Raw genomic sequence first — 144,179 nt, 5'->3', positions numbered from 1 at the left:
TGCACATAAAAGTTTGTTTATTTTACGTATTTGTCAGTTTTTATGTTTTAAAACGGATACGATTTATAACATTTTAACTTGGCTTAACTATGACGCTGAAACGAATTCAATATTTTTAAACATCTAGCACGATGTATAAAAATAATATTTTAATATTTTTAATAGATATCGAGTGTACCTGGAAATAATAATTGATTATTTTTATCGGATTTGAAATTATTGCTTTTTGCTAATCTTATTCACTTAATATAATATTAAAAACAATAGTAATAATACAATTGTATGTTTGTATTATATTTTTATAAAAAGTTTAAAATACAACTTTTAGAATAAAAATTTGGGATATTTAAATATAAATATTTAAATCCATGTGTAACCACATAAAAAAAAATATAATATGTATAGCTTACAATCATATTATATTTTAAAAAACTTACTCTTTTTTTAAACATTTAAATTAAAGCTTATAAGTAAAAGTATTTCAATGTAAAAAATTATCAAAATTGACACTTCCGATCAACATTGAAAGTCGTAATGGATAGTACCTATAGTGCTATTTTTCATAATCTGCATAAGTTACAGCATGATGTGAACAGGTATAAATAATATGAAATGATCAAATGTTAAGGTAACAATAATTGTATTGGTTTACATAGTAACCAATTGTTATTATAACTAACGTTTTAATCACTGAATAAATTATTATAATCGATGAGCCTTTCGAGACAAAAAAATATACACATTTTACATAATAATTGTATCATGTTATTTTAACACAGCGCTTCGTATATGCAAATTTATTACAACATTTTTTAGATTCTGAACCGAATGATGAATGTATTTATTCTACAATAATGTATGTGTTTTTTTTGTGCATATTTATATGGTAAGTGATAACTTATCAAAATAATGATTCAACTTTAAACTTCGGGATGATTTCCGATGGAAAAGTCAATATCCTCGGTACATTATAGAGGTCAAAAGTGATTATTTTCCAACAGTTTTCAAAAAAATCGAGAAAAACAAAAAAAAAAGTAACGGAAAAACTGGTATTTTTACGCAAAACCAGTTTTCGACCAAATCGATTTTTTTATATGGTTATAACTCAAAAACTAATCACTGTAAATACTTGAAATTTTTACCAATATATATTATATATTAGTGTTATAATATATACACAGTTAAATTTTCACTTATTTTGACTTTATTGAGCTATTTATAGACCACTGAAATTTTTGATTTTTTTGAGAATTTTTTTTTTTAAGTGTCAATAAAAAATTTTCAGATGGCCAAAATAACATAGAAATTTAATACAAGGTTTTTATGAAATATTTTTATTACAGTTGAAAAAAAAATAAAAAATCATACCTAAGTCACAATTTTTTTTTATAAACGTTTATAGTTCAAATTTTAATAAAAATGTCAAAATCACAAAAATTTGCAAGTAATTTTGTAGTTGAAAAATCATAAAATTGTTTGTGTCTATATCTAGGCTAAACAATTTGACACTAAATTTTTCAAAAAATTTCCTTCAAATAGCTGCTATAGAAAAAACTCGAAACATCATAATAGGAAAAATGTTATGTGCGTTTGAATTTTAAATGTTTATGAAGTTACGTAACGGTAATGATTAATCTTCAAACAAAATTAAATATTTATTATAATTCAAAATATTGTATAAGTCCTAGATACATGAAAATTTCACCAGTTACTTATATTGGAATTATATTTACATAATTTAATTTCCAAAAAATTTGAATGCTATTTATAGGCATTTGAAATATTCGTTTTTGTTTATAAATATCGATAAAAAAATTTTGGCCGATTCAAAATACTTGAAAATTTAATACAAAGCTTCTCATAAGTTATTCTTATAGTGATTAACAAATTATAAGAATACATAGGCGCAATTTTTTTATTAGGAATTTAAGTTTAAATACTGACAAAAATTCGTCAAAATCATGAATATTTTATAGGTATAATTTATAAAAATATTTGAATAGATAGCTAAAAGTTGAAAATTTAATACAAGGTTTTTCATAAGTTTAGCTTACAGTCATTATAAAAGAACTTATATTTTGGTGTATTCAGGTAATTAAAACATAAACCACCTTTTCCACCAACCACTGGAAATAACATCCTAGGCTAAAAAATCATCTTCGTTCAAAATAGTTTTTTGTATACAATGATATCTATCATTGGATTCAAATTTAACACTCCTATAATATATAACAGTGATTTACACGGCATCTAATGTGGAGGTAGGTACCCACTTACCCGTTTTTTTTTATTCACTTTGTTGCTCAAGATCTGACTAATAATAAATTAATTAATTCATGTTCCATATAAAACATATATTTACAATCCTTATACTTAGTTTATACAGAATGTATCACAACGATCTTGCAAATTCAAATGTATTTTTGACGTAAAATTGTTTATATCTTCATGATACACTATGTATACCTGTACATGACTTATCCTAGACTCTTGCTGTATGACTATTATCTATTCTATATAATTTATCGTATGTACGATGTTTCAGCTATTTTTTGAAAAATATACAATTTACATGTTATAATACGTATAATAAACGTAAAATACACGCAGGTGGATGCATCGACTATGAACATATTCATATACTAACTAATTGTCTATTAAATATAAAATATTATACGTATATTAACGATTTTATTAGACATTATCTCGTTAATTAGGTAATGTAATTATGATATTATATTTTTGATAATATGAAAAAAAAACTATTTTTTGTACATATAAAATTTATTACCATTTTTAAAAAATAAAAAACATGGCTCAGTGATTCACGTAGAAATGTACATTTAAATGTGAGAATAATTAAATAAATGAAAAAATAGTTGACTTAATGATGTCACAAAATTTAGCAGGAAAAAAACAAAAGAAGTTTAGAAAAAAATTTAACCATGGTTTCAAGAAAAAAAAAAAATAACAAATTCGCTGTAGGTCAAACAAAATGTGATAAGAAAAAACGCCAAAGTGGCTTATTTTTGAAAAAAAAAACATTAACAAAATGTTTACAATTAAAAAACAAAATTGCCAAAGTGGCTATAAGAAAAAATAAATAAAAAACAAAAACTTCTGACAGGACTTCTCAAAAAACGGGGAGTAGGGATACGAGATGGCGTAGTTGGTGCAAGATTTCTACAGGTTTTACAAGCCACTGGTCACCTTCGCACATTCTCAAGACCGATTCTGCTGTCGACGAGTGTCACGGTTGCGTTTACTCGGGCACGTAATGCGTCGACCATCAAGACGGAAAGCGAGGCTCATTTTCTTTGGTCACGGGACAACGGTTGACGACGATGGAGCTAGTACGCAATGTTGTACACGCCGATATTGTAAATGACAATTTTAGCGACGGAAGGCGGAAAATAAAACTTGCTACGGAACGGCGGGATTGCCACAGGACAAAAAAAAGAGTCAGTGGACTGCGGCGCGTTGTAGTCCTGAACTCTCCGAAGATTTCCCCATGGCATCCTGTGGGTCCGGTGACCGTCAGTCACACGCCGCGATATCCCCTCGTCCTTTCGTTGCCGTTATCCTGTCTGAAGTCTTTGGATGTGGGGTTAAATTATTGGTCTTCGAACGGATATCCACATTGAAAGCAACATACTCCACATACAACACGTTTAACGCATCTCCACACCGCGGTAAAAAATCCCCGTCGACGGTGAGGAGTGCGTTGTTGGAGTGTTGCATAAAGATCAAGCCACTCGTCGAGCTCACAAATACGTTTCATTTCTTCAACACCCTGATCTGGTAAAACGTGATTTACCAAAAGTGCAGCGTCGCCTTGCGGGCCGCCATCGTCAGCTACAGACGTTCTTTTTACGGAGGTATCGACGGTCTGTAGTGATTCAGGCGGCGCATATCCGCTAGGCGAGTCACTCACCAACATTAATAGTTCCTCTATAATATCATTAATCACGATTTCCACTGTCTCTTCTTCGCGTTCTTCTGAGGTTGATATTATATCTATTATTGGCCCGCCTTCGACACCTACATACGTACTTTTTACGGAGGTATCGACTGTCTGTAATGTTTCAGTCGGTGCATCTCCGCAAGGTGACTCACATACCAATATTAATAAGTCTTCTATAATATCACCAACCATAACTTCAACTGTCACTTCTTTCCGTTGGTCCATGGTTGATAATATATCTGTTGTTGCATTTATATCTTTGATGACACCGTTCAATTCTGCAGCAACAATGCTTTCGTTTGATACCATCGTATTATAATTATAACGATAATATTGTTGAAAATGAATAGAAGGTAGTACACGCCTTGAATGTTGAATAGTAAGTCAACTAAATTGGAATATTGTCCGACACTATAGATGATAAATTCGAAAATCTCCCCGACAACGAGTACCGCGTCGTTTGTTACTAGCCAGCAATTACCTACGTTCAACAATCCTAATCAGCTGACATTAGGATTCCACGGGTCCGTTTATTTTTCCAAACATTATTATACCTATATTAAAAATTACCTATTATAATAATTTAACCAAGATTTCAAGTATTTCGATTTGTATTGTACTCATTTCAAACTTTAGGTGGTCTTTTTAATATTTATATTTATATTATTAGTACTTAAAATAAACAGTAATTTTCGAGTTATATTGTTTTAATTTATAACATACTATTTTAGGAATTTTAGTGGACGTAAATTTATAATACTTTAATAAATTAGGTACAGTATATGTAGTGTATTTATAAATACATATCGAAGATAACTATGAAATTGTAGTCCATTATTTATTTATACAAACTACAAATAATTTATTAATTTAACATAGATTTATTTTGAATTATATAAATATAATAATGATATAACTTATAAGAAATTTCTGTACTCTACAGTAGTCTACACTATAGTAAAGAAAATTTTTTTTTGGGTGGAACACTTTTCCTTATTATTCTCCACTTAGCGGTAATACTGATTATTAAAAAAACTATACATTTAAATAAAAAAAAAAAAGAAGACATTTTACTTAAATATATTATTAACATCAACGATTTTTGGCATGTAACATTAAAATATTATTGAGATGATTTAACGAGTAATTTTGGAAGAAATGATAATTATAAAATGTATGATAATTGTAAGTACCTATTGTGGTTGTGGTTAGTAATTTTAAATGATATCATAAATAATAAAAATATAATCATAAATGTCATTATTTTAAAGCGAAAAGAGTTGTAGGCAGTAGGCATTAATTATTTGTTTTTAAACAATCAATTTTTAAGGTTCCTAGAACTTTCTTCAGTATTTTTTCATTGTTGTTATAAGCCTCGATTTTCCATCATCAATATTATACAATAAAATATGTTAATTGACCACATCGTTATTTGTCCTAACTGCTTTCGAATTCGATAATATTATTTAATATTATCCAATTAGATTCATTGCGAAAGTAAAGTTTGATTCTCGTGAACACTTACATAACCACGCCTTCCTTCAGTGCATTCGTAGACTCATCCCCTTTTAATTTATATTATAGTATTAAGACGTGATTCACAGACCGTATAATGATAGGTTATTTCGATGATAGTATTAACAATCGTTAATGAATGAAATGGCTATGTGTGTGCTATAACATAATAAACAGTTTAGATTTAACAGAGTTCTCAAGAAATGTAATTCAATTTAAGAAACATTGTTGATGTTCATTTCACATAATTATACCAACACTGCAACTATATTTGTAAAATTGAAATAAAACTATTCAGCGTATTATTAAGAACATTAACATGTTTTCCTAACCACCGTGGAATGTTTCATTTTATCGACAAATGGCAGACTCCTAATGAATTGGTCGCAAGACTTAACAACTATAATCTATTTGTTTATTTTTTTTTTTTCGTAAGTTTGTAACAAGGGAAGAAAGCTGAAACAAATAATAGTAAACATCTCCGTGACAAACCGTCCAAAAATCTGTTATATCAGACACTTACATGACTTTGATACTCCATGCTTGTAAAACCCATACTGTTTATTTCCTATAAAACTTTGAGATGGCGGTGGTGCATCCGAATACCAGGTTGCATTATGTACAACACTAGAATGTCTGACGTAAAGTAATCTAATAGGGTTGTGCAAAAATATTATCACAGTAGGAACTTACGCGGAATGGAAAAATAAAAATAAATAAAAAAATAAATGATACACAAAAACGGTGACAGCTGAGGCGGGAACGTTTGTATACCAGCTTATATATATATAATATATATATTATGCATAAATATATTATAATATACGCACGTGTACATCATATTAAGCTCGTTTTGTAATTTTTTACCTCGTTATGCGCTCCGGATAGCGTGAAGAGCATTTTTTTTTGCCGTCTCGTGTCGCCTTCGTCGTATGCAAATTCACATCGACCTAATTGTAATAATATTATAATAATATTATCATAAAAAAAAAATGTATAATATAATATATATATATATGTGTGTTAACTGTAACCGATATTGCGTACGGAGTCGGCGTCGGCACGGATTTCGATATAATCTAAACGGTAAATAAAATTCAACTATAATAATCGTTTTTGTATGCGTTACAGGAGAGGAAAAATATACTATGAAATCGCAGGTTGCTACTGCTAATTACAGGTATGCACCGTCACGTACAACGACGTTTTATATTATTGCAGGTAATCTGCTTGGTCCGTATTTTTGTGGGTGTCGTATTATTACTATTATTATTTTTATTATTATACTTAAGAGTGGATACATATATTATGTTATTCGTGTGTATATCTATATATATACATACGACATATAGGTATATTGCGTACGCATTAACACCTTAACCCGGCGTGTCGACGTAAATTATGCGCCGCCACAAAATTATGATTAATCGTAAAATAATTTCCATCGCGTTCACTGGAAAACCGCGATTTTATGTCCTACTCACTAAACCTAATATTGTATTATACATTTGTCGTATCGTACAAACGAGTAAGGAACTATACACTTCGTGCTATTGCTTGCTCGTTACGAACTTACGGCGCACGTATTTCATGCATAATCAAATACACACGACGAATGAAATATGATAATGTCGCCTGTAAAACTAAAATGAAAAATGTATTATGCTTATACACTGACATAATAATGTTTACTAAAACGTAAAACAACGCATTTCAATAATATTTAAAACCATAGAAAGAATCTAACAGGAAATATTATGATATAGGTATTTTACCGGAAATTCGACGGTATTGTAATTGTATTTATTATGCTTGTATAACGATCGTGACGATACTCTATTCACGGAAGTACGCGAACGGCCTATAAAGACATTCGATAAGCACACTCTATGCCTACGCAGTATACGTATCAAACACTCTTAGGCGAAGATCCATTGAAAACTATAATAACGGTTCGTTCACTAAACTGATTTCAACATATTTCGCGTTTCGTAGTAGCCACGCCGCCCCGGTTTTCGTGCGATTATAATAATAGTATTATTAATGACAATATATTTAGGGTAGATACGCGCATTATTTCTCGTACCTATCGATGTGTATCGCCTGCCACGGCGTAATTATTATTATATCCGTCGTTCGATCAATCGAGGTGAGGCGGACATCGGGACTGTACAACAATAACAATAATATTATACGAGCAATTTAAACTCGCTATAATATAATAATAATATATACAGTTTATGTACGCTGGCAATGGAAATATAATAATTTGTTCGGCGGACAAAACTTGAAATCCGTTTTACATCTCATACAGGAGCTTAGGAGGCAGCGCGAGCGGCGTACCGAAATCCAAAACGAGGTTTTAACAATTAATTTGCGGGCAAAGTTATTATATTTATATGTATATAGAACCATGGCAAAATAATAAATAAAATCGGAAGCGGCTGTGCCACGTGCGCCCGCCCGTGGTCTCCGCCACCGTGTCGGAATATCGCCTGGGAAAGCCGAGACTTCGCAACTATATTAAAATCGCGAGTGCCTCTGAATAACCTCACTCCGCGGCCGTGTGTTAATCTCTACGAGAAACAATAGTTTTACGATATTACACTCGCCGTACAATATTGCAGATATTATAATACGCGTAAAATATTATGTTTGAATTTCTCTTGTAGACAGTTTAGGTATTTATAATTATACTATAGTATATTATAAACACACACACACACTCACCGCACAAAGAGGTTCGGATCTAAATTGAAGATTTAGCTTAGTGAGATCATTCATTTAAAATAAATCTATATAACAATAATATAAAAAGTTATTTTTCATTTATATTTTAGAGTAACAAACGAATCGCATACTATTCAATTTCTAATTTTGTTTTTTTGTTTTTGAATACAATATTTATTATTTAATATAATGTACTTTATTCAATATAAATTTCAGTCAAAAACACTTATGTTATTTTCATTTCAGTTATAATAAGGTTATAAAAAACCAATAATATTTATAAGTGTATTTGCATGATATCTGGACTATCATTGTATCTCTGAATCCTCACACGCGATATCATATTGTCTATAATATATTAAGTGAATTTGCAACAATCCAAGTATAAGTGCGATTCATCGATATATTTATAATTATTATTGTTTTTTTTTTAAACGAATCATATATTTAAAATATTTGATTATTAACAATATGCATATACATAATTCTATATATACAATTTAAATAAATATTTTATATCGTATTTACAAAAAAAAAGATCAAAATGTAATATAATTAGTAATAATATTATAAAATAAAAACAAAAATTAATCAATATGTATATACTATATATAGGGTATAAACTACGGGCTCTGTTAATCTAACTCTTTCAGTTTGCTCAAAACAAAATTATGATTTCAACAGTTTTCGCTAAGTTTCTTTAGTTTCTAGATTTGCTTGTGGCTTAAAAACACTCAAGCGTTACAGTATACATATGTATTTTGTCTGTAATTTTACTCTTTATTTTTATTTTTATTTTATATATTTTGAATTAATGTAGACGTGACATGATCGTTATTTCAACTTTTCTTCCAAAATGGTTTGTGACATAACATAGTAACAATATTCAATCAATTTAAACCACATCACAATATCTGTTGGTAATCATCTAATAACTTAACAAGCATGGATGAGATATCTCACTGTTATCTACAATAATATTATAATCTCATATAAATAATTTGCAGAATGACTTTCAATTTATGTAATATAATAATATGGTGTTACTTTATTATATACCTATATATCATACTTGAAATAAAATATTGTTATAAATTAAAACATTATTTTTTATATCATGTTGTGTAAACATAAAAAAAAAAAAAACATTTAAAATCTTAAATTCAATTTGTTTTGTATTGTTTCAAAATATAAGTATTTTTTGCAACCCAGATCTGAACTAGGAAGAAAGCTGTTTTTTAAACCACAATAATAATATTTCCGTAATTGAATATGATTCTTGCGAACAATTTATTGCTCTTAAATAAGTAAACTTCAAAAGACGCGCATAATAAAAATTGCACGGAAAACATGACCTACATTTTGAAAAAAAAATTACTATGACTCTTCTTTAGGAATTTAAGTATAGATATAACATGCAAGAATGTGTGCTCGAATTTGCTCGATACCGCCTACCAAATTATTGTATTGTTGACTGAAATGAAAAGTGCATATTTATTTTCACCGATTAGCCCGTGATTAGAACTATTCAGCACTAAAATAATTCTTTTAGTGATAGTAAAAAAAATTATATTTATTAAAATCATAATAATTTCAGTATGTATTTATTGAACATTAGAGATTGTGGTATGTATACGGTAGTTAAATAAAATAATAATATTGGTTTATTGTATATAAATTGTTAATTTTCAAACAGCGCATCATAAACTGCGTAATAAAGTAGTTTGTACTGTGTTACAATAGTATATCTTGTACTCTGGAGATCATGGTAATAAATTATGACGAAAATTATAAATATTCAAGTTATTGTTTATAAGTTTAAATAAGTATTTATTTAAATCGTAACGTTTGATTAAAACAAAAAATCTACGCAATTCGTTTAAATTTTAAAACCATATAAACAATCCACGTAGCTTATGAAAGTCCATTTATAACGGTCTTATCAGTAAGTCGTATTTGAATATACTATTTCTCAAGTATATTATTTAATTTAAAGACATCGAGTGATTTATAATTGTGTACAGAACCAATCAACACTGATGTATGATACACAATTTGTGTGGTAGTCTATAAATTCGACGAATCTCGATGGAAGAAAAATACAAACCATTTTTTTTTTTAATTTTCATATTGATTATGGTGATTTACAATACTACTGGCGATAATTTAGCCGAATACGTTATACACTGTACAGGTACACACTTCTTGTTATATTATATCTGTAGTAGAACGATCATACACTTTGTTGTATGTGTGTGTGAGAGAGAGTACATAAAAGGGGTGTACGAGAGAGATGAATCTAAGAAAAATTACAAAGGGGAGAAATACCTGAGAAAATAAAAACCAAAAGAAAAAAAACCCGTGGTATTATTAGTACCACATTATGTATATAATAATAATCATTATTATAAACATATTTATATGTACATTAAAGAACTAATACATTCATATTCGATAAATATTATATTGAATCAATGTGAACAAATTAAATACAGTGTTTTAATAAAAATTAAAATATAATATTTGTCATAGTAATGTAATAATAATTTGGCCAATCTTATAAAATAATTCAGAAAATATAGTATATCGTTAGTTGATTTCTGATATCATTATTTTTAATGATTGTGTATTATTTGCATAATACTAAATAATAATTAATATAATATATTTAAGGCTGATTTTTTAATCATTATTGCCTATGCAAGAATGTAATTTTACATTAATAATAATCATCTATTTCTGAGAGACAATTCGTATATAATTATTAACTACCCGATCATAAGAAACAACAAAAATAATATAGGTATACTTTATAATAGTAACTATTGTGAAGTTTATATTAATTAACTATACGATTTTATGGGGTATTTTTTCCAGTATGTATTTTTACCGATTACCAGAGAGATAGCGTATAAAGATGCATTTTCAGCAAGGTTTTCCGCCTCCCAGATTTTCGATCAAAGTATCCAATGTTTTTTTTAAAAAAAATATGAATTAGGCAAACAAATTATTGTGTTATATAATTTTATATTATCTAATAAGATAGTTTTAGTAATGTATTAACGGGTTGTTTCATAAAATAATGACTACGTTACAATGTCGTCTGCAAATACACATACCATTTCTTTAAGACACTTAAACCCGATAATGCAATTTAAACGTCAGAAAAATGTAATTATAATATTTTTTTTATTTTCAAAAAGGACACATTGAAATTGGAAAGTGTTAAATTTTTATTTTATTAAACCTCTAATCGTATAAATCAATATATTATACATCCTAATAATACGATTTAATATAATCACGTCCATGGTTTTTGTGTGATGATCGATTCCGAAAATCGTTCTCTCTTGTTAAGTCCATAATTGAAAGAAATCGGTAGTGCCCTGTAGGTCTCCTAAAGCCCCGAGCTACAGCAGTAAAACCTCGTCTATCGATAGAAGACCTGCGCACGCTTACGTGTGTACACGTCGTATTAACGCTCTCGGCGGAAATAATTTATCACGAACGCTCGTGAAATGGCGCGGTTGCCCGGAAACTTTGTGAGAATAATTTCGTGTTTAAATCGTTTTAATATGTCGTCGACGTACGAACGATAATAATTAGCGTAATGATGTAGCGCGTGCATCTGCCGACCCCGCCGAGGGCACATGCGTAATTTTTCTCGCCAACTAAACATCAGCCGTCAGGGGGGGTACACGAGATTGTGTATTACCGCGATGATGTGTGCTCCGCTATCTGTATCGTACACGTCTCGCTAGTACACGTATCCATCACCGATGGGCCTCGCGTAGTATATATTATTGCGATTACGCGTCACACTATACGCGACACGAAATCGTGTCATATTATTGTTATACATAATAGTATAATATATATATATATATACCTATGTGTGTGTGTGTGTGTGTGTGTGTGTGTGTGTGTGGTGTGTGTGTGTGTGTATTAGAAAACAACCGACTGCGGGTAATTTATTCGAAATATTCCTCACGCGCAGACTGTATATAATAATATTTTATGCGAACGGGAGCACCGAAGTAATTTCCAAGTCACACCAATTAACTATTAGGTCGCTGCGAGGCGGGCACGCGCCTTGTAAACGTCAAAGTTATTCATTATTCGAGTTTTGAAAATATCCATATTTGTTTAATAAACGTACCTACCCATGATCCACGTATTATTTATGCTAATTTCATCGATCTGCATTCTATACACATTTATATAATATTATAATATCGAGAGATCTCCTCTTCGTCCAATTAGCTTTTCGCTGAAATATCACATCGTATAAATTCACTTTCATAAAATACGGTATAATATTATTATCACTGCGGGAACCGGCGTGAATAAGACTTTTTTTTCATAACGTATTTACGCGTGTATAACAATAATAATAATAATAACAAATCCGAAGTTCAATTTCAATAAAGCCACAATGCGTATTTAGTTGTTCGAGGTGTTATTTCGTGTAAGTCGTAAGTTTCGCAAACGCATAATATTATACTCTAAATAGAACAATTTTGATGTACAAATCATAATAAAATAATATTATACAGGGTCACGTGGTCGTGAAGAAATATACAGATACGAAGGTAATTCATTAGTAAAATTGTAAACTGTTTCACGTTTAGTCGAAGAACGTATGTATTTCAATAGTATTCAGACAGTATTTCCCAACATATTTCTTTCGTGACTTATATTGCGGCTGTATCATGCGGATGAGCGTAATCGTAATAAATTGTATTGATTTTCCCGAGAGTTTTTGAAAACTTCTTGAATGCTTTTTCGACACTATAATTTATTATATAAGGCATTTTACGTTAGCTGAAATGTATGCTTAATGTAAACAAATAATTCCACTCAGTAGTGAAGTTGAGCCAAAATAATAACTAAACGATTTAAAATGTATAGTTTATTCAACCCTGATGAGCTAATGAACACAAAAAATCAATCGTTAAGTAAAAAAAAAATGAAATCGTCTTAATCTGTCTTCATATTGTTCGACTCGCTAATTTATTTTCACGCTCAGTCTCTGTGGTTTACGTCAACAAGACAGTTTTTTTCATTTATAACATATAGTTTTCGTCTACAGTAATAATATATAGTTGTTGTAGACGATTGGTTTTTCAACCGGTAAAGACGTCTTTATTGTGTCCGTCAAGTGTGTCTGTGGCATCCACATGGAAGGTCGTTAACCAATATAGTATAGTAGGTATATGAAATCGACAATGAAAAAAAAACAGATTTTTATATTAGTATTATTATTATTATTATGTCATTGAGTGGTTGGTGTGAAGTGTGACTGTGGAGTTAGATTGCTCGTTTTTATGCGAATGGCTCCTCGAAACAGATCTTTCGACCCAAACGATAAGCCTACCAGATATAACGAATTGTCATCATTCCGAATGAACGCATTACACTCATAAATCGTATACTACGCACGTTGGGTTTACAGCATATTACGACTCCATTATTATTAGTGTTTTATTAGTGTCTGAGGTGTAGTACCTACATATTATGTTTTCGAGATACCGATAACGGCTCAAATCATGTGTACTTTACTACACCGAGCATTTCGGCCACGAATCATTTTACTTGCCAGATATATTAATATTATCTGTTAATGTATTAATTTATATATTATTACCGTATCCGGTAGTTTAAATACCATATTTTCGTCATTTTAGCGATGCGTATGAATAAAAAACACAAAAAGAATCCTGCGGGGGTTACTTTAGAACTCTAGATTCTGTCTAATGATCCTCGGCCAGTGTTCGCCGAAGGGTAGTTTTCCGGAAAATATCACAAGAGGGAGAGAATAATAATATATACGGCACGAGAGTTATAATATTGTTATAATGCAAAACGAATGATTAGTATGCATGATGAGTACGCATAGAGGATGGGATACTTGTAGGGGTGTCGTACACTCGTCTCGTTTCCCTCAACAATCTAGGGACATTTAAATATTGTTTTAAATCCAAAAGCTATACGTATTACAGTAATGTATCATAAAAAATTCGTCGTATTCTAATAATTACATCGAAATTCTGTCCCAACATCGTATCACATCATGAACCATCAGTTTCTAATTCATAGCCGCAAGTCTATAGTTATTAATTATTCTAAAAATGTAATTATGATGGTCACCTAAACACACTTGAAAAATATAAGATACTTCCTGCACCCCAACTTTATTTTTTATATATACATCTAAAATACATCTTTCTATGTATATTCATATATTTATTTAATTCTTGATATGACATAAGTATAAAACTATCAACTCTCTGTAATCTTATCTATAATAATTTTGATGTATTTATATGTTTATTTTTAATTCAACAATACAGTAGTCAAGCATTTTGGTTTGAAAAAATTTGGTAAGAATTAAAATTAATTTTACTATATAAAATCTTTACTCAATACTCTTCTTGTAAAACTATAGTAGTGAATTGGTAAGCGAAATGACACACCTTGCTAATACTTGACATTATATTATGTCGTTGTGGTTAGATACAGGTTGAGCTCAATTACTATACAATTGAAATATTCTGTATGTTAACCAACTATAGACGATTAAATATCGTTCCCATAGGTTTAGAGTTGAAAAAGTGACTCCACCGTTCTACGAAATTGTTTTATTTTTATTTTCATACAAATATTTTAAATTTAGATTTTCATTAAATTGTATAATGATTACATAATCATTATTTCATTACTTTGTTAGTACCATATTTCAACGTCATTATATTATGTTTCAAAATAAATTAATCGATCTAATTCAGTAGAATAATCTATGATGTAGATTGTATTAATTTAATATATATTCATTCTGTTTTCAAACATCTGTTGAAATAAAAATTATTCATAATCATAATAACCACCAATTGAAACAAAAATATCATTATTATTTACCACTGTATCAAATTCGCACGAATGATTAACTCGATGTTGTTATCGTTAGTAAATATATATTTTTTTTTACATCACACACAGTATCCATTGACACAGAATCTCGTTAATAATGATTAACTTTTACAGTTTGTGAATAACATTAATAATAATGTTATTTTGTAGTTCTATATATTTTACATTTATTTAAAACTCACACAGTATATTATATTCAAAATATTTAGCACATTACATACTATAATTTTACATTCTGAGTGGAGTGATGAATTGAGAGTTGTATTGATTTTAAAATGTGGTACTTGTATTTGAGAGAGAGTGTGCTTTTTTATCTATCTTAACATTTCAAAGTAGTAAAAATGGTTTAATTATCAATTGTGGGAGTGGTTATTGGTAGCAAATCTAAATCAAGTTAGTAATTTGAGGAGTCAAGAGTTAAGTGCAATACCGAATTATATGAGCACAATGTTTTATGTAACTACAAGTTTAAAAGAAATGTCATCATATTCGCCTGTAAATAACTTTTTCTCTTCAGATTATTATACATTCATATTTTGTCATAATTTACGATAAATCGAATTATTGTAAATACTTGAAATTCTTATCAATTGTAATTAATAATTATGATTACTTTCTATACATGATAACATTTTCTAAATACGTGGAATCGCTTTAAGAGTTATAGATGTACAATTTAATTATTTTAGACTTTTTTTATAACAATAAAAATGTTTTTTAATAGGTCAAAGAGCTTAAAAATATTCAACAAATATCAAAGCACAATACAACGTATTTTTACATTCATTTAAAGTTCAAAATTTCATGCAATTACATATTTTTGTGATGAATAACGATGTTAATTTATATGATATAATTTTAAAAATGTTATTAATAGAAACTTATACATTAATAAACATTAAATTAACCTAGTATATCATTAATATAAAAAAATAAAATAATTTAATAGCAATATCAATAAACATATCATGAAATATGTTTAGTGATGTTTGTCAACCATCTTCGTTCAAAATCGTTTTTCGTACATAATGATATATGATCGAATTCAAATTTAATACATCTTTAATAGTATCCTACTCAAAATATTCTATTCAATAGCAAAGTGGAGGCCAGCTTTTTAAAAATTTAATTTATCGGTTGCCAAACTACATAATTTGTATATTTTTTTTTACTTATTTTCATCAATCCAACGCTTGAAGTCAAAAATCATTTACAATGAGAATTCTATCAAACGTATACATGCATACCTACATACATACTATAATACTAGTTCAAATAATATTTCCCGGTAGTAGTATGTAATAACCGATTATTTGTATTCATTATTCAAATAAATAAAAATTCATGGAAACTGATCATATATTTTCAACGAACGTTTTTGCGGTAAACGATTTAGAGTAATATATGTACCTATATGTTTCAAGTATTAAATAAAATGTGATTATACTCATTGGCATATAGCGTTTGATAATTTGTGTTCTTTTTCCCTGAAAGCTGTTCAAAAACTATCGACGAAATGAGAACAATTCAGTAAATGTACCGGCAGGCCTTTCGGAACGCGTTTCGAATACATTATAATGTATAACAACAACTATAGGTACTATACTAAGTTTATATCACTTAGCACGTGAATGCAAATCAAAATAATTGCATCAAGTGCTTTGTTTTAAATGTAACCGTGTTCACTTAATATTTTATATTCAAATAATATATAATATATAAACAACTCAAACTTGCTATAATAACAAAAACATTTTTTATTTTTTTATTTTTTTTTTTTTTTTTTTTTTAGTCTGATCTACATTCGAGTTATGTTTGATAATAATGATAAAAAAAAGATTAAAAACGATTAAGCTTTTTAAGTCGGAGGAATAATGTATAGGCATGTAAAACGTAAGAGCATATTTTATTTGCACAATGGTTCTTGTAAAACCGTCGAATTTCGTAAATATTGGCGAGTTGGTCAGTAGTGAGTTGAACGAACAATCGAAATTGTGTTGCATTTTTTTTTTTCGATACTTAGTATTAAATTCTAGATTCAAAATTAGTTTAAGTAGAAATGCGAATAGCCTTACGTGACAGAACTAATCTTAGAAACTCCGTACACGTAAAAACTTTTTAAACTCCATGTTGTACAATCATAAATTGCTAGGCTTTGAATAGCTCTGCACGTTTCAGAAATTAAATTTTTGTGAACACTTCGTATGATTTTTTTATTGTCTAATTCAAATGGAAGTATATATTGCTTCGTAAGATAAACCTCGTATATTGTATTTTATAATAGATTATACTTTTCGTACGCCCCGTATTATACATACGATAGTATTATATATTATTATGGGGTGTTAAAATCATATTCGATCACCCCACGCAACGATCACCTCCGGTAGTTCCACAGCTGACGTATTCTGCCCGAGTTTTACAGTCGGTGACGTAAGAGAATGTAATTGCAAAATCTTTCTCCCCCACCTCACCCTTACAACGTCCACGTATCGTCTATTCGGTCTGCCACAAACTACCCACCACAGACGCCCGGCGACCAATGGTGTGATTTATCGGTGACAAAATTTTCACAAAGCTCGAACAACCCTGCACCTCTCCTTACTACATAGCACAATCTATCTCCTTTGGTCCCATCTTTTGTCTCACATACTCTCCCCCTCTCTCGTTCTTTTTGTCTATTGCTGAAACAGACACATATAGTATATATGTAATTATATAGAACGGTGTCACAAGCTTTGGTTCACACATTTCACCATTACAGCGCAAAAGGATTCCGACTGTCAGGTGTGTGCGCGTATATATTGTTTTAATAAACGTCGCTGTAGGGCTCAGGATAGGTGATCAGTGAAGGCGAGGTGTACCGTAAAATAGCAATATAATAATAATATAATAATAATTTAGAACATTTATATATATATATATATATATATACCAGATTATTGGCCGATGCCGACCGAATAAATTGGTGGCATCAGTTTTGATAAAGTTAATCACTTTTTGGATTCTGGGTCGTTCCCTCCCCTACACATACACGTCGCAGTCGCCCCGGCGTGACAGCGTTAATCAAACCGACGGGTGTGTATACGGTGGCTGGCGGGTGGGTACGTGCACCACCGACGGTCATACAGCCCAACAGTGGTGGACGGGTGGGTGGTCCATTTGGACCGGAGGCTGCTGTGTGGGAAAACGTCGGCGACGGCGAGCAAAGTTTAAATTAAACCTTTAATCTTGATGATGCCCCGGGAACGGTCGTTTTTGTTGTTGCAGTGCGTCGCCGAACCTTGTCCACGGGGCGCGCGACGGTACACATACGAACCCCGAACGAGTGTTTCCCCCAACCCCCTAAAGTGTGTATGTACGCGTATGTGTGTGTGTTTGTGTGTGTGTGTGTGTATGTGTGTGTGTGTGAGCCGAGTGAATTATATTTCTCTATTGTCGCGTGGACGGGAGAGGGTTGGCAAGGGTCGCGTGAAAAAAATTCGCCATATATATATACTAAACCTATATATATTCGTATACGCCACGCACACGCATGCACAATATATATGCGTGTGCGTACACTTTGTATGTAAGCGTGTGAGTGTATGTGTACATTATAATATTGTAATTTAATGCTCGGCACCCACCACCGCCAGCAGAGGGTTGACGAACGGTTCAGCGACGGCAGGACACGCACGGTGAGGTCCCCGGTCGCCCGTTAAATATACTATGTACGTGCGTGTTGTACGGTGGGTTTAGAAACGCGGGGGAGGTAGAAAAAAAATATATATACACATTATAACGACCCGGGTGCGGCGTTCGGAGAAACCAACCGCGGGCCGTTTTTGACGAAACTCGCGAGATTATTGGATTTCGGCACTAGGTTGACCTTTTTTTCTTCTTCTTCTCCTTTTCATTCTCGAACACTCTGCCACACTACATGTTTATACTATACGTGTGTTAATAATAATAATATGTAAGCCACAGTTAACCGGTATTATACTCGAACGTACCATCCACAGCATAAAAATTCAAAAACACCATTTGGATTATGATTACCTACAGGGTTTGCTTTGACACCTCTACATTTTATGAATCTTATTGGTCAGTCATACAATGTACAAACACGCCTAACAATTAATATATGAATGGAAAACCATAATGAGATTAATAAAATATATATGAAGGTAATGTTTATTATTTATATAATGTGTATTGTAAGTATGAATGCCAAAATTTCTTCTTACTTTTTCAAATCATTAAAATATTAAATGTAATATCACCGTTCAACCTCATAAAAGCACTATATATATATATATGTATATATATATATATCCATATAGGTCAGGTAGGTTAAAATGCACTTGCTTTAGTCGAATTGCACTTGGGAAAATAAACTTAAAAGTAGATCTATACTCTGAATCGAAAAAAAGATTCCGGATATCATATCATAATTTTAAAGGGTTAAGCGTTTAGAAAACACACAATTCCTTTTACAGTTATAGGTATGCTTATAATTGATAAATGTAATCATTGGCGTGGTCAAAAATAATGTTACATAAATATTATTAGGTATGTTTTATAAACGTGATATGACTTTTTTTTCTTAAAGTGTTTTTTAAACTTGTTAATTATATTTTTAGTAATTATAACAAACTAAATTCAAAAACAGTTGCTGGGTAATTATTTTTTTAGTATAGAAGTTAATATATTTTTATGTTTCGTTATTTTTTTCTGGAACCGTTTAGTTTAAAATGTTATTCAGTAATCAGCATTAAAATATAATTACCTATTTTGTAATTAAGTTAAAAAATCAATTAATACAAATAAAAGTGGTGTTGAAAATGATTTATTAAACTTTACATGGAAGGACTTACATTAGTAATTCATTGACTAGAAATCATAATATCTAAAGCAAAAATTTAAGGTGGAAAAAGTGAATATCGTTAGAAATATAATTATCTACTTAGTAGTCAAGAAATTCTTTAATGGCGTGTTTTCTGTGATAATTAGCATAAAATCATCTGTATAAGGTTTGCAAACATTAAATTAATTCAAATATACTATGAAGCCATTATTCAGTTTTTGTTTTAGATTTGTAACCACTTTCAATTCTCAATTTTTGTATTTTGCGTTACCGTGATTGCGATAAATGGAATCTACAATGTATTATTTTATGTAAAAGAAATATTTCATGGACTGTACTATGAATTATTCGTTTAAATTCTGCTATGAACAAATTTGACATAAATATTAAGCCTAATCCATTGCACTTTTCACTAGTTATTTTTAACATGTTTCATACATTTTTACAGTTTTATTTGAAAGTAAACTTTATTAATGGTATAAAAAAATAATCGTGGGCTGTATGTGGTATGCAACGCGAACGTTTAATACAAATATTTTGATCAATATTAAAATGTGTCATCCACAAAACGTAAAATAATCAATTTTTACATATTTATTTTAAATATATTTTCGTAAAAATATTATAATGACGTATACATAATAATTATTATCCAGTAAAAAAAACTCATAAATATTTATTTTAATTTATAATTTATTAATAGTATTATTTATGGCATTAAGAAATGTTGGTGAAATCGAACTAGTTTGTTTTAATTTTCATGATAATAAAATAATATATTTTTCCGTATTAGATTTATGTCATTTATATTTAATAATTGTGTCAATTTTACAAAACGTTTACAATATTTCTCCCTTTATAACGCCATTCACAAAATCATTTATATGTTTTTTTATTTGTAAAATGTATAATTTTTATAATATATTCAATAAGTAATGGCCGGTTAGGTTAGGTTCACTTTTTAAATCCCTCATGTTTATATAGTAACGTAAATTTTTGTAATAGTTGTACTACTACCTTTACTCAAGTCTACATAGTATTATATGGTATAAAATGAAGTATAGGTACCTAAGTATTAATCTCAACTATTACTGATATCAGAATATAGTATGCAGTTACGTTAGATTATTTTATTAGTTTTACACGATAAAAATTACCTACATTATCTAAACGGCATTCAGTAATATAATTCTATTAAATAGCATTAACATTTGTAAATACAATTCGAAGTATTTTTTAATTTGATAATATTATTATACGTTAATTTTTTTAAATATTTTTTTTTGAAACTCCTTAGTTGAACGATTGAAGTATAGCTATTACCTATTTTTACCTGATTGCATTTAGACCATTATTTTTTTTTTCAACCTTAGTGTAATTCAATCATTTATTTTAAATAAAAAGTGCAATTCAACCATTTCAATGCAATCACACACATTCGAAAAACACTTAAAAGATTAATTATGAACAATTTAACTGATTGAATTTTAATACCTATATAATAATTATAACAAAAAAAAAACTCAAAAGAAGTCGTTTTTACTTACGAAAAATGTACCTTAAAAATCGTTTCTATATGCATTTAACGGGTTATTTTAGGGTACCTTTTGGACTATTTACACATAATATATAAAACAATATTGTGTTATTGTTTTTAAAATTTATAAATATTTAGCCTATTGTTATAATTCTATTCCATAACATTCAGTATCGTACTAGTTATACTATGTGTACTTAATTCAATTATCAGTAGCATCGTTTTCTAAAATCGTTTTTACGGATATAAGACTCATGTAGGCATGTAGACCACATTGTTTAAAGCAAAATATTTTCGCACATAATAATAATGTTTTACTCACTACGTATGTAATCAGTTTGTAAAACATTACAAAAAATATTTAATATGACCGTTATAATCGTACCAAAGTTATAGTATAAAAAAAAACAAAACAAGAACCAACCATACCTGCTGGTTAAATCCATCACGATTTCAGTTTTTCTTTTTCTTCGAAGTAATAACAAAAACTGCATAGGTATCTCTTTTATTTTTATTTTTTTTGCTGGTGTCTGTTTCCTGGTTTTAAGAGAAATTACTTCCGTGTACACTATTTGAAATGACGAAAACAAAAAGTTATCACTGTGTAATAAAATATTGTTGTAAAATCGTGTTTTTTTAATGTTACGATAAAAAAGTGTATATTATTTGTTTTGTGTAATCAAATGTTGTTTATTAAAAAAGAAAATGCGCAATAATAAAAAAAATGTAAGCTAAAAACTAAATGCAACGATAATGATAATATTTGAATTCAGAAACGTGTTTCAAGTTAATAGTCGAAGACAATATTAAATTACTCGTCCAGAACTACAAAACTTTTACGTTTACAATAAACAATTATTACGGAAATACGAAAAATAAACTGAATATTCAAACAAATGTAATAATTTCTTAGATAATTATTAAAGCGAATCTCGGATACAAACCCAGTGCAACAAATTAACTTATTTATTTTACATAGTGATCAATGTTATATTATTAATTTGATTGCATACCTATAATTTATACTTTTTGTATAATATGTTTGCAATAGTACTCGAAGATAAACTTACACCATTTATTATAAATTATTATTACTTGTTCTAGAGTACATCAGCGTAATCGAACCCCATTTCATCTGAAGTACTTTTAGTTAGGATTAAACATAAGCATTGTAAGAATATAGGTATACGCTTTAAGAGCTTACATGTCTGGTGATTTTGTGTAGACAAAAAATTGTTTAGTTGAAAGATGAAAATAAATGATCTATCAGTTTACATGGGAAAATTGGATTTGGTTTAGATAATCGTCTATTGATTTATTTTTCTATAGGTTTCAATAATTTTAATTTTATGATTTTTTCACACTATCAATGGTGATATTTTGCGATAACTACATTATTATTTTACCTAAACCAACTTTACTTGAGTACTATAATACTATTCTCTAAGATTTTAATGTTTAAAGATTTAAGTTACTTTGATGTTTTGTTAATATCAGTTCTAATTTAGAACTAACTAGTTAATATTATGTATGTATTGTATTTAATCTTCAAACAAACCTTTGAAAAATTTTAATGGAATTCGAGTACTAAATTCACCTTGACTATTTTCTAAGTTCATATTATTTTTAAAATAAGTTTCATAATAATAAATTATATTGACAAAAATACGTTTACCATTATGATCATAACTAAAACTTGTGTACAATCCACTTTTATTCTGTTAGTTTCTAATATTGTATTTGTTTGAGATAATACATAAACAAATATTATTATTAAGTGTTTTACTTTTTGATCATCTGCTATTTTCGCAGCTTGGATTCAATAATAAATAATAATATACTATAATTGTATACTAAAAACTATTATCCTTAGAAATAAACATTTTGCTAATTATTGAGAAAATACTCGTTCGAATGTGCATTGGTATACATCAACAGTTATAACAAGAAAAGAAGAATTTTCATTTAAAAACATAAGTTTGAATCGCCACAAGACACCTTTAATACTTTCTAAAAATAATCTTAAGGATTCGAAATTATGGTCTTTAATTATTTTTAATAATACAAAAAATCTAAATTTTAACAAATACATTATTAAAATAAATAATTAAGGTTCGAGTATATTCTTAGGGAATCGTTCTGTGTATTATATTAATAATAAAAATTGTTATATATTTTAATTATATATTGTATACACTTATCTAACCGGTTATTACTCTAGTGGCTACCTACTTATATATATTATATATGTAAGCTATCTGCAGTTGTCAGTTAGGAAAGACGAGTCGATCAACCGACGGAGGAGGATCCAATTTCGAGGTTTAAATCAAAAGGGATCTCATATGTATAATAGTTGTCTCGTTTTACAACGCGCAAAGCAAATATATAAAAAAAAAAATGACCTTTTTAAATCGATTTTTGCTTATCCTAACATTCTTTATATATATACACATACCTACCCTCCTGAATTTTTTTTTTTTTTGATGGGATACATTTCGACCTTTAACGTCCTCAGGTAAGTTAGATATTTACGGTCAACGATATAACTGTAAGTTCAAGTTTTACAAATCGTAATGAATGCAAAATGGACTATTACCTATATAAAAGTATAATAATTTATAATATGTATAATAATATATTACGTAGGTTACCTCAATATTATGCGATGTAGTGGAAATAGCGCGTATATTATACTATTATAGCATACTCGTATCAGATAAAATGTGTTTTTGATGTACCTAAAACCGCTCCATTAGTATATCTATGACACATAATACTATCAAACAGCTGTTATTATTTTAATGAAATCTATAAGAATTAATAAATTATTTGTCATTTATAAATTTAACAAAATTAAATTACACATAAGATCGTTTTTAATTTTTCATTTGTTCAGCATATATGGAAATAAGACGTATATATAATATACATTTTGTTATAACATATACACAAATATTATGATATAGTGTTTACTAAAACCATAATAAATTAATGGTGTGCTCAAGTTATGGTTATAATAATATTACAATTTATAAATCAATTTAAATCAACAATTTGAAATTATTTTCTGGATATTTAGTAACTGTAAAGACAACAATATCAATCGAAACAAGAACATACCACTAGTCTAATGGAAATAATAATACAATATTTTTTCTCTTTTAATAATTTACAATAACAGATACGATATTTGAAAACCTCACCATATATCCATCCATTTAAACTTATCTACTCGAATAAACTCAAAATATATCATGCTATCTGCTGCAATAGGTATTCGAATCGTGTGAAATAAAACGGTCTGTGCGATGAACAAACTTTAGATTGGTTATTATTAAAGTGTTCAAAGTCGAAGACATATTTTGAACAAGAAACAAATGTACATTTCTATATTATTTTTTCTCTACTGCAAACATACAGAAACCAGAGAGCGTAGTATAAAGTATACTTCAAAATGGTATAATAATAATAATAATAATATATTATGTTCAGGTGAATTAATGAATTAATATTTTTAATCATCGCAGGCAGTCATTAACCATTTTATTTTTCATCTTTATTGCTTGATAACGAAAGATTAGAAAAAAACACTCGAGATGTTGAACTTAATATTATGTTAATAATATTACATAAATATTATACTAATAATAGTATAATATAATACTAATAGGTATTGCTAGTATTGCTACTTTATCCAGTGTATTATATGCTAAACATAATATGTTATGGTTAAGCTGGGTTAATTAATGAAAAATGTAAGCTCCAAAAATAAAGTTAAAATATAAACTATAAACAACAGGATCATAGTTAACACACATTTCATTTTTTTTTAATATCATAATATAATAAAATTTAAGTTATAATAATTATTTATTTAATTTGTATTTTCAACGAGATTTTAGCGTGTTCAATTATATTGGGTGTCTAATTTTATGTAAGTTATTTATTAGCATCGACAAAAATAAATACAATAAGAAAAACTAAATATATCTGTAAATAATTCTTGATTGTAAATTTAAAACAATACTGTTCGTCCCGGGAGAGAAGTCCACTGAACCTAACTACAGGCACCAAAATTAAAATACACTCTATGTTGCTCAGTGTTAAAGGAAATGCATTAAGTGCCAAAAGTAATATTTGTTATGTGAAATTGTGAACAAATTTTATGTTTTGATTTAATAGCCACTGTTATAAGCTTTTGTCGACGTCCAGTTCTGAGTATTATAATGTATCAGCTTAACATTATATTTTCAGCTGTAATTACATAAAGACTACACAATAGATACGTGTCAATGAAATCGCTTTTCGTATGAAAATGACGTGTCCTCTAAACCCGCGTAAGTACATAATAGTCTGTGTGTTTATAAACGGTTGATCCATATATTGTTAAAACATTATTGTTACATAATATTTTGTTTACCCTCTAATGCTCGGTGTGAATTATAGTAATATTTATAATATTATTATCATCGTAATCCAACGCTCCGTTGGCCCAGTGGTACGGTATTTTTTTCGATTTTAATTTATTATCTCGTCTCGTCGGTTCACGATATTACGTTCCATCGGTTCGGGAAAGTAAAAAAAAAAAAAAAACAAAACAATACATTATTAATGAATAATGATTATTATGGCAGTATTTGATTAATAACGTACACTTCTACGTTTATTTTTTTCATAATAAAACACACTGAGTCCAAAAATAAGTATAATAACTATACTTGTATTATTATTATGATTATGACACCTATACCGTATCATTAAGTACGTTTTTCACGAGAGTCAAAATATTATTATTGTAGTAATTTGTCGAAAATATTGAGAAATGTTATTATTTCCATTTTATTAAAAATTACAGTATCTTACCAACGAAAATTTCATATATTTTCTATTAATAATTACTATGTATACATATCGATAAAAATCAAAATATACTAGAAACTTAATTTCGTAATGCATTAATGAAAGTAAAACTTTTAAAAGATGTTTCATTATCGATATAATATAAACAGTTAACGTTGATAAATACATTTTATTTGAGTACTTTAGGAATTACCTAAAATAACCTACCATATTTTATTTTCTAACTTAAGTAAAAACAAATTCATTTTTCGGCTGTCCAATTTTCGAACATGCAAGGTATAACTGATCATGATAATATTAAAGATTTTCTATATTTAGCCTGTACACTTGAAGTGATTAGCCTTTAACTCAACTTCACCAGAGCATATTCCTGGTGTTTTGATATTAAATTTTTATGCACCTTATTGCCTACATACGTTATTCATTTTTTAATAACTACATTTGGATTATAATCGTAATTTATATCATACTAGCTGAAATGCATAAACTTCAAATAAACATGTAATTGTTCATTGAGATTGAGCAGCTGGTGAATAGACTTGCATATTAATATGCAATTTTTTTGTTTGTTATTCATCCGATTCAGATTCTCATGATAAGGAAATTCGTATACAATCTACTTCAAGTCTTGCTGAATGTTGTTTTTGAGACTCTTTTGCACGTAACTGAGCGAATAGTAAACAATATTCTTCATAGTTTGTTTGTTGTCCCTCGAAAAGTTCACATTGTTCACAGATACTTTATCGTCATTTTAGTTCTTTTATTTGACTATACAAGAGATAAACATATTTTTTTTTTTTTTAAACTCAATCAGTACATAAATAAATTCAATAACTTACAATTGTATCGATTGACTTATGCGTAATAATTGAAAAAAGAAAAAATCAAACTTGTAATGTATAGATAGAGCAAAATGGAAATTATTCAGTGAGGCTTAGTTATTATTTCATATATTAAATTAAGAAAATCGATCAAAATATATCATACTGTAATACATGGGATTTTTTTTCAAACATTTTTAAAATTTTTCAGTTTCAGTCGTTTTCCTTTGAATAATAATTACTATTTACTAAGTATAAATATCATAAATATTGGTTAAGTAGTTGAAAAGTATATGAATCACGTAGAGATAAATATTCATTTGTAGATAACATGATAGATTAACTATTTTTATTTTAAAACATTACCTTCATAACTTTAAGTTCAAAAAAAATTTATTTTATATCACCGTTGAAGGAACAAATGGTTTTGTAGAAAAGATTATGTTTTGTTTGAAACTTATATTCATAAAAGTAATATGCCTAAAAAATGATTAGAATATTAAGTAGTAAGACGAGTTCTAATAATTTAAAATGAATGTAAAAAAAAAAAAAAGAAAAAAAATAAGAGCTGAAAAACTATTATATAAAAATAAAATAAAAACCGCCCTTTTATACAATAATTGTCATTGTAGCGAAGTGGTGAAATACGTATAACGATTTAGGACTCCGTTGATCACACGATGTTGGCTGGACCATTTCCAATAACAATATAATGCATTTAAGCACGGTCCTCTAGAACAGTCTAGCCCAGCGGGAGTCGGGACGTTTGCATCCACTCCCGCAGTGTTGCAAAAACATGGAAAATCTCGTCACGGGGTGCAAAGCGACGCGTGTTAACTGCGACCGTATTATATAGGCACGATACATTGTCGTAATGTTTTTGTATACCTCCCCAATCATCAGGACCATCGGACATAAAAAAAAAAACCAACATATATTTTGACGAGCGGTGTTTTACTACAAACCCGTTGATGCAAGCGACAACGATGGCCATTGCAGCTTTGTGTGTATATTATGAGGATGGCGTTTGTGTGGTACAAACAAAAACATCACCGACATGGTTTTGTGTGTATAATATATTATATAGGAACGTGTGAATTTGTACACATGTCATTTTAAGATTTTCGAATTTTAGACTACATATTATTATGGTACACTTTTTTTCAGACCTCCGTTTTCAACTCAGAGTTATATGGACATTATTTTTTTCACTCGAATCCATAATAATAACGTGAACAAACTTCTGTGATTTAAATATGACATTATAATTATTAATAGACATTTAAGCTATTATTAACCTTTTATAAGTGACAACGCTCAAATTTAAATATTCAATTTGTTTTCGTAACTTGTGTTCTGTTCTTACATTTACATGTTTTCCAGCATGTTAGGTATATCAAATGTATATTCGACTCTAATTAACTAATTGGCGAGCGAAAGGGTCATGACTACTGGGTTAAAAATATCTATTATATTATACCTCTATACCTAAATAAGTGAGGTCATCGATCGATCGTCAATTGAAAACTGCTGGTGCATAACACATTGGTATTTTACTCTCATTTTAGTATCCCTTTTGGGGATACGTAATATAGTATGTATATTTTGAACGGGAAAATATGAAAAACTTAAAATATAACTAAATTTCATTTATCGCCATATTCGGGTCTTTACCCGGTGCTCCTTTATGCGCCGGTTCAGATCTGCTTTTAGGACATAATCGTTATTAGAATATATTAAAATACCATTGAGCCAAATCTTTGTCATAATCGTATCGTAAATAATTTCCAACTTTGGTCTGAAATCGGAACTGAATTAATCATAGACTAAACTAAAACTAATGACATTTCACGAGTACAGGTCGAAAAATATTTTAATACAAACAATAATCTACTCAACAATTCGAAACCAAAAATATTTACTTTAGACTGATAATAAAAATAATAATATCTATCATACCGTTTAAGAGATATTAGTTGAACTCTTAAATGCCACCATTAAAACAGTATTACAGAGCTTTTTTAATGGGTGTAATCATCTAGTATGTAATAACGATTATTTTTTTTTTATATAGTGCTTTCACAAGAGCTATAATGCGTTCGAAATTTACCACGCGTGAATTTTTCTTTTAAGATATTTGACATTCATAATCGATTTTTTTATTTAATTTTTATTCGTGAGTTATTTAGTACCAAAATGCTGTATGTACAAAGAATTCTAATTCACATTTTTAAAATATTTTCGATAAGTAGCTGATTGTGAATGGTAAGATATGAAGTCTTTGAATACATTGGCAGTTAAATATAAGATATCTAGGGACAGTCATAGAACTCTATAGATATAACTACCTACCGTAGCCAGTTGTAGAATATGTCAAAATCTTAAGTGTATTTAAATAACTAGAACTGAGTTTCAGTTATTATTAGGTTTTATTATAATATACTAAATTCTTATAAATAATGTAAGCAAATACAATGTGACTGTATCGTTATTATACTGAGTTCTGTAGTAGTAATTGGTGTATTCACGTCTAGGGCGCACGATGAATTAACTTACTTAATACATGATATACGTAGTATTGGCCATAGGCTTACAATTATGTGCGTGTGTATTAGTAAATGTATCGGTCAGCAATTACTCATACTTAAATTAGAGTTTATATTATATACATAGGTATTATGTAACATCTTTATACTTATAACTGTTACACCCCTTTTTTATTTTTAGTCTTTCGGTGGACTAAGTAAAATTATTCTGTTTACTTTTGAAACTAAATATTGTAAATCGTATTAATCGTCCACCGTGTATTAAAACTAAATAATTTTGTGTCAGAAAATGTTATAAAAAAATATTTATAACGCTTTAATATGGTTTAACCAGAAAAAATACTGACGTCTAAAGTGGAGCTTAATATATTTTATCTTATAACAAAACGAAAATAAAACAATTCATTGTCTGCTAATTTATAAGTTTTCCAAATAAAATGTCTAAATAATATATTCGTTATCGTAAATATCATACTATGATCACAAAAAAATCAAATATGTGCATTTATCTCTACGACAAAATTATGTTATACACTATATATCATGTTATGGTCACGGATTACTGAATTACACACACGATAATTGCGTGTCACGTCATTCAACATACCTACCCATCGAAATGATCGACCGAAACTTTTCCCCGGTGGTTACTCGTCATTATAATTTTTATGTGTTTTTATTATTATTATTATTGTAATAATTATATCGTTATTTTTATAATTTTATTATGATAATTATTATTTTTTTTACATAGGATCATTAAAAAGCAATAGACCGAATGAAAATAAACGTTTTTATGACGGCCACTTCAGTTGTTCAAACCTTACTAAATATACAATTTTGTGTATAATATATAATACCCTTACTGCTTAAGTATATATATATTATATAATATATGTATAATATACTAAATGATTCACCAATAATGCCCATCAGAAATTTTACCTTTATTCACGTGATCATTCAAATCCTGATTTTTGGAATTTTTAAGTATACAAACTTATTTTTATTAAATGAGAACCACCTTTTATATTTGTAATTGTTTAACACATGACTTAATGTTATATAATAATTTGCATCATACTAGTACTAATAATATGATACTATTAAAATTGTATTTAAACTTAAAATAACACTGTTAACTATTCATAACAACAACATTTTAACCACCAATAGTTATTAAAATGTGGTCATACATAATATCAATATAGTTGCATTGAACTATGTATAAAAAAAAAGTTTTTAAAACAAGCTATTACACTTAAAGATTGTATAGCATAAATCAAATTTTGCAAATTATTCATTTAGTAAATGCAATATAATTTTAATATAGAATTACCTATTGAAATTTAAAATAAACAAAAAAATTAACACGTCAAAACCGTATTTTAAAAATTAAATATTATGAACAAAAAAGTAAAACTTAAATGATTTAAAAATATTTAATTAAAGTAACAAATAGACAAAAATATAAATAATGTATTTATTTATTTTCAATGATTTATTATAATTTATAACATTACTTATCAATAAATATCCACTTTTTTCGAGAGATTGAATTTTATATTTATTTACTAGTAGATCAAACAGTATAATATCAAATAAGTAGACAACTTTATTCTTTGAGAAAGCGTGATTAAAAATACAATTTTATTCATAGCAAATACATTGTTTTGCATATTTCAACATTTTACAGTTTTTTAGAGCATATTTTACAACTTTTAAGTTCATAAATGGTATTTTTATGGCATATTACACTAAAGTACTTTAGTAAAAACTGTACGTACCATTTCGATAAAATAAAAATAAAGATCTTAATAAAGATTGTCAATTCAGTAGAAGCAAAAAAGATAAATATTCAAAGTCTACCCACCTAATTATTATTTTATTCTGTATTTTAGTAAGTTTTTATTGTATTTATTATGGATGTATAACTATTTATATTCAATAATAGATGAATAAATGAAGATTCCAATAACTTGAATTATAACATAAATTTAAATATTAAATTTTATTTATTCATCTTAAATGTGGTTTTCATTAGCATATTTGACAACATATCTGGGTCCATAAACGTATATTTTTAAAAAAATTCCTCGAGTTTTTGTGAATATAAATCTGGGGTTTATAAATTACTAATTCTACCATTCTTCAAAAAGGCAATAATATTTAATGTTACCAATTTTTATATTTTATAGACTTTTTATTAATTTGAAAAAAATGTTTATTTATTTAATTTTTATAATTGAATTATTCATAATATCTATAAAAGTCCCGCAATACTTTTTGTTTAATTAAATTCATTAATTTTTTTTTTTTATATTAAAATGTTGGTTAAAATTACTTACTATTTTGTATTCTTTAATACATAATAAGTATTTTATAAGTCATTAAACTTAATATTATTATAATATAAATATTAAAAAAAAATAATAATAATAGTATTATTAATAGTTTAATTATAAGCACCAATTCCACTAAATATCATAATATATTTTATACAAAGCCAATATATTATTATATTATACTATTATACACTATTATCCTTAGAATATAAAGTTTAATAACTTGAAAACCAGTCGCTTGTAATTTTATTTAAATAAATAAATCAACAAAAATCGAAGAAAAAAAAATCAAATATTAAACAATAAAAGGGAAAAAAAATTGTTACTTTCGTTAAAATAATGAAGTTTTTTTAGCTATGAAAAAATATATAATAACTACTGTAGTAATATCAAAATATGGTCTTGAAGTATTTTGTTAAGCTATTGCATAGCTTTTATCGCAGGCGTGGTGACTGAAAATATATTTTTCGTAACGAAAAAGCGTGACCGTTACCCGTTAATTGTTACCATGGTTACCGAAAATAAAATAATAATAATAATAATCGTTATCATTTATTTATTATTTTAGTTTAATATTATTCACTGTTATCTACCAACAAAACAAATGCATTTTGTCAAATCTTGAGATATGCGGTGTTGCAGTTTCAGCGACGATATACAGTATAATAATAAAAATAATATAATAATATAATAATATTATATTATATTATTATTATTTTTTTTATTAAATTTTATTAACTTCTTATTTCGTGTTAATATGTAATACTGCAATAGCTTTATCGCGGCAGTCCCCGAGTGCCACTTGATTTTTTTTTTATCTAAGTAGGTACTAAAAACAGTAGTTAATAACTTAAAAATATTTTATAAAATAAATTTAATAAATTTCATAGTTATTATTGATGCATTATTTATGCACACAACAAAATGATCATGCTTAATGATATAAATGATATAATTAATCCTTTATCTGTATATTTTAATGGAAAATTGTGATTTGCATTCGCAGAAACAATGATGAATGTTCTTCTCTTTAGATGAACCACGAATTGACTAAACGAATAAATAATGAGTAATTACGCCAAAAATTATTCACGTTTAGGTTAGTGGTAACTGTATATGCTAATATACCATTATTTTGACTTTAACATTTAAAAATAAATAACTTTTATTGTCCTTGACATGAACACATGGGTTCCGATATAAACTTTTTTGTAATAATTATTATTACGTATTTAATACAATTAAAACATACGTTTTACGTTCGATGGCATATACATAACGTATATAATAATATAATATCTACAAAAACCGTCTTTAGACATAATTTTTTGTCGAAACGCAATGTTTGTTATTATAAATTTCAGTATTACCTATTTACCTATACCAATTTGACGAAAAATTCGATACAGTATACTCGTATTAATCAATTATAAAGAGTGAAAAATAATAACGATAACTATCCATAATTTTCATATGTTTTTAATTCAGGTATAGAATAGTAAACACAAATTTTAAAATAATCAAAATTAAAAAAAAAATTAATGGACTTTTTTTCCTGTCTTTTGATTAAAATGTGTACGAGTTATTATTATTATTATTATTATTAATATTTTTATCAACATTTCTCTTTACAAGGAATATAATATTACCCTGTAATATATTAATTATTAATCAGTATACCTAATATTGGTGGTGGTCAATCTTTGGACTATACAGGAAAATTAAATTTGAAATTAAAAAATAAATACTTACAAAATACTGACTTTAAATCATATTTAAAACACATATCGACGTTTTATTTTATTTTCGACATGTTAAAAACTTATTTTACAAAAAATAGATTTGAATGCACACACTGCGCCTCTTTAATTGTAGTCACCCGTGACTTATTTTAATGAAATTGGGCGGGAAAACACTGTAAATAATAGGTATACACATTAACATTTAGAAAACATCAGTTCATCATTGAAATACGACTATAGTCACAAAATCTATTTTAATGTATTTCAAGGCAATTATGGAGCTGTGATGATATGACGAAACGTAATAGGTATTGGTATAATGTATATGCATTGTAAATTTAGTAAGCAAAATATCGTTAAGATTTCGTCGTATACACCTATTTCTGCCAATCTGTAAGAGATAGTTTGATGGTTCATGAAATAAATAAATTAATATAACTTCGTTTCAAATTGTTATTAAAATTTCGTACAGGGGGTTTGCTGTTTGTTGTACATCCCCATGTCGTAATCACGATGTAGCTAGAAAAATAATTTAAAACGCTTAGCCGGTTAACGAGTTTCTTACATTCGAATAAAAAGTGACCTTTTAATGTTACGGCGACAACGGATTGTTTTTATATACCTACTTACGTTTTTCTCTCTTGTGTTTTACATATTATTATTATTATTATTATACACAATATTATATTGGTAGATATTATATTATATATAGGTGGGCGAGAGGAGTGTAACTCGTTGCTCTAATTTGAAATGGTAAATTTTTGTTTTTACCTTACGGGCACACGCGTTTAAAAACCGACCCCGTTTCATATACACGAGCTACTTTTACAAAGTTCATTATGTGGAACTTATAATATAATACGCACACATACACGTATAATATATATTATTCGTAATACGTAGACAATATAATGCACGTCGTATTAATGCTTTCGTTCGCGCGCGTTTACATGTAAATTCGTCGTTAGCAAAGCGGAACCGTGTACCAACATATATACGTATGTGTGTTTGTTTGTGTGTGTGTGTGTGTGTGTGTGTGTCTATGTATATTTTATATGAGCATCATCGCGGGCGCATGTGTGTGTGTCTGTGTCCGTGTCCGTATAATATAATATTATAATAATATATTGTAGTGGCTGCGACGTCGCCGGAAACGGAACGCATTTTTAGGCGTTGCGGCGGAATAATAGAGACGCGCGCACGGTACGCGTAGTTTACGAAAACGGAAACTCGAGGTATTCGAGGAACCGGGCTTAAGTGTGCGTGCGTTTGTCATCAGAAAATATCGTGTGCCAACGTTTTACCCGCGAAAATTCGATAGAGCATACGAATGACAGGGTGGGCACCCACCTCACCCGCCACCCACACACGATCAAGCTCGGTATACATAATATCGTACACGCACACAATGAGTTTAGCGCTCCGCCGTCGTGTTTACAACGGGAATGTCCGAGAAAAATCCGCCCGAAATGCTATGCGCAATCGTTGTCGACGATGTTTTTTAATAACATCGCGTGCCGACCGGAAAGCGTAATAGAATACTATACGTGTGTGTCGTTGTGTTAGTATGGCTCGACGGTTGGATGTCTCCGGGCGACGCCGATTCGTTTCTACGACGAAACAATATATTAAAGCGACGTACCAGCGATTTTATATTGATATGTAGAAATAAAGAGCGAAAAAATGTAAATTCAAAATAATTTAAAACACAATTGCAACGTCTGCGCAACGTAATAATAAGTACACTACAATAACTGCATTCGATCGAAACGGACGTGCGTGCTAGCGGCGTGTCGCTTATCGAGTCTTAATTTGTCTATATCTATTTATCTTGTCTTTTTATTACCCGACCGTAGCAACGACGCACACGTGCGTCCATTTAATACCTAGTCTCGTCTATTACAAATAACTATTTCGTATCAAACCAATTGTCACATCGAGGTCAAGCAATCACCGTTTACCTTAGTGACTTTTTCTATTTCTCTTCAGAACGTCATAACCCAAACAGAAGATGTCAATGCTTTGAGATGAGGTATATGCCCTTAGAATATTGAAGTAGATTTAATTCTGTGGGTTTCGGTAGTTTTTAAACGTTTCGCTATATGTTTGAAAAACCATCAACAATAACAAAGAATACATAATTATTATATTATACACATACCATATAGCTACCGTATATTTGAAATAAGTTTATACCAAAATAAAGCAAAATAGATTTTTATACTTAGGTACAACTATAGATATGAAATTTATTAGGAATGTATTTTTTTATTTAAAATAAATGCGTATTTATTAACACAAAAACAGCTCTTTTTTTCTTTTTTCTTTTTTTTGACACAGATATAACAAAATATTTGCGTTTATATTTTAATCGAACACCTAAGTCAGGCACTTATAATTTATACTAATAACGACGAAACGGGTTAGCAAAAACGATTGCCAGCGGCATCGCTGATGAGCAGCATACCCATATTGATTGCGTGCATTAACGTCAAATAATTTAACGTACGAAGAACTGGCGTTTATTATAATCTCTGTCTATCAAGAATTGTACATATTATATTATATTGGTACAAATTTATAAAATATTAAATAATTGATGATGAAATATACGTTGTTACATCATAATAAATTATCACATGTGCAATGAAAATGTTGGAGTGAAAAAAATAAGTATCGTATCAAGGAGCATAAATTCAAATTTAACGCCTACTGCAGACTTTCTAGATCTTTAGACCATATGGCATATACATTATAAGCTGCAGAGTTAAAACTGGTTTAAAGTCGATGGAACGCTACCGATATGATATTCCACAGCCTATCTCCGATCCAAGGGGGAAGTTAACCACAGATATGCGATAGCTTCAAAATCACCTAAATCACGTCTCCGATATAATATACTAACTGATAGGAATACTCGATGAATAAATAAGAGCAAGCGATCAAATCGTCATACCGATATAACACGACATCTTCCGTATACCTTTATTCATATTATACGAGTACGACGAAGTTCGCGTGACACACCGAATGACGTGGCCGCCGTTTCGCGTGTGCCAATCAGACACTTTTGCAAACATTGGAACACTCGGATACAATAATAAATAAAATATAGCGTGACACATACAGAAATACAATACCGATGTGACATGTGATGATGATGAGGCCGTGGTTATGTTATGTGCCAATCGATGGACGTACTTCAAGTAATTTAAATAATAAATTTAATACTTCTCTTCGACTTAATACAACATGTTTTGTGTAATTACATGTATATATATATATCACGACTTCAACCTCATTGAGTAAAGCTCTCGACATGATGTAATATTTTTAGCTCCCCCTTCGTCCCATCAATTTAATTTTCAACTAATTTTGTCGATTTACCCACGGGAATGGTTATTGTACTTAATAGGTCACGTAGAACAACAAAATATTAAACACAGTGATTTTGTGAATAACCTAGGTCATGGATGGTATAGTAACGTGCGGTAAAATCCACAGAAAAGTCCTACTTGCATTGTAAAGATAAAATTAATTTAATTTAAAGTTTTTTACATAAACAAGTACAAATTCTTTGAGAAAAATAAAAAAATAAAACTACACTATATATCTGTAATAATATGGTCATTTACAACGAGTTCGTCTTGTCACTTACTTCACAAATAACGGGAAGTTGAATTAAAACCACTATACGACTAATAGCATTATATAACCATAATAATCGATTTCAAGCAGCCCTTTAGATAATCGAAATACTTTAATCATCAGAAATATTATTATCATCAACCAACAGATTACAATACAACTGTAATTGGACATTTGGATATTACCAACAAGGTAGCGATGATCGTTGTATACTGATTGTAAAATGATTACTACAAAGTTTGACATTACCAGTCATATCTACCATGAACACGAGTTTGCCACGAACGTTGTATTCAGAGTTAAATATGTAATCAAACGATGTCTTCAAATTTGAACTATCTAAACAGGTCCATAGTAAGAATGTTAATTGTTAAGAGTATTCGCTGAAGCCATAGTTTCATTTAATATCTAAGGTTTTACATTTGCACGGTAAGAAAGTGCACAAAACATTAAATAGTACCTAATAAAATTATATTAGTTTTACTTTATTTTTTTTTTTTAAACCAGAGGTAATATTATTATATTAAAAACAATTTGTACTATGCTACCTAAAAACTAATCTAATTTAATCTACATTTAACGAGAAATCTCATAAAAATTACCTCATCTATTCAATACGATTCATATCGATTGTAATAATATTTGATAAATTATTTACCCATAACATAAATAACCATTTGTAGTTTCAACAATTTAACACAGGATATAATTTTTGGTTGAAAAAAGAGATCTCGTATTTAGTTTTGCACACTGCCTTTTGAACTGTTGGTGACGTTATGATATTTACTACTCGTATTGTATAATAGTATTCCTCAGTGCAAAAAATTTTAGTAAATGTCGGTTACAGAGACGCCATAAAAATGTACACACGGTATAACTATTAACCACTATGTGAATTCATGTTGTACGTTCCTATAAGTGTTACAAACACATAAATTTCTATGTTTGTCAGTTAACACTCCAAGTATAGTACATGTATTTTTTCTCATCATTATAATATTGTACTAGCAACAGATGCACTTCATTTACTAAAATTTTTATACAAATATATTGTTATCGTGTAATGAGTTAAATACCATTTCTGCTGACGATACAGTAAAACACATTATAATATTATGTCAATATGCACGCAAAACTCATTTGTTGTAGGTACATATTAATAATTGTTGAAGCTCGTGTCATTACAGCAGCCGTGTATAATTTGACGAACTGTGTATCGTCATACCGCCAGCTTAACAATTTATGCATCACTCGACTTTCGACGGTAACGCACTAGTGAAATAATGGATTTTTTTCCACCGCTGCTCCTGAACAGTATATAAAATAAAGTTAACTATACATATATTATACACGACGTCATGGAGTACTACAACACCTACGAGATTTGTTTTCGTCTCTCCCGAAGTCGTCCCAGCGGGCGAGTAAAAACTGTACACGTTAGGTTAGACATCGTGGAATAACCTTTGTGTTTTGGTCAGCTATTGAAGTGGCATCGTATTTGGTACGTCACCGTATATATTTATAACATGTGAGTGAATGAGATTCTCATAAGTTTAACAAAAAAAAAATAATAATAAAACTAACTCAAGAATCGGGTACAACACATTGTTTATACTCTATAAGCATATTATACTGATTCCCCAAGCAGAGCTAACTTTTTTCCCTTCGATTAATTTATTCGAAATCTAATATTCTAATCGTATATTAAATCATTAAAATGACCATACCACTGTTAAACTTATTTTATTTATTGCGAACTGTGAATTAATTAATTTATTGAGTATATTTTTATATACACCGAAAGTTTATATAATACCAATATATTCAAATGAGTGGGTTCTGATTTATTTTGATGTATTTACCTGATAAAAAAAAATAATTCATAAAGATAGTTAATTACAAATATGTAGTATAAGTGATTCTAAAGGAGGATATAAACAATTTATTAAAATTGGTGATAAGGAAGCATAGAAAAATAAAAAAGCTTGGTTCAAAAATTAATTTTATATCAAAGCACTAAGGTGGATCATTTAAGCTAGAAATCAGTGGCTTAGTGACTTAGCTAATATCTTAAAATAAAGAAACTATAAATTTAGATCCTCACCTATGTGGATGTCATCATCGCTATTTATTAATTAATATGAAGACAGCTAAGCTAACTAATGACTAACTAATGAAAGCTACTGATAAAATTTTCCTTACAATAAATGAAAAAAAAAATAAATGTAAGAAACTTCAACAGAAGGATACGTACAGGAATATAATACAAAAAGAACTATAAGAAATTTTATTTAATAGCGTGCTACAATTTAAATATTTTGGATTTATATTTATATTAACTAAAAATGAACTAATAATAATAGATGTTTCATAAAGAAAATAAATGTTATTTTTGAGTTGGAACTATCTTAAAATATTTAAATCATATATATATTAACTTAAAAATTAAAATACAAATATAATTTATAAAAATAAATAAATTAATTAAAAAACATTAATAAATTGTAATGAAAATAATAACAAAATACAGAAGGTGAGTGATAAAGAACTAAAAATGTGTTTCAACCACCATATAATTATAATGTTTCGAAGAAAATTACGAAATCTGATCAACAATCCATTCAGGAAAAAAATATATTTTCATATTTTGTTAAGTTTTGGAATTTATATTAAAACGGTAAACCACAATTCGTAAAACATTTTAAAAATGTATTCACCATTCCAACCTTTTTTGTTCTTATCGCTTAATTATCATCCATAACTATTTAATAGAATTCCAAAATAAGTCTAAAAACGCAGTGTTGTCGTGATTTGTTTATCTAAAATAAAACCTGTAGCTATATTAAAAAATTCTAAAATAACAAAATTATTAATATACTATCATTATTATTGTATTATTTTACTAGCTGAACCCATGCATTTCGTTGCCCGTTAAAAATTCTACCTCGTATATGTCTCAAACTGTGTGTTAAATTCGTTGGATTTCTGTCTGTCTGTTAGTTTGTCCTTTATGTAATCCTAAACTGCTGGACTGATGCGATGATATTTGGCATGGTTGTTTCCATGACAACAAACAAAGGACAGACGGACAGACAGATTATTATTATTTAAACTAATAGCAACCACTTAAAAACAAAAATTTCCATCGTAAATCTCAAAATTTCTGTTTGAGTACCTTCCGGAGTAGGGACTATCTTTAGCTCATATATATCCAATATATTTCTGTAGCAAAGTTCATCGTGATCACCAATCGGTCCAGCTGTTTAGGAGTGTATAAAGAACAAATAAATATAAATCTATTTTTATTAATTAATCCATTTTTTTAAAATCTTTTCTTATTGCTCAGTTTAAATATTAGAAGAACCACTATTCCAAATTTAAAGTTCGTACGTTATGTAGTTATTGAAATACAGTGATCAGTGAGTGAGCGGTATTTGGATTTTACATAATATAAAAATTACATGGTATTACAACTATTATTTTACCGTAAATTATCTACATAGAAACTCTTCTTCATCTTGTTATTTACATGTCATTATTATATCTGCCTATCTTATTGTTAAAGCTTGCCACAGTTTGGTTTGGGTAAACATTGAGAAACAAAACCCAGAAAATTGTTTTAAAAATAAAATATCAATACCAAAGACATAGCTGAACAATACCTATTGAAAATGTGTAACATAAATTTAGTATAATATTGTTATACTTACGTATTACAGAGACAACAAATGTGTGTGTAGAACACAATTCTATTATTATGCTCGTCAAGTTTACCGAAAACAAAACGCCAGTGTAACCACGATGGTCTATTGTATTGTATACATGGTACGTCACACAGTTTCTCGTAGGGGTTCCGAGTTCAAAGAGAGTTTCACTATTCATTTTTTGTTGTTCTTTTTTCATCTTCGAGTGTATCAATACTTCCACAGCTTCACCCTCCAATGACATCTGACACGCTCTTTGAACGTGTCGTTTTCGCTTTTATTCTCGTTTACCAACGACGTCAATTAATTTTTATAAAACAATAACAAGGGCCTTGGTATACCTATATTTCTTTAATGCATAAAATGTATTCTAATTAGAAATCTCGAGAACTCGTATGGATAATTATTTTAACATTTGATATTATACATATATTTGCATATCTCTAGGAAAATTTATTATAATACATACATCTGAAGAAATGTGTATAATTTTAAATTCAATTTATTAAATATAATAAATGTAATGATCAACCAGTTAATGATGTATAATTTATTGTTTAAATAATCGTAATGTGGATAGCACATATAATTCAAACAATGTGATATTGTGTCTGATTGTAATAGCGAATATGGATAAAAATAACGCACAAGATTACTGGGTGAAGAACGAAAAAAAGAAAAAGTTCCACAACTATTTGAAAAACCGTTCATTTAATTTTCGTTCATTTGGCGGGATATAGCGATTAGTTTTTATATTCAATATGAATGGAGTACAACGAATAGGGTGTCCTTTTTTCGACGATTGAGAACGATTGGGTTAACCCTTAACCCGCTTCGTACGCGCTCGTATAATATATTATACAGTCGTACTTTAAGTACACTTTAAAATCGAATATGTATATTCTAGTGTTCAACCAACGAACACGCCATTTGGTGATTTTAATTTAGGTATATAAATACTATTTTCGAGCGCGTGTCAAGAAAATGTTGTTGCTTAAACAACCAACGGTGCGATGAAAATAATGAGTTAACCTTTTCGCAGTCGACCGACACGTTCGAAACGCACACAATATGCGTGTTGTCCAAAAATCTGTATTTACAGGGATTGCTTGAATAATTAGTATTACTAAAAGATTTACATTTTTATCAAAATCAAATATAGTAAGATAGTAAAAATAAAATATCAATTTAAACATAAAATTAGGCTGTAGAACAATGATTGCGATGAAATCGATAGCGATAAAATTTATATTTTATCATTTCGTGTAACATCTCTCCGCAAAAAAACACACAAAAATAATACTATAATAAATGCAATATTTCACTAAAAAAATTATTATTTGGCCCACTAATATGATGATTTCAATTATAATATAACGATGTGATTCAGTGTACGCCTTTTAGCCGAACTTCGATTATTATCTCGTACACAGCGTATGCAACAAGTCTTGTTATTATTGTTGTATATTATTATGATGGATTCGTATAGGAATGATTTTCCGGAGTCGGATCTCCTGGCCGGATCTTGCATTTTCCATAACTCGTCTATTATACCACATAACGACCGCGTATTACAAACGATGACAAACGGTATAATGACATTACAAAACATTTTTACAACGTTACGAGCGACATTTCGTAAGAACATGAGTGTGCACGGTTTGGCGGTGGTTACTTCTATACAACACTGTACAAAGTAAACACGGGTACGCGCGAAAGGTATTATATAAATATGCAATGTTATTATTAAATCATAAAATATTATTTTTTTTTTTTTATCTCACGTCCCATGCATATAATATATTATATTCAATCAATTACATTCACGAGTTTTAGACTAAGCCGCTGATGTAGCAGCAATAGTAACAATATTATATACATAGATAGTTAGATAGAGCATGAATTGTGTTTAAATATACATACGTTCAAAGAGCCATGCTCTTAGAGCATACTAGTTACAAAAGTGGTTACATGCAATATTCGACTTGTGGTATGCTCACCACTAATAATATTAAATAATAAAAAAGGTAGCAAGTGGTTGCCGTTCATAAGATAATATAAATGCGCGGTATATCGATTTGACGCTCCTGATCGGTCTTTCTCAATTCAGAAATATTATGTTACTGCAATAATGCACAATGCAAATAGCGGAAATTCGGAAACGTCTGGCTCAGTATTGTGTATAGTGAGAATACCAATACAAGAAATCAAGTATTTTAATTTTATTTTTTAATTATTGGCATCTATTACTATATTACAATGTGTAAATTTACTATGCAATTTAAATATGACATTGGTAAAGCCGTATAGATATTGTGATTAAAAAAATAATATTTTATAAATATATGTACACAGAATATTTAAAGTGAATACAAAAAAAAATTCCAATAATTTTCGTCACACGGGATTTGGGATACCCTGTATATACGGTTTTACGATAAAATTAATACAACACACACTCTCTACATGCATTGTAATATAACTAGTTTATACAATGTATACATTTTAAATCAAATTACAATCATTTTTCAATAATTGATTGATACAATAACTATAATTAGTTCAATATCGGTTACCTGACATTACACTTAGCTATGCTATACAAAATATTTGGTATAACATAAGGCAGTTGATAATGAATTATAAGATAATAATATGGTATATCTAAAAAAAGTATTGTCACAAATTATGATAGAAAATTGCAATCAACTTCGCGGTGTACCTACTTGCTTATTTTGCCAATCCATATCGTTATGTTAATAAATTATATGCACTACTAAGTGAAAAAAAACAGATAATTGGTCAGAAAATTATAATACCTATACGTTTTTCTTACATTAATATCTACTTAGCATATTATTACTACGATTTATTATTTTAATGACACATACAATATACCTGTTTGAGTTTAATTCATGATATTAATACACAGTTTATCTAGATAGTTTATTAATTGAAAAAAATGTAGTTGATACAGTCATCCGACTTTTAGCTACAGCTTATAATAATAACCGCATAGAATTGCGATTGATATATTAAGTACGCTTTATAGATAAATTTATATTCATTTACAATGGTCTTTTCGACAAGATTCACATTCTATAAATGTAAAAATATCATATACGTAAACGCGTGATAATTATAAAAAAATAATTAGGTAATATCAGAACATAAAAATTATCGTATTTATTATTTTAGAAAACACTATCTACTAATTATAAATATGTTTAGATGAAATTAGTGCTTGACCAACACTTTGCGGTGTAACCCAAATACTGAACTCCGCTCATCCAAGTTTTAGATACTTACTGATAACTAGTCTACATTTTTGATGTATCTATGTACTTCCAGAATTATTCTGTTTTTAAATAATAAATTAAAAATATATGTTCTCATAAAAAAAAAAAAAAACGATTAAATATAAAACATAAAAAAAATTATTGTTTTTATTATTAAAATCATGGAAAGCAAAATAACGATAATAGATTTAAAATAGTGTTTTACGTTAAATGGAGCATATAGTAAATTAAAAACATCATGGGATTATATGGACTTTCATGTGATAAATAAATGTCATACGATGACTGAATATTATGTATGTTTTACATCGAAAAACCAGGACTGGTCGTCCGCATTTTCCGTTGAACTCTGTTCATGAAAATATTCTCTGTATTTAATTACGAATGTAAAACACCGAATATGTAATTTATTTACAAGAGCGTGGAAAATAATACTTATTTTTTCCCAGTATCGTTTTTTTTCCTTTTTCATCCAATTAGTAAAGTGAATTTAATATTAAAATGCAGCTAACCGTATACGTATTATGAGAACGTACATGATACCCAACTCATTCGTTATTCTGTAGTGTTTTCAAATAGAAATATAGGTTTTTTTTTCATGGCGTTTTGTATAATAATAAATTGACGACTTTGGAAATAGCAAAATTATAAGGGCTATATATTTTGTTTACGTTAATCCTATATTCTCTAACTATTCATGCAGTCCAACGACAATATTGCTTAATCAGCATGTCGAAAATATAAACTGTTAAAAAGTGAATATAATATTATTATACATTTCAAAAACGGTCATGTGCAAACTATATAAAATTAAAATCAAATTACTGTAATAATAGTGTAGGTACGTCAATTCACTAAATCATTAGATTAACAAACTATCTACTATCAGGCTACGTTATTATTTAAAATATCAATTTATTTCAGTGTTATACTTCAACGGGTGTAAAAATTAAAAATCTGCCAATTAAACCATTTTTGTATAACTTTTTGATTTATTTTATTTTTTTAACCTAACCTATTAGTTGATTTTTGAAATGTATTTAATGTTAAATAACAATTCATACAGTTTTTGTATAACATCTGTAAAATATATTTGAATTATAATATTATTATAATATTATGAATTAATTAATTTTAAACTACAAACAAAATTAATGAAACTAAGTTTTAAATTTTAAAATAATATCTTCATATGAAATTGAAATTTTAGATACAATAAGTTATTTATTTTAAATAATAATTATTATTATCATCGTATGGTACTTGAACAAGCATAAAAATTCAAGGTTAAAAACAGGTAAACTTTTTAAAATTATTCAAATATTATTATAACTAATGTCAAACAATTTTATTATCTAATTAGATTTAAATTTAATCAACGTCAAGCTTTCTTTGTCAATAATGATTTAATTGTTATTAATTTTAGTTAATTATTTAACTATAGTGCTACCTATTCTATAAAAAAAATGTTGCACGTTTATATAATTTTTTTTGTGAATTTTTTTATTATAATTTTTTACTATGCTTATGAACCTGTTTCATCACGATTCTAGCATACACTTTATTTGATTCAAGTAGCTGCCGCATGGAAATGTTTATTATTTCTATACCGTTTATAATTTTTACCTAATTGTCACATTTTTGAATATTGTGCTTATTGCACTTTATTCCGATGAAAAACACATAAAAATAAAATCTTAATTTTTTACCATTCTAATATCGAAATTCGCATGATCACAGTTTGTTTGTGTAATAAATACTGATTGGTAAAAACCAGATACATTGAGTAAATTGTTTGCATTATATAGATAAATATATTCAATAATATCTTTAAATAAATTGCTATCTGAAATATTTTATCTTATATAATATTTACCTGAGAAAATTTTATTTTTTTTTTTTTTTAATTATTTTAAGCTACTGCCTATAGCTATCATATATTATATGTATTTTATTTTAGTTATTTTGTTACACATTGTTCATTTGTTGTAATTATCGATGGATAATCGTAATTAAACCACATGTATTTACAAATGTAAAAATTTAAGGTTTTATACATACATATAAACATATTTATTTAATATATTTATAATAAAAAAAGGACTTCATCAATGACATTTTTAAACTATCCAAAGTGAATAAATATTACTATCAATTTTAATCTAGATAAATGTTGTTATCTTAAGACTTAAATATCGTATCCAGAAAGTTGTTAGGTTATCATATAACAATAATACATTAATTATTATAATAGCTATGTGTTATAATACTGAATGTAGTATAAAATTTCGATTCCTAACGTGTGAGTATTATAACAATATTTTTATTTATATTTTGATGTATTGTTTGAAATATATTACTACACGACATATTTATTATTCATTTCCGAAATTAATGCCAAAGGAAAAACAGGATGTTATAGGATGTGACCTACTAATTTCAATTGTGACAAAAAATAATGATGCTATTATCTATTTATCATATTTTATTATTGCCATGAATAGGATTTAATATAATTTTTGAAAATTAAACCATTAAATTGCTATACATTAAAAATATAAAATTAAAATAACAAAATAATATGTACCAACCAGTAACAACGGTTGACTGACGAGTCCAATAGACGTTTGATTATTTACAAAAATATTGTGAAAAAATGGTTATTAAAGAAAAAAAAACTTCAGAGCTATATTATGATGATAAAAACCGATAAAAACACAAAATAGCCATATATGGGATGTATTTAAAAAAAAGATAAAATAGTACATGCGTGTTTCAAATAGTGATGGCTGATAAAAATAAAATATAATTATTATAGTTTTACAATATAAAGAACGGTCATATAATCGTTAAGTCATTAAATATAAATATCCTGATTTAGATCTTAAAAAAGGAAAAAATAACAAAAAACTTAACAAACTACAAAATTCTGTATTTTGATTTTTTGTATAGCAAAATAAATTGTAACTTTCCTCTGAATAAAATCTTAGCATTTTCAAAAAAAAAAAAATATATTTATATATATATATATATATATATATATATATATATAGACCTACATAAATTTAAAATTATTGAAATTCTATTCACTGATTATTTTATTATTAATTGTTGAAATTAATTTAAATTGCATTTTTATTTAATTATTAAAGAAAATATAGTATTTTTATTATCTTACATTTTATATTTGGAAATAAATAAATAATTATTATGAATTTGTTATTTAGAAACCTTAAATAATAATAATATAGTTATAATTACTATTACTAAAATAAAAATATGGTTCGTAAATAATCCGGGGACGTAAATTTATTAATATTATAGAGTTTCAAGTATTATAATATAGTTAAAAAATCTTGTTAAAAGAAAAATATAACGGTGCAATTAAGTAGATTTAAAAATTCCTTAAAAAAAAGTTCATGTTTTTAAAAATTAATAATATACTTTGATTTTTCAGCTAGAAAACAATATATGTTGATTTGTTCCTTTCTCAATATATATATATATATAAATATTGAGGAAAAGAAAATATAGAAAGAGACCGTTGCTGAAAGCTGTCTTATTAAACTATTATAATTAAATAAAAAATTATTACGACTGAAACTATTTCATATAATAATAATTAATTATATTATTAATAAACTAATGATTGGAAATTTTTTTTCTTTGATAAGATAATATACTATGTATGAATAATAATGAATTTAACATAAGACTATTAAAAACCCTTTCATTGTTTAATTAATTTTACTACATCAACATTTTTTTATGGTCATCAAAAACCAATCTTACCAAGTTTAATTAAATTTAAAGGATTATTGAAGGATTTACAGGATCTGTCTATTGTGATGAACATTGACAGTTTAGATTAAAAATTAAGACAAATGTAGTTACATTTAAAGAGTGTAATTTTAAATATATTTTTTTTAATATCAACACATTTTTATAAAACTTGTAACTTTGGGTCATGGATCAGTCTTTGATCATAACAAAATAAATAACTAAATCAATATTTACAATTAATAATACATTAATTAAACACTTTTATATGTATATAATTTAATTTGTAAATAAAACTTGTAACTTTGAGTAATGTATCAGTCTCTAATAATAAAAAAATAGAAAAATATATTTCAATAGTAAGTATCTAGTATGCACCACTATATTATATGCTATATATGGAAATTAAAATTAAAATAATAATAAAAAAACAATTAGGTATCAATGATTGTGACAATTAATATTAATTTTTATATTATAGTGAACAATCTTTTTTAAAGTAAAACGAAAGAACTTAACTTGTGTTATCGGTAGAAATAAAATAAAAATATAACAGATGTAGATCACAAAGTCTACTAGTTACTATGACAAATAAATTATATACGAGAAAAAGTAATTCAGTGTTAACCGATTATAATGTTTTTGAAAATAACAAAAGAAAAATGTTATGTACTTTTACGCAGAGACCTTCGTTTAAAATTAGTGTTATTCTTTATCACTAATTTACAAAAATCTTAACATACGATGTCTTGTAGTTGATTAATTATAAACAACTTAGAGAACAATAAAAACAAAACATATTGTCCTTATATTATCAAATAGTTATCCATTGTAATTATTATAAAGTTATGTCTATTAAAACGAACGCTTGTAATGAAAAGGTAAAACAGTTAAACTTACATTTAGTAAATTTGTTGTAGTGGCTGAAGGAAGAATAAAGGTATAGAGTATACATCAACTTAAGAGATATTTATAAATAAATAATAAAATATTACTCAAAAACCGATGGTCGAAAATAAACTATGTGCTTCTTTTTTTCGCATAATATTGTTATAATGTTGCGACTTGGTTAAAATAAAATTCACGATGACTACATTATTAATTAACTTACATTTTACAGTCGTCACAACAGATTAATGATTGGTACGTGTACTGGTATCCGACGCTATACGTCGAATCAGTTGTGTATTTACTTAATTATTATATTATGGAGACATGACTTCCTCCTTACAACAAAACTAATGATTGCAATAAAGATTTTTTTATTTTATTCTATCCCGTGATTTATAAACATAATAATATATAAGTAATAGGTATATATATATAATAAATGTATTTTTTTTTTTTTTATTGTAAATCGATAAATCGATTGGCTTACAAAGTTTATACATTTCCAATATTGTGTGTATTATAAATATACTGGAATCTTATAATTTCATACTACAAATTACAATTTATCATTGCAAGTATAGAAATAAAAAGTATTCTGCTACTTCGAAATTGTAATATATGATATTGTTATATTTATTGTATATAGTTATATGTTTTTTTATTGTACACATTAAATCCACCTGACAGGAAATATTTTTAATTGTGTATATTTAAAAAAAAAAATAAAAGGTTAACTTGATTCATGTATTCAACCTGATTTAACAGTTGTAACATATGTAATGATCTATAATTTATTTATCTATTTTGTGATCTACCCACAAATATAATTAAGTATTATATTTTATATAGGTACTATATAGGTATATAAGTAGTTTTCTCGAAATCAGTAGTCGATTCATGACAATAAACGATAAAGACATGAACTACATTATTACTGTTGGCCTGTTAAGAGTACCAATAGAAAACTTCAACTTTCGAGAATCATAGAGAAGACGCCAGTGCTGATTTTTTAATCGTTTAGTCTCTGCGTCAATTTATGCATTGATATTGCTGGGTACCAATCTAGAGTTGGATTTTGAATATCACGGTAGAAGTGCAATAACTTCAAAACCATACATACGAAATACTTGCAGTAAAAAAAAAAAAATATCTGGATGCTAAAAATGAGCAAGGAAAGCCATTAGGTAAATACGACGTTTCTAGTTAGTCATGATAAAAAATGTTTGCAAAATCAAAATTTTATGTTAAACACGTGTTTTATATGTATACATTTTTGTATTTACTGCAAACAAAAGCCAAAGTATTTGTATTTTATTACCCGCAAATAAATAAAAATATATTTGTATATAGTTCAACATCCAAATACAGTATACGATTTCAGTTTGACACAAAATATAATATTATTCTGTTAGAATAATACTCTCTCCGTGGACAATGGAGTAAAGTAATATTGTATGATAGAAAGAGACTGTGGGAGAGAGAGGATTTATTTTAACGGTGGGCGCATTAAAACGGTTATCGTGTCGTAAACAAAACGGTCAAATACACGCCGCGGCAGTTTTAATCGGTCGTACGCACAATGTCCCTCCCGCCAATCACTCGTCGTGGTCCGTCTACATTGCAATACATCATAATATTATAATAATAATATCTTCTGCCGACTATCCGCTCGCCGTTGTTCTCGGGCCGATTAGTCCGCGTTTTATCGTCTACAGCCATCGAAATCGATTGTTGCACATCGTTTCGCTTTGTTTTTCTTGGGCCATCGTTTTTAGGGCTATATACTCATTATACATAACACCGCAACAGTACATTAGACGAATCAGTGTTTTGTTCCGGTCGATTCGCCTGCACCACAAATCGATGAGTGGTACAGCGATAAACTATGTGTGCCTGTGTCATTGGTATTAGGATTACACGATGGCCGATAAACATAAGCAGTGGTGAATTTGATTATCGATCAACAGTAGAGGGAGGAGGTCGGGGGATAATATTGCCACACATTTAGAAACTGATTTTTTATATCGTTTAATACTAGTTCAAAAATGTTGATATTATAATATTATGTAGGAAAAAATTAAAAATATTCAAAAAAAAAAAAAATAATAACAATAATAATAATAGTACCAAGTCTTTAACCCAAATGCGATCCGGGCGGTCCTTCTAACGTGATCCTTTCCTTAGAATACGCTATTGGATACATATATGTCACAATGCGCAGTGGTGTTTTTGTACATTTTAATAGGCTATTTCGTGCTACAGTTTTGGGCAACTTTTTCTGTATGCACGAATATCCGTCACCATTCCCGAGGCTATTAGTTTTGATAGTTGTACTAGTAAATAAATTATCGAATGATATAAATATTAATAATTATGGCACAATTAACACTCAATTGCGATAACACCATGATTTTTTATCGTGTATACTTTATCAACTCAAGTGATTTTTATCAGGTTGTGTGATTGGGACTATTGTAGGCTTTATTTAGATTTGGATTCATTATTGCTTATTGGTTAAACAATAATTTTGACTTTTGGACCAGTTTTTAAAAAATCTATTTTTTTTCTACAAATACCAACTGTGTTCTTCTTGTTTTTATTTCTGTTGTCTAAAATCCACGACTATAATCTGCTAGCAGTATTTAATATTAATGTAAATCAAAAAGTTGAAATTTTAAAATAATTAAAATGTATACTTGTCTTATGGAAAAACCTAATCTAATAAAAATCGTTTGTAGTCTTTACTCAAAACTCTAAAAAAAAACACTTTACTAGCTATAAATATTCCTGTTCCACCTATTTGTATTGCTTGTTGCTGCTTTTTTTCCGTAACATTGATCATTTGCTCGTTAATTTATATCAATATCGTAAATTTTTATTTAAATAGGAATCAGGAATTTTTATTTTACAATACAAGTCATTTTTGTCCACGAATGAGTTGGAATTTTGAGTTGGTATTTATAATAAATTGCGAGTATTTATATAAATATACGATGTTTACGGGACAGATAATAAATGCGCAGCAACGACTGACAGACAAATGGGCCGTAAATGTCCGATAAAAACACACCGCTACAGCCACTGAGCTCAGACCGGACGTAATGCGTAGGTATAATTACATTTGGTTCTTCTGTCCGGATTGTTCGGACGGGATTTATCTCGGACGAAATAGTAGTTCTAGTCACGTCTGGCATTGTACGTCCTTACCGGTGTACAGACCTATCCGATAACAATATGCGCATTTACTTTTCGTGCAGGAGAATATGTTTAAGTGACCATTGATAATCACTAAACGAACGACTTTGGATGGATTTAACTGTCAGCTCAATTTTTCTTGTATTTTCAACTGCCTACAAGTCTAAAAAAAAAAAAAAGAGAGAAGTTAACTTTGGTGGATATTCTACTATTTAAAATTCAAAGACAAATAAGTAATTTGTCTGATGTATTTGAAGTTATACAATATTTATTTGATTTTCAGACCATATATTATTCTACATTTCATTGTTGTTGTCCCTTTCTTAAAGATAGAAAATAAAGATTTCTTAAAATAAATAATAAAACCATCGTTTCAACCAATTAGATCGAAAATAAAATCACAATTCTAATATTAATAGGTACCACATAGGTAAATAATAACTAAAATATATAATAATACTCGAATTTAATATAATACTATTGGATATATGGACTCTGGAGGGGACCCATTTACTTTGTGTGTTCCGGTGGCAATCTTTGACCGGAATTGTACAATTGACCTTCCAAAAAATCGTATGATATAAAAAATCAAATTCTGAGTGTTTTTTACTCTATTTTATAGCCCCACCGGCGGGAAGATACCTAACTCATTCACTGCTTAACACTGCAACAACGGCCACAAGTCCGATACATATTATAGCATATATACTGAAATAACGTTATGAATAGGTCTGGTAGTAATAGATTTTAGCGTTTAACTCAAATCGATACTGCGACGTTTTAAAATGTTTCCGTTTTCGTTCTACCACGATGCCGTTGAAATGTTTTATAATACACCTCAATATAAGGCCGTTGTATTTCAATTTATAACGGTTTTGCGTTACTCTTTATGTAAAATAACAGTAAACGACCATATTATATTGATTTTTGACAATGTAGGTTACTTGTTTTAGTATATATACTGCAGTTAGTAAGTATATATATATATATAATATATATAGATAAAATTATTTTATGTAATAATTTAATATAGATAATAGTTATTGATTGAAATGAAATGAAATGGAAAACGAATTTGACGAATTTAAAAATCAAACGTAATTATTTATCTCGTGATATGAACGCTGAAAATTATGGAATTCGGAATTCGGATAAAATATTCAAACCGAAATATATTTTTTTCTGACGATATTACATTGGTATTCACGTATACATAATACGTCAGTTACAATAATCTATTAAATATAATCAGTTAATAAAATCTAAGTTCGCATCGTATCTTATAATAATTAGTTCAGCGCTTGGAATTTTATGAAATTAGATTATTTAAAACCTGGATATTATTAAATTAATGTGTTTTATGATAAAACATCTATTATATAAGTTTTTTATTAAATACTTTAGTTATTATAATTACTGTTTTTCATATTTTTTTATGTAAATGGGACTACCGATATATAAACTTAGATTAAATGTAAATTATCATTAATAATTCAATAATTTAATAACATTGGTTTAAGTTAATCAAAAACATTGAAATGCAATTTGAAAATAAATCTATTGTAGAAATGTGACTTAAAAATACAGCTGACGAAATAAAAAATAGCATAGTGTAAATCGAATAACATTTGACCATAGTTCACCATAGATAGATCAAAAAAAGTATTGGTTATAAAATAAATGAACATGTTTCTCTGAAGAATGCAATACTGATAGTATAAAAAATAGATATTTCCTATTTACTGAATGATATTGCTAATTTTATTAGAAAAGCGATCAACTGTATAATAACATTTAAAAATGTCTTTTTTATTATCTATCAATTTGAACTTTTATTAATTATATTGGTATAACATTTAAATTTCAAATATAAAACGATTGTTGTACATTTTTAAGTTTGGAAATTTTTTTGTCCCAAGAAAACTTGAGTTGGAAACGTCAATTCAATCACGAGAAAAATAAAGTAAAAGTTGATTTAAAGGATTTAATATTATTTTTTGATCTATCATAAACCATAATTTAAATACTATGACTCTGCTCTAAATAAATCATGCCAAAATCATGCTCCAACTAAAAAGCATTTTTTAGATTACATTTTTTTTTATAACCCAAAGTACATCTTAATGTGCCGAAGGGCACAATTTCTACAACTTTAGATTCAATAAAAAAAAAAAGTTTAACTCAAAAACCAAGTAATGTGTTGGTAAAGGTGCAGTCCATCGCCAGAGAATAAGTAAAATTAAATTTAAGTCTATAAAACGAAAAAAAAATTGTCTAGGTTTCAGTATATGAATAAGGATAAATGAATCGTAAAATCGATATCCACAAGACTCGTTATTATTGGTCAGAAAAGAATCGGTAGCCCGATTTAATACGTGTGCTATTATAAATTGTTATGTATTTTATACATCAATGTTTTATGAAAATATTCCACTTTAGTTTTTAAAATATTTTAAAATAAAGGTGATGCTTAAAGGTTTATAAATTGATGATTAATCCAATCATAGAGACAAATAAAAAGACGAAACAAAATAAAGGGTAACATGGAAAATTAAACTGTCTAAAAAACATGTCTTTAAAAAGAGTTATCAAATAATACTTTTGAAAATAGATAGTGTTCATAGTTCAAGAATCAAGAATATCCTGCTGCAGAGTATAGACATAATGTGTAGCCGGAAGATATTTAAACCTAACATTAATTACGAATCTAATAGATCATTAATAATTGGTATGTTCATATACACATTTGATAACCGCAAATATATAAATTATTCTTCACTATTAAATATAATTATTAATAACATTACAACATGCCGAGATAATTATGCTAACGTAGTAAAAAAAAAAAAAAACGGCAGAGTGGTACAACTATCGAGGGATTTGCGATGCTGGTATATTTAGAATACAGGGTGATGAGTAACAGCAGCACCCTAAGCAAGCACCCCTTCGATCTGCGCCAATCAACGCGTGACCGTGACGAATCGCTGGGCGGCAATTACCACGACGTTGGTTGGACGTCCGGCCACCCGATGGCGCTGCGCCGCGCGTATTTCGCCCGGTACCGCCACCGGCGACGATGCTCTCCACGGCGACTGACAGACGTATTTTTACCCGTGCGCCAGTCGACCGTCGGACATCGTTTGGATTACGCGTGCCCGTGTGCGATTTCGTTTCGTCGTTGTTGTCGTCGTCGTTTTACCGCTTAATCGAATGGTGTATATATTTTTGGATGCCTCGAAACGATTCCGTTCGACGTCTACCGCGCAATTTTAACAGTTTTATTTTTGGTTTTTGGTTTTCACATCGTGAACGAAAAATAGTGATCGACGTCCGGCGTGCGTGAGTACACTTATAATATTATTAACGTTATACCGGACATACGCCGTCGTCGTTTTGAAATTTTCAAACCGACCGTCGCGATAAATCATTTCGTCATACTTTTACGCGCGTTTCGATGCGCGTGGCGACGGCGGTGATCGGTCGCGCTGGCGTCACTCGTGTGACCGGCATCGTGACGACGTCGGTGCCGTCACTTCCGACTCAGGCGCATCCGTCGTCCGGCGGTTACGCGCGGGCGACGGGCCGCGCCGCGTGATGGCCCACCGGTGGTATGTGTGGCTGGCGGCCGCGGTCATGGTGGCCGCCAGCACGACCGTTGTTTTGGCCGACGCTTGCCCGGAAGCGTGCCAGTGCAAGTGGAAGGGTGGCAAGCAAAGCGTCGAGTGCCGTGACAAGTCGCTGATCACCATGCCGCCGGGCATCGACACGGTCACGCAGGTGCTGGACGTGTCTGGCAACAATCTGCAGATACTTCCGGCAAACGCGTTCGCTAGCGTCGGGTTGCTCAACCTGCAGCGCGTGTACTTGTCCAGGTGCCGGATTGGGCACATCGACAGGCAGGCTTTCAAGGGCCTAACGAACGCCGTGGAGATCGACCTGTCCAAAAACTTGCTGACCGCGGTACCTACGGACACTCTGGCCGACGTACCGCTGCTCCGGGACCTTTCTCTGGCCAATAACCCCATACAGCGCGTCGGGGCGGAAGCGTTCCGGAATTGCACCGGCCTCGTCCGGTTGGACTTGTCCGGATGCGAATTGCAAGAGATCGCGGCGGGAGCGTTCGTGGGCATCGACCAGCTGGAAACGCTCAAGCTGAACAACAACCGACTGACGGAGCTGATGGCCGGTACGGTAATAACGCTGCACAAGGTGCACGGCGTTGAGCTGCACGAGAACCCGTGGCACTGCGACTGCCACATGAGGCCGGTCAAGGTGTGGCTGACCGAAAACAACGTACCGACGTCCGTCGATCCGGCTTGCGCCACGGGCCCGGGCCGCGTAGCTAACCGCACGTTTTCCGCACTGTCCGCCGACGACTTTGCATGCCAGCCCGGCATCCTGCAACAGGACGACCAGACCGTGCACGCGGCCACCGGCGACAACGCGTCAGTGTCATGTCGCGTCCAATCGTCGCCGGCCGCCAAGGTGTCGTGGTACTGGAACGGCCGGCCGGTGGTCAACAACACGGTGTTCGGCCCGTTCCAGCGGGTGTTCATGACGGACGACCGGACGGCTACAGGTGGTGGCACTGGCTACAGTTCGCTGCTGCTCGCTAACGTCCAGCCGTCCGACTCGGGACAGTTCTTGTGCGTGGCCGAGAACCGGGCCGGCCGGGCCGAGGCTAACTTCACACTGGTCGTCACCCGACTCGGTGGTCTCGCGTTCCTGGCCAACGGCCAGGTGGCCGGCCTCAGCGTGTTCCTGGTGTTCCTCATAGTTACCATACTGCTGGTAATCGTTTATCTTCTGGTCCGGATCAAGCGACTGCCACCCGCGTCCACCCGGTCCGACGGTAAGCCGCACCAGCTGGTCACTACCGCGGCGTCGGCGACCAGCAACGGTACGGCAGCCGTAGTGGTGCAGGTCAAGCAGCCCACGTCGGGCCACGCCACCGCCCCGGGCGCTGCCACTACCGTGGTCACGTCGTCGGTGGTGACGGGTGGCCCGTACGGGGGATATGGCAACGCGTTTGACCACACGATGGCCGCGGAGGCCGTGGTCGGCGGCATCAGGAGACCCGAAAAACTCACCGAACTTTCGTTCGCAGCCGACCACTACGAGGCTGGTTTCGGTCACGGTGGCGTGCTGGACACCGGCCGGACAGTGTTGTACCGGAGCCAGGCGTCCAATCCGGACCTCATTGTGGACGCGCCCGAACAGCAGTCGCCTCAGCTACCGGTGGTCGCGCACCATCAGCCAGCCAAGAGGTCGGCGAGCGGCGAATACAGGAGGACGGCTGACGATTCGCTTTACTCGCCCGGTTTTTGGACGGCGTCAGACGCAGCGGCCAACGACCGGACGCCGATCATAGAGAAGTCGCCACCGCTGCCCGCGCAGTCAGCGGCGGCCGTCTGCACTGTTAGAGAAACGGTGGCAGCGGTGCCGGACCCGAAGGCGGCCAGTCTCAGGGTGTGGAAACACGGGGTGCAAGTGATGCCGCCACTGAGCGCGCTCAAGCGGGCCCTGAACAAGGGGTCTCCGGACGAAGGATACCAGGAAGGATGCGGAACCGACGTCTGATCGCGACCGATACTCTTAAGTAAAATATACAATACAAGTTTTTAATATATGTATGTTTATTTTTTTTTTTTATGTTATTTTTTTTGTGTTTTTTATTTTTCATTTATTTTGCCTACGATATATTTTTATTTTTGTAATTTTTTCGTCCAGCCATGTAGACTCACTACCGTAGTAAATATTATAATTTAACACACTGTATGAGATGCATTTAGTTAGTATTATTATTACGGCACACAAACTCTGACGGCGGTCCGGTCCAAATACTGTACTGATTTGCATCATAATAATATGTGATTAATCTTATAAACTACAAGTAGTTAAAGCAATACTTCTGCTACTATATTATGTACTTTTTTGAAATACGGATTAAATTAAATATACAATTATATTCACACATCCCCTTACCCTAACAAAATCATAGTTTTTTTAATGTCTTTAATCTTGAAGACCAAATATCAGATTATGTAAAAGTTTTTTCAACGCCTACATTGCAATAATGCATTAAACGTATTACTAACGACAATTAATAAATTATAATAATCAAACATAATTACTAATAATCAAAATATTATCTAACTTTCTAATTTTATACTAACTTATTATTTATAATATTAAATTAATTCCAGATTCAAAACGAATTTAATGTATAAATTATAAATAATAATAAACCGTTCAAATATTGCACATGTTATTAAATACAAATTTTCGTCAATCATGGAATTATTTTTTTGGTTGGCTTGGGAATAATATTTGAAAACCAGGTTTCCTAAGACTTCTTTTCATTTTACTTAAATTACTTTTACTACTTAAATGACTAATCTTCACTTCTAATTATACATTATCATTTTTACATTGTTGTTTACATTGTTTGTTACACTTCTTTCCTGATAATAATCTTGAGTGGATCGCGATTGAATTTATGACCGTCAAGCACTTTGTATTATGAAATTGTATTAGGTACCTATGGTTTTATTACTCACGCGTGTATTGAGAACGATTCTCGTCCAACATACACTTCCATGTCTAAAATATAACAACATATTATAATTATTAATTTACAAGCGATTTCACGACCTAACCAATTTTGAGTTGTAGAATGATGTTCGGTACTCAAACATTATAACCGGTAAATACGATAATATTGCCATGTTTTCACAGTATTTTCAACGAATTTTGTCAAAAAAGTTTTATGAACGATCAAAATGCAAAAGTTCAAAAGGTGTCATTTTTCTTTTCAAATAATATTACATTGCGGGTTGACGTGCACACTTTCATCTGTAGCGGATTTATAACATGTTATTACAATAACGTTCATACATTACTTGTCCAATATTGAGCTTGTTATAATATAATAGGTATTATATATACCTAATCAATAATATTCACCGATGAAATCGTATTTTACTTAAATTGAATGATTCATCATTTTTTTTTTGCTCAATGTTTTTGAAATCCACTTTGGTCAGATATATGTTATATTACGAACCGTTTTAGTCTACAATTAAGTTAAGCAAACTCAGTATCGGGAATCACTTTTTCATGTACTCTCGTTTTCATATTGTGAAAACAGATTCGAGAACATAGTATACATAACAGCTGTTATTCAACCATTTGTGTAAAACTATGTTGATTCATATAAAAAATAAAAAATATAACCACCGATAATATTATACTATATACTTACCTGTAAATTCGAAGAAAAGAATAACGTCAACACTACTTAGACTTTAGTTTATAATCATAATTTATAACTCATAAGATATTATAGTAAAATAGGAGCTTTTAACACTTTTATTACATATTTCGGTCGTAACCGCGGATTTATACAGTTTAAAAATGTGATGTTATTTTTATATGCTAAAAGATTAAAATATAGTATCCCTTTCTAATAACTTTCGTCGAAACTTTTAGCGGAAACAAATACCTGCGGCGGGTAATGCACCTAAATCAATATGTGAAAAACTTACCCGATCCGTTTCTATGCTGTCATACCCACAGAGTCCTCAGATCCGCTACCAATATTATACTAAAGTATAATATTATGCGCAAGCGTATTTTATTTTAGAATCGGTTAGTGAATTCCCAGTCCCTTGCTAAAATTCCGCTCACAAAGCTCGGCGATTCGTCTGACCTAAAGTGCATAGAATTTTTATTATTATTTTATTTTATTTTTCGTGAATTCGTGACAAAAATGGACCTCTCTAAAATACTTGATGAAGAACTACTAACTATCTAACTATTGTGGCTACATTGACATAGCTCGACCCGTTATAAGAAAATATCAATTAAAAATAATTACCGTGAAAACCTTACAAATCGTCAAATGGAATGAAATGGATGAATATCATAACGCAATATTGTATCATTAAAATAAATTTTAAAAACAGTTGTTTCTATCGACGTATTTTATTAGTTATTGTGCCAATGAGTGTACGCGCTTGCGTATTTATATTATCCACAGAGAGTGAAATAGAGTATAAATTACGTTTTAGCGAACGTTTGAGTTTATTATTATTTTTTTTTTTTTTTGTCGGTCTTTTTCATAGCGGTTACTTTATAATGCTCAGTTCTCCTCGACAGCAGCTCGCAGCTCGCCGTATCAAAGGCTTGAATCTACTTTTTTTTCTACCTATATACTTTTCCTTTTCCATAATTTCTTTACACGGGTTTTTTTTTTACCTTTATTTTCCTTTGCTCTTCGAATACGATGCGGGCAGCGCGCGGTCCAACGAAATCCTCTCACCCTGTCCCAAAAGCGCGAAATCTCGATATACGAGCGCGCGCGAGTTGTAATCAATTTTTGTGTACGACTTCCGAGAGATACAGATAGAGCAAGTGAGGTGAGCCAGAGTAAAAGAGACTATCCCCCCTAAGGAAAATACGTCAGAAGAAAACGCCCTCAAAAACCCGAGCGTTGTTTTTCGACACCAATCATATACGTATCATACAATATATGAACACATATATCGTTCTGTTTTTTTTTTTTTTTTTATTATTATTTTGTACTTTTATCCGAGTGAGTATATAGTGCCATCGGAGGACAAAACTCACATACAAACACAGTTTCCACTCAAGTACTTAACGTCTTCTTTTGTTATCCCACCGTACAATTCGAATGCCCTCTCTTCCTCCACATCGTCATACCTGTATTATATATTATACACAATGTGTACCCACCTATGCCCTATATGCACGCAGCAGAAAATCACACGGATGTGGGTACTAGCTCGTCCCTTTGTCGTGGCTAAAGAAAATGAAATAAAAAAAAAACTGAGGAAAGAAACCGGTAATAAAATCCCGCTCATCTTTTCATTCTCCGAAACGGTTTTTTTCACTTTTATTTATTATTATTATTATTATCATTTTTTCAGTATTTCGCAAACGCAATGCCGCCACACAAAACGTTTTTAAATTATAGCCGTCCCGTGTGCCGTATATTGCCCTCAGGGCTTATTTTTTATTTCTACTGTTTTTTTTTTTTTTTTGCCACCGTGTACCTATAATACAAGAGCACGCGACGACATACCATAATAACATTACAATATGCACGATCGACCGACGACCGCCGCTACCACTAGACTGCCCTGTAAATCAGTATTTGTGTGTCGTCGTGTGTATAATATTACCATAATACGTTTATAATAACGCCATGTACGGTGTGTGTCAAGTGATACACGTCCGCCCCAAACGATACATTTAATAATAATATTATATTATTGTTTAGCCCATAATATACTCGATAGCCCTGCCTTCATATCCCAATAAGTTATAAAATCTCTCGGATCTATGTGTGACTTTTCGGTCAACGCGTGATCGCGTTCCGCGGAAGACTGATACCAGAGAGTCGTTATTAGAGGACATTATTTTTTAACATATCTAGGTAAATCGAGTATGGATATTTTTTTTTTTTTAGTTAAATATAATTTTATTTTTATTGTTTTTGTTTTATTTTAATTTTCTGTAATTAACGGTACGCCGAACCGAACTGGTCGCAAAGTTTCCACGAGGGTACGCAACGCGAAGAATCCTCTTTTAAAAGCCCTATAAAATGTATTGTAGGTGGGTGTATGGCTCGTACTTATCTTATATATTATGCAACAAAATACCGAAATATTATTAAATTATATTATACACATAGGTATGATTATACTCGTTCGGGTGATTATATTATAATACCAGCTATACTACGATCTATAACATAATATTATATCCTATAATATTTACTTTCTTGTAAAAAATATAAGATCATAGGATTTCCAAAGTCTCTGCAGCGTGTACCACATAACCCTGTAGCACGATAAAACTTTGCGGCCATTCGACGCCCTGTTTTTTTTTTTTTTTTTTTGTTTAGTGATATTTACTGCGACGAATTTTAATTTATCGTATATTGGCACACACAGTTCCTGTCGTATATATTATATATATATATATATATGAAATAGTTATATAATATTATATAGATTGATAGTTGAACAATAGTAATATATTATTTACATTAATTTATTGTTTGCATGTAACCCACCCCGACTTACGTTTAATATTATTTGTGTTGTTTTGTACGGACTTAAACGTACGCGATTCAACATTTATACGTGTTTGTTATTTTTCGTTTTTAAAATGCTCCTAGTTTATATATATGTATATATACATATATAAAAAAAAGTCGACCGATTATAATATCGAAATGCACTTGCCAAAGACGTCGTATTTTATTTTTGTATTAAAGGATATTTTATCGTGTTTTAAGTTTATTTTAAAAAATATTATTATGTGTATTATGTACATATTTTTTTTTTTTTTTTTAATTATGTGTTGTGTAAATTTATTTGGATACAACTCTAAATAATAAATAATAACAATGATAATGATAATATATAATAAAATTATATAATTGGTTGAAAGAATAAAATAATAAAATGTATAATTAATTGTATACCAATTTATATTTAAATGGAATATTGTGATATTGTATTATTAAATATATATATATATATATATTAAAAATAAAATATATATATACATAAATATGACTTATTATATATTTTACTGCCGATTTGGTGAATATAACTCATTGCTGATAAAATGTGTATTGTGATATTCTATTGTTTTTTTTTTTTTTTTTTAATTTTTCGCCCCGTTAAAATATACACACAAATAACTTTCTTACGCTGACTTGAGTTGTTCTAGCACTAACATTGCATACTCAAATCATAATAATATTTTATAATAAAGTACTGAAACAGATTAATCGTACTATCAGTAATTAAACTCGTCATTATTCGATGCTGTCGATGACGCGAAATCGATAATAATGTTATCGTCTTCTAATAATATATGATACTTCACTACATTGCTGAGAACAAAGGGGACTCACCAAAATCTCTGTCAAGATACCCTCTCACCATCTACGCACCAAATATTCTTCAATTAGATACTCTTACTCGTGATTTGTATCTATAATATTTTAATATTTGAAAATAAAACCATCGATGATATTATTAACATAATATTACAAAAAATTAATTAATTTTTAACTATTTCTAATAAGTATTTAAACATGGAAAGCTATAAACATACGGAGCATATGAATAAGGTAAAACATATGCAAATAATTGAAATTTGTTGTATTTTCCAATTAAAATGTGGTGTTGTACTTGAATAATAAGGTATTTGGTAATTATTTTTGTCTAGATGAATGTATAGAGGAATAAGCGTCCATCCACTTCAGCGTCTTTTTTTTTGATAATAATTTTAGGGGGCCTCACTCTCCATAACGATTAGGTTATTTGTTACTGTTATCCGCATCACCAGATCCGTATCTATATTATATATTTTAATGTATTATTATTTATACACTACACTGAATCGCCATAGAGTGCGAATGGTGTGAGTGTGAGTGTGTATGTGTGTATGAGGTCGTTTATTATTCAAACACTGTACTCACTTCACCATTAGTTAATGTTTCTGGTAAACAGGGAAATAGTTATCGAGCGAGCGGAAAATCAGTTTGCCCCGCGAAACAATTGCCGTTACAATTCTTTTATTTGTCAAACGCATTTTCGCAAATCCCGAAGGACCAATAGTATGTTGTTCTCTTACACACCCACACCCTTGCCCGTGACAGTAACTCACTAAGTGCCCCAACGTGAATTGTTATTGGGTGCACACGGCCCGTGTGTACATGATGCAACAATATTATATTATTAGCGTCGGAGGAGACGTAAACTGTCATCAAACGTCGTCGCGCGAGTGTGTCGGAAACCGCAAACCACTACCGCAAACTTAAACATAATAATAATAATAGCGAGTAGATTAAAAAGCAATTTTTTTTTTTTCGTTTTGATAATGAAAAATAAAAAATAATTTAATAACGTTTTCAGCGAGCACTTGGCTAACCGCTACCGTCGTCGCATCGTCGTTATGATCGTCATAACGAATATTATTGTTAAATTGGACTACAGGCGACGACACTCAATGTTAGCAGCCATTCATAAATTAAATTGCAATGATAATTTTTTGAGATTTTTTGTCGAACGTACTATTGTCTGAAAAACCAACGCGCTCGAAACCACCGAATGGAAAATGCACGTTTTTTATGTTTTTATTCATTTTAAGTGGCCCGTTGCTAATGATGTTCACGATATTTGTTTGCATTGATACTAAATCGGCACAGAATAGTTTTCTGTGAATTGAATTACATGATAAATTACCATAATATTTGTCACGTTTGTAATTGAATCAATAATATTGTTAGCGAATAACCAACAACATGATACGTTCATTTTTTACACTCATCGCTCATTATACAACACTCGCGATTTTATTGATTGTAATTATTATTACCCGTAGGTATCTTGCACAGGAGTGAATGTTGGAGTATCAGAACAGCTGACCATTTATATTTAATGTTTATTCTGTGCGGGGAAACGTTGAAGACAACACAATATATTAACAACTGCAGGTGTTGTCGACAAACAAGTATCTAGGTTCGAATAGTAAACTTTTATTTTTTATCGATATGTATATGGAAGAAAGTATAATCAGTTATTATTATCTTCGGTGTAGTCGATAAACACACGCTGAAATCGCATAGATCATTAAATCGAAATGTATAATATTATACTTTATTAAAAACAAGTTTATGTGTTATATATTATTATAGCGATAAATCGACTAACCTAAGACATTGCTCTAAACATTAAAAGCATTAAGCGTAGCTCAGTACTTATTATAATATTATATTATGTACTTAATAATATTTTATGAAATGGTTAGGGATTGACTTTGAAATCATATATATATATATACATTACCGTTGCAGGTGAAATTATTTCACGTGACTTATTATTATTATATGTACTTGCGGGAAAAATGTTTATTAAATAAAAAAAAGAATAAAAAAGAAATTAAAACTCCGTGGTTTGTTCAGAAAGTATTCGTCGCGGCAACACTTAATATTCTCTGCAAAAATAAAATCAATATTTTTTAATATAAAAAGCATATAGCCAAAAACGCCAATCGGGTCGACCGTGAATTCCAAAGAGCTGAAAAAACCACCAACCCCGTTGTCCCTTAATGCTCCGAGTTTCAAACACTTTTTTAAGTAATTTTGCTTACTTTATTTAATAGTAAAAACAACTTTGAGCGATAATAAAAGAAAAAAAAATATGCTTTAAAAACGATTTTGCACTCCATTTAAAGTCGTTGTCATAACAAATACCTATGTTTTATGTATAATATACATTATTCATATTCTTGTTATTATTATTATTTTAAATACCTTACTAAAATATTATTATATTGACAAACTAGATTCAAATGCAGCTCAATTTATCAATATTAATGACACGCAATTCAAAACAATATTATTGAACCCGAAACTAAAATATTCGTTCTACAGCATGCATGCTGCTCCCTAACTTTGGAGCCAAAAGTTTGGCCGTTTGTTTCTCGAATCCGAAGATGATCATAACAATAATATTATAATACTACAATATTGTAAATTTTATTGTGATCGACAAGTCATGTCAGAGAGGGTATGGTAGCAATAATTCAAAAACAAACTAACTCACCATTGCTAATAATATATATATTACAATATATTATGGTTCATTTATATGTATTATAATATGCGTAGAATAATTCTATAATAATATATTATCGGCATAGTATTACTCTTAGATTCTAGTCAGGTACTTTGGTTTTTTGTTTTTTCATTTCTCTTATTGATTTCAGCTTTTTTCCATTCATTTCTGTCGTTCGCATCTTTGATCTTTCATTAATTACTTTATTTACTTTATTTCACCCTAGGTCTTTCTATGCAGTTGTTTCCTTTAACGTCTTATTCTATAATTAATTTTTTCAAGCTTTCGTGTCTGATTATATGAGCAATCTACTCAGTTCGTCTTCTAATACCACTTTGAATCATAGTATTCTTGTTCTTGATATTTTATTTAGTACTTTATCTTTAGTGACTCTCACTGTTCAGTTGTTTTTTTTATCATCATCTTGTAACATAACATTTAAAACGCTTCCAATATATTGTGTTACATAATATTCTATTATTATCTTTTCGATTTTACTTACAATGCAGTATGATGTAAACATATTATTATGTTTACAATAATTTTTTTCATATTTAAGTGTAAGCTAATATTATTTAACATTAATTATGTTTTTTTTTTTGTTGAAATCTAGTGTAGCATTGAAAATTAATTGTACTATTATATCTTTTTTATCTCTACCATCATTGCTAATACAATTCATTGTACTACCCAAGTGTATGCTCTTATCTACACCTTGTTCTATATCTTGTCATCAATATATTTACCTACCCTTAATTTAATATTATTTACTAATTCTCCTAAAATAACTTGTTTTTTTAGTTATGGTTCTGAATATTTTTTATTGTTTACAATTATTGTGGTATCATCAGCAAAACTGTCATGTAAACTCTTTAGCCATTTTTTTTTATATTATTTATTGATAGGTTAGTTATTCTCTTATATTATTAATAGCTCAATGAATATCATACTCTTCAATGGACATACATTATACATATTATGGTCACCACTGTACCCGCAAAAAAAAATAAAATTATTAAATTACAATTTATTATTATGCTTCTGCAAGCGTACACCTACATGTGTACCTGTACCTATGTTTATATATAATATTATGTGCATATAATACAAGAATAAATATTTTGTGTGTGGGTGAGTTTCGTAAACAAATAACACCTTACCGTTGTTAGTTCACCGTCGATATTACTATTTTGGGGGAAAAAGGGTTGTACGACCCAAATTCACTGCATTTCATTTAATATACCTACCTATAGGCTATCATATATTCTATATTGCGATAATGTATGTGTTTACGTTGTGTTTTTATTGTTATTAAATCGGAAACACGATACATTGTATTTTGGAACGTTAACGTGGAAAACGTTTGACAATAATAGTAATAATAACAACGACGACGGTGACTAATAAGTAGGTATATTGCTATGTATTAAAGTCGTTCGATTTTTACATTCATATATCGAGTACATTATCAGGAGTTCAAAATACGTAACCTTAATTGTATGGGGCTTAGCCTCTCCAGCCGGTGTTTTGGCCTTATACGATGACATTTTAGTCTAAATAATTTCAAACATATTTATTATTTAGAGTTTAGACTATAAAATATATTTTATTAGTTATTTTCGTACCTAATGATAATCATAATAATATTATTACGTATCATCGTTATAAATTAAATTAGAATAGTTGCACACCTATTAAAGTTACTCAAACATATTATATCTGATCATCCTACGCACATTAAAATAATACTACAAAATTATAGTTGAGCAAACTTGGGGTATACAATAGAGTTATCACAATATTATAGAGTTATCGATGATCGGGTGTTGGCATAGAGGCGATGGACCGTATATATTATGAAGAAACTAGATTGCTCCCATGTCAACGCCTTCGGCTGTTGCTGTGGTCAATTATACGACTTAAACAGTCATTATATTATTATTATATTCGTTTGAATTCAATTTTTTTTCTCTCAATCCGATTGACCGAGAAATACATAACATAGTATTAAATGTGATGGTCTTCGAAAACTGTTTTACGCGCGTAAACCGTCGCCAACACAGCCGTCACCAACTCTGCCGCCGTCGATACGAAATGAAATAAAAATCAATAGATTATAATTCACGCACACACACACAACTCACACTCGGGCGCTTAAAACGTTAGGGAAACGAGTTCAAGGATTTTAGTGGCGGCTTTTATGTGATATAGCGCCGGTGGAGGGAAAAGCACATTGGTGGTCGAAATCCTCTCGAAACGGACGTTTTTCATCGTCAAAAACAGAGACACTCGTCGGTCGCAGCAGCAGCAGTCACGCGCACACGATAAAACGACGGTACGAACGGCTCCGACGACGCGCGGGTTTACGCATTATTATTTTATATATATAATATATATATATATATGTATATATAATGTGACATAGGTACTCACGTAGTATATATAAAGTCTATGTATATATATATATATGTGTGTGTGTGTATATACTATATTGTATGTATATATATAGAGAGAAAGAATTTAGTTCGAGATAGATGAAAAAGCTTTTTTTTCCAGTGTTCAGTGAAACAATAATACTTTTAACTATACGATATCATATATATATATATAGGTATATATTATACATCTTGTTTGTTAAAACACAAAGTATGATTGAAAAATACCGGAGCTTAAACCCTTACAAATATCATAGGCCTATTGTTGTTATTATGAATTCGTTCAAATAATTAAAACTATTGTTAATCAGAGTTATTGCACTTGTGGTTTTAATTATGCCGATAGAAATAATTCGATGGTATCGGCCAGAACAATTCAAAATTCAAAGTGACCAATTTATTCCATGTTATCAAAAATTAATTTCGTAAATGTGTGATTAACAAATAGTTTAGTTGCATTTATTCATCTAGAACCCTTATGACAAGCTTTTGTTTCTAACAATTAAAATATCCAGACATAATGGAAACAATTTTATAAAATTGCAACAATAATAAAAAAAATATTAAATTAATCAACTATAGTGATCAACAGTTTAATACTCTCGTAATTGAAGCCGCACAAATTGGTAAGGTACATTTTTTGAAGTAGATTGATATTTAAAATGTATTCCATAAGTGATAATAGTGTTTTTTATAAATACATTTCAACACCACTTTTCAAACATCGTACACTGCAGGTAACAGTTTCACATTATCGTGTAGGTTAGGTTATATACCTAGCAACGGGATATTTTTACCTCAACAATTGCTATTAAAATACAATAACTTTTTAAGATTTTGAGTATAAATTAATACTTATTATAATGTCACCTATCGTATTATACGCGAAACTCCAGTATTTATACGTCTTAAATCTGTTTTTACATTAATATTATTTGCATCGTTAATAAAGTGTGAAACACGGATTTAATATGGTAAAATTATTCCAATCAAGATACTTGAAAATAATATAAGTAGCACGTCATATTATGAATAATGTCTCGATCAAACATACATTACAATTGGTAATACAATATTATATTCGTATATTTTGTTTTGTTTTTTTTTTCAACAGAATAATTTGTATACACTATAACATTGTGTATATTCCAAGAAACATGGAAACGGTAAGAATCGTATTCTACAAGTTATGTACTTCTTCCACATAGTCTGTAACAGCCTTCAAACACTTGTAACGTAGCTGCTCGACTGATCGATCTCATGTGATATTGCAATATTATAATGTTATGCTACGATCATGTTTAGTAGCTACCCTCTTTACTGCGATGGCTTTCGTGTTATCGTACCGTACACACACCCGTCATTGAAATAATGATAATGATAATGATGACGATAATGACGATAATAATAATAAAAATAATAATAGTAATAATGATAAAAAAGTACCACACAGTAGTCTCATTACTCGGCAAAATTGTGGTGACTTCAGCAGCGTGTGTACGAACATTGTTTTGATCGTTCGCGCACACTCGGTAGAGTCCGCTCATCGTCGTTGGAGCACACGCCAACGAGAGAATATCACGTGAAAGAAATCGACGAAGTTTTCTCTGTGAACGCTTTAATAAAATATAATTATATGTTATAAAAGTTACTAAGGGTGGCCGATACGAAGCTTCGCGAAGTGCACGGCTAACGTAACCTAAACGAGTAGATACCTATTACAATGGACTGAAGAATAGGAATTTATTGGCATTATATTATTATTATTTATTATATTGCGTTAGAATAGATAATCTTTAGTCAAAGCATTCATTACATTCCACAATGTCTGGAATGATAGTATTAACATGATGGCCTTATCGTCAAAATAAATTAATTTCAAACTGATTTGTGATTTTTCGTGATCAGTGGCCTATTTAGTACCTATGTAATTTATTTGTTTTCAAAAGAAATTATAAATTTAAGCATAAATATATTATTATTGGTAGGTTTTAATTTCAAAGTCTAATTACATAGTATGTTCCCCTTGAACCATCAAATTCACTGTGTATGAACTATAAACATCCACTAACAAAAGCCGTTATTATTATCATCGATTAAAAAAAAATATATAAAAGTACTTATGTACAAATTATCGATATTCAAACGCGATATTGATGATGTATGGTACCTGTTGAGCTGATTTGAAAAAAATATACCATAATATCTATAATAATACAGAAGTAATATTATATTGTACTGTAGTCATTTTTTCACTTGCACAAACGTGTTTTTCTTAATTAAAAAAAAACTATATGTTTGCATTTATACAGTTATACGTCATCAAAAATTAGTTGAAATTATCAGTTGCTTTTCAAAAAAAAGTTTGAATCTTATATAATTATTATTTTTTACATGTTTACGGATATTAATTATAATAATAATATACGGCTATAGTCATGTGGCGGAGCAGTCGACTGTCAACGATTCAAATGTTGTGAAATCAAATAATTTGCATAAGTCAATTTAAGCTGAATAGGGTGCGTAATATATAATAGTAGGCATAAAAACATTTTTTTACAGCATCATAATTTTTTAAATAGTGCCGAAATTCGTGTACTTTTTGTTCGTATGTTTTGTAATTAAATAGTTTAGGATTATGATTTGACATCTACGAGGTTTAAGCTATTGCTGTAATTTTACCAACTTAGAGCCATCAGCTATGATATAAATTAGGTGTCTCCAGATGATATACTATCGTTATGATATCTTCATTATCCCAGTACTTTAATATAATAAATCATCCTGAGACATTTTTAATAAATAAAAACTTAACCATATCTTCTGAAAGCTATGATTACACCCTCTGAGTAAACGCGTGTGTGCACCCACCTATGATGCTAAACGTTATATTATATTACATCTATATATTATTATAATATTATATTATGTTTTAACGTCATAAAATTATCATTGTATATTATTTATATTACATCATTATCTATATCGTTTGAAACATTATATTAATCAATAAGACTTTAAAACATCATTAAGTTTTAGTTTTACATTCATTCATTCATTATAATATTCGCTACAATTGTTCTATCTAAAGAGTTTAGTTGTATAATTGTATATTATACTTATGACTTGATATTATCCTAATTTACATCCAAATAATTATTTTAAAGTTATTATTAAACAACGATACTCCCATATACAATATACATGATTACAGATTAATAACTATACAATGTGATCCATGTTTAATGTACATGTTACGGAATAAGTACGAACACCGATAAAACCTAGGATTCACCGATAAATACTAGATTTTATCAACCGCAGCCCAAATTTCGGTCATTTACCAATTAATTTTGTTAAGACCAAGGATACATAAAATAGTTTGATTAAACCCCGAATAATTTTACAAACAAAATTCTTAGGATAAGCAACCAACGTTGGTAAAATTCCGAAACCTTTACCAATATTTCGTGATATTTTTTCCCTTTGCTTTATACTCGTATATAATAATAATAATTAGCTACTTACACATGGACTTATTTTCCAGGTTTGATTTAACTTCATAAAACATTTATAATATAACTAATAAATTACCACATAAAATGCCCCTTAATTCCTTAAAAATATTAATTGTTTTGTATTTTTTGATATACTCGTTAACAATACAACATATTTTATTTTATCATTATATTTTATATTCAGTGTTTCAAAAAAAAAAATAATTAAAAATAAAAACCAAATTAATACTAATATATAAAATATTATATTGTTTCATTATGCTGAAGTATTATCTCTTGAAACATCATCCACAGTGCATAGTTGGCAGTATTTAGAGTATGTGGTTTTTACCTCAGATAAAAATTGTACATGAGTAGGTTAGGTTAATCTAAGATTTACCGAATCTATTTTGTCCGAACACTACATTAATTCTTTTGAATAGTTTGAGCTAAATTTTGTAGACAGTTGGATATCTGTGAATAAACCAAGAAGAGAGACCACGATTTGAAAAACATTTTTCATCAAAAGTCTGCATAGATGACGTACACCAAAAGTTTAAAAACCACTAATGTAGACGGTTGAATGGCGAGTCATTTATAAGTAGTGTACGAGCGTGAAGAATATTTTTAAATTTCAGTTATTTTTATATAATATTACTTTTATGATATGTTGAATATATGTTGCATTGCTACATAAAACTACCATGATACTACTTAAGCGTTTTGAAATGGTTTTATACAACTCAACCTAATGTATTTAGCTATATTTTAAAACCAGATTGTATGTAAATTGTATGTGGCATAAATAATCAATTACAAATGGAATTTTAAAATCACAAATATTATTTGTTAATTTACAGACAAATAAAAATTCGATAATATATGTATTTTGTAAATTTATTTTTCAATGAGTTATGTATTTTAAAATAAAAAAAAAAATAATATTTTATCAATTATGTATTAAATACATATTGTATAGTAAGTACCTTTTTTACTGTTTAATATTTTAATCACATGCATAAATCCTTGTACTTTGAATACTTATTTAGAAATAAACACAAATTTCAAGTATCCATAGAAACTGAGTGTATAACATAATATTATAGTAGGTAATAAAAATAATAATAATCACTATATCAACTCGTGTAAAACATTTTATATATGCAATAAAAAACGATCATAATATTGATAGATCAAAACAATTTATGATCAATTCAAATTGTAAACATAATTTGTTAAAATAGTAAAATGAAGTGTTACCTTACCCAACGTTGTTATTGTTAATAATTTAAATAAAAAACATGTTATAAACATCATAAACATCAATAATATTATTCAAGTTGCTAACTTTGCAACCAAATTATAAACATAATATTATGTGTAATTTGGTAAATTTATTATGGTCACAATAATATCAATAAACTGTCAACAATTATTAAAATGTACAAAGCTATAGTTACTAACTTCCATACAGACTAACAGAAGTTAGATATTTTAAGGACTACAATAATTTTGTGGTAATAACCATTTTAATTATTTTTTTGTATTTTATCAAAAGTAGATCGTGTACAAATAGAAACTCAAAATATAGTATTGGTAAAATTGTAGACAAAAAAAAAATAATAATGTATGTACCTATAATACTACGAGTGTAATAAAATAGTTCAGATTACATGTTACACATGAAAAACAACAGTGCAGTTATAAAAGGACTAACTGCTGTTTGTCTGTATGCAATGAGTCTGAAAAATAGGAGGCTGCTTGGAAAAATAATAAGAAGTTCGCAAACGAGCCATCCCATTCCAAAGGGCCTAGTATTTTCGCAAAAAAACTAATTTTCCATATGGTCTACGACATAAACATAGTATAAAAAATTATCTGAAGACTGTTCATGAGTAATACATTTTCAGATTATGTCTCGTCACATGAAATGGCGTTAAGTGTAAAATAAACAAGAAATAGCTATAATAATAAAAAATTTTACAAAATATAAATACTTTGAAGAATTCAAACTAAATCGCACAATAGGTACCTACATAATATTACCGCAATTCATGTACATGGGTTAAACACGACAATCCGTCAATTTATATAACATTATTCGACGTGATGTTTGATCGTATTTGTGAAATTGACAGATTAATTCAAATCTCGTATAGGTTCTACGACAAACGGTAAACTGACTGTCACAGCTGAAACTGTAATAATATATTCACTGTACGTACACCGTGCGGGTCAAATGTATAGTGGCGTATCTAATACCTATATATTGTGTCCATAATCATACACGTGATTTTGACTCTCGTACCGTCAAATTTCGGTTTCATAGTCTAATCGTGTGCAGATCATGCTAGAAAATGACCTATAATTCTAAATCGTTTGATTAGAACTGTTTCCGATCAAATCAAATTCATACAGTCGAAATATCATTAAATTACTGGCGAAACAACAATAATGAAGCTAGAACACAATACATGTCATAATTTGTAGATAAAATTAATGTTCTAATAGAGATTAATATATTATATGATATTATAATATATAGAAAATATTATATTACACAAAAAAACTGATTAAAAAATTCTAAGAAAACCTCGCAAAGACCGCTTCGATAAAATATAATAGGTATAAAGTGTACCACCTCTGAAAACTTATTTTTAATTATATGGGTAAAATTCATAAAAAAATGTGTTTAATACTGATATTAATGATTTATTTTTCTATTTTTACGTGGTAAGTTATATCAATAATCGATCAAAATAAATAAAATGTATCAAATGTAAAACATCACTTTAGGTAAGTATGTAGGTAAATGGGTATAGCTGTTATTTAATTATATTTAAATACTGACATACTGTTACGCATTCTAGAATAGATATTATAATTAATTATAATTAAATTTTTGGTTTTAGCGCGATCTCACCAAATAATAAAACAAATACGTACAAATACGTATGCCATATAATATTATTATATTATTTTTGTGACACTTTCTATGTAAAGCAAACGGATTGAACAATATAATATTATGCACTATGGCTCCGATGGCCCTAAAAGTTTAACAGACTCAATGTGTATTATATTATACACATTGTTCTTCTCCCACCACACCACCCACGTGGACCAATCACGTCTGAATACTGACATTTTCGATATTAAATCGGTGTCGTTCGTATGAGGCGCGTATTATTGTACGCCAGAGTCTTGTTTTCTTTCCACTTTCGTACTTTTTGTCATCTATATAAATATATACATGTATGTGTCTTTTTTTATTATTATTATCCTCGAGCAACATACGCAAAAACGCTATTTTATCGCCTACTCGTTCCTTTTTTTTTTTTATCGTCCTAGCGGGGAACTAAAACTAAAACTCGAGTAGTTCTCGTTCGTCGGTCGCTTTGCCGTTGCTGCTGAAGCGGCTTCCACGACTGCCGTTTTTTGTTGTTGTTGTCTCGAGGCGAAAAAACGAAATAATAATAATAAATAAATAAAGCACATACAAATAATAAAAAAAAATAAATAAATAAATAAAAAAAAAAAAAAAAATACCAAACGACGAAAAAATGAGTACCAAGAGCACTTTAGCAAAACGATTGCTATATATTTTACTCTTGTCCCGTTTTTATGTTACGCTGGTATTGAAGTTTTTTTTTATTTATAACTAAAAGAAAATTTGTATGAATCTTTCCATGTGCGCGTTTTATCGAAACGTATAATAAATTGTGAAGTCGAATTTAAGGGGTTCACATATAATGCCTGTATATTATAGTTTAAATAATACACATTCAACTGCTGTATAACTATTGCAGAAACGGGTGAAGACAGATACACGCCAAATCCACGGATCTCACCCCAAATTTACTGAAAGAACAAAATTAAAGACATGAACTAATCGGAAAATCTAAAAACCATTATGTGTTTGTGTTTTTCCAATCGTCATTCTCGTCACGGATTAATATTTTTTTCCTTCTACCACTGAACCACCACACATGGTCAAGAAAACGTGATCAAATCTTATAAAACTCCGAATTTATTGTAGCGGATTTTTATTTCGTTAAAGGAATGGAAAAAGATCGAAAAATGAAAATAATAAAAAGTAAAACAAGTTGAGAAAATAAAATACCTCAGATAGGGGAGTCATCCTACGCCCGGGGGGTCAAGGCATACTTCACTTTTACAATTGAACATATTATGTGTAAAATTCCCAGAGGAAAAGCCGTTTAAAGATTTGACTGCGTTCCCCTATACCGTTTCCTGCTGTAATGATGAGTCGTTTGATAAATACACTCTGGAAACTATAATCGTCAAAACGATAATCCATAATATTTATATGTATAATACTATATGGTTATGAATATAATATATTATAGCCGTCGACTATTGTATTATATGCCTTTACAAAACGTTAATAATTTCCACTCGATCACAAACTTCCTTATATTTATACTATATTTTTTCTTTTATATATATATTAATATAAACTATGTAGCGTGCGTTGGCTTTACAAAACAATAATAAACTATAATACATTCTTCGCGTCGGATGTATACTTTATATAAGTTATTAAGTACTATGAACATTTTTTTTTTGCTATACTTTTACAAAACTTTGTGTAGTTTTTTGAATATATTTTTATTATATATATCTTACAAAGTAAAAAATAATATTGTACTAAGTACAACTATTGAAAAATAATAATTTTTTGTGCATATAATATATAAAAAATAACTTAATAGTCTTTGATAAATAAACGCTATTAACAATTAATTGATTTTATATTGATTCGGTACTCAATACGTATTTAAGTTCAAAATATCATTATTTATTATAACATTTGTCTGAAAAATAATTTTAGCATAAATATTTTAACATACATTTTAGTTATAAAATATTACCGATCGGCGGGAGTGTTGAGTTCGAAGAATTAAGCGAAGATTACACTTTTAACAATGGTACGTGAATAATAGTTTTAGTCAATATATGTATAATATATTTTTCTCATGTTATGCATATTATTTTTTTTAAAAGTTTCTACCGATAGCTGTATATGGATGTAAATGTACACGGAAATTACGGCAGACATATAGAGAGAAGCCTATTGTATTGTGTGTATCGTAGGTGAGTTCGTTTAATTTCTCGATTCGTGTAGGTATATTGTTTTTGTAAAAGTCAAGCTGATGGAAAAAAAAGTACGTTGTTTGGGAGGGTTGGAGCGGAAAAAAAATAAGAAGATTGATTGATATAACGTTTGCTGTGTTTCGTTAGTTGTGCACCACCATCTGTTCCACGTAAGACGAATGCGCCTAGGTTCATTTTTCTTTTTTCTTTTTTTTTTTTTTTTTTTCAAAAACACACCTCCACTTAAAAAAAAAAGTCACAAAATCCTTTCTAGTGTGCGTGTAAAGAAGATAAATAGCCTGACCCCACTTGGGTTGACGTCGATTAAAACGACCAGGACTCCGAGCGGCGGGCCCGTTATTAATTACAAACGAGCAAAAATAATATAACAATATTACGTTACAAACGGAGAATCCCTCATCGCTTATTATTTTTCGAGTCTACATAATATATCCTTTGCTATTTTTCCACACTCGACCCCGTCATCCTCTCGTTGGCCGCACACCGACGACTACGCGTGCGCGCGCGGTATTTTTCGGTTAAAATGCAATTACGCGGGACAGTGCGTCGGCAGGGCTGGCCGTGTTCGGCGTCTCGTTTTACAAAGGAAACTGAACTATTTTACATTATAATAATGTGCGTATGCACACCTAGTCAAAAATACTTGTACAACACGCGTCTGCAGTATGCATAACAATATAATTTATACGTATAACGTTCATATTATTTTCCGTGTACAGTTTGAAACTGTTGTCAGAACTATTATACTGATGTATTATTATGAAATTTATATTATACGCACCCACACCAAAGGCGCCTTTATATATCACACCGGTGTAACATAGCGATGGAATAAACCTATAACAATATACGCGTAGTGTATGCGCGAAGAGACGGGTTCATTTTAAAAGCAAATATTAAAGGGCAAAAATAAAGATAGGAAATATATTACATACGTCACGGAACAATAAATAGAAAACGTTGCGCGCGTTGATATCGGATGCACACATTTGTTCGGTATAATATTATTATTATTCGCCATAGAGAAAAGAACACTTTTTCGAAGAGAAATGTATATGAGGACAATATTATTTTACTTGTCTCTCTCCAAAAAATATATATATTAATATAGATGTACTATTTTTACATACACACAACAATATAATATATTATGACAGAAAATGGGCGTAATATTAAATATATTATAACGATAGCCATTGTCAAATCGATCCAATAATTAAGTAATAATAATATTGTCCATTTGCAATGTAATGTAATGTAGATGCATATCATTTTAATTTATAACTTTCATCATATAGGGATTCGATGGTTATCCAATAAAGATTGAATACTGTTTTCCCTGACATAGATATCGATGAATGAAATATTACTTTTCATTTATAATATTATTAATTCATTGTATTATTTTTGAGCTCTAAGTGTATCACGTCCATACACAATTGAAACATTTAATTTTGGAACTTAAACATAATATACATTTAACTGTGTTTCTTTGTTTCTTTGGAAAATTAAAAAAAAAAAAAAATTAACATAATGATAATAAACAAAAAAATACCAAACTTTAAAAAGTTTAAAAATACAAAACTTTAAAAAACACTAATATAAAACGTAGAAAATAGATGAATTTAAAATTAATTAAATAGTTTAAGATATTGTATAACATAAAATATGTCGTCTTGACCTCTATTAAGGAACCTTTATAATTTAACCTAAAAACTATAGTATCACACAAAGATAATACGAAATAGATAATATTATATGAGCTATATACTTTGTTAATAATCTTATCATCAATAATAATTATTTATGCATGAATGTGTTATAATTATAATTATTATTCAAATCGATTTTGTTTAAACAATTGTGACAACAATTTAATTTTTATAAATTGTAAATTATATTTTTATTTAGTATGCTATAGATATACTCGTAAGTATTGCCATTCACTGTGCGCTTGAATGACGTATATGAAGTCAGCCTCACAACAAAATCAATTTCTTTGATAATTATATAGTCATTTTGATAAATTAATTTGTAAATACTTTCAATTTTACAATTATTACATATCATCATTATTTTTATTATTATGTATGATGATGCTTATGAAACCTTTTTTGCTGTAAAACCTATCAATTTTTTTTCAATATTTGGGATATTAATGTTATCAAACTGCTTTTGAATATTTGTACTTATAGTGTGCTTATTATTGTAAAAAAAAAAAAAAAATTTATTTTGAATGGGTGGCCCTGGTATATTTTACTTCGATCTTATTGTTTTTATAATATTTACATCAGATTAATAAATTATTTGCAAATTGATTTTCAGAATTTGCAAAGGGCTAGTATAATACTGAAGTAGTTATTATTGGTCGAGTGAAGTTGATTCCACCCATTTGTTTTTATATAAATCGTTCTGGAAAATTCTTGCAATCTCTAAAAATCAATATGTAAGTATTCACAATCTGAAAAATGACTGCATAGATTTTAAATCAAATAGCCTTTAGAGAGAAGAGGTTTTTCGGGAAAATTCGTGTTCAAGTTTGACCCACCGTATTCACATTTCAGTGTAGAATCGTAATGACATGGACCGCGTGTATAAATTAAGTCGTATCCCTAATTTTTTTGTATAGCGAGTTTGGGTGTGTACTCTTTTTCGACTTTCTCAAAAACGTAGTCACCGCGTGGTGAAAGAAAAACTACCCACAAATCGCGAACATTCGTACACGTGTAGATACTACATGTACTTAATTAGATTAAAAAAAAAAAAAAAAAAAGAAATAAAGAATTAAATTAAACAAACTTACTAGAAAAGTCATGTACGAAAAATTTTGTAGCCCGTGGGTGTATATAATTTGGCGATACGCTACACTATATTATAATGTTATGTGGTAGTGCACGTTCTGTCATAGGTAATAATATTATTTTCGTTTATTGTTTTACGCGAGACGTTTTCGTGCTGGGCGTTCGATAAAACATGGCGTGACCAAAACCCTGCAAAACGACTACCACGAGGTTATGCCGTATCAAAACGACTTATCCGAGGGTAATGTAATGATAAATATTGATGTATATATGTATATACATATATATAATATATATATATATATATACATATATACGCATATATAATACAAGTAAATATATTTATTATAAATATATATGACGTGTATTAGACGTCGGTATAGTGTGCCGACCGGAAGAAAATTTCGTTTTTTTTTTCGGAGGTCAAACTTTTAGCACATGAAAACATCGATCGAGTACACTGAACAATAATTACATTACGGAATTTATCATTATAGTAATATAAGCTTGACACGATTTTATTTCCAGATGAGTTGTTTTTTGTGTTGACTTTTATGTACTTTTTTCCTGTAAGTACTCAATCAAAACTCAAAACAGAGAAATATTATTGTGTGACGTTTATAATATTAAATGTACCTGAATACACATTTACACAATCACATACACATATTATATAATATAGTATAATAATCTACATTATACAGAAATTGATTAACTAAATGTGTTTACTATACTATAATATTATGTTTTGTAGCGATTACGGGTGAGTTACAGGTAGGGGGAAAATCTCTTTCACCTTTGACCTAAGCTAGGATTTGCAATTATTATACTTTAGTCATTATTCTTATAATTATAAATTAAACCTCGATACTGGATCATCATCCAATAATAAATTACATAATATAGGATGATATTATGGAGCTATTATTATTATTTAAATTGGTAATACTATTTTTAGATTATTTTCCATTTTATAAGATACCTACTAACTTTAATACAACAAATATGTATGTATATCATTTAAGATGAACAAAACCAAAAATAATCTATCCCGAAAACAAGACAGTAAATTTTTCATTTAATTTTTATAATGAAAATCAAGTGTTAGGTAATATGATTTTTACAAATAATTTTAGGCAACTATAAAAAATAATTTATTTATGAATGATTTTATTAAAAATATATTTTTAGTTTTTAAAAACATATCATGTAATCAATTTTTTTAATCTGAATTCGTAATCTCCCCCTCCTAGGTAAGTGATAAAAATCATCCTAAAGACATCCTCTATCTCTACAAAAAAATGTTGACTACGTTGATTAAACTGAAGATTATAGTTTATAACCATATTAATGATCGAGTAAGCAGCAAATTAAAATATTTATCACAAATATTATAAAGGAAACATTTTTTTACAAATTTAAAGTTATTAATGTTTTTTTAACAATAGTTTATATAATTTATCTAACCATAATATTTTATTTTAAAATTCAAAAAATATAAAAAAATAATTTACAGTAGTAAATACATATTTACTTTAATTTAATTTTAAAACCATTATAAAAAAAATGACATTATTATGTAAGGTCAAGATAATAAACCTAAAATGTCAAATTATATTTAATCTAATCATAAAAAAATCTATAAGTTTGTATTGAATAAAAAACCTAAATACGTAATTGTCAAAATAAATTAAAATATTAAAAATATAATGTTACTATTTTACATAATATAATATAGAATAGGTCATTATAAAATTCAATGTAGGTTACTACTTAATTCAGTTTATTTATAAACATTATAAACTATAATTTTTTTTTCGAACCATTGAAAAATTACATAAAAACTAATTTTTTAAATGAGTTTTTATAAATTAAAATTTTTTTATTATTACAATGTATCATACTTTTCAATACACTATAAAATTAATAATGATACAAAAATGTAACTTATTTGAATTAATATCGATAAATATGGCTAAAACTAGGTTAAACTCTATAGGCTCATTCAGTTATACTATTAAATCAAATTTCAAATTAGAATAGGTAAATAAATATATATAGGCCTTGCTTCCTCCCGAGCTTAAAATTTATTCAAGCAGTTTGTTGTAGAATGTTTTGTTATATCAACATTTGTATAGTTAACGTTTAATAATAAAATTCATAAAACACAATCAAATTTCATTGAAGACATTTATAGTTAGCAAATAGCAATTGTTGAAAAATAACAATAATGTATATTATTAAATTATTTACCTATCAGTTGTCGTCCATATTATAATATATAAATGTATATCATATTGATTTTGTCTAAACAACCGTCTTCGTAATTCTTATAACATCGTCTCTACTGTCCGTATTTTCGACTTATTTATGCGGACAAGGACAATTTTCGATCGTTCAGAAACGTCTCTATTGTCCAAAATAGATTTGAGTAAAAGTTAGTATTGGTTGTACAAAAAAACAGGGTTGTAGCTGTATTTTTTTCCACCATACAGCAGGGATGGCTGCTGTCCAGACTAAATCTGTCTCGGGAGGAGTATCGTAAATCAGATTCGACGTATCGTAAATCGTATTCCTTTGCTGTCGCTTGATTTCTTTGTCGTATTAAATTTTTGTGAATCGTAGTAAATGTGTAATCCTCGTTTGACAGATAAATTCTTTTTTCCGTTAAAAGTCAACGCATCAAGAATAGCGTTTGGTTTTACAAATACATATATTTGAATGGAATTATTTAAAATGTCACTTCTTGTAAAAAATGTAATTTATTCGTATTTTGATAGGTAGCTAGTGTTTATTTATAAGTTTGATAAAATGTTGACTTTATGAAATTTTAAATTTAAACGCGTGGCGATCAAGATCATATTTGATAGTTTATAACACATTGAGTAACAACAAATACATTTTTTTCGCACTGAAAATTTACGATAAATTATAAACATTGATGGGTATGTATATATTTATATATTATATGTATAGTTTTTTATATTTTGCACTTTGTAAAGTAAAATAGTTTTTTTTTTTTCATTTTATGATATGTACTTAAAATATATTTTTATTTCAATGAATAATATGCATATTTTTAATGTGTGCTCAACTCGTATTGCCAATTCTAAAAAAACTAATGGTATTATGTATTGTCTGTTTTATAATTATTATACCTATTAATAAATGATTTATACGAATTCATAACAATTATACATTCACAATAAAAAAAAATATTATATTCGACGAGTAATGCGTAAAATTATACTTTGCACATAATCGTTTAAAACAATAAAGAATAATTTGCACAATAAATGATATATTATTATGTGCTCGTATAGGAACGTTGTTGAACGGTCAATAATCTGAACACTATATATTCTTCTAAGTCATCAACAGAGTTTCAGAATAATTTTTCTTCCACTGTCCCTTAAAATCATTTGAGTAAGTCGTGACTGACGATTACGATTTGCGAGATGTCCATTACGGCTCTATTCACACTGGGTAGATTTTTTTAAAGATATAAACGAGCGCGGTTCTTGTGCTTACAATTCATATTTTCTTTCGGACGACTTTTTCTCATCCCGAAGTCGTTGGAGAGATTATTGAATTTTCTTCTATCTTTGGTTTTTATATATACGGTATAATATTCGTTAGCGTTCTCTTTGTGTCGTCGCAGTAGGTATATCCGACGACGATGACGTACCAATAACTCTGTCACCGTTTCATTTTTTTTTTCACATAATATTCCGCCGAGTGAATTTTCTCGAGTTACGCCCGACATAATCGATTTCTTCGGACAATGTCTGAAATTTTTCATCACTTATCAATATCTGTATGTGTGTAGAATTTTCACTACATCGTTCTCGGTGTGGTTGTTATATTCTACAATGTACACAGACTTTGAGAGATGGTTTTCCAGATTAATCGATATCGTGATGAAATACACATTTAATATTGGACGAAACAATGAGACCATGATTTTAATCCAATATACTATTTATAAATCGGGGGAATGATGTTCAGTGAAAACCCAACGTCACTACATAGATACTCATCACCATAGCATTGCAGATGAATACGATCGGAGTTAAATGAATGCACATATGCTATTATACACCATACACGTTATAAGTTGTTATTAAAATTAACGTTAAGTGATTATAGATATTTTCTATAATATACTTAATGGTATATATTATGTATCATTATAAAAATCACGATAGCGTGTTACGGTAAAATTAAAATTTTGTATATCTCTGATGAATATTTGAACAACAGTAATATTTTACAACCATAAACAAACTTAATATTACGAATAATAAAATTATTGACATGTAGACGTACAAATTTTCAATTAAATTGAATGGTTATTTTTATTTTTATTTTTTTTAATGTATAAATGTTTTTTTCAGAAGTAATTTAATATATATAACTACTTGCTTTTATTTTTCGCCATCGACTATTTTTTGCATTGCAAAAAACAAAAAAAAAAACAAAGGATAGTTATAAAAATAATTATTTAGTTTTACTTCTAGTTTGCAGCTTTTCTAAATCTCAATATCGATTTGATGAAAGTTTTTTTTCGCAAATTCACCGTACTTATTGTAGGCAATGCATAAATTAGAATGTTTATGAATCAATAATTAATTAACGATTAACATAAAAATTTACTTAACTTTAGAAAAAGTAATAAAAAATAACCCAAGAACATTTAAAAAAAAAAAAACTTGGTCACATTTCACAGTCAAACCAGATACTTGATAGGTAAATACTATATGTATAAGTATTGATTTATGAAAAAAAAATAATAATAATAAAACGATGTGTGATACTTTGATCCATTTTATGTCTTCTAGAAGATAAATAGATTAATATTAATATTATAATTGTATAGCATTACCAACACCAATCATATCGTTTTATTCATTTATTTTATTTTATTTTTTTTTGTTAATAAATAATACACATAATCTATAAAAGTTTATTTACCATAAGAATATGAGATAATATAAAATTACATTAATTACATAAGAATATGAGTAATCTTTCATTTACACTTTATACCAGATTATTTAACTTCTTTAATTTTATTGTTTTATTATTATTATTTTTTAATTATAAGGATTATTAGTATAGGCCACTACACCATCTTATTTTAAGCCTCCTCGGTGGATTTTCAGGTATCAAGTCAAAATTAAGTGTAGGATTTGAGTATTTAAGTGATATTCTAGACATGAATAACAATATTATTTTAAAATACAAACCATATTTAAACAGAATATATTAATTAGTAATATTTATACTATATAAATAATAATTTAAACATTATTTCATAATATTTAATTTTTTTTTTTTTACATTCATATAGTATTTTTAAAATAAAATATTTGTACTTAATTACACTATATTATGTGTGTGCATAATATATTTAATATATATATATATATAACTTATCTGTTTAGTCTCCAGAGTCTTTGAGAATGATATCCGTGATTTTAACCTGAGTTTGGCAGTTTATTTATCAATTTTGTAACTAAGATATTCTTCGGTTTTATTTATTCTGTTATAGAAGTTTTTTAATTAGCTCATAGTAAAACTTAATTTGTTATACTATTTTTATTTAAAGTTACAATATTTATTTATTCACCGGTAAAGCAAGACTATAATCAATTTAATTAAACATATTTTAAATTTATCTTTAAGTTTTTAAAAATTCAATCGAATATAGTATATCCAGTGAAGTAGTTTTAAATACAAATTAAAAATTATGATTACTAGCATCCATGCAGATTCAAAATATTGTTGAAAAAAAAATTAAAATTCTTAAGTAAATTATACTCAACATTATTAATTCGCTGAAATAAAATAATAAATAAAAAAGGAAATACATTAATATAAATTTTATCCATTAATAATAAGCTCTTCCTACGATAAACTTATCTCTTTGTAAAATATTAGACCAAATATTCATAAAGGTAATGTTAGTATATTTATCTAATCTACATGCTTATTTGCAGACTTATTGTGTAGAGACAGTAAATGGTTTAGTCATTAATAATAATTGTATTAATTATACAGAATATTATTCTTATTTGCTTATTATTTGAATGTATTGTATTTTGATTACGGCAGAATATCATAAATTATTTTTTTTGGCAAGCAACTCTTTATATTTGTTTTGCACGATGTTGAATGGGAACATGTTTTATACATTTTCAATTAAAGCATAGTGTAGAATAATGACGGTATTATCATTAATTTTTTTTATTATATTTAGAGTAGTTAATGACAATTCAAGTTTTTCTTCATTATAAGCTATCTGAAGACAGAAAAAATAGATATTGAATAAAATTGAGTATTATTTAGATACATGTAGGTACAGTTTATTATTCTATATAATTGCCATTAAATGTACCTAATTTAAGAGTGCGTGTTTATTTATTAATTACCATCGAAATAAAAATAACGATACCAGACAGTAGAACAATGTCAAATGTAATGTTTAATATCAAAAAGTATTAAAAACTAGGAAAAAAAACATTATGCATCAAATCACTGGCAGCCATGATGCATTTTAAAATAATAATATTATATACCAAAACGTATGATAGTATATACTAAATAATATTATACAATCCACATAACTAAAAATAATTACAACAGGAAAATATATATTTGTAAGATCTATGTTATTTAAAAATGTTAATATGTTAATTATAATGGACAAGTTGACTTGATCGATTTTCAATCGACTCACTCGGCTACGCGAGATTAGTTTTAAATGGCTTTAAGTATCAAAACAACGCTACCATATTATTATATAATTTAATATTGAAATAAAGTGGCGATGAAAAAGATAAATAGTGATGGCTGCATTAATTGTAATTGGATTTTGTCTAGTGTTTACCACAAACAAAGATTTCATATGCATCCTCTATAAAAGTAAAATTAACATTTATTATGATAGAATAGACACTTTGGATGAAAAATAGAAGCTAAAAAATTATCCAAGTAAGTGATAATAAATATGTAAAATAATTGAAATTGTGGATAATGTTACAGTGAACATTTTAAAAATTAGATCGTAGGCCATCAAATAAAACTAAAAGTTTTAGATAACAAAAACAATAATCTATTTAATTGGTACACGTTTTTAGTAGTTTAAAATCATACTTAAGCAGAAATTTAAAGTCAAAATGCAAAATAAAATTCAAAATACCTATCTAATGAATTTTTAAAATTAAAGAAACATCAAATAAATTTATTGTTGAACATTTAGTTAAAAAAAAATTACCAAAAATGATCCATTAAAATATTGAGAAAGATAAATTTAGAATAGAGTACTTAACAAAAAAATAATGCATTATGCATAATATTCAAAAATATCTTAAGAATTTATCAAATAAATTACGATATTTTACATAAATATTATTTAAAACTTAACTAAAATTTGTAAGTAATAATTTATAATTTAATTCATATGTAAATCATAATTTATAGTCCACTATTTTAAAGGTACGCTCGAAATCAAAAGCTGTATAATGTACAGTTGAGTTACTTCTATAATATTTTACATTCAATCGTATAATTTTAAAAAAAGATAATAAAATATTCAATAAATTGATCACTTAATTGAATTTGTAAAGTTGTTTCATTTACAATAAATTATTAAACAACAATATTACTTTAAATGAATATCTTTAAAGTTATGTTTGTCAACTAAGTATAATATCACTTATTAAGTCTCTGCCGTTGTAGATAATTCTACTGTTCGGAGAACTTCATAAACAAAATCATATTTTTATTATTTTATTTAAAAACAAAATAGTGATCCACCAAACAAAAAATAAAAAAATATTACTTTTTAGAATTTTAAATAATTTAAATCAAACTATTTATATAAACAAGTTAAATGTTTTTGTTTGTCTTGCCTCCCAAAGTTTATTTTACCAATTTTGTTGAGATAAAGTTTTTATATTTACTAAAATTTAATCTTACCTAACCAGCTAACTATTGTAATATGCATTATACTTATTGAAAATATAAATATTAGATAAATATTTTGAAAATTAGATAAATTTGTTAACTTAAAATACTTGAATACGTTACCTATTGTATGTAATAATATAAATTAAGTTTGTTTTTGTATTATTTCTAATATTTCTAATTTAGATTTCCTATAAAAACCAGATAGTAGTTAATTACAATTTTGGTATAATATTATGTTGATAGTTGATACGGTTAAATATAATCGAATGTAAAATACTCGAGCAGTTTATAAATACATTGGTAAATTGAAAAATAATATTGTTAATCATCGATATACTATCGTATCCTAACCACTAAGCAGTAAAAATATATACAAGGAACGACTTATACCAAAAGAGTTAATTTACTGTCAGTATGAATATTTAATAGTTTAATACTTTGATATCAAAAAACATTAATATCTTATGAATTTAATCATCAAATCTATGTTTAAGTTAACATTAGTAATAATAAATATAATGCAAAGTCATAAGTTTACTAGATATCTACAGAATACTATGCTACTCGAATATATTTAAATATAAAAAAATAAACATTCAACTCTGAGTTATTCCTTATTATTGATTCATAAAGCAGAACTTGAGTTACTAGCTAATTCTTACAAATGATTTAAAATTCAAACGCGATTCATACAAAAGTCGAATTAGGTTGTTGAGTTGAATACATGACTATCATTATGTTTTACGAAGGTACTTCTTAACTGTGATGGATAATATATATTATGAGATGTATTATTTCGTATATTTGAGAGTAATTTAAATCAGTAGAGGATTTTGAAATAATTCTATGGTTGGGAAGGGATTTTGTGTCTTTGTTCAAAATTTAAAATTAACTCTTTGCTAAAATATATGATCATTGCAATAAAACGAATAATTATTTACTTCCTTCACCATCGTGTCCACAACTGATTCAAATAATAATTAAATATTTTATGCAAAAAAAAAAAAAACTTACATACTACTATCAACGTTTATTGCTACAAAGGCTACCAATCGGCCAATTCTATCTAGAAACGATTGTGTTCTTAAAAATATTATATGTATGATGTATGCACATAAAAAAAAAAAAACATAATTTCCGGTATAAGGAATAATACGTCGTAATATATTATATTTGTATTACAAATTACCCGCCTATACACATATAACACAAAGGCGTATCGGTAAAATATTATTATTTCCTTCTCGAGCAGAAGAACGCGTCCTAAATGCTTTGATATAATAAATAGACAACCGTTCGCGTATTTATAGGTAACGTATCCGATGTAAGTATATACATAATATAGTCACAGGCACTAGAGGAGTATATCTTTCATTCGTCCTACCCCTACCTCCTATCACCTCTATCTCACTCATTCTTTTTCTTTCTCTATTTGTATGTGCGTCTCTGTATCTTTCTTTTCCGTCCGCTTTCTCGCAAAACCTAGAAAATCCTGGTGGCGTGACATTACCATAAGTATGCATTATAATATTATATAGGTACTGTAAACTGTTGTACTGTGTGCGTGTGAAACAAAATTTTGATATGCTTTCGTTCGCCACCCGTTCTCCACTTTACAGATTGCCACCGTCGATCGGTCGCTCTTAAATATTAGAACGGCAATGGTTTGGCGAATCGATAAGGCACCCAGAGGCTGTTGAGTGAAGGGGGAGGGGGGTACCAGAGGTATTGGTTGGATGTTTGGCGACGGCGGAGATAACGAAAGCCGTTGTAAATGCCGCCACCGAATTGGCATACCTAATGAAACGTAACGCTGCAGTTTGGCGTTATGAAGGGATTGGGGAGAGGGGGCGTATCGGTACAGATATTATTATAATGTAGGTAAATTTCGCTTAACCTTATCCAGGCCTACTCTTTGTGGTTGCTACATCGTTTTTACGATACGAGACCACAATATATTAGAATAAACCACGTGCGTAACCACACATTGCACACACACTTATTTTATACGTGTGTAGATATTGTATAATGTTTTTATTATTATTATTATCATCGTCGTCGTCGTCGTCGTGGTTATAGTGTGTGACGTTTATAACCTGTATTTATGACGAAAATGTATTTTCAACGAAGACGTCAGTATTATATTCAAAATGCGGTTAAGGTCGACCAAAAACGAAAACCGAACTCGGCACTCGGTGACGACGGTGTGCGAGTAAAACACTTTTATCGAGGCGATAAAAATAAAAGAAACGAGCTTGAGTTCGGACACGACGGGCTAAAATCGGGTAAAGTTTTAATGGGCGTTAAGTCTCCACCTCCGTATACCGCCACATCGATCCCACATACACGCACACACTGGCTCATGGACTACCACTCCAGGTTCTACGTATATAAAGTGTGTGTGTACGTGCGGGCAAACACCATTTTTTTTCTCTTGCCTCTAATGGAAACGGTGAAATGACTTTCCATTCCGCAATACACTTTTCCCGCCAATGCCCCAGATGTTTCAATTTTTCCGATAATAAGCTCTAGCCCTCACTCTGTGTCAATGTCCCAATAACTCTCTCTCTCTCTCTCTCTCTCTCTCTTTCTCATTCTATCACCAACTGCTTCATTTGTTCGGTCATTACTTTTACCTTACCACGTATCTTACATATTACATGCATGCAAACAATATCATACACTATATTTCGCCAATACAAACCTAATAACCACCACAATTTATTATCATATTATGACACCGAAAAATAATATGTTTCATAAAACGCCAAAACATAATCAGCATAATATTATTGTTGACTTATCATAAACGTGGTAATTGTGCATATTTTGCTAATTAAAGAACATATTATTATAATTTATTATATTTCATAATAAAGGAATAATGATACTTATTATAGTATAATATTCTTGTGTATTATTAATTTTAAAATTACAACACACATTAATTATATTAAATTAAAAAAATATATATATATATTTATTATCCAAACCAAATGGGCGTTTGAAAACATATAATCAATAGTAATAAATAATCATTTCCGAAAATATTCTTTTTTTTTAAACAATTATCAGGCACGTAATAAAAATAAAAATTTGATGACATCTTAACATCTGAGATAAAGAATCAAACATCGTTTAATATTATTATAAGACATATTTTATGTAAATAAATGGTTAAAAAAAATAAAAATATAAATGTAAAGATAAAAAAAAAAAAAAACATTTATTAATAATATAATAATAATAATATTTTTTATTTATACTATACCAGATTACATAAAAAGTTAATGTAGATCAAATATTCAATAATAGCTTAATTTATTACATGATATTATCTATTAATGTCGGTGGGGTAACTAAGAGAGATTTTTAATTAACCCAACACCGTTCATATTGGGGGCCTGCAATAATACAATGTTTTAGTTTTAGTTATTTATAACAAACTATTAAACTATTTTGAATTAATAAAACATGTAATAATAATTATTTTTTTTAAATGTATAAAAAAATGTTAGTTATGAATGCACCCTGTCCCATTAGATCTCCCTAAATAAAGCCTGGTTAAGAGGAATATTGAAAATGTCCACCCATGTATCACATTTTTAAGTTACGCCATATAAGAATGCATAATGAATTATTGAATATCATTCATTAATAAGTTCGAGTATTGAATGATTATAGTACTCGTATGATTAATACTAGTAATAAAATATGATAGTTTTAAATTATGTTTACTAGATGTAATATTCATATTTAACTGATCGTATCTGTGAATCTTGACAGAATAAAGGTCCATTTACTTTTGCAATTATAAATTTAAATTAAATTATCTAGTTTATCTAATTAATAAAATTTATACATACAAAAACATGATATTTATTATAATATTTTATTATATCGGACAATACAATTACAAAACTATTTAAAACTTTGATTTTTTTTTTTTTTAATTATTTATTAATTTAAATTTGTGTACTGACATAAAGTCATTATTATTATATTTCAACAACAACATTTTAAATTAATTTTGTTTGTATAAAAAAAATATATATTTCCTTATTTACTATTAACAAGTATCGTTTAAAATAAAAGTGTAAATACTTTATTTTAATTTAAATATTTTGATACATATAATACTAGGTATAACGTATCTTTGTGTGATCAATTTTTTATTTAAATAGAAATGTTATTTGGATTGCATATTATCCACCAGTTATTGACAAATATTACCTATTTAATGCAATTGACGATCCCATACAAATCAAAAGGAACTGATAATAAATAAAATGTTTTTGGAGGAAGGCTTTTGGATTTACGCCCGGGACGCTACCGTCGATATTCTAGTTTGCTGGTTTGTTTTCCGGAACAATACCGGAAGCGCAAATAATGAATTCCTCCTTTCTTCATCCCTAAAATGCACGTATACTTTCGTTTGCATATTAAATAGTGTTTAAGCATCCCGGGGGTTCGAACAACAGTGGTCACATCGAACGGAATTTATAATTTCAACTGGCTCGACAAGTCCTTTAATGTGCACCGCCCACCCATCTAAATTAATTACGTGCAGACTTAAGTCTTGGGTAAGACAATGCGATAACGGAAGATTGAGTATGACAGTGTAGACGAAAATGATAGACGGAGAAAGAAAGATATACAATAATAATTATACCAGTATAATTGTATAATAATAATTTATATTTCTTATCAGAAAATAAAGATAACCTGTTGTTCCGCAATGCTTGAGAAAAATATAAAAAGCCACAAATACCCATACACACATTTACGTCACAAGGATGTAATTTTTTCAGCCAGTAACGTATTTGCTACTTGTTTATTATCATCCTTCCCTACGACATATCTGACCAGAAGTAGCCCAACTGCAAAACCATTTCGCTTATTCCGAGTTCATATATTTCGCAGAAATCTAAACCACAGAGAAGAACTGTAGAAAAGTAATATCCGGGCCACGCGTAGTTCGTAGGTTTCATGTCTCATTCCGGTATATAATTTTTTCCCTTCAGTGAGCTAAATAATATACACTATATATTGAATCGGTTCGTCAGGGGAGATGAAGCGACATGAGAAGATTGGCTTCCTATTCACCAGCTTTCCACGTCACCCTATTGCCACAACCGTAGCACTTCTTTAATATTTTTACCTTTTATCTCTTCCTCTTGCTACCACAACCCCACCATCACAACTTTTATTATTATTTTTTTTTTACTCTTTCATACATGACAAAAAAAAAAAACGAAATTGAACTAGAAACTACTCAAGAAAATTAAATCTTAAGAGATATTCCTATAAAAAAAAAAAAAATTCAACTTGCACAGTATGATATTATATTATTATTATTACTTCTTCGAGAACATTTAAAACCCTTTTAAGCAGACAATACGGATCGTGTGAAATATCCTCGAGTAAGACGCACTTTTATATATTTGCGTTTGTAAGATACAAATTAAACAGAAACAAAAGAATGGTTTTATTTTCTCGTGGTTGAAAATATAGTTTTTCTATACAATTTTAAGAAACTAGACGCAAAAGCTTGTTGATATTTTCTAACGCTGTTCATAAAATGTATAATGATAATGACGAGTATATATATAATACACAATTACATTTTTTTGTAGACTTTTAAAAGCTTTTAAGAAGACTTTATTCTTATATTATTTTATTTAATACATTAACATTTTATTTTTATTGTAGGCTTTTAAGCAATATTTTAAATTTTTTACGTCTTAAATAATATTAAAAGTTGTATTTATTTTTTTTTTTTTGGATTAAAGCTATAAGCGTCTATAACGTTTTAGTATATATTTAATTCTACTTACCCTTTGGAATTATAATATATAATAATTATTAATTATCAAGTTTAAAAATAAATGAGTGACCATAATAACTAACGAATAGTATGTACCATGTATCTACACTTAAACAATTCTATAAATTATAATACATTGAGATTTATGATATATGTTAATAATTCTATATATTTTAAAAGTAGAACTCTTAGAATATATTCTGTTTTATTTTAAGTAAGTAGTTCATAATGAATCTTATGTTAATACTATTATTTAATTTTGTATAAAATAATATGATAATAAGTGTACAAAGAAAAGTGGATTTTGTGTTTTTTCTTTAGTCGATTAACTGCAGTACTACGTAAAATATTTTATTAATAGATCATTCTTATGCTACCAAAATGTATTTATTGCCAGAGACGGAACAAATAATTCCAGTTAAGTGAACTATAATACGGTGTGTTGGGTAAAATATTTTTTTCCAATTTGATATCGCTTTAAAATAAAATACAATTTTTTTATGCTATCTTTTTGTTGTATACCTTAATATTATATTTATTAGGTATGTATTATTGCATATTATATAGTGAATGTATGTTTTGGGTTAAATTTTACTGTACCTACATGTGTTGGTCGTAGGGCATTAGTTATGTATATTGACATATAATATTGTCCTAGAATGATATCGGTTATATACGATTATGTCAATATTAAAATTATCTGGGTAGGAGCTACTAAGCCTATATAATCATAATACATGACATATAGGTGTTTGTATACTGGGAATTTAGATATTAATGCAGTAAAAATTAAGTAAAATCGTGATGGTGATTTAAAAAAATATACAACCTAAATAATAATAATAAAAAAAATCATCAAATATCTTTTTAAACTTTTGATAGTTTATTTAATTGCTTGTGTATTGTATACATTGATTGTAATATTATACTTTTTAAATATGATTTTTCAATGTTCCGTTAATAAATCAACAGTATTTTTTATTATTTTTATTTTTTTTTTTGGTTAATATAAACAACGACAACAAGTCGAGTTTATTTTATTTAGCGTTTTCACTGCACTGTGTTGGTTGGTCAGGTTATCAATTTATCAGTATAAACTATTTAATGTTCTCCAAGTGCTCGTGAAAAACTAGTCAACCCCTGTACATACTACATGCTATATATTTATAGTTGTTCACAGCGGTACTCGAGTAAAGTTTAGTACCTGAGTAAAGTAAGTTTCGGATTGATTTAATTAGTTGCCATTAAAAATAATGAATACAGATAATTGCACACTAAACGCATTGGCCCAAATCCAAAACGTCCGTGGCTAGCGGAAAATACGTCCGTTGAACAGCACAGTATAGTGTACACTACACAGTATACACTATTACACGTACAATGCATCATTGCTATCACAAACATAATTACATATCATAAGTCTTTATGTATTAAATGAACACACAACACGATAGTAAGACATTGTGGGGTACGGCGTACAAAAATACATTCGATGATATAGTAAACGTTATAGTGTTATAATATCTGAAAGGACGTTTTTAATTTATTGAACCAAAACATATTGTACGTTTTGAAAACCTCTCATTGTATTGATAATATTATATTTATATTTTATAATATTCCATTATGTAATAGATGAATAATTATCCTACTTTAACAAAATAAAAGGGCATTTGGTGTATTTTAATTTTATAGTTGATGAATTAGTTCACAGGGTATGACAGTGTCAAGATTTACGTTGTATTCCGATAATTCCGACTGAGAAAATGAATAATTTTAAAATAAAGCATTTTTTTTTTTGTTAATTATTATCAATAGTTTATATAGCACATCATTTAAAAAAAAAAATACAAACATGTTTGTTTCACCTATCAAACGTGGTTCAAACTATTCTATAAATCTTTTTGATTTCCTGGAAAATAATCTCTGAAATTTTCGCCAAAATCGGTTGAGTAGCTAATCTAGTAGATGAGTCTATAAACTACAACTAAACACATTCACATCTAAAGTTTGGATGCATTTTGTTTCATTAAAATTTTATTTAAAGCTCTAACTAGTTCATAGACGAATCTTGTTCCAACAAATGTAATGAAGCACGATGTCGAGTCGGATTATTAATAGCGTTAAAAATACTACCGTATTATTATACATTAAATTATTACGTTTTACCATAATATAATAGTCTATTATAAAATCAATAGTTTTACAGTATACTAGAAATATAGTAAACTACCAGATACTCGCGGTGGTCTGCAAAATAGTGGAGTACAACTAAATCGAATTTGACCATCATTATACTTATTATAACAATAAAAATAATGGTCCTCGATGTCACTATATACAAATAAAATTATTATTATGGTGTATTAAGATATTATTATTATTATTGTTGTTGTCTCGACGTGTATAGCGTGGAGCGTGCCTAATGGCTTTTCAATGACGAAAATAATAAATCCTAATCAGATGGAAAGCATATATAACAATATCATGGGTACACGTGTTGGGTACATACTCGCGTGTAATAGAACCGTGAACTATGACGTTTCCAAAACCAAACAAAATATGATGATATTAGCGCACAATTATTATATTGAATGAAACTGAACTTCATCGACAAAACGTAATTTATATTATTCTACATAATTACACATGAATACTACTCATTTTTAAATAGGTATTATTATTTATAATAACCTCCATTGTGTTAATTTTATTATTTCCTTTTTTTTTTTTGGGGGGGGGGGGCAAGATAGGAGGAGTCTTAAAAACCGATATCAAATTACAATATTGTAACGATAATAATATATTCCACCATATACGTCCTATTTGCAATGCAATAATAAATCAGTTAAAAAAAAAAAAAATAATAATAATAATAATCAATATTTTTATTTGTACGTCTACTCACAAAACCACTGCCACGCCGACGCGCAACGCCGGGTCGTGTTGAATGCGTTCGGGTCATTGTAATAAAATCAGCGGTTTTTAATGAATATTAATTATGAACGCTAAAAATGCACTACACAATCAAATCAAACAAAATATTATCGTGTTATGGTAATTTTCAAGTGTTAATAATAATAATATACTCGTAATATTTGATATGGTATGGGAATATATTAAAATTATACTACCCTGACCACCGATTACTCGAGTCTTGAAATGCAAAAAAATAAAAGTAAATAAATAAATCTAACATTAAAGACCTAAAGTTAAAGGCGTTTTATGTACTCATCATCCTTAGTGTTTTATTTTTATAGCATATACGATGATTTTTTGAAATTAAAACTATATAAAAAAAACCTCGTCTAAGTTTTTTTTTTTTTACACGCCTTGTAGATAAATTTCTAACTTAACGATAATGCTCCTCTATAGGAAGACATCGTTATTATTTGTCGCGGATGTTTGACTGCCAAATACCCAAAATTGTCGTCACCCTATGTTCAATTTCAATAATAATTTTTTTTATTAGTATTACGATTATTTTTGCACTTGGCATTTTGCCGATCGGTGGCGCGAGTTAATGGTTCTGGCCTGCGGATCAATATTATTATTTATAAATAAATATATATATATATATATATATTATATTGTTAAGTATAGTAATCTAGCACTACTTCCACTGCTGCTGGTAACGGGTGAGAAACGTCCTCCACCCCACTTTACGGAGTAATATTTTCTTAGGTGCCACTTTCAGGATGACGTTTGACCTGGGTTTTTGTGTGCACCACGCTACCACCACAACCTACCACACCACCAGGTGGACTACGACTTATATACATAAAAAAAAAAGGTTGGAATTGCAGGGGACCCGTGCACTCCTTATTTGTTTGTTAATCGACGTTATCGAATATCTTTGAAAATTTCAGATACGAATTATAATTTCCTTTTCTTCCTTATTTTTTTTTTTTTTTACTTCTACTACCTATGAAAAACCAAACATCAAACTATCAAATCACATACAATAGTAATGTTATATGCGTTGAAATTATTAAGTCAAAAATACTTGACGTAAAAACGTAAACTTTGAAATTGGAATTAAAAACTATTCCGTGCACATCGAACATCGGTATTAAGCGCAAACAATATTATCGTGTAACTGTGCAGCGAGCAAATCGTATATTTGATAGAAATTCGTTAGAGATCATGTCAGAACTTGGAAGACATCATGTTCTTTTTATAACGAAATGCTATTATCGGAGAACAATGCAATAATAGCAACAAATGCACGCAAAACGTCATAAAATATTGACAACAGTAACATAAATACATACTATGGTTTTTAAATGTAGTACCTACAGAGTAATTCACCGAACACGCAAACCTCTCTCCTTTCTTCAATAACTTGGTTATTAAAAATCTAACTTTGAAATTATAAAATAAAAATTAAAGACAATATTTTTAAATTCTTGAGATTATTCGTACTAATTAAAGAGTATGATTCTGTAGAGATACCAACTTCTGTTTTTCAAATAAATACCCCCCTGATTGACTTAAAATTATTTAGTAGATAACTTTTTTGAATATTGTAAATTTGTAACGTATTAAAAAAAAAAAATTCGAACGAATATTGAAAAAAAAAAACAAAAGTTCGTATCACCATTATTAACTAGTAAACAATAATTCATAAATTTTAAAACATTGTTTTTAGTATATTTTCTGAAAATTTTGAAAATCAAAACTTGAATAAAATTATTACTAAGAAAAAAATAGGGATAAACATGTTTGATTAACCACTCTGTATAGTCTATACTAATATATTTTGAGATCGTCTTTGGGACTAGTATGAGGTACATACTGGCACGTGACAAGTATTAGCGTGTATATAATAATATATTCATGTATCAAATCAACCAAGAACGGATGAGTGATGCGTCGTAGATTAAATATACTTTATAATGTTTAATCTAAGGATGCGTTCGTTAATCCGACGTCGACGAAATTTTCTCTCACGCATTTACTAGGATAAACTATACACAAAGCGCAGCACACTATATTATGCTCTCTCACAACCGTTCCTTTTTTGGTGGTGCCACAGTGGTATTGTACAGTAAAGTTGTATTTGCGAGGAAAACGTCGGCGAGCGACCGTTTTATTCACGGCACGGATTTGTTTAACGCTGTAATTTACCGAGATTTCAGTGTTCTACACGACCTTATATGAAACATAAATCTCGAAAGAAACATTTTATTTTATTTATATATATTTTTGTTTTCTTTGACAGCAACATATAATATCGTAGTTTTTTCGCTTCGAATTTTATCCCTCCACCCTCTATCACTCCAAATACAAAAAATATACCCACCCAAATGAACACATAAGCGTAATGTATTTATATACATATAGTGTGTTTGAGTGTATATGTCTATGTGTAAAGTGGCAGCATTCGAATAGCGTACAAAATTCGTTGTTCCTGCATTCACACGTTCGGCGAATTCTATAATAGGACCAACCGAGACGGTGTAAAAACATACAACTACTGGAAAATTATGACTCATAATATTAACCTTGTCAATTATTCTGATTCCATTTTCCTTTCACAGCACTATTTAACGAGATAATTCGTCTCTCACTTGTTTTTATCGTCTTGTATTTGAATTTTATTTTTCGGGTGAATCAATGAACCGATGCGTTCACATTTAATGTCCTTGATATTATTATCCCCTGCCCTCCTACACAATCGCATACCTGCTTCCATTAAGACGAACTCGAGCGTTTAGAAACGTTATTTTTACATCGAAAAAACAGCCACCTCTCCACCAATGACTATAAGTCGAAATACTACTCTCTACCTCGGAGTATAAAACTCACATGACATCTCAGAGCGACGTTTTACTCGTTAAGTGGTTCACCGACGACGATGGTTACAATAATAATAATAATAATAATAATAATACAGCTGTGGTAATGGTAGTAGTAGAGGAGTAGCAGAAAAAAATATCGTATAGAACAGGTGTGTGGTGTAGATGGTGGAGGTAGCGTGGATTTACGATGTGACAAAAAAAAAAGGGAAAAGTGCACCGTGAAACACTTTTCAATCGATTTCGAGCGAGGACAATAGTTTTTGGGGAGAGGACAAAACAAACAGTGGTACGGCCCTTAGTATTACAGGCACTCAAATCGTCTGTCGCTCACGCGCATTCTATACCTGTCCGATCAGAACGAAAAGAAAACACAAATAAGTACTTATATTTATATCTAAATGTGCACACACACACACACAGCACACAAACATACATATACGTATATATAATTTTATTCAATTTTAATATAAAATAAAGTATATAATTAATCAATTTTGTTATACAATTATAATCACTATCATTACGATACATTTTAAAATATTAATAATGTATTATTGATTTACGTGGCTGTAACCTGATTGAGCATAATTTAATTTTTTTACCACCCAATTGAGTACAAATTAAATCAAACAATAGGAATCCAAAAAAATATTAAAATAAAATACGATTGAGTACAGATATAAGTGCATACAATGTTGTCGTTTTTTTTATTCATGAAATAAATATTTTTAAATATATTTTTTTACATATTAAATACGTATTTCACAATTTTCATTTATTATATATAATATATTCGTTTTTGTTTTTGACAATATTATATACAATTATTTATAAATATCATACATTTATAATAAATATATTATACAAATGTAAATCCTAAAACATAATATTACAAATGTTGCGTGTGGAAAATAACAAACATAATAACAAAAAATTATTCATTATTACTTAATAATAGATTATATAATTATATTGTTTATGAGAAAAACTTAAAATTAAATACAAAAAATTAAAGAAAACAAAAAAATTGTTGAATATACTCAAATACATAATACGTATTATCTACCTGCTATCATAAGAAATATATATTTATCATGAATAAATCACACATTTTAAAGTGTCATTCCTAAATACGTATTTCGTACTTTTATTAGAAAATCATTAGAATGTTTGTTTCTTAAATATTCATCGTAAATTATAATAATTACATTCGTTTTCAGTAAAAATACTCATAATATTATGACTGTTAGTTTCAATTGATCGGATTGATCACCGTTGTTTCTGCCTGAGTTTATTGTAAAACCGAAATAAACAAGTGTATATGCGGGTGAGACTTTTATAATTGTGAATTGTAAGTTCTATGAAAACTTTTAACCATTGTTCTAAAAAATAATATTCTACCAATATTTACGAAAAATAAACAACGTTTCAATGGAGTTTTTAATAATAGCGACCATGCACAATCTGCATACATAATCTATTACCAAAAATTATAATTGTATTTATTCTGAAAAATAACCCCACCAATTTCAGACTAGGTGATAAGTTTAACTGTTTATAAGCGTGAAAAAAAAACTATTTTTTTTTTTCATAGTTCTTAGCTCTTTTAATTAATACGTATAGACTATTCTGTAGTTATTGGAACACTTTGCCTGATAATATATTACACTAGAATACTAAATATAGAATATTTTGTAATTCAAATTTACCTTGATAAGATATTCGGTGATTTAAATGTATACACTGTACCACCTTGAATAATATTTTAACATTATTTAAGTTAATTGAGATATCAAAGATCGCAGTGTTATTAGCTATAATATATTTACTTAGTGACCAAATAATTAAATTTACAATATTTAAGAACATTTCGAATCATTAACTCATGAACGTACACTTTTTTATTATTAAACAATATTATTTTAAGTGATTAAATAAAAACTGTGAACACGTGTATTTAATTAAATCTATAAATTATCCAACCTTTTTTAAAATTTACTCATGTCGTTAAAGGCTGTGGATTTTTAGCAGATGTGGTTCAGTCATATAAAAGACTTTGTGGTAATGAAAAAAGTGTAAATAATAGCAATAAAAAAAAAAAAAACCTGTATTCTAATTCCTAAGTATTACGATAATTGTATAAAATACGAGCTTTGACATTTCAGGAGAGTTTTTCAAACAAGGGTCAAAAAAGTTTTCAAGTGGGATTATTTATATATATAATATATAATATTTAACTTGGGAAATGTATACAAAACATAATATGTACCAAATTTCGAATATAGGCTACTATTGTTTTTTTTTACTCTTCGGTGTAAACAATGTACTCAATGTACCGACGTAAATAAAAATATATCATTGTCTGTATTGTATGTTGTTTCGAATGAAAATTAGTAGTAAATTCATTATTTTGGTGATTGAACAATTAATGGTTTAATTTAAAATATGAAAAACAAAATATTATATTCGGTCGCTAATTTTAAACATGACGATATACAAAAAAGTATATCGACGTTGCATCGATTTCCGTGGCGGATGTAATAGGTATATGCTTAACCTTTGCGTGATACGAAATTACACGAACAACTACTGTACGCGTATCTACCCTCGGAGAAGATAATGTTATTTAATATAATATATTATTATATTATATTATGAGAATGGGTCGACGATTATTCCACACAGCCCGTCGCTGCTATATACAGCTACAAAACGCGTACGCTTTTATTCCGTTTGTTACAGATTTCCACGGGCGCTAAGTGCTTTCTTTTGTTAACACACCGACAACGCGTACAACAACAATAACAATAATGATGAACGTGTACTCGCACCTATCCTCGTGCTTGACCATAATAATAATAATATTCCATGTCCTATGGTGTAATCCGTATTGGGTTTTGAAAGCAGTGTGAAGGTATACCGTCATAGCACTATATATAGGTATATCTGGGTCGGCAAAAATAGAGTAACAGAAACGGATGGGGTGACGTGCGTGTGGTTTAGATACGCGTACACTACATCCGTCGGGATTACAAGCGAATAATTTATATGCTTTACTCCCTTGTTGCAGACCGTCTACTACAGCGGGTCGTATCGTTCGAGGTCCGCGTCTTCGCCGTGTCTCGTCGTCCGCGTCCGTTTCCCTTAAGTTCTGGGGCCGATGCACGTGTTTCCGCCCCCTCACCACTCGTTATTCGTTTGATCCCACAGGCTTTCTTATTCATATATAATATATATATAATACGCATAATATTATATAAACATGTACGACGTCTTCTTATCATCATCATCTTCTTCATCATCATCATACGAATTGTCCGAGCGTAAAATCATCGCCCGGATAATCGAAATGTGATTTGATTCGGACCCTCAAAAAGGATCTCCACCGAACTATACGTATATTGTCCATTCAGCTAATGTTGTTTTGATCGTTTTCCCCGGATAAAACGTTATACACTCTGAACCCTAAAATGGTAATAATAATAATAATAATAATAATAATAATAATATTCTCGTGTTCCAGTACGGATGTGTTTTAGATTGCTGGCGTTCTTTGTTGTACATAAACAAACTATAATACTAAATAATATTAAATATAGCATAATATCAACAACTGTAATAACTGTATAATATTATGCAAGATATGACAATTGCTACTTAACAGAAACTTTTATAACTACCTACATATTGTTATGTATACGTTATTTATATTGTTAATTAGCTCGCGTATTAGATGTGATCTAAGAATTTCGATGGAAACTAACTTACTATCGTTATTTAAAAGTCGGAGGTATATGGTGACTATATTCAATAACGGCTCGAATTTTTTAAACCATTCAAATGCTACTTTAGTCAAACTCGGTTCTTGTTTACCATTACAGTTGATTTATATTTCCGTCGTTCTAGTCGTCCGTCCTTTATCTTTCGAGACATCAAATCATTTTAAAAGAGTCTGTGTTTCTTGTATACGTTTTACGTTTCAAACGGTAAATAACTGCTCATAAGTCTTACTTTACACAAATCGCCTGGTCGTTGGAATAGATATAGAATAAAAACTTGAACCAATTTATATCTTTCATCTGTTCTAAGCACATGAATATCCTATTCTAAGATTCTATTGAGTGTATCTATTAGACAATTTAATTAACAGTTTTCTCTAAGTATAATTTCACGTTTAAATTATATAAAAACTTATATTATGTTACGATAGATATATTATAATCAATAATTTATAAAAAACCACGTGCGTAATTTATAAATTAAATTAAAACAAACTTTATTAAAAACAATAATATTTATTGGTGAAAATAATACTTCTAATAACCTTTTCAATAACATAGTTCTATTTAATTTAATAAAATACATAAATATTTTAAACAGTGATATTGGCTAATCTTGAAATAAAATATTTATTTACACGATTAATATTACAATGATTACTTTTATGGTTTGAAACATTTTAATTCCCGTCATATTTTTGATACTCGTATAAACACATAGAGATGACTATCAATCCGGACGATATTTGATTTACGTTGGATTTTAAGTATTCATTGAATCTTTATTCAGCTTATGTTTGTATAAAAATATGTTTAAAATTTAGAAGAAGCAAACCATAAAAGTAATTATTGTAATAACTGTGTTCATAAGGTTTATTTTTAAACCAAAACATTATGAAAAATGATAAATTGATTTATTTCAATCCAGATGGATTCAGATAATCTAGTTGTAAACAAAATAACTTTTATACTATTAATTACCTATACTAAATTTTATTTTATATAAAAATCTAATTTATAATTTATATGGAGTACATAATACACATACTACATCACGTTACAAAAATCGAACACCGTGATGCAATCTTATGAACTCATTCTTGTCTATTTCCTTGTAAAATAATCAATTGTTGTAATTTATGCTTTTGGTTTTAGGTCACCAGATATTAAAAAAAAAAAAAATTGGAAATGTGTGTTTGTTCATAACCATTCGTATATCTTTCAAGTGTTGGGTATGACGTTTATTTATAAGTAGTGAGTTGACGTTGTTTACTGTTACATAATATAGAAGATAAAACAAGGATTGGATGAATTGGAAGTTTTCCTGAAAATATGAGTACCTAATATCTCCGAGATAATTTAATATTTAACAGAAAAAAAAAAACTATTACACCTCGTCTTAGGTTAAAACATAATGAAAAAAAAACTTTTCAAAAAACAAGTATACAATTCAAAATTGTTTTTTTTCTATTGAAATAAGATTGGTATATAATAATTTGTATGTGTGATTAAATATTTTGTTGCTAGTTTTTTCTTGATTACTCAAGAGAAAGACTCAACGTTTTTTCTTCTACAGAAAACTTAATCTAAAAAGCATCTGCATTTTAAAACGAATTGAAATAAAATTATACTTAATTAAATATATATATGAAACGCAGAGAGAATATCATTCAAAAAAGGTGAAAGATTCCTATCATCTAAAACGTGTATTCTAAGCTAAGTCAATAATTTATTCAAATGCTGAAACACGATATTATGCGTCGTTTTATTATTTATTTTTACTCTGCAACTTGGAAAAACGTTTCATGTTCTATGAATACAATATAGAGTATTATATTATGTAGTAGCTCAGTTGTAGTTCTAATATTGAAGTAGCATATATTTTAAAACTTATGGGTCACGAAATATATTGATGGATCATAACTCATAAGCATAATATAATATATGATGTGTATATATATATATGCTAACATTTAATATGATTTTAAAAGAATAGATTATATAATTATACTTGGAATCTAATACAGAACAACACTTAGATAATCATAATTTTAATAACTGTTTATATCGGTAACCTGAAAAATGGGTCTATCATTTTTCAGTTGGTCGCCATTTCAAAACAGTTGGGTAACACTTATAAAGTAGAATTGACTTAACGTGTTGACAACGAATGATGATGAAAGTCATAATATTACCACAGAATAAATTAAATAATTTCATGTATTCTGTGATGTTACTATGTTCAGCGAAATTACATATTTTAGTTGCTAGTGATGTATGGTTTGGGAATGCGTGAGGAGCTTTCCGAGTAAAAAATGTGTTTTCATGACATTTTATAGTGCAATTCAAGCTCTTTTGGTGATTAAATTCTAATACCAAATTATCGAATTGTGTATGAACTATTGACACTATTAACCAATCAATTACATGGTAATAATATAATTATTGTGTTTAATCGACACGACGTCTGACCACAATGACTCCGATGCTGATGAATATAACGACGTTCGGCATTATTTGCATCTGATTCGTAATATATTAAGCGTCGATCAAATGCAAAACGTTTTCTTTAGTCGGTCAGGTATTTTCTACCATTGTATCCGATTCTGCTGCTAACAACACACTGACTAGGTTTGCCGTCGGATTCATAATTAATCTCGTCCCAAAATATTTGCATACTCGTATTGCAGCTGTGCGCCACTTGTATTTAAAGTGGTGATCGAACCGACCGTAATCTGTTTGTCGCCATTGCAATATTCATTCCTCTCGGTAGTAACCGTTGCCGGTAAAAACAATGTTTTCCTGTTAAATTATAAAATCTCTCATTGTAACTCTTATTGAAATATAATAAAATAAAACGCAAAATTATATAAGTGTAGTTTTTAGTTTAAGCACTTCCAAGTGGCCAGAAAATGTACGATAATGACCTAAAATGAAAATTTATTTACGCTTTATTATTCGTAATAATAATCCTTTTAAACTAATTTGAATTAATTACAAAGTGAGTTTAACCTCCAAGATGAACGTATTAGGATTTCTTCTTCGCACTACTGATGATGGTAGAAAAAAGCAAGTGCTTGGAGTATAATTAAAGTTATAACTTTACGCTCAATTTAAGGGCAATCCAGATTTGCATTCATTCAGCGAAGTTATTCGCCATAGCGTCACCCATTTTCTCAAAAATAATTTTAAGATTTAATTACGTATGTTAACAAAATAATACGAATTAATATATTTAAATAATATACTATTATCAAAAAAACAAATTAATATTAATTTTAAATACTCAGAATCAAGACAATTATTATTTTTTTTAAATATATAAAATATTCACAATATCAATATTTTCACCATTAAAATATGTGTTATTTTATTTATTTAACAACTGAATTCTATTTATCTATAAAATGTAGCTTATGTTGACACAAAAAATATAAAATTATATAAATAATAAAAATATTTTATTTAGTTCACTAAACATTTATTATTTTTCTAAACTTAATTCTAAATTCTTAAAACATTACTTATATTAAAAATAATGGCCACTGACAATGAATAAATTGTCTATGTTACAGTATATTATTTTAATTTTTAAATTGTTAATTTCGTTTTGAAATAAAGCATTTATAACTCATAACCATCTAAATAAATTACTTAATTTAGATCAATTGCGCACGTTGATTAAAATCTAATCAAAGTTTAAGTATAATTGAATTCCTCCAATAATGAATATGAAATAGGTCGTCTAGCGATTAGACTGTGCATAACCAAATCCACTTTGAACAAAAATACTTTGAGTTCCGGACCCGGTGCGTTGTGTTTAAAGAGGAATTTATTATTGTAGTTCAAACTCAAGGGATCAACAACCACGAGTATTTTAAGTTAATTGTTTTAGAGCCAACGACTGCCACTGCTACCGGCAGTGCCTTACAGTACCAGTAATCTCCTGTAATTTATATAATTTCAACGTTTCGAATAAATAAGTCCGAATGAGTCCAATGGGTACTCGGGACGATAAGAGGGGATGTGAATCTCTGGAGAAGAGAGAGGACGGGAGAAGACGCCAGCGGTATTAACTTTTGTGCCATGGCAAAACGTCTTATTTGCATTTAAACGGGCCCCACGGTTTTTGCGTGTAATCCCCCCGGACGAATGGCACAGCAGTGAGTGGTGTACGGGTAGTAGCGTTCTAGAAGAGAGGAATTTCTTCTAGTCAAGAATTATATCCGGCCGACCCCGTATTGGAGTCCATGATTCTTTCACGTCGGCAAAGTTTTCAGCCGTCCCTTTACCCCCGAAGGGGAGATAGCTTTTCTTTTTGGCCGCAGAAATCCAAAGGGCGATATATTTTTATTAACTAACTTTCCGACCCGTCGCTTCCAATTGTCTCCACGACAAAGGTGTGTGTGCGTAGTGTAGTATTATAGACGTTGCTAAAACGAATTCCGTTTCGCCTCACGTCGTTTCACAATAATTATCAGTATGGTAATATTAATAATATTGTCATTGATATTATCATATAAATAATACTATATGGACTTAAATATAGGACGTTAAATAAATATTTAGTAGGTAGTAGGTACTGGTTACGTATTAAAATAGATACCTATCGAACCACATATATTGTGGAGTCCCAGAAAACGTTATAAAAATCATATCTTCTATAATTCACCTCATTATATATACTTAACTAAAAATATGTATCTAATAAAGCTCTACACATCATCAAGTCAAAAAACTATTAAAAAATTATAGCGGTTTTAAGTGTACCTAGTATAGAATTATTGCAGAAATATTATTTCAAATACTTTTTTAAATTAGATTAAATTACATTCGTTGTACTCGCTATAGATATTGTATAGGTACATATTATAGTTATTTTGTAGAGTGTAGAAATAATATAAAATCAGTAAAAATTAAATTTTATTTTTTTATTAAATTGATTCTTGTTTAATTATTAAAAAATGTAAATTTAATAAAAAAAAAAAAAAAAAAATGAATAGATATTAATAATTAATGTATCACACCAGGTATGTATATATCTGATGTTAAAATATTTTCTTATTAAATATAGTTTATTTTAGGATACCTAGTTGTCAATGTATGACAAAGTAGCGATAAGGATTTAATTCATTTGATTTAGATATACAATATAATAATATTATGACTATGAATGCTCTAGCAATCTAGGTCCTAGGACGAAATCAATTTTTCTTTTATTTATTTAATTTAACGAAATAAATAAGAGGAAATTTACTATTAAACTCAATTTTTATACTAGGTACTTTTCCGTTAATATATTAATAAACTAGGAAAGGAATAAATCGTTTGCTATTATTAATTTAATTTTAATTCAATAAACAATTTTTTTTTCTAACCTATAAAACATAAATATCACCAAGAAAACATTGCCGTCTTTTTAACCAATTTAAAGGTATAAAATAGATATTATGATCCTTTAATTACTGTTATCAATAAATATATAGTTTTATATATTTTTATCTATTTTATATTACCGTTCAACTACGACTATAAATGACGATTGTTTTTAATAAAATAATAACACAACAATTATAATAATATCATAAAATAAAATAGAGTTTTTAATTTATTATAAGTCTCACATAATATATAAATCAACAATTAGTAAAAATAAACTTTTAAAACAGCCATTAGAAACTTTACGTTCCGTTCGTAAGATATTTTTACATGTAAACTCAATTTTATTTTATTTAATAACTTACCTCTGCTTTAATTACTTGAACGGTGATCATTGGCGTCCAAACACACATTTGTTCGAACGTTTTTACAGTCACGAAAGTATTTAATTTTTAAGTAAAAAAATTTTAATTTTCCAGGGACTTTCTAAAACAACCGTAAATAATAAATTTTATATAATATCACTTTTAGTTTCTAATCAACGTCATACGAATTGAAAACAAGCCGGTTTACCATATTTTGTACATTTTATAAAGGATCCTCGCAATGATTATTCTATAGTTATGCATGAACTTGATCTCATCTTACTGGTAGACAGAGTTTCAACGATTACGAAGAATTTTTGAAAAAAAACTGGTGGATATTGATACCCCTTCACTTCTTTCGTTGTTCAATTTCAAAGTTATTTTTAGCACCACTTAACACGATGTTCTTTTCGTAGTTTCTGTGCACACCATCAATTATGGAATAAATAACCCTCTGGACCCGCATGATGCGGATATTCTAATAAGAGCACTATTTATCAAAACTGAAAAAATTAAGATTAGATGTGTTACTACTTCTACTATATATGTGTTATCATCGTACTTTATACTGTTTTTGCAATAATATTATTATCTTCTATAAACTTATGTGTATCATTTGTAGTAATTATTCAAATTGTAAATTATACTGTTTTAAATTTTTGTAATTTACTGGTGCGGTATAAGGGTTAAACATTTGAAAATTTCACAAAATGTGTACTTTGATTAGTAGACACTTCTAGATATTCTATTTTATTTCAAGGTCATTGGACTTAGTAGTATCTCTTAGCGTAATCACATACTGTGTATATTATCACAAAATCAATCGTTGTTATAATTTGGCACTCGTATAATTTACGATGAAAATAATGCTCATTCCTAACTCGTTAACAAATATCAAAAACACTCTCGTGCGGCTACTCGACTATTGGCACAGTAATAATAATACCTTCTCGGTGCTACGGCCAGAGATATAAATCACGAAAAAATCGATAAAGCTCTGAAATAACATTCCGTCTAGACGTCCGTCCTGTTTTGAACTGAATCACAATAAAACGATGAAGAAAGACGTGACGGCGGTGTGTACGCGAGACGCGGTGTGGCTGTATGCTACATTTAAAATAGTTCAAAAAAGTTTTGGTTTTCGACGAAACGAGAAGTTTTTTTGTACCCCGGCACAATTAGCGGAACAGACAACTGGAATTAAAACCATAAAAAAAAAAAAAAAAATGAATAATGGATTGCAATATTACGTTTCTTAAGCATCATGTATGTGTGTGTATAATGTATATAGCGGTGGGGTGAGGGTGTGCTTTGCAGTAAGCATATGAAAGAAAAATATGAATTGTATTATTCTTAGTATTAAATTAATAAAAAGAAATATCAATTTAATTAATTTAAATAAATATATTATTCGTTTTTTTTTTTTTTTTTTGTGAACAACAATAATTGGAATCGTTAAAACGTATAAAATATAATATAGCCACATAAATTATGTAAATTATTAACGAAGGATATCACGATAACTACCCATTGATTTGTATTAACACAAAACAAATATACATTTCAATCATAATTTCATTACGTGATTATTAATTTAAATTCAATACACCACAGAATAATTTATATCGCTTTTTCTGTATCTGATATGTAACACCAATGATATGGAAATAACAGGAATAATATTAAAAACATTTAGGGCTTTTAAAACCAATTAGGTAATTTATTATTGCATGCAAATAATGGAAATATATGTGACTATCATATTTTAATATATTAATATTTATTATATTATACGTTAATAATAATAAAAATAACACAATATTTAATCATCTACATAAATGACTTTTTTTTTATAACCTATACTTTTACTTAACAATGTCAAACATTTTTTACATTTAAAAAATCATAACGAAATTTTAAAATATTTTAATTTATTTAAAATTTCGAGACATCATAAAACCTAATTATATCAAAAAAACTATAAGAAAATATTCTGTTTCAATTGTTTTATTGATATTGTTTTTATTTTCAAGTGGAAAAATAATAGTTTTACAGGAAAAACGTTATAGGATAAATACGTAGGTAGTAGGTACCTATGTATTTAAAATCCTCCTCTCCATGGTTCTATTCGGAAACTGTTGAATATTATATGAGTACCTATCAGTTTCGATTTTAAACATGCAATTTTGTTATTGCATAATATTTCCAAACATTAATTCGTTGATACACGAACGTGCAATTTGGTTATCATTCAATACCATGTGTTATAAAATACACCTATACATGACAGTTGGACAAAATGAAAATATGTGGAGACATGTTATTATTATTATTTATTTTTTGGAGTTTCGATATATATATAAAAAAAACTCGACATAAAAAATATTATAATGTGCACTGCAAATGATTACACGGTGTGAAAGTCACATTTTTTTTTTTTCATCAGATTACGTGTGAACATTACCTTATTTTATTATCATACCAGTGGTTTATACAATCTGGTGTTCAATCGTTCTTGTACCGGTCTATTGCATAGTTAATATATTCGGGAAAATCAAATGTATTTTAAATGATGACGTTATTATACACACATATACGATACGTATATACTGTTATAATAATAAAATGTACAAAATCACGTGATAATATAAATAGGTACCTACTACAATAATATAACATTATTATAATCACAAAGATAAACACAATGTGCACAATAACTGGTATAGGTGCGTAAAAAACTGCATCTTCGTGGAAAATATAAACATGATTTCTGTGTAAAAATGGAATAAACTGTACTGTGGTTTTCGAGTGATATTAATAATAATAGGTAATGTATTATACTAATAAACGTGGTATAGGTAATGTGCATTAGCTAGGTACCTATACAATTGTAATAATATAAGATTCGATCTAAATAATAATATACTAAAATACCCAAGCGGTAGATATAATACATAACGTAATATTATGCATAAATAGATATAGGGTAAGGCTTTTACGGTTGTTTGTCGTTGTACTCGCGAGACGATATGCGTTTATTACAGTCGGGTACTCGGGTAAGTCGGGTTCTTTGGGGTTATTATGTCGAATGTTGTAAACTATTTAAAATGGTAGCGAAAAACAACAAGAGCCAAAACTATATTACAAAAATATTATTCCTAGTAATACCTATTGTTATCTTAATCGTGACAATTGTGAAATGTCTTTTCGCCCAGCGCGATAACACATATAATTACACTTCAGGATTATGCGGCTGCTCCCCCGGTTCTGAGCTTTTGTTTCCCAAGCGCATTAAACCGCAACAGTTTATCGTTTGTAAAAATTAAATTCGACCACATCCGTCTTTTGGAAAATGATCTTTTCAATGTAAAAACTAGAAAATGCTAACGACTGTATGAAAACCATTGTATTATATACTCAATGAATATACCTATTATCTGTAATGTATAGAATAAATACCAGTTATACTATTTTTGCTGTTATTCAATTCAAACTCGCGACCGACCATGCATTATTATATTATTATAATAATAGGGGTGACCAAAACAATCCATCTGTACACAAATTAATACCAATAGAACGAGACTGAAAAATTATGACATATTTTCCATCTTCAATTTATTATAACATTATTACATATTATAATATTCTTTTGAATTGTATACTTCGTGTATTTTAGATTAAGACTCTTTTTCCTTATTTATTTATTCATTAAAATACTTTTTCAAGTAAGTATTTGAATATTATGTTTACTGAATATATATTTTTTTAATATTTTTTTATTAGTATTTAAAAATGTATTCTGATTTCTAAATTGTTTTCACTCATTTATTCAAACAAGTTTTCCAATAACAAAAAAAAATTGCTACTTTTTATAAGACTGGAAGCTAGGTAACTAATGATAATTATTAATTAAGACATGCCTTTTATAATATAAATACAAAAATAAACAGTGTACTAGTTTTGTTTATAATCATATTTAAAATGATATCTAAGTATTTTTTTTACTTAGTTATTATATCTGTGAACTTAATATTAATGTTTCATTATTATAGTTAAGACATGAACTTAGATAATATATAAAATAGTAAAATATGAGTCTAATTTTGTTAAGATAATATACTAAAATATAAATGTATAAATATAAAAATATGATAAAAATACAATATTAATTTATCAATAGTTTGAAAACTTCTATATTTAGAGAAAGAGCAGCATTTTTTAGTTTTAAAATAAATTGAAATAATTTATCTTTTCTGTAAAAGCTAAATAGTCTTTATTAGTCTTACCTTTAAATAATTCCATCGCTTTTTTAATAGATTTTTAATTATTTTCTTCAAAGACAAAATTACCGATCTAATAAAATTAAAATTAAGGCCGTAATAATATGATGTGGCATCTAGCCTTTTACACTAATTTGGTTTTAATATACTATAAAATATTCATTTTTTATTTATATAGTTAAAATATAAAATAATAGATTATTAGGAATTATACTTCAAATATTAAAATATGTGTAAAATAGAAATAGATCATTTATTGGTATAAGCGATTCGCAAAATAATGGTTAGTACTAAATAAATGTGAAAAAGAACACTGCAAATTACTATACAAATGCATATTAATTATAGACCTATTAATATTAAATTTTAGGTTTTTAGTATTTTTAATCTTTTTTTTATTTTGAAACTAATAAGTTCTTCGTTAATCTAAGAAAGTTGTTTTACTCATTTTTCAAAATTATCGTGTTATTTTTATTATTAGTTATTACTAAATTATATTATTTTTATTATTATCATTAATAACCATGACTGTGTTCTAACCAATTTGGTTTATTTAATTTGACATGAACTCTAGTAATTTGATTGATGATTTTTTTTTTGTTTATTTGATTGACGCATTATAAAGTGCAATGTAAATAATAGTCAGCAGTTTATAATAATAAAACGATTTTATTTTTAAGTGATAAAACTAAAAGTTTCTACGATATTTTTAATTTCTTAATATTAGTTCATACATAATAGGTATACACATTCTTTTTTATTGCCCTTAATTTTCATAATAATATTTAACAATTGTAATAATACCTCAAACAAATACTACTACTAGAACTTAATAAACTGGTATTAAAATTGTAATATTTTGGAATATAATGTGGAAAAATAGTGTTCCCTTGAAAGAAATATATAATTATCAAAATTATCTAGTGGTATATAAAATCTTATATATCTTATATATTATTAAAAAAAATATATATAATAATTATGGTTGTACTCATCATGAGTACTTATAAAATACATAAATTCAAGATACTTAAAATTAACCTGCCCTATATTTGTATTTTATTTATGTATCTATATATGTTTTATTTTTATATTATATTTGTAATTTCATGTGGACCACTAAAATAAGATAAAAAAAAAAGAAACATTCAGGTATTATCCTATATCATTGAGGGTCTGCAAAATCAGCAGAGCCTAAATTAATTTCAAATAAATCAACACATTGCTGGATTAACACCAGTACAGGAACGACGGTGTTATCGAGATACATCCGATTATTTGCAGGGAATCGCCCATAATTTTCAATTTCAATCTTGCTAAATAGCCAATTTGTGGCACTCGTCGTTTAAAAAAATGCCCTTTTATTTATTTATTTATTTTTATTTTTTAACTCTTTAAACCGATCTAAATAAACATTACTTCAACATTCTAATTAACTACTGTGGTTTTGAATTTTTTTTATTAACAAAACTATTGAAATACTTAGTATAACAATTGTAAATTATATCATCAATTGCACATTGTATGTTTAAAAAATAAATTATACTTGGTTATTGAAAATATTTATTTAATTTATTATCTAGCTTTCTAAGTTAAGATCTCAATAGTATACTTATAATAAGTTTATTGATTTTTTTTTATATATATATATATATATATATGTCTATTAAATTTGTTTAAATTTGTTTTCAATAAAATAATTCATGTTAAATAAATTGTGATACCGTATCTAATTCATTAATTTGTTTTAATATTTCATTAATACTTAAAATTTAAATCAACAGTCAATTGAAATACTATATAATGAGGTGGGTAAACAAAACTATACGATCCAACAAAATTGGATTTTAATTTACAATTAATAATTTTGACATGTACGTTGAACTCATGTGTAAATAAAAATGGGGCCCAACGTAAAATATTAATAATAATATTTTTAAAACGGATAAATTGCATTAATGAGGTTTTTGATGAATGTACTTGGCTATGGTTTGGCAATGGTGGAAGTGAAGATTTGTTATTGTTAGATTCCACTTGCGACAATAGTATTACAACTTTTATCATTATTTTTTATTTTTAATATAAATATATTATGTATGAGTATTATACATATTGTATAAACATATTTTTTAAGAGTACTCGACCGACTTAACGAGGTAACCTGTACACTATATAAATCAGCGTCATAAAGTCTGCTTTACATTTGCAAGCTGATGACATAATCGGCAAAGAAATATATTCGAGTGCATTGTACCAAAGAAAATTTCAAACGCCTTTTCTCCGAAGCTTCGATGAAATTCTGAGTCTTTGTACTGCTGGATTATGGGAGAGGGTTTGTACCTGCAACGATAAATATGATATTTTGCTCCTTCAGTGAAAACTTTCCTTGTCCTTTATTTCCCCGTCCTTGCCTCTTTTCTACCACACCGAGCATGTGCTGCTGTTTCACTCACCCCTTTTTCTAGTAAGTCGCTCTCGTAATTTAATTTAGTTTCGTATGAAAGGAAGAAAAATTATCATACGAGCCATGGCTTTCAGGCGGCGTTGAATTATTCACAATAATAATACAGCATAAAATAAGAAAATACCCTTTCTTTGGGCAGCCAATTTAATATTTCCGACAACAGTAACCCGGCATGGCGGCCATTGGTGCAGCCATAATGAACACGTCAGGATCAATAAAGTTTCAGCTCTTTTTAATGTTATCCATCGGTATGCATTAGACCAATATTATTGATGTACTGAATACTGATGCATAAGCCATGATATAAGGTGTATATTATCATAATTAATTTTATTTAAAATGTGGGTGGCACTAAGTTTATTGTTGGTACAACACATTAAATTAGTTGTGTCAAACTGTTTTTGTTTTAAGCAAAACTGACAGCTTATTCAGTTTTAAGAAAAATAAAGTAATATGAGTTATAATTTACACTTTTCATCCGTACTTCTATAACTGATTCATATTTTATATTATTTATGTAAATAATATATTACACACATTGTGATTTCATCTAATAATTTCTTTTGGTATTGGTCGAGTAGACGAAATTAAAAATGGAATCACTGTTCCTTGTAATTTTGTAAGATTTTGTGAAAATTTAATCTTGATTAAATATAATAATGCAAATCTATATTATTATTATTATTTATAAAAATAACCATTAAATTCGTAACGATTGATAGTTTCTAATTACATTAAACTTGAATTTTTAATTCATAAACAATACATTATTGATTGTCCTATAAACATTGATTTAGCACACAATGGTTACCAACAATTTATTGTAAAAGATAACTCATGCAATAAAAAATGCTATTTCATTAATCAACAAATTATTAATTTTTTTTAAAGATATAATACAATTTTTAGTGGGTAGATTAAACATTAATTTACTGTAAACCACAATGTTTAAAGCAAATTGACAAAATTTTTGGTCACTCTATGTTTTGAATATTAAAATTCTTTAAAAACAATAGGTATATATTTGAACAAAAAATAGAAATGTAAATCAAGAAAGTTATTATAAACTTTATTTGAGTCAATAGAATATCCGTAGTAAGTAAATATTGACTCTAGACGAGATTTTAATGAAATTAACTTGACAAATTAGTACAGTTTCGTTTTACTAGACTGTAAGATGTGATAAGATACTTTTAGGTGATCATTTATAATTAAAATACACTGTAATAATTTGAACATTTATGTTTTTAACTTTTCATTTGAAATTCTTCGATTGGCTAAAGTATAATATTTATTTATTTAAATTTCTTCAATAAATATCAACTTTTTTTATCAAATTAGACATATTTTTATCATACTATAGTATTTATCCTCGTTAGTACATCGCTACGCTATACAATATTACGTCTATTTTACGATTAAATGTTTTTAAATTATACTAGTGCCACGTCAGAATTTCAAAATAAAATATTATTATAGCAACAATATATAATATTATATATATATATATAAATTTTTTTTTTTGAATTAAATGCGTACGCGTCAGCATTATAATTTCATAGCAAACAAAATAAATAAATAATTATTCATTGCTATACAGTTACATAAAAAATATAATAATTTGTATGCTTTTCGTTAATTTCATAATTCTTCAGCGCATTGATAATAATATACGTAACTTATTTTGTTTTGAAAACAAAATAAATCTAAGAGAAAATATTCATCAAAGTTTATACTAACCTTCAATTCTGGAAAAAAATCAACCAAGAGTTGAATAGTTAGATGCATTTAATTGTCAAGAGACAGATATATATCTCTTGACAGTTTGACTCCTATATTAGGAGCACGTACCAGTGGTAGGTACTACAATACTTGTTCTTTTCGCCTCATCTCACCCTATTTTGCATCACGTAAAAAACGGGTCCGACATAGTAATTTTATTGCTTTTCTTTTCATATTTCGTCGTGTTTTATGTGCCACGATAGCCGTGTTCTGTTTTCTGACTTTTTTTCCTAAAAATATATTTAGATTAAAAACAATCCACTCGAAAATTGAAGAAGAGAAATCCACAAAACGACAAACATTGTTAGCAGAAATATCTGAGAATAGTAATAATAATAATAATAATAATTAAATCCTAAGGTTCGTTTGATGCTAACTTTGTTACGCCACTATGGAAAAAAGAGACAGGTTGGGATTTATACAGCAAAGAACTGTTATTGATGTTTTTCGTAGTCAAAGACAATAATAATAAATATATATATATAACCTTCTTGATATTTCAATATTTTTTTTACATAGGTAGAATTTTTTTTATCAAGTACGCTTCCACTTTTAAGTGTATTGCATAATTATTTTTTTTTCGTGAAATAATTATAATTCACAGTTGTAATATTAAATATTATTATATTGCATAGGTTCAGAAATGATTCTAGGAGTGGATACATAAAATTGTTTGGAAAAGTGCCTGTTTATTATTTTTATTTTTTTAACGTGTAGGTACACAATGTTCCATAGCACCGCTGATCAGTTTTTCTTAACGATGGGTACTCAATAACCATTTCAAATGCAATAAAGTAATGAAAAAAAAAAAGTTGTTAAATTAATCGATCGATACCTACATAATATTAATGGCTTTAAACAAATTAAGCGAACCATCGAAACGGTAACATTTTATTACACATGGGCCATCAATAAAGTGTAATAGATACTGCGATTGTAAACACAGTAATACATCGAAACTGAATTATGATAGTATTATTACCATGTGAAAAGTGTTTTAATTCGACACGGTGCCATTATTATTTACCGTGACCCGACAATACAACCACCTTTATTATAATAGCAGAGACAATGCATAATAATATTATATTATCGCAATGATATAATTTTATTAATCATTCGTTTCATGCATTGTTATTATGTATATTATGCACCATCAAAACTGCGGTGAACACAATACATTTTTATACCGATCGGCGATCGTTGTTGTGTCAAAAATTATCGATTGAACCGTTTTGTTCTAAAACATTATTATATTGCATACTATATATTAGTCTCAACTTGGTTGAATCAATTATTGCTCTAGATGGACGATTACGCAATACAATATAAGACCGAGAATCCGAATGTACGGTGTGATATCATCATATTATACTTACCAGCCATTTTTATGGAACGCGCGTGTGCGCAGTCGTCAATCATTGTTCGAGCACCGAGACCCAATAATATTATACGACCTTTACGTATTTATTTCGACGTCGCATATTATACATTTTCTCGGCGTGGATCCATCTCCTACTACAACAGCGTGCCACGGCTGGGACGAGAGAGCGACGTGTGGCAGATAAATGTTTCGTCCGACCAATGTGGACACTTTTATCGATATCCGTGCAAAGCTCGCATTGTAAAGTTGCCTGCGGGTTCGTTTTTCTTTTTATCCATCACCGTTATATTAATATCGATTAAGTGCGGTAAATAATATTATAATATTATTCGTTCCATGGCGTCATTATTATTAAAATGTGTTCAAAAAAAAATTTTACGAAATAAGCGAGAATCGAATCTGTACTAGGTACATTTATATATATATATTACATAGAAATAATTTTACTCGAGTACCTGGTGATGGTGGTGGTGTTTTACCTGCAGTTACGTTATTATTATAGCGTCGAAAAATCTCGTTCCCTACATTATCCGTTATAAATTATATACAAAATATGTGCATATTATTATATTTCGTTCGACCAGTATACGGTTGTAGGTGTATTCGATTATTTTTTCACTCCAATGACACATCCCCGATTTATATTGAAACGTATTATTATAATATTGCTGCATCGAGAACCGTAGAACCACGTGTATAATAATAGAATATTTTCCATGTATTGGACAAAAATACCCGCGTCACGGTTATTTATGTTTCTTGTACGTTTCAAGGGTTGTATATAATATAGTCCGTCAGAAGGTCCCAATAATAATGTTTTTATAGTTGCATAGTAGATAATTAATCCAAGTTATACAGCAGCTTTTTATAGTGATATATTGTAACTACTGACCTACCGTTGTTGCAGATCTAATGTGAATGTCTTGTCACACACAATACCTAATTTATAATTACAATAATGTACAATAATAATGTTACAATAAAGATGTAGTTATAATATTTATTAAATATATATATATATATATTTAAAAAAGCAATCAACTATTTTTATCATCCCTAAATTGCCCGCCTACATTATTTTATAATTAATAATATACATATTATATTATTATTGCATCATAGTATAATGTATTGTATACACTATACATATTTGTATTGCATATTTTTAAATTAATTTTATGCGCATATATTTAAATTCGACGTACATCGAACGGGGTTCAACCCAATGTTTTGCACTAAAATTATGCACGTGCAGTGTCTAGACCTAGACAATACAAATTGCTCTGTTTGCTTCAATCGTCAGTTTCTTGCATCTCCATTTTGTCCATATAGTAACATGTGTGTACGGTGTGTACACTGTACACATATAATAATACATAGTGTACTTTTGATGATTTTACTGCATTGCGGGTGTATACCATCGATGGAAACAGTATCTACAGCGAGGAATATATTAAAATGTAATAAAAAACTACATATATTACTTACATATCATTTAAAGAATTGAATTTGCTATTCATGTTTTACCATTTTTTCAAAACTCAACCAATCGTTATAACAGCAGTGTTTCAAATATTCTAACATAAAATATTTTTTCATATGCATGCTAGTTTAATTTAAATAGCATAGTATTAAATTGTAGTGTAGTCTATAAGTGTAAATTTAATATTATTATGCAGTTATTGATAATGGAGTAATTTCAATTATTGCTCATAATATAATGAAAGATATTATTGACCCATTTTAGTGTTTAAACATAATATCAAAGGTTATTTTTAGGGTTTTTTATATTTTTTTTTATTTACTATTTAATTGCTTCAAAAATAAATTTGAATTTTTATATTTACTATACTTATTAATTAAATATGCACGTATTTTTTTTTTTTTTTTTGTAGTAACAACGTTATTGACAAATTATTTAAAATGTATTTTTATAGACGACACAGTAAATATATTATAACTATACCTACTCTGTTTCAGTTAAAAAACGTAGTTGACAGCCAACTATTATTACGTAGGGGGCGTGGCTCCATTATAGTACTATCGTATACACGATATATACGTGTATAGATTATACAGGGTAGAATCACATATTATGATTGACTTGGTAGAGATACACAAACGGATGTTGTCTGACAACTGCTCGATGAAAACGGGTAGCTGCCGATTACGTTCCTTAACTTGAACAGAGTATGTTTGTTTTATTTTAGATTGATTTATTTGATATTAATGCTATTAATATTAATAAGTAAATCATTGGTTAAAATGTTAATTAACTTTTTTTTTTTTCATGAAAGTATTGGCAACTTTTTAAATATTTTGACAAAAGTTAAAGAATGGTTAATTGACATTTTTAAAAGCTACATTAGGTGAAAACAATTTATTCATTTTCTATTTAATTAATTTGCGTTGTTGCCTTTAATACTGAAATACGTAAACGGTTGTTGTAAGTTGTAAATACTTGTAATACAAACTGGTATACTTAAGTCATAACCTATGTTTTGTTATAAATACGTATATGACGTAAGCACAATGTACACAATATCAAATATGTATGCATTTGAATAATTAAACAAGTTCATAAACTTAGTGCTCACATATTATGAAAGAAATTGTTCTATTTTTTTTGTAGATATATTAAGTAAGATATTGCTAGAAAACAATTGTTGAATTTTCAGTAAAAAGGTATAAGCAATTAAACTGATGTAAAGGACCATGGTTTTAAAAATATCGTACATAAAATGGTAATCTAAAGGTTTGTTAGTTATTTGAAGTTCAATATTTCTTACATTTATCTCTTGGATTAACGTTAACTAATTCTCAAAAATAATTTTTACCTCATCTACATTACACTTATCTATAATTTAAAACACTGAAGTTCAAACAGTAAGCACAAATCATTTATTGACTACCGGAAAAAAATGGTTTTCCAATAATTGAGGACAGAAAAGGATTATGTATTATTTACCTTTTTAGGAATACTTCGATATTATTGTTATCGTGTATTAAAAATGATTTCTATTGTTAAAAAAAAGAAATGTATTTATTTTATGTATAAATATTGTTATTGTTAACTTGCATCTTCACTGATAAAATAATAATTATATTAAGTTATGACGTGTTAGTATACGGATGGGTATTATTTCATTATGCAATAAATTGGCTTTTGTTAGCCAACGCATGTGAAATCGTAAAATATGATAATATCTCAAAAAATAAAATGAATTTAACGCATTTAGATAATCTAATCTTCGTCTGAAAATAATTGTCACCACCGCAAAATATATTATAAGCGTCGTACGCACTCGTGTTCAACCCATTATTAACGGTTACACGTCCTATACCTACACACCTCCAGTTTACATCGTATTATTATATTTTCATCTCCAGTCGCGCCAATAATAATAATAATAATAATATATAATTGAAACACACGTACGCGTTGACGAACGACGACGACGATGGTGACGACGTATATAAGTAGTTTAAGGATTATGCGGCGACCGGAAGGCACGTCGTCATGACGTGTGGATACGACCTATGCGCGCACACTTGCTCGGCCGACGGGCGGATTACGTGAGACCTTTTCCACACCCCGTTTTACAACACCGTCGTCGACAGTATTATATTATTATGATATCGTATCGCACAACACTCTCGGCAGACGGTGTCGGGACCGTTTGGGAATTACGTGAAGGGTTATACCACTCCTGGTGGTGTGCAGCATATTACATGTTCGTACGTTGTTAGCGACGGACCGTCTACGGCAGAGTATATATCTCCGGGGTAGGTTACCCCCGAACGGTTAAAATCGTAGATGATCTGAAGGCGTTTGGAATCTTAGGGCCACGATCTCGTAATTAATTTATAGTAGTGCTTGCTGCTCGTCATACAGATAATAATATTGTCGGAGTGATTTATTTTTAAATATTTTCAGTCGACGTCCAACAGATAAATAGTGCGTTCTCTTATCATAGTAGATCAACGTTTCTCAACCCGTGAGTCGTAAATAATATTATGATCGAGTCACCTCGACGTTTTAAAAATAGAAAATAATATTATTGTTTTTTTTTTTTATAAAAAAAACTCGAATACCTACTTATTAGTATTTGAAAATTGATGTATTAATTATTATAAAACAATAATAATTATTATTATTATTATTATTGAAATGCATTACTTAAATACTCGTAAACGGTACTCAGTACAACATTATTATTTCTCTACGTGTCATTTATAAAATTAAATGAACAAGTGCCTAAAGTATATTAAAATAATTAATATAAAGCTAAATTTTGTTTAGCTATTGTAATATTGATAAATTATGTGTTTTGTGGGAGCATATTAAATTTATTTTAAAAAAAAAGGTTGCGTGAAAAATCGGCTAGATATCTCGTGTGCATTCGTGCCACTCATAGATACACTATAGTTGAGTATACTTTATTGTAATCATGAAAATGTATTTCTTAGATGATATTAGGTTGATTAGTTTATTAATCAACTCTTGTTTTTTATATTGACACCTAAATTTATTCTTAGTCGAATAGTTTCAATTCTACAAATATCAAGGTACATGATATATATATGCTAGCTAAATTATCCAATTTCGTTCGAGTGTATTTTTGTTGTTTTTTTCATAGTTATTATTTTAAAATATTATATGTAAAATTTTTGAGCGAAAAATAGTTTTTTTACTGTATCAGTATTTTATGTATTTTTATTGTTTTATTTCTTGTATATAGTTTTTTTCATTCTTCCTTCAGGCAGCAGTATTACCAGACTATCAGTAAAGCTTATACGTGAACAGGCAACGTATAATTGGCTATGTGAGAAACAGTCATTCCTTAAATCCACTCCTGCCACTTTCAAAGAATGCCTTTGCGCTCTGTTAATTATTAATGGTTAAAAAACAGTGTTACAGTTTTTTTATTAAGTTTAGTTTGTGAAAAATGTACACTTTGCTTCGATTTTTTCTTCACAGTACTAATTCTAGTGAAGACGTATTGTTGAAGATTTAGCTTGTCAGTGTAATTAAACAGTTGACCCCTCTGCGTGATTGGTTAAAATATTTTAAATTTAAAAACGTCACTAACTGATGTAAGTTCTATACTTTTATGGCAAAAGCGAGATTATTATGTTTATAACACAAATAATTTGAAACTATATCGTCATAAGATTTGTGTTTTTGAAATTTTTGAATAAATTTAACATAACAGTATTTTGTGTAAATGGTTTATTTCTATTAACGTAAAATATTACGGGTTCTCCCAAAGTGTGATTGATTTCCTGTACATTCAATTGAATTGGAACTTTTTTAATGGCTTGTCAAAAATCTAATTATTTTCCGATCAAAAATAGGTACTTCAAACACATTATAAATAACTCTCTGACAACATTATGTTCATTTTTTATTATATATATATTTTTTTTTTGTTTTACAATAGTGCATTATTAATTGAAAAGCCATAGAATTATAAATTTATAATTATTATGAAAATGATCTAGGGAATGACTATATTGATTTATTTTTAATTATTTAGCATTCAAAGTTCCCTTATAGTATTATGCTTTTATGTATCATAATTATTACCATCTAACGCATTGTATGTGTATATAGTTTAAACTAGATATAACTCTTACTTTTGGTTATTAATTAATTTTATTATTATTATTAAATTATTTGAATTTTGAATTTTACTTAAATGTTTAGTATAATATGTATCCATCATCAGCAGAAGAAATAATTTACTCGATAGTAAATACTAAATTGAATGTAAAATATATAATTACAATAACATATACACCCAACATAACCACCAGAGTTCATATTCAAATAATTAATTCGTCTGAGTAATTATTTTATCGGAACTGTTTTATATAATATATTATGCATATTTGTCTACAATAATTTGAAATAAAAAATATTTGTTCAAATACATTTTTAAGATACTTAAATTCATTAAAATTGTATTAAAAAAATTTAAAACTTTTTTTGAACAATATATCTACATGGTGTTAAAACTTTCAGGGAATGTACATTCGTATACTAACTAATATACTTACAAAAATTTAAAAAAAATATATCAATCAAAAATCTATTGTTGTCTGTCAATAATATTGAAAGTACATAAACATATTTTACTTTGCAATAAATTTATACAATACATTAAGTATATAACTGTTCTTGAAATAATAATATAGAAACTATAAAATATCTATTAAAAATAATATCGACTATAATATAATTATTTATGCATTGGATTTTGTAAAGTTAAATTTTATAATATTTTAACTATTAAAATATATTGTCTAATGTTATATTCTATATTCATGTTATTCAATAATTGTACACAATATTATAATAATTTAAAAAATAATGTTTTCTATGTAAAGACAATTGTGGTCAAACAAATTTGTGGTTCCACGTACTAAATATTGGTACAGAAATAAATTCTGATATAAACATATTTATGTTTGACGGGGCTAAATAAACGTTATCAGGCCCTTCAAGGTATTTTTTTTGTTCTTCTAAAATCTAAAAATGTGCAAATTATGAAAATAGTCATGCAAATTGATCCTAATTGCATGTTTATTGTTTTCGTAAAAAAATTGCAATAGCTTGAAAGTGGTGGAATGGTGGTTGAAAGGGAAATGAATGTTTGTATGATTATAATATTATGTCTAATAAATGATAGTACAGCTGTACTTTTATTATGAATAATATTTGCATTAATCACGGTAAAACTTTGGAATTTGTACATGAATATAATTTTAGAATATATTTGTAATTGCATTTTACTTAAGTTATATCGTTCTAAAAATCAGAGTTAATTGTTTTACTGTAGATAAAGTATAAAATGTGTAAAAATTGAAAATAACAATTCGATCTACACAAAAAAAATAAATAGATCGTTTAAAAATTAACATATATATAATTCAAAAAGCATAACAGCGTGAGTTTAGATAATTTGTACAATAATGCATAATTAATTGAATAATATAAAAATTTTAATTTACTACAATGCCTATGCCTCTATGGAGTAACATATTAAATAACATACGGCTGTAGTGTAATTTAATTTCGCTGTTTATTAATTTATTATAATATAATTTATAAGTCACACATTTCTTTAAGAAAAATTATTAATAGTTATTTTACTGTGAAATTCAAACTATAAAATAATACAACACTATAGATGTGTATATTAAATATTATAATATGGTTTTAATGCGAATAAAATAAGTTTATAATTAAACGTAAGAAATGATTTTGTATTTTATTTTTATAATATTATTATGACACGTTGGCGGTATATTGCAATTAATTTTTATAAAACTATTTTACTTAACATTCAGATGACTGGTAATTGAAATGTTTTACTATCACGATCACGGTTGGTAGTTATTACAATATGCATCTATGACATCTCTTTAGGACCTTTCCGTTACTTAGCTGCAGTTTGAAAAAGCGTCCTTTGCAATATAATTCAACAGTTACAAGTACACAACTGTACTGACGTTTTTGCATAGGCCCAACATACTACACGGTGTCTTTGAAGGGAACTGTCTAAATGTTGATTAAATTAAACATAAACACGAAAAAAAATAACGAATTTAGCACCAACAATCTGATGCACACTCTTGTATCTCATACATAATTATATATATATTATTATGTAATGGTAGGCGTTATTACCATTATTTTGTATTTATATTATTAGCTTCCATATCTAAAGGATTGTTTACACTTAAGACACATAATATATAAGATTAATTTTATGTTTAGAAGGATATGGTTTGTGTCCGTGAATAACGAAGGGAAAAAATTATAACGCGTAAGCTCAGTTGACCAAAATAGTTTTGCTACTATCGTCAATATGCAAATATACAAATGCAGTAGCTCGATGGTCACATATAAAGCTATGTATAAAATATATGTATGTACAATAGCTATACGAATACGGCGGATATCGTAAAGGAATTTATGTGCATAACTTGGATTTGTTTTTCTCTGTTATTCACTTTAACTATTTTTCTCTACACACCACTCTTACCAGTTTTGAGGGGTAATACGAAATGAAGATAAATACATTTTTACACACATACTCATACTCAAATACACACACCCTACCAATGTTTTTCATTCGGTTTTGGTTGAACAGCCGTTAAATACCTCCGCGAGGCCTGCCAAATTTGGTTAACTGCGCCCAAACACGCCATGTGGTCATTAAATGAGAATTTCCCTTACCGTCCTTTAATGCCTTACGATATATACTATATAATATACACCACTCTACTAGAAATACTGTGCCGGAAAACTTTTCTTTAGAATCATAATAAACTTTAAATCGATAAACTCAAGCCCTATACACGGGGAAGCATTAACAATAAATAATAATTAGGTACGCGTACGTTAATATATAATCTACGTTAAAATAGTGCAATCATAATACGTATTGTTTCCCGTGAAACCGCTATATTGAATTAAACAATACATCATTTAAATAATTTGAACAGAAAATAATACCCATTTTTTAAATACTATTTATTATTAATAGATATACGTTTATAGATACTATAGACTTGCGGATTGTTTTTGATCTCTAGTACTATATATATATATAATATACATTTTAAAATTTTTGCACTTTTTGTATTTTATACGTAACGAAATAAAATATTATTCAAGCATATAACATTTGATTTATTATGATGTATATTATACATAAGCAGTGACTTCACGGCACACATTTAATTAATGCTCTTATTTTTGTAGTATTAGGAAAGTTATGAAATATTTTTATAATTTTTTATGAAATATTGTTTTTTAAGAAATAGTGATAACATCATAGTAATAATTAGTTAAAAACAGTTGTGTGACCTATAATAATCCAATCCTTCAAACCAGCGGAAAGTCGCTAGCATTATTACTATTATTTCCTTTTACATAACATAAAAACTCAAACACCATTCATTCCTAGTTTGTATATACAGAGCTCAAATTTAATTTAAAAAACTCCTTTTATTAAAACCAAAATAATGTATAAATATAAAAAATAATAATACATGTAGATATATTATAGTCAAAGAACCATATTGCACTACGACTGTGTACTCATTACTTATACGCTTAAAATATCATTTTTAAACATTATTAATAAAGTTTACGACGTTAAAATGTTTATAGCATAAAATGTTGTCTAATGCAGATTGAACTAAATGTTGGTAAATATTCACGTGACTTTAAAATTTGTCATTATGTAAACAGTTAAAAAGTCGTAACATTGCTAAGCTTAATGAGCTAATATATTTTGTTGCTTTCGTGAAGTTACTCGTTTGAGTATTTGATGAAACGCTATAATCAATTTCAACTTAATGGTAAAAACGTATTTTCGTAGATAGTATCGTGTATCCACTAAACAGGAAATCACTGATAACACGCACGTTCGTTAAACATATTATAATAATGTCGTTGTAACGATGTTTTAAAAGCGAGTGAATGTCTAAAAAAAAAAATCAGTCCTAGTTTGTTTGTATCGCACCAACACCGACGCGCGTAATAAAAGCTATCTCTCGGCAAAACCCATAATCATAGCTCGAACAATATAAATTTACGGTCGTATGATGTAAATATGGCATGTTTTTAAATTAAAACATCATTTTTATATTTTTACTAATAAAATCAAATCCAACCAATAGTACAGGAAATAATCAAAGCGTTACTTACGTACCTGATTGAAATGAATGATTTTGTAAGGGACAATAAAATATGCAATATTATTTAGTTCACTTGCTATAATAGATCTACGAAGTATATCGTTTGTTTTAATATAGTTTTTCTTGTGATGATTTTAGGTGTCAAAAAGAAGTCACTGCGGCAATGATGGGCAAACAGACGATGGATCTGTTCGGGCTACAGATATGCAGAAAGAAACATGCGCTGAACAAAACAAACATCATTTCTGAAATCATCTGCGAGAAACGTCCGAAGGATCGAAATCGAATCCAGTTGAATGTTTTAATAGCACGTGCTGTAATATAATAATGTTCCACGATATAAACATTCTTCTTTTACGCGTGTGCACGTGACATTGTAAATATTTGTCTTAGTTATTATAATAATAAAAACGCTGTGCCATAATATTATTATATCCCTCCAAAAACGGTTTCTCGGTCGGTTAAATTTAATTAAAACCACCTACGCGACGGCAGTCCGCATAATCTCACGTGGTTGTCGGTCTAGCCTATTTTGGTCGTTCGTATTGTTCGACGAAATTCTGAATTTTACTCGTACAGCGCTCGTAAAACTCGCTGATGGCGTTTGCGGTACCATGCACTCTAATCGATACGCGTATATTACGAATGGCTGTGTTACTATACGCACGTATACAATGCATATATACACCATGTCTTGTTCAGAATGAAAGAGAAAAAAAAGAAAAATCCTCCATCTCAACACGGCTTCATTTCGAGGGTTAATCAGTCACGTTGAGCGGACAACGAAAAACGCCCGTTTGACCCTATCGACGATAATAGAGAAGGCTCGGAACCTTACCCGTCTCGAGAAAACTTTTAAGTTAATATATATATATCTATATTCATATAATATTGCATTTAATTCGGTCGACGTTATGAAAGTGTTTGACAACACGTATTTATCACAATAGTCATCTCCTATCGGTCATTTATGTAATACATATTGTTGTCAAACAAGAATATCAAAGGTACGACAAACCGTTCTTTATTGACCACTTATAACTTCCCAATTACCACTCAATTTTCGTTACGATTATTGTTCGTTTAAGTTTAGATGTACCCGTTTCTCCTGTTTGGAGGAAAAGTTTAACGTTATGACTCATTGCTCTCTCTCACGCATCAACTTCCCTCCCCACATACACATACACATACACCACAACAACGAAAAAGGCTCTGACCGTTGTCAGACACAATATCTCATATGTTCAGTATGACAATTTATGAGCTTGAAAGGTGCACCGAATAGTGAAATCGTTCATTTAAAATACTTCGAGTCGAAGAAAACGTTTCTGTGAGTATGGGACTGCAGACTTCTTGACAATACTATAATACAATAACTGATAATATTATATTGCATCCGAATTATAAAAAAATATGATAGCAGTATTGTTGCTTTTAATAGAATAAATGGTATAATACATTTTGGATACGTAATTTTATTATTTTTCGACTAAGAGAGAGTATGTAGGTAAGTGCCACTATTTGTCAACTATATATGACCTACATAGAAAATATTCGATCAGCATAATCAATCTTATGTTGTTAGCCTTTAATATTAAAGTGAATTGACCTATTATCAAACTTAAAGATAAAACCATTACTTAGAATACCTTTTATCAATATTTGAATTAAGTTGAGTTATATATATGCAAAATATTTTAAAGAGTATCCCAAATGCTAATAATTTGATTTAAAATTAAACTATCAATACAATTCTATCAAATAACATAATACATAAAAATCTCACCTACAAGTTTTGTAACAGATTAATTAATTAAGATAGTATTCAAACAAACAACACACGATTTACGAGTCAGACTTTGACAATAAATAGTGAGGTGACATTTTCAAAATGTTCTCAGATATTTTTCTCAATTTATAATTAGTAATATCTAACACATATATTTATAATCAAGTAATATGTATAATAATATAGCATCAAATATTTTATTATTTCTGTTATTTGTTTTGTTAAACAATACAAAATAGTATCATTGTTGGTCAATATCGTATAAAATATGTACCGTACTATATATTTTGTATATTTAAATATTAAATGAAAAAACTACTATAGCTAAATAAATAATAATTATTTATGCTAAAAATAAAGTATGCAGATTGGAATAAACATAATGCTGTACTATAAAAATGTGTCAGATATGAGGTATTCAAAGATCACTTATAAAATAAAGCATAATTGGTATTCCAGTATTGATAGTAATTATAGTATTTCTCTCAATAAAAAGGACTGTTTTTGTCCATTGTTTTATTTAATATTTTTATTATTTTTAACTCTGACATTTAAATATTTAAGATTTTAAAAGCTTATTATTGTGCTTTAATACAATTTAAAAAAATACTTTGAATTGCTCTATTTTCACTACAGAATTCACATTCAATTGATATTTTGCCAACATTCTTTTAGATTTACATATTATAACGTATAATAAAAAATATTATGAATAATAGGTATAGTACTTATTGACTTTTTAACTATTTTGTGTTCATAGTTAGTTTAATTGCACTATTATGATGTATATCACATTTTCGTTGAAATTATATTATGTATAATATTATGTTATATTAGTATTAAAAGTTTGTGTCAATGATTATGTCTAGATACCGGCTAAATAATGATAATATATTATGAAATAATATAATTTGTAGTAATTTGGTTTTTTTCGAAAAATCGAACCATTTAACTTTTTTCAATAACTAAAGCTACTTAATAATTATACTACATAATTTCATAATAAAACTGGCTTCATATAATATAAAAAGTGTTTTGTCATAAATATTATAGTCTGAGGAGTAAATAATAGTATTATTATCAACCCGTGATCATAATTATTATTAATTATTAACAATATATTTAATCAAATAATATAAGAAATGTGGTCGAGGAATACAAATATCCGGTTTTGTATTATCCAATTTATTTTAATTAAAACTCACTTATTCTTACTAGAGATTTATGATTAATAAAATCAGAAATAGAGTTATTTTTTGCATCATTATTATTTTTTATACTAATTGGAAGAAAAACAATAATATTATATAAATAATAATTTAAACAATGCATATTACATCAATATATTATATTTAAGCTTTAAAAATAATTTTTTTCAATTAATACTTATATAACTTCAACCATATTAATTATTATATTTTTACTAAATAATTAAGTTTTGTTTAAAAATTATTTGAATAATCAATGTTACTTTTATTTTAAGTCTTCAAAATTAAATGCATATTTTATTTATTTATCTTATTAGTTGTAAAATTATTATAATTATAAAGTATAATTTTCATGCAAATCGGGAAGTATGTATTTCCTTAAGTTTAATGCAGATGAAAAAAAATAACGTCCATCTCAAAAATTAATGAATAAATTAACACTAAGATTTTTTTTTCTCTTATTCATAAACAACCGGGAGTTTTCAATGTATTTTTTGAAATATTACAATAAATCATGGCATAGAAAACGTGAGTTATGATATAGTGAGATTTTTTTTTTTTTACAACGAACTTTAATTATTTTAAAAAGTAAGTATATATTATTTTTTTAAATTTAAGATGCATAGAATTTAAAATTTTTATTGTTGATTTTTTACCCTTGGGGTTGAACTACCAATTTTCACACTTTATCAAACATTATAGATGTGCATATACATAAAATTCTCCTAATAAAAATATCTAGAAAAGTTAATGTTTTTCGAAATAATAAGTGTTATAGGAATCATTCCGCATTCTATAATATTTTATAAGTTGATTCTTATTTTATAACGTGCTGCGTTTGATTGGATAACATACATATTTATTTTTGTATCTTATCATTATTTGGTCTGAACACTATAATGAAAAATTTTAAAATAAAATGTGTCTTTAAAACGAATATTTTCAGTGAATATTTTAATATAATATTATGACAAAGTAATAATTGATAATCAATCTTATAAGCACAACCGACCAATCTTTCTTAATCGTATACAATTTTATACATCTTTTTCAGATCCATAACCTATAGGCTATAGTTATTAATAATTATATTACAAAATCCGTATGTATGTATATAAATTATCTGTGGATATTATCTACTCGTTTTGCATTTGTTTTATAATAAACTGTTAATAGTTGTTGTGGTAATTGCTTTACTGTAGTATATCGTTAACCTGCGGCACTTAATAAATAATGAGATAAAATTATAAAATACAATTATAAGCGTAGTTATTAATTACTGGGCGTGATACATTTTGAAAAAAAGTATTAGAGTATTTACACTCCTATAGTGTGAACAAAAGTAAACCAATAATTTAAATATCATCTTTCATGATACGATAAAGATACATTTTCGTTACGATGCTCGTGTAAAGTTATTATAATATTGTACGCGATGAAGTTATAAAAACATTTTCAAGATCGTTTTCCAAGCGTAATATAATATGTATTTTATATTTTAAGCTCTCTCTTTCTCACTATCTTACTCTTCACCCCCATACCCACGTTTACGATAATTATTTAAGTGGTCTGTATAATGAAATTATAATATTGTAATTTATGTACTATCAGCTTTTATTTGACTTAGAGCTTATATACCGCACAAGTACGCTGTGTTTTACGTGTGTGTAAACTTAATTTTCAACGACGATCCTCAAACCACTATAAAATTGTATACTTTTCTCTACCTATATCTAGCTATTAACTGAGTGGACCATGCTTTTATTTCACAATCAAATGATGTTTTAAAGTATAGCTGCATTTTGCCTTTTATACTTTTCCTTAAAGTATTTTATATAATTACGTTATTAATATGATTTAAACCGTGCCAATGACATATGCAAGGCCTATAATAAGGTTTGTGGGTTTTAAATTTCAGTAATATAGAACTAAAATTGTAAATTTATTTTTCTTGGTGAAGCTCTTTTGTATATTATTATTTATTACATTTGTATGTATGGTAAAATGTACTATATGTTTAATAATTAAGATGCATATTGAAGGAGCTTTAAAAAGATAATTGGCTACAACTATACAGCTATAAAATACATGTAATACGATTCGACAACCACAGTACGCAGTACTATAAGAATTGTATAATTATAATAATAATACGAATAAGTTAATTACATGTATATATTATGTATATTGTTTATTGTGTTAATTGTTTAAACGTGTTAAATAAATTGTTAACCATAAAGTTTGTTTTTTATTTTACGTGATTTAAACATAATATGATTTTAAATTACATGATTTTTGATTTAAGATGGCTGCTACGGTTCCAGATAAAAAATAATATGGTTTTTATGTTGTAAAAGTCAACGTTTCACCGGCAGGTGACAACATAATAATATGATCGATTAGATTGCATTATTTTGATCTTAATTATATGCATAATTTACAATAATGAATAGGATCTCAAGTTGTATAATATTACATAAAAACAAAATATGTACCAACACGTGTACCTGTGATATTCAGTAGGGAGTACATATTCGTGTCGTGTAAAAGTTAGTGTGCACACCAAAAACTTACCGTAAAGGAATGAAACCTTAGTTGTTTAAAATTAACAAGCTCGGTATTTTTCTATTCGGTTTTCAGAGTTTTAAAAAAAATATATTCCAATGTCTTATTCCATTCCATTATAAGACGAGTATTCGTGTGCCAGTCCAAGTCTATGTAAATATTGTACGCGTTTGTATTTTATTTTTTTATTTTGTATTTTTGTAAATGTTTTCTTATATACAATAATAATGCAATCTTCAATACCAAGTAACTGAACAAGATTAATTGCAAAATTTATCATGTTCACAAAGGGTTATGAGGAATGGACTGGGTAATAAAAACAATTATAACATTAATTTTGTAAGTAATTTTTATTTATAATGTTTGTTTGATTGTGTAAGATTGATGAATGTCTTTTTGTTTTTATTAATATTTTATTCCTGATAAAAATAGTAACATATTTTTGATTAGAAGAATGAATAAGTTAATATTTAATTTTCAGTTTATACATTTTTATATAACTAAAAATAGTTTCAATAAAATATAACTGAATGATGATTTCTAATGATTAATATTTTGTTTGTTTTTTTAGCATGTGAAATATTTGTAGCTATTTTATTGTTTTATACAATGTTGAATTAAGATTATATAACATAATGCATACAAATTATTGTTCTTATAGTGCCATTAACACAATTTAGTTTACTCGTTGAACGAATTTTCATTGTTTTCATAATTTATGCTATAATATCGTTGTAAGTATTCATTTGTATTAAATAATAACTTATTTATTTTATTTTTTTAATTCTTGAACAATTAAAAGACAGCTGTGACTTTATTTCTTTTTGCTTATGAATTAACTAATGGCAAATTGTTATTTTGGTAAAAAAAAAAAAAAAAAAAACAATGAATTAAACAACTAATTTAAATACAGTATTAGTATTTAATATATCTTAATACTTAATTATGGTTAGTAATTGATTATAGTGCATTTTATGAAATCCTCGGTCATATTCAGACATTACCGGGAATTCTCATCAAATCTCAGTCTTGGGAATTGGCTAATCATAATGTGTGTGTGGTATGTCCGTACAATTATCTCGAAATTGAATAAACGCAAATTCTATAATATTATTATTATACAGGAATTTTTTAGGCATTAATAACGCATGTTTACAATTCGCGAAAAAATGAAGCAAACATATTTTTGATTAAGTGACTTTTAACTTATCCGCGTGTGTGTAGATATTTTTTATACACTTTACGAATGATGTTCGGTGTGTTTTGCTGAGCTTACTATAACACGTACGTGGTGATACGTTTTTAATGGACGTAGGTGCAGTTTATTGTCGTAGTTTCGTACTACAGCGTGTTATTAAATGGAATGTGTATAGTTATTGTTTTTCATTCATATCGTACTCCAACGGTATTGCATTTATGCGATTGAAAAAACTCAAAATGTTCGTTACTTATTATAATTTATGTCTGCAGTGTGCTCGAGGAAAAAAACACTTAAAGTGTTATGACTAAAAATTGGCGTTTATTTTTAACAATTTGCATACTTACTATTGTGTGGATAATTTTAATGGTGTGTTATCATGTGTCTAAGCATATAAGATGAGTATTATTTTTTACCATTGTTACACACGTTTAATATATAAACAGCGTTATTAAAATTATTATTGTTTAATTAAAAACGAATGTTATAAGCTTACAACGTTTCAGCCACTTATCCTATACGTGAGTGTCTGAGAATGTATATTATATTATTTTCTTATATTTAAATAGTTAATGGAAAATGCTAGTATTTGTATTTTAAAATAAACAGTTAGTATATGCATAAATGTGAGACTGAACTTTGATGATTTGTTTTCAGTTCTGGTTCGATTCTAAAAAATAATCTGTTCAGGGTCGTTAATTATAAACTAAAAAGTTTATAGTTAAATAGTAAAATTATAGTATCCATATATAGCAAGAACAATAAATTATAATGCAACTCATATAATATTATGTATAGATAAAAATAATCGTTGTTGGTCAAATGATCTGGTAATTAAAACTAAATTTACCATAGGTTAGGTTATATTATGAGATAAATATAAATAATAATATCTGTTATGAAAAATACACAACATTTAAACTCTGTGATTTGGTCAAAACAAAATCAAACAAACAAATTAAAAATAACCAGGAAGTAAAAATTTTATTTAAATGTGTTTCAAAAAAAGTTTTGGTTCTTGGATTTCCAAGAAAATTTTGAGCAAAAATCCCTAAAAATGAACCTCAGTTCTGTCGGTTTTGGTTCCACTCTCTAAGTTTTTGATACCCTCGTGAACTGGGTTAACCATAGGTAAATTTTAAATTGTGTCAGGTTAGGTTAGGTTAAATAGTAAAATTGTTTCATGTTATAGTTAGTTTAACTTATATAATTTAAGTATACTAAATTTAATGTATACAAACAAATTCAAGTCAGTAACTAATTAAAGTGAGTATTAACTTGATTATAATATCGATATAAAAAATATTTGTAGAATTATGATTTAACAATACCTTTAAATTTAGTTAATTTAACCATAACTCAATCATAATATTATAAATAAAAATAAAATAAAAATATTGATATTGTATTGTAAAAAAAATATTATAATATACCTACTAATAAATGTATTATATTATAATAATATACAATATTGTATAATTCTATATACCAAATACGAACTTAGATTATCTGATAACATATTATGAGTTATTATTATTATAATTTATTTTAAGTTAATATATTATTAAATTATCTACTGTAATAAACAAATAGAATAATATTTAGGTATTTAAAATTAATCAAGACATTGTAAAATATTATTAAACAAGTAACAAATAAAAATAAAATAATTCTATCAAAACGGTGAACCATAATATATATATTATATAGTAATAATAATAAAAAAGTAGGTCAGCGCATTTCGATGTTGGATGTTTGTCCATTTGTCCATCGTCCCTTCGGTCCTCGTACAGGATAGTGTAATTTTACTGTAGATATTCGATTTGAATGTAATGATTGCATTCGATAAAAAACGATTCTGAGCGAATGAAGGGATCTTTTTTATTTAATTTTATTCGTTTCTATGGTAATAAACAAAACCGTAATTAATCGTTCATAATTATTTAATATTACAAAATCGTGATATCGTACGTTTTTTATCCTTTAACCACTATTATTTCGAGTACCATTTCGAAAATCCAAAAATGACTTCTTTAAAGTACCAGCTCAAGAACATTACCTTTCAGAAAATATGTTACACTTGTACTTTTGAGCAAGTTTAAGGGGAAAAAAAGTGTTTACAGAATAAAAAAGAAATAAACATCATTGTAAAACCAATAGGTACATTCCTCGCTCCGTTCAGAATCTAAAATAATAATAATAATAATAAGTTGAAAAGTATTTTATATTTTTATCTACACCAATAAATAATTTTAAATAATGTTATGATATGTTGAATCACGAATGGTAGTAGTGAGCATGACATTTATGAGTATAGGTACTCATGTCAATTTATGTCACCCGAGTTTTTCATAAATATTAACTTCAATAGGCATAATATCGTATACTTTAAAGCATATAAAATGCCTGTTACCGTGAAAACTTATGTGCTACGTTTGTGTTGTGAGCTTGTACGTTTAATAAATTTAAATTCACTGTAATTTATTTGTTCAATTCTTTTTCTGTATGTTATAAACTTCAAATCCGTTGTAAGTAGGTACGTTGAAAAACCTCCAGAAAAATCATACATAATATGGATGTCAACTTAAGTTCTTATTTCATATTTATGTTTATAAGATTATTTAAAAATCAAATTATTTAAAATTGAAAAATTAAAATTATCGCTAACATTATCCAAATACACTTTTCAAGTGTAACGTTTAGTTGTACAACTACCTACATACTACTTCCTTATTTTCCTTTATACAAATACATGTATGTTTTCTAAGTATAACAATATCATGCACAAACATTTTGAAATGAATAGTGAATATTGTACGGAAATGCAATGATTTCCTTACAATACGCTTGTATACCTATATAACTATTCTATATTTACTATAATATTTATAGTACCGTTTTTTTCGTTTTTAGATTTTTACACTGCTGACGACACGATGACAAAGAGTAGGTAAAATATTAAATTGTATGTATATTTAATATTTTATCGATAAATCACGAACTGTTTAATATAAAAAGGAAATGAGTGTTTACCAGACGAAGTTATTGTGTGCACATTGAAAATCATACCCATTACACATACACTGTTTGCATCACTTCTTTTCGTCTTAAATTACATTTTGAACACTCATTTACTTTTGTTTCTGTTCAAAATAATAATCAATTTAAGTATATTTGTTGGAATAAAAATAAAAATATTATTATTATACCTACGAATTTATCTAGATAAAGATAAATGACAAAATTCTAAAGTTATCCACATAAAGATAAAATATAAATATTTTGTTGATAAATATTATATATATATATATATACAAAATTAATATAAATGTTTATACATTAGGTCAATTACCGTTAAGTTATATTTTTGGCGGATTAAATGAGTTACAATTTCACAAATTCTTAATCAAACTAAAATACATTTATAATATTATTTGATTACTCATAAAATTAATATCTTAAAATATAGCGTCAAAAAAATAACTAGAAAAGATTTTATATTGTTTAGATAGTTATTTATAAAACTAATATAATTAAAAATCCTTTTTTTGATGTGTATTGACGTATATATTATCATTGTACTAAATATAGTCAGCGCTAGATAATTTTTTTTTCTACTATCATGACAATTTATTAACAGTCTCATTAACTTTAATTAAATTGAGACTGAAAAATTATGAACTATCACGACAATTTACAATTTTTTTAAAAAAATCTAGTTGACACAAAATGACAAATTATTTTTATAAAAAGCTTATATTTTACTTAAATTCTTTATAATTTTAAAATGTTGTAAAATATTATAACATTATAATTATTATTATTAAGCAGTCCTATTGAATGTTATTTACACAGCCTTCTCATGTTAGGTTAGGTTAGTATGAATTTTTAGGTGTAATTGTATAATATTTTATTTATTTTATTATACTTAGAAATATTAGATCTCAAACATATTACTTAGCAGATAGTATGAGATATGGTTCAACATAAATTATTAAACCTAAATAACTTTATCTTGGAACTTTTCCGATTTAATTTCAATTTTACTATAAGAACTAAAGTTTGTATTTGTACCAAGTGAATTTCAATTTCTTTAATTTTGAATAATCGTAAGTGAATTTCTAATAAAAAAAAAAGAAGAATGATAATAGTTGTATCTATATCTTTATTCGATGGAAGTTTTTATTTTATTTTATTTTATTTATTTAACGCATTCACTAATTCAATTACTCCTCATTCAGACTTATTTTATACATTTTTTTGCATACTACTGAAAAATAGTAAGCGTGTATTGTTCAATTAATTTACAAGTATTTATACATAAAATATACTTAAATTAAAATTTTATATGGTTGACATTTAATAAACAAAATATAAAACCTTTACTAAAATACCATCTTTTGGTGTGACATGCTTAGTTCTCTATATTTATAGTAATCATTTGTCTTATACAAAACAATATAGGCTTTAATTTAATATGCCATACCTACTATTTAATTATCTTAGAGTAATGTGAGTATTTGGGTGTACAGTTAAAGTCAGATTTAGAAATATTGTAATATTTTTTTTTCACTATCATGTTTTTCGTGGATAAACAGTATTCTCTTAAAAAGAGCTAATTACTTAATACATTTACTTGATATAAATAGAAATTTATTTATTAATTCAATATTATTACCTTTTAATAAGAATATTATTCTAACCTAGCTTTAATTATTTTTTTTTAATGCATCTGAAACATATGATTACACGGAAATGCATTTTAGTTGGATAAATCTTTAATATTTCCCAATTTTAACAACTATTTTATAATAGCTTCCTAGAATTTATCAGTACTAACTAAATCTTAGTAAGTACGTGTATTATTTGTAAAATATAAAGTACATATGAACTGTAGGTCTGGCAGTGCAATTCTATATATATTTAATAATTTTGTTTGAATCAGATGCATTTCATCTTTAAATTTTACTATTATACTTAATACTTTCGATTTTTGTATCTGGTTTAGAAATATTTCAGAAAAATATAATGAACTTGATGTTTTTAAATAAGTTATAAGATTGTTTTTTTTTTATATTTGATAGCAAAAAATATTTAAAATATTATTAATATTTGCTAAATAACTAATGAATACATAATATTATACGTTTGATATACTTATCAAAATAATTATTTTAAAAATTGACCGATTCTTCATTAATATTGTCTAATAACTAAATAATTTTTTTTTTGTCTAATTAAGCTTCTGATAATTTATTGATTTATTTATATTATGCAAGTTTAGGGTTACACTGTAATACAGAAAATTTATTTTTATAAAACTAATTTTATCTACCCTAATGATAGTGGTAATTTTGTTTCTATAGTTATTATACTATGTACGTTATTTTGTATTTTAAGGATGTTTTTTTTTAATCTTTTTCGGTAATTTATTTTTATGATGAGATTAAATTTGTAAACCTTTTGGCATTCATTCTTTTGTTCTATTATTTTTGGAGTTTACTCTTATAGTACTACAAGCAATTACAATAATATCATTAAATATATTTGTATATTTATAATGTAAACAAATTTATTATTATTGGTTAAAAATTATAATATACAAACTGCTAAAATGTTTACATTTTAGAGTTTAGAATAATTCTATCAGTTAATAGTTTTTAACTGTTTTGAACAAATTTTATGGATATTTTTTTTATTACTGAATTAGTATCATACTTTGTATTAACTATACTGACATAAAATCTTAAAATACTTTATAATATGGTTTTGTGGGCCAAACTTCAGCCATCCAATTGTTTTATTCATATAATATTCATCGATCTTGAACTCAAATTTTACCGTTGTGGAAAACGGTCTACAAAACATACTCGTTTACAACGCTGACTTTTTATTGATGTTCATGCGATGTCGCGATACGAATATATTGAAGAACGTACAAAAAGTTATTCTAAAAAACGAATAGTTACCTAACCTAACCTATGTCCCTAAACGATATGATAATAAAATATAATCTAAGACCGTGAACTGTGTTCCCATCGCAGTTATAATCCCTCGTATGATGGTCATATTGTTGTATAGTATATTATATGGACTACGTAAAACTTTTACACGCTCTTCGTCTCGTTAACTACTTTTGGATACTTAACTCCGACAATCCCGTTTCAGAAGATCTCTTTTTTATTGACGTTCTACCAGTTTTCGCGATGTCGACATAATTTTATTGTTGTTTCCGTCGAATCGCCCGTCCCATTAAACGTAACCACATGCGAAATATTATGTTTATGCGGTGCCGCGCTGGCTGCAATAACAATTATTGTAGATGGCCGACATAAAAATGAAATACTGCGATCTGCGTAAATTGGACGATTTATCGTCGTTGAAGTATATTTTAATTACATCCGTCATAATTTTTATCAAGGAATCTCTCGTCTTTACCACGAAACGAATCGCTCTTAAACGCTCGGTTTATTGGCGATCGTATTGCTCCACCCTCTACACGAACTCCATATAAATCGCATGTCGTTCACAATAACTAATAGTATTGTACCTGTCTTTTAAATGTCACGAGTTTCCGTTTGTGTTAGTCCAAACGAAATTTTATGAACAGTCGTGTAATGAACAATACCGGTTACGATTAAATTTATATTTCTACAACTGTAGATCATTTTTCTAAACAACGGATGTATATTTAAACAATGTATAATACCGTATAGACGTGTTTGTTTCCTATATAATATTGATTTTGACATTTGTGCTTACAGAAATTCTTATGATAATGAGCGTACTATTTTGTACCTTTTTTATCGTCTCTGAATAAAATATGGTTTATACATTTCTCTGGAAAACCGTTACACTAGTTTTCATTTTCCTCGAACAATGATGATTATAAAAAGTAATTAATTATAATAACACAAATCGAACATGTTCGGCCTCTGAAATGGAATTGTGAAAAACGTTCCCTATATTTGATGACATCTCATTATTGCGATTTGTATTTATAGAGTAAACATGAATTTCGTCGATCACAATTTTTCAGACAAATATGTGTTGGAATCGTGATGATAGGTATATTTATACTTACAATATGTGTATATAATATAAAAACGGCGACTATTATCGGCTATTCACCTATATCACAACAAATTGGTTTTGAGTTTATCACACACACACACACACACACACACACACACACACACACACACACACACACACAAACACACCGTTAATAAAAAATGGACCTCGTTTTCTAAATTATACCTACACCGATTATAGGACGTTTCCAAAGTCGTTTTTTCAGCCGCCGTCGTCCGTAACGCGATGACGAGTGCAGCGAGTGCGTTGTCGCTATCGAGTCACGAATCATTTCTCCCGTAGATATTATAGAATAATATATTATGGTATACTCGAGATACCTACACGGCGGTAGCGCGGAACGATAATGTGACTGTGGCGGTAGCGGCGGCCGTCGTTTGGGTATAGTGTCTACCTGCACAGCATTCGGATGAAAAAAAAATCGGTAATGACGACGATGGACGTCTCCTCGCCGACGTGTAATTGCAGTCTCACGTTACGTCCGCCACCGGTTGGACCCGCAATAGGATCCCACGGGTGCCGATCGACGGAGGACAACCGGAAGTCTCGGTTTACGAGGCGGTCGCGGTCGTATCTTAACCCTACCGCCACAGACCCAACGTTTACCTGTGCGACGGCACAGCGTATAATAACAACGTGCAGGTGTCACGGGCCGTACCGGACGAGTCCTTTGCACCTTCATTATATACCCCTCCCCCCTTATGTATAGTACTTACATACGTATTGTATTATGGAAACCTTCCGATACGATACCTGCACAGCCACTGGCGACCGATGCGTTGTGTGAGTATAATCACGGCGTACACGTACATTATTATTATACAGAATGATTTACCAAACATGATCACGCCCATTTTTCATCAATATTACATTTTTTTTTTTAAATATTGGAATTTCTAAAAATACTAAAAGACCATAATATTATTTCCATCTCTTGAGATTTTTTTTGTTCTACTATTACGAAGTGTCGTGAGGAGGTACGTGTTTTTTTTTTTTTTTAATTTTAACTACGGTTTAATATGTACTCTACAACTCCCATATAAGATCGCTCTTGGAGTACGGAGCTGTCGTCTGGTCTCCTTACACAATGAGTAACATGCAGAGACTAGATAGAGTCCAAAACCGCTTCCTAAGTTTCGTAGGACATAGCCTCAATGTTATGCACCCTCCTCATGACTATAGTAGAATTAAGTATTTGTTTAAATTAAAGTCACTTTCTGAACGTCACATCACTTATAGTTGTCATTTTATTCAATCACTGATTGATGGCAAGATAGACGCACCTCGTTTATTGGAACGACTAAGCATTCGTATCCCTGGTATTACCCGTAATAAAGATTTTTTTTATGTACCTTTAGGCCGAAGCAATTTTGCAAAAAACGCACCTATAACAAGAATGATGTCCATATTTAATAAAGAACAATAATTTCGTACCTAGACTCACACATCACATTAGCTTTTAATTTTAACACACAAATTATTACTATACTTACTTATATTTATTATCCATAATACTCTATTTTGTATCCTTATCCATACTGTTATAAAAGCCGTTTGGCGTTAATTAGTATATATTATATATATATATATAAATAAATAAAAAAAAATATTATTTAGAAAATAATTTTCCGTAAGAAAATCATTTTTAAGTTATTTAACTTTGTTTAACTATAA

At 28.4% G+C, this 144,179-nt stretch overlaps 1 protein-coding gene across 1 annotated transcript; it reads left to right on the top strand.

Annotated features, from left to right (window-relative positions):
- The first annotated feature begins 55,457 nt into the window (after positions 1-55,457).
- Positions 55,458-131,119, top strand: LOC114126875 (leucine-rich repeat-containing protein 24-like). Its single transcript, XM_027990918.2, has 2 exons — positions 55,458-57,955; positions 128,789-131,119. Exon 1 carries the CDS (start codon positions 55,951-55,953, stop codon positions 57,934-57,936), a length of 1,986 nt encoding a protein of 661 aa, XP_027846719.2. The 5' UTR covers positions 55,458-55,950; the 3' UTR covers positions 57,937-57,955; positions 128,789-131,119.
- The last annotated feature ends 13,060 nt before the right edge of the window (positions 131,120-144,179 follow it).

This window comes from Aphis gossypii, chromosome 2 (assembly GCF_020184175.1).
Source record: "Aphis gossypii isolate Hap1 chromosome 2, ASM2018417v2, whole genome shotgun sequence".
Taxonomy (NCBI): Eukaryota; Metazoa; Arthropoda; class Insecta; order Hemiptera; family Aphididae; genus Aphis; species Aphis gossypii.
This window is presented reverse-complemented; position numbering and strand designations above follow the sequence as displayed.

Excerpts from the sequence above, each read along its gene's own strand:
- LOC114126875 (XM_027990918.2), top strand. The coding sequence starts at position 55,951 with ATGGCCCACCGGTGGTATGTGTGGCTGGCGGCCGCGGTCATGGTGGCC.